The 144,179-nt window shown below is 32.9% G+C and overlaps 4 protein-coding genes across 5 annotated transcripts; 1 reads left to right on the forward strand and 3 right to left on the reverse strand.

The window, feature by feature from the left end:
• The first annotated feature begins 2,265 nt into the window (after positions 1 to 2,265).
• On the forward strand, positions 2,266 to 3,456 carry LOC125074046. Its single transcript, XM_047685267.1, has 2 exons — positions 2,266 to 2,335; positions 2,867 to 3,456. Exons 1-2 carry the CDS (start codon positions 2,276 to 2,278, stop codon positions 3,443 to 3,445), a joined length of 639 nt encoding a protein of 212 aa, XP_047541223.1. The 5' UTR covers positions 2,266 to 2,275; the 3' UTR covers positions 3,446 to 3,456.
• A 243-nt stretch (positions 3,457 to 3,699) lies between these two features.
• Positions 3,700 to 5,033, reverse strand: LOC125073873. The gene is made up of 3 exons (XM_047684956.1): positions 4,992 to 5,033; positions 4,638 to 4,706; positions 3,700 to 4,251 (listed from the first exon to the last, which is right to left on the reverse strand). Exons 1-3 carry the CDS (start codon positions 5,031 to 5,033, stop codon positions 3,700 to 3,702), a joined length of 663 nt encoding a protein of 220 aa, XP_047540912.1.
• A 4,939-nt stretch (positions 5,034 to 9,972) lies between these two features.
• Positions 9,973 to 87,108, reverse strand: LOC125074009 (E3 ubiquitin-protein ligase CBL). Of its 2 annotated transcripts, XM_047685173.1 has the most exons (13): positions 86,375 to 87,108; positions 25,777 to 25,923; positions 23,326 to 23,469; positions 22,730 to 22,855; positions 21,876 to 21,991; positions 20,907 to 21,013; positions 20,024 to 20,136; positions 19,136 to 19,227; positions 18,215 to 18,306; positions 12,675 to 12,912; positions 11,940 to 12,055; positions 10,866 to 11,481; positions 9,973 to 10,752 (listed from the first exon to the last, which is right to left on the reverse strand). In XM_047685173.1, the coding sequence occupies exons 1-13, from the start codon at positions 86,914 to 86,916 to the stop codon at positions 10,535 to 10,537; spliced, it is 2,667 nt and encodes an 888-aa protein (XP_047541129.1). In that variant the 5' UTR covers positions 86,917 to 87,108; the 3' UTR covers positions 9,973 to 10,534. The 2 variants fall into 2 exon arrangements, with proteins under 2 accessions (XP_047541129.1, XP_047541130.1); XM_047685174.1 differs by lacking the exons at positions 9,973 to 10,752; positions 10,866 to 11,481; positions 11,940 to 12,055; positions 12,675 to 12,912 and adding an exon at positions 16,177 to 16,454.
• A 715-nt stretch (positions 87,109 to 87,823) lies between these two features.
• On the reverse strand, positions 87,824 to 91,937 carry LOC125074024. The gene is made up of 3 exons (XM_047685201.1): positions 91,814 to 91,937; positions 90,361 to 91,256; positions 87,824 to 87,979 (listed from the first exon to the last, which is right to left on the reverse strand). The coding sequence occupies exons 2-3, from the start codon at positions 91,254 to 91,256 to the stop codon at positions 87,889 to 87,891; spliced, it is 987 nt and encodes a 328-aa protein (XP_047541157.1). The 5' UTR covers positions 91,814 to 91,937; the 3' UTR covers positions 87,824 to 87,888.
• Between the last annotated feature and the right edge of the window lie 52,242 nt (positions 91,938 to 144,179).

Raw genomic sequence — 144,179 nt, forward strand, 5'->3', positions numbered from 1 at the left:
CTCGGAACTGATAGGCATGGTCTTCAGTGACTTAGCTAGGTGTGTTATAATAAGGCTAAGTAGGGTGTGGGGATGACTGACGTACGTAATTATTACTAAGCGATATCTTCGACGTCTACTGATTACTGTTTCAAAAGCTATCTACCATTACAAGGAAAAAAAGTTATCTGTATTTATATAATACTAGCTGTGTCCGCGACTACGAGCGCGTTGTTTGAATTTAAGTTATTTGGATATTGTAGCGTGATTTTATTTTTATTCTAAGTATATATAATTCTAAAATAAAAGTAGCCTAAGTTACTTCTTATTACATCCGCTATCTGACAGTGAAAGTCCCGTCGAAATCGGCTCAGTCGTTCCAGAGAATATCCGGAACTAAAATGTTATTTTGGTATATGTACCTTGTATACATACATATGCATTTAGTAAAAATGGGTTATTTTAATATTACAAACAGACACTCCAATTTTATTATATGTATAGATATAAACAAAAAGTATGTTAATAAATTGCCCATTTTTGTTACGGGTCCGGTACTTCTATCAGCCTTGCTACGCCATAGCATCTCTTGGCTCAGAAATTTAGACACAGTTTCTCAATAAGGTCTTTAGTTATACAAAAGTTATCGTGATTGTCAAATAAATTAAAAAGACATCAGTCATAAATGTGCAACAACTCACCTGGGTCATAACACTCGTTATTAAAACGAATGCCGTTACGGCAACGAGTAAAATATTCATTGTTACTCTATGATTGTTAAGAGATAATACCCAAACATTTATGTTACTTTCTCGTGTGTGTGGCTGGAACGCAATAATTTTCTAATTAAAATCGCGTTATCGACGCTTACGCAAATAATCTTGTTTAATTATTTTTTTTTTAATCGACGATGAATCTCTGAAATATGAGTATCCGTCAATATTTTTGAAATAATTAGAATCTAATTTAATTTTAAGTAAAGTTATAAGAAGATGCTTTGGTTGGAGGATTGCAGGGTCGCGGGCAAGTAGTCTAAAATGTTTGTGTCCCTAATTTGCATGACCGGATTTAGGGGAGGTTAATCGGCGCAACTGCCCTGGGGGCTGCACAGGAGGCCCTACAATAAAGGTTCCGAAGATTTAATAATTTTATTTTAGTAAAATCTCCATCTCAGTCAACTCCTTTGTTGCCCAGGGCCTCCACTCTTTCGTGGCCCCAGGGCTTCCAGACCTCCAAAATCCGGTCCTGCTAATTTGTATATCTATTTCAATTTGCTGTAGAGGGTGAAGGAAGGCATTGCGGAGAATCATGCAAATAAGTGAAATGAATAATGAGACACCATTCCGCAATTTTTGTTACACGGAATTGGAAAATTGCGACCTAACAAAGGATAATTCTATGTGACCTTGAGTTCGGCTTAATCGTATTAAGGATGGAAAATTGATTTGACTATTAATGTTTTTATGTACAAATAATAGGTCTGACATATCTCTTGGTTTTTCCTAGTTTTTCATGTTGAAATTTCTCACTCATAATAACATTATTTATAAATTATAGAAAGCGAGACAAAAAAATGGGCTACTTTACTGTTTAACACTCTGACACCCCTCAAACCGAACACAAATTGCAGTATTGCTTTTTAACGGTAGAATATGTGATGAGTGGATGGTACCTTCCCAGTAGTGATTGCACAGATTTCGACCTCCAAATAAAAATAAGTCTGTACAAATCACAAACTGGCTGATTACTTTATGAGATTATGTTTAATTATAATTAAACTTTTTTTTTATTTGCATGTATTATCATTAATGTTGTTTACACCTTTAAAGACGTATCACTCTGTATGTTACCCAAGTCAGATATTAATTTTAAGTGCTTAGTGATAAGTTGATGGTGTACTTTTTCCAATAAATAAATAATAATTATTATATAATATAATATTTAAAAACAATACACACAAAAACATTTCTCTATTTTATTTACGTATAAAAACTTTAAATAACAATTTTTTTGTAGGCGATAAACCTAGGCGATATTTCTAATGTTAATTTCAATTTTCGGGGAAAGGACTGATTATCCTTAACACAGGTTATTTATTTAGCCTAGCTAGGACAGCCAGTACTTGATCTGTGTTTCAACTATCTAACTGTTTATAAAGATGCTTTTTTGTGGAATAAATATTATTATTATTGTAATACAAAGGTATATATATATTTATTTGAAATAAAATATTATTGGTTACTGTTGTAAATTACAATTTTACGACCGAGTTACAAAAACATTTCTTGCAACAAATATGTATTTTCTTTTGGTTACAACTTCAATTATGCTTAACATATATTTATTTGAAGCAACAGTAAGATAATTTTGTATTTTTTACACTTTACTAAGTTTATTAAATATTTTTTCGTCATTTTAGCGACCGCTGAAATCAACTGGGTACCTACTACTGTCTAAAATGTTACCTAGTTTCTTATTGCACATTGTTTATTTTATTCATTTAATTTTTATTTAATTGTGCGTGTATAAATTTGTCTATGGCTTTTATTAAAATGTTTAATTTTTTTCTTGGGTGGACTGAAATTAATCTTCTACTGTTTCTCCGTTTATTTTTAAACTCAGATATCTTTTTAATTTTTTAAAAATGTGTTATTTCTTTATTGCGTTTTATTTCTAACAAGTGTGAACTTTCTGCCTGATCGTATTTATTCCGGATTGTATTCAATATGTGTGAGGTTTATTTATAGAAATTTTAATGATTCACAATACTTGCCTCGATTTTTATTTTCCGCTTATTTTTCTACACATAAAACCAGTAGTTTTGACTATATTTTAAATAATATAATAATAAATGTTAAAATTTAACTGTTAATAAAATGCCTTTCAGCCTCAACCAGACGGTTATAATCCGGAAATAAATGATCAATTTGAAAAAACCACAACATCGGACGACAAACCTTATAAATCCCTAAACTCTAATGTCATTGATGAGAACAATGAAATACTAGACAAAGAGTTCGAATCACACAAAGAAAACAAATCAGAACTAGCTAAAGTTGAAAACACCACACCCGTACTAAGCTTTTATAAAAAAATAACATTTGCCATACAATTATTTTTGTGTACACCGAAAATAAAATCCGTTCTTACAAATATAGGAACATGTATTGTAAATGGGGTGATGGAAATAGTTTCTTTCTATTTACCTGCACCGTTAATACCTCTCCTAGCAAGCGCAGCTGGTATGATCATACCATTCGAACCGGTAGTCATGTTGAGAAGACAAATGCCAGTAACTAGTTATAGAAGAGCATTAAAAACAGCTGTGAACGGTTTTCTAAATACATTTAATGTTTATAAATATGATAACGACGACGAAGATCCATATATGACGAGGAGATTTAATCGAAGATTTATGGATGGTCCTAAAGACGAAGTTAATACAAGCAAACCTTTTGATGAATAAGCTACTTTATTTTTAACGATGATTCTAATACTATAGATTGTTTTTCAAATATTTAAATCTCTTATACAGGAAATATTATCGTAATATGATAGTATGGTTGATTTCGAAAAGGTCGTTAATATTAAATTCATTATGAATATTAAAAAAAAAAAAAACCAAACAATTTTACAACATTTATACAATACTTATACATCAAAATTATTTTAAATATATCTTATGTTATTTAAATTATTGTGTATTTAATATTATAATCATTAATGTCTTGCAGTATCTTTGAGATTATTAAAATTATTACCAACATTAGTAGACATTGTAATAACACCAAAAAATGGACAAAAAAAAGTAGTTTTCACAACAGTTGACTTTTCTCTTAAACTATGTTTAGCTGGAGTAAAGATATCTACTTCTATTTTCTTCTTTCTTCTTGGTTTATCTTTAATTTTGACTGTTGTGTCATTTTTATTAAAATTATTGACAGTAGAAATTTCTTTCTTATTGAGTTTAAGTAATATGTTTTCTTTGTCAGTGTTTAAGGTCATTGCTTTGTCAGATAAATCAGCTTTGCGTAAACTTTTAGGCCTAGAGATCTCCATGCCTTCCCAAAAATGTCTAAAACCATTTTTATCTAAATATACTTTATCTGTTGGAAAATTTCCGCTGTTCCTTTTTTGTATAAAGTCTTTGAAATGATCTCTTACAACATGTAATGTTGGTTTAAGAATATTGTATTTTTCATTTCTAAACATTATTTTAGATATCTTCTGTAGGTCTATGTGTTCTTGGAATTGACCAGATGTTTGATGGAACTATAAAAAACAAAAGAATAATATAAAAATAAGCTACACGATTGGTTAAATGACCGCAATGACATTTTTTATTAGCAAATAGTCTGCTTAATTAAATGTCCTACGTAACTGTCGTTGTAATATTATAAATTATATTTCTAGACTTATATTATCGTAAGCTTCTTTCCCTGGTTTTACTTGGATATGATTCATGTTTTCCTTTTTTCTCTGGTAAATTGTTCCTTCCATCGTTAGGTACCTGGGGCTCTTCCGGCGCAATGGCCTAGTCTCTCTTGATAATGGGCATCGTGGGTGAAATCGGTCAAGAGGATATTGTTATTGCCGTCTAGGCAGCTCTCAAGCTCTTATAGGCATCCCTCGGCTTTGAGGGCTTGAGAGAGGAATACTGAGCATGTATTAGCGGCATCACCTTGCCCTTGCTTACTTTCTGCTACCTCCTCCAGTGCGATGACCACCTCTCGGAAGACGGGTGCCGATAAACTCTATTTGTATCGACAATGGTACTACCACTATGGATAGCAAGAGGATTTCATCTATGGCCACTGATAGGCTAAAAAGCTAAGGCCTCCACGAGACCTACATTAACAAAGTGTGACGTAACATGGCCATTACAGCAACACATTCAAAATAAGCTGATTAACACCTGATGCAGGTTGTTATAAATAAAACCATGTCTGACAAGTCATTGTGTGAACCTAAATGAGACCATTGACCAAGAGATTAAAGTGAGGTTGATGTACCTTCACCGTCACCGACCCATTGAGTTCAGATCCTCCATTCATCTACGCATCAGAGTTCGTTGAGTAAGAACTCCAATCTTCTGATAGTACAGAATCGTGACAGTCATAAATTTTTTTGGGGACACTTTGCAAAAAACAATGAAGGTAATTCCCCTTTGTCTATAATGAAAACGAACGTGGCGTGCCGAACTTAGGAAGTGAAGTCGGTTAGTCGGCAGGCTACGTGAAAACTGGGGTTTTATTATCGAAAAAATATTAAACCCAGTTTCAATTTCGTGCTTAGAAATGTAAAACATATTATACTTGAAGTTTGTTTAGTTTGCCAATGAGGGCGAACCTCAAAAAAAAAAATTTTAAATAAAATGATCGTGGTTCACTGTGATCCCCATGAACCAATGGGCCCATGCAACCATTGTTTGCATTGACAAAACTATTCCTAGTTAGTATTTTTTTTAACATAACTAGGCCAGATTTATTTGCTTAAACTTAAATCTTATGTAAACAATAAGTGCATCTTAAAATATATTTCAAATACGAAAATGAACACCTTACAAGAACTGCTGAATTAATACCCTTTTATAATCTTATTTGATGTAACTTACCGTAATACATAAAAACGTTAAGTATATAAAATCCATAGCGAAATGTTCTGGCGATGAATAATTGATTTTCATACGCAGAAATGTAATTATGATTCCGAACATTAACTTTTTACGCTTATAATACTATTTTTTCATTATCTCATTTTCTCGAATTCATTTTAACATGTTTTTATGTTTCTAAGTGAATTGTGAATAGGGTTTTGTTTCTTTTGAGTACTTTGATTATTTACGTTACTAATAGAAGTACCTTATGTTTACTTCGATCTTTTAATGTTGGCAAATAAAACTAGATCATATTACTAGTAGGTACTTAAAAAGTACAGTTAGCAGAAAAAGGCCTTTTTTTATGCATAACCCTTTTTCTAAGTAATATGATATAACTTTTTTACCCTCCTAAGAGATGGATTGAGTATCGTTGTTTTTTAGTGGGGACTAACCACCCAATCTTCATGTGGGATAGGACTTCTCCAGCGATACCAAAAAAATTGAGGTCTCACCTGGTGCATTGTTTTGTCGTCATTAATTAATTTAAAATAGTAAAATAACCTTATTGTTACATATTTCTATACTAATGTTACGCAATGGTCGAAATTCATCTATAAAAATTATTGAAAATTTGGGGAACACTTTTAAATATTTTTTTGTTGATAGCATTACAGCTCATTAATAGCAAGAACCAAAAATAATTGAATTGACAAAAGGAGGAAAAGGGTACTAAACCTTGCCTATTTAAGTATACTCGGTGACAAACTGAGAAAGTCGGATCAAAAAATTAAACTCATTCCAAAATTCACACGCAATCGCTTACACACATAGGTACTTTACATATATCTTCTATAGGCTTGTACGCGCTTGTAGGTTTGTACGCGCTTATCATAAAACCTAGTCATGATAATTTCAGTCGAATTTTCTGATTTATTGGCGTTCAATTTTTTTTTTTTTGATAATAAAATAAATAGTTAGGTACCTATTAAGTTTTTAAGATCTTATTAAAGTTAGTTTATGATAAGGTTTTGCTATTAAAATCATATTAAAATTATGTCCGCTTCAATGGACAAGGAAGTCTATATTAAAATTGACGTTTCTGTTCTCTTATCTGTTTTGTGTGCCACTGAGAAGCCAAAGGAGTTCTTTAAACAATATTTGGGTTTAAATAAAACTTCAAAGATAATTTTGCTTAAATATATTTGGAAACATACCTTGATGAAAGCGTAAACAATACCTAGCCTCACCAAAACATACCTTTCCTTTAAGCCGAAACAAATAAAATTGTTTTTTATATTGCAAGGAAAAAATCTCAATGAAATATTAAAATAAGTATATTACAAAAGATCTTCGTCGTTTTCAATTTATACAAATCCACCATAAATAAAGATTAAAAAAATAAAAATAAAATGTTGCCATCTTCATGTTATTGATAAATTTCCACTAGAGTTGTTGCGATACATAATTTATTAAAACAATTTTGTTGCTGTAAACAAATTTAAGGAGATAAAATATTTAAAACTTTACCGAATGTTTACTTAAACACTGAATTCTCTATTTCTTCCATTATTGCTTTAACATTCGGAAGAAAAAGACAGTATTTATTTACTAATCACCCGCTTAACAATGAAATTAAAAGGCCGCTAATATTGAAATAATTAAAATGACAAATTTAAATTCAGCTACAGTTAAAATAAAATATATTACACATATCTAGTGGAAATCCATCAGAGTTATACTTTTCGATACCGCCATTAGAATTGTAATCAACAACTAACATTAGTAAAAGTGCATGATAAACGTTTAAATATTGTCGAATGATATGATACTAAATTTAATAGTTCATTCATACAATCACGGGCACTTTTCGAATTGGTACCGTAATAATCACAATGTTGCCAATTAAAAAATTTAAACGTGACCTGATAAAAATAACTGTTTAAAATAAACGGCAGGTTTTTATTAATTTGACATAAAGGGATTTCTATTTCGATATATTTAAATAAGCAAATAAATAATGCTATTCATTATAAATGACAATTAAAAAAATATGACTACAGACAATAAAAAATAAACGTCATAAAATATGAAAAATAAAATATGGAATAGGTTTATTTTTTAAATTAATCAGTATATATCAAGTATTAGTGCTATTAAAGTAGTATAAAATTACAATAATTATTATAATAATAAAAACTTCAGAGAGTTAAAATTTACAAACTTTCGACGTCAAATTTAAATTCAAATCGCGCGAAAAAATTATGAAAAAATCGCGTTAAGTTTGCGTTATTCTGGTTATCATAATGCGTTATCACTTTTAAAGTTACGTTTAGAATATTATATTGTACGTACCTAGAGTTACATTCTATATATTTTTTACAGAATATCAACAAAGAAACAATTATTAAAAAATATCGCAATTTGAATTAGTGAAAGTTCTTTGAGTGAGATTTCAATGCAACGATTCTATGTCACGTTTATTCGCAACGGCTCAGAACGAGGTTTTACTTCTGTCACGTATAAAAGTGCATGTTTTAATATTTGTTTATTTGTAAAATAGTAATAGTGTTATTGTTTTGACGTTTTTGTTACAATGTCAATTTATAAACTAATTTAATTGAAACGAATTGTTATAATACTTCAGAATAATTATCGTGCATCGGCAAACATCGGAAACATTCGTATTATAATCTACAAAAACGTTTGTCTAAAGTAATTTGATCCTAAAACACTTTTAATTTAAACTCTATTACTAACTAATAAGTGTCAATGTCGTTTCTAAAAACAACAATAGTTTCAAGCTGTGCGAGTGAGACGGAAAAACCTATAAAACATTAGAACTAAGATTTTGGATCATATAGAGAAGCCACTCATTAAATTTCTCTCACTTTTTCAAATTGAATTATGAAAATCGTTATGACAGTCTGTAATTAGTGTACTAGTCATGCTAAAATATGATGTTAGCCGAAGCAGAACACTTACTCTGAAGTTCTGTACATGATGTAAGAAATTATCTCAAAAGGCATATGAAATATCGCAGTAATAGTTCTTTACAATTAATTATGAGCCCACGGTGTACAATTCAATGAAGAAACAAATTTATCTGGCCCGGCGACTGTCAATGTCATCGATTTCAGTGTTGCCATTATTATTTTTTTGCGCTAAATAGGGTAAAATAATTTCGTACAATTTTTGCAATTATTTATAATGACTCCTCATTTGACCTTTGCTGATATTGAAAAATGGTTTAAAAAAAACAAATCTGATCACTGAATTATATGGCGTCGTTAGTTTACCTGTCCAGATAAATTTGTAGCATTTTAAGTTGGTTATTTATTTAATAGACATAGAGAATGGACTAAGAGTTCCCTGTCAAGTAAATATGGGCGGATAAGTGTGACAGAGACGGAACGATTATGAACAAGGAAAGAAGACAGGTATCGGCCGCTCAATCGCTTCGTCTCTATATAAACAATGGTCAATTTTTTGATGCTATTCTTCAATCCATTCTCTATGTGTATGCTTACTAATAATTAGTTATTTTTCCTTAGATTTAATTTTACTTTTGACGTAAATATTGCTATTTATAATGAGGTTTTGACAAAATAATAATTAAAAACCAACCTATCAAAGACAAATTAATTGTTACAATTTTAGATAAAGGTACTCTGTCCTTCTCTTACACCGTAGTAACATCAAGTGTGACATTGACAGCAAACCTTATAGATTCGACACAACTACAGGTGCGAAAAGGACAAAATACCTGAGAAGTTTGCATCTCGATTAGGCCTACAGGTTATTATGTATGTGGACTTTTGTCCGTTAGTTTGACTAGTTGATTGGTGGATATGTACTCATATGCTAGAGGCTCGTGGACAATAACTACAATTCTATAGATATTACTATTGTAATATTATAAGACTTAAAAAGAATCATAGCAAGATTAAGACTAGTCGTATTTTAACCTAAGTTTCAGTCAATTCATTCATCATTCACAATCGATTAAAACGAACGATTCGATTTCATATTGATTTTTTTTTTATCAATAACAATATTATTATTATTTTATTTAGAAAAATATCAAGAAGATCGAATATAAAAAATGATTGTCGTGTTTATATTTCGTGATTTAAGCTCATCGGTAAATAAATTTACTTTTGTCCGTCTGTGAACCGAATGGTTGAAGTCGTGTAAGTATTATATTTACTTAAACAATATTTAAAATCGATTCTAAATTATTGCGAATATCATAAGTCGAAGTGACGAATTACATATTTTAATTATGAAAATAAATATGTATATATATTTATGCAATTTTTAAGTATTTTTTTTTAAGACAGCGTTTTTATACGAAAATATAGAAATATATGTTTATATACAAAGCTAGTGTTGTTAAAAAATATAGCGAGAATCGAATACTGATTAGAGAAACACTGGAAAAAATTATAATGTATTTAAACTATTTAAACCGCAAATAAATACAACATTTTAAAGTATCTTTTAAGCTAAAAGTATTTTTTAAATCTATAATACTATCGGTTGTATCGATCATGTGTGCATTATATCTAGTGTTGCCATATGCGAATCTGGCATTTTTTACAATTTGCCTAACCAGCCCGTAACATTTGAAAAATTTAAAACGCGTTTATGTACAATATATTCTTTTTTTAAATTCATAGACGAAAACGCTAATAGATTCAACACGCTAAACCGCCATATAACCACGTTGTCGCTTATTTAATAATTCTATAAAATTTATGAAACTTTCTATTTAATTAGATTTAAAATTTAGACCTAATATTTATCACGGAATAATTTTAATAAAAAAACAATTAATTGAGAAAAATCAAAGCGTGCAACACCAAAAGATTACCATATTAAAAATCTGCATAGCCATTTTAAAACCACAGACTAAAAAATGTCAAAAATTAGTGCCGCTAAATTTAAAACAATTTTTTAACACTTATGCTGTATTTTAGACCCGAATTCGTGTAATATATCGCAAGCCATTTCTAGATCATTCCGCGTGATACCCAATGCTCTCACTACAATGTCTTTTGGATAACCCTCCCCGACTAAACGAGCAATGTAGTCTAAATTTATATTTTCATACGACACATTATCACCGTACTTCCTGCCGTGCTTGTCGTGGGTCAGAGGATTGATTTTTTTGGCTGTAACAAAGAAAAAATAAGTTTAAAGAGTTGTTATATATTATAAGTTACAAAAACACATAAGGAGATGAAAGCATATTTCTGTCCTTATCGGTACATAATAATAAACTTACGGGCAACCGCTAATTCATTTTTCTCCACCGCAACATTTTCGTAAGGCGGATCCTTGATCTCTTCAGAAGGAAATTTCGGCATTGTCGTCGATTTCGTCGGCTGATTGTCCAAGCTTCCGCTAGTAGTTGACGGTAAAGATCTTTGTCTTGGCGGCGCTCTATTTTCCACTCTTGTATCTCGGTCGAAACTCGATCGATCGTTTTGTCTATCTGGTTTATCTGGTCGTTCTGGTGGATTTCGGAAGTCTATGTGTCTTTCTTGCATATATCTCTCCGTGTGCCTGTCCATGATTCTGTTCTCTGAATTAGATCTATCCGTTCTATTGTCTGAAACGCTTCTATTTTCTAACCATTCTGATGATCTGTCGTGTCTCTCCTTGTCTGCGAGTCGGTCGTTCTGGTGTCTGGTGTCGGCTAATCTGTCCGGAGCGGAACGTTCTGGCCGATCCGTTATGTGTCGTTCGGGTCGGTTGTCTGTGGATTTTTCTGGTTTAGGGTCCGATGGTGTTCTGTCTAATGGTTGTCGTTCGGGTGGCGGAGCGGGTAAAGGTCTACTGTTTGATTGGGGGGTGCAAGCTCGTCTTGGTTTTTCGAATGCTCTTGGATCTGGAGGTATCTGAAAAATGTTATAAAAATCTTTCATGTTGATGTTTTGTAAGGGAAGGGATAGGTCACGCGAAATGCTTAAGTCACTGATTTTATATGCCTTTATATTCACAAGTGATCCTCGTATTCAGCGAGATCAAGTGAAAGTATAGCCGAATCCTACTAATAGTAGAAGAGGCGTTTGGCCAAAATTTGGACATCTTACATAAAAAAGTGAGTTCGTGTATAAGAAAACTAAGACTAAACTTAATCTAACCGATTGAACAAGACTAAATTTGATCTAACTTTAAAAATAAAGGGGTTCAATACCCCTTTATTTTTAAATTGCTTTAAAGTCATAATTTAATAAATAATCTATTTTGCAGCTGTAAGATTTTAGAGTGATCAAAATAAACACTGTTCCTAAAACTATTCGATAATAAGACCATTTACCTAAAACAATTATATGAGTATTTAAAACTATTTTACCTCGTGATTCCTGGTATCGATGAGGCCCGTGATAGTCTCAGTTGAACCTGTGATGACGGAGGTGAGGCGATGTCTGGAATCTGGTTCAGGTTCCAGGGACGAGCGGCGACGAGGTTCTAATTGAAAAAAGAAATCTTTCTGTAAAATAATGTTATTAAAGGTTGAAGGCAAACGAGGAACGATATGTCTATGTATATGGACTTAGTCGGCTTATTATACCACAACGTGCTATTATCGGCTTTGAGGACAGAGGCTGCCAAGTAGATTGCCATTGCAACTAGTACTAGTACTTGTTGGCAAAACTTGTTGGTTTGTTTTTTATTATCGGCAGACTTTCTATTTCGTGTTCCGATACAGACTGAAGGGACTGTTGAAGGGCCTTCTCGTCAAGTTCGTGTTGTTAAAACTTTTGTCGTCCAATGGCAGAAAAGCCGAGGCATAGAAATTTGCATCTTTAAAACTGAGTTTTTTTTCCTTTTTAATATTGTCACTGAGATTTATTAACTTATAATAGCATGAATGTTACTTTTATAGTCTTTGGATAAATTCTCTTTTTTTAACAAAAAATCCAAGGGTGACTTTAGACACTCCGGCAAACAGCAATACTAGTATTGCAGTGGTCAGATTTGTAGGATGATTCGAGCAGCCAAACAGACCCGGCGAGAAGGCCCTTCGACAACAGCCTGTGTCGGAAAACGAGTCCGAAGGTCCGTCGCACCACGACGTACAACGTACCCACGACGGAGGCCGAGGCGAGGTCCTGCACGCTGGACGCGGCGGCGATGGTGTCGGCGGGCGACAGGCTCTTGCGCGGCGGCAGCGGCGGCGCGCGCAGCTCCCCGTACGCGTTCTCGGCGGGCGCGGGCGCGCGGCGCGCGGCGCGCGGCGAGTGTCGCGGCGACGCGCCGGCCGAGCGCACGCCGGGCCGCAGCGCGTCGATCGTCGACGTGGCCGCGTTGAACTCCGCCCAGTCCTGGGGCGGGGGCTCTTTGTAGTGGAATTCGTGTCTGACCCCACTTATTTACGTTTGGAAATCGTAATACGTAAAAATTCTTTTGTTGTCTCCCGAACTCGTCCTACTGACTTCGACACGGCCATCGTGCACAGTCGTAGGCTTCGAGTGGCCTCGCGTGCTTGATTTACGATGATTTATATACTCTTTTTAATTTCAATATTATTGTCGCTTGCAACTTGTAAAACGTGATAAATGATCTCTCTCACGTAAGCGTGGTGTAGAGCTGACGTGGCTCTCGGTTACAGCCATAGGGCTAGAACACGTAGTCGATGTACTTGAAATCAACTCCGGCAAGCAGTATTGAGCTTTCACGTGCTTCGTGTATTTAACATTAATCAGTGGAAAATTATTAATATATCAAATGAAATTCTGAAACATGTGTATCCAATATTCCCTGACCCGCCTTGAACGAGCTCTTACTTTACAAACACGAATCTAGTTTATCGTATTACATCGAAATCAACGAGTGATCTAATTAAGATTTAAATTATTAAAAATATACTCTAAAAACTTTATAATTGTATTGTCAAAAAATTGTTCGCGTCCCTACCGTCCGACCGGTGTAACATTTTACAAGCGTCTATTATTTTCAGTGTTTCTATTTAAATTTTACTTTGAAGCAATAGTAGGTATATAATAGAAAAAATCTTAAAATTTTCGGATAACGTTTGAATCTTTAGGAACTTTTGTATTATATGTATCTTTTTAAATATTTTTACAATTTTTAAAATCATTAAATTAAGAAAATAATATGTTCGTCATTGCAAAGTCATGTCAATCAGAAAAATCTACATCTGTCAAAAGATCAAGCTATCTTGTATTACTACTACTATTAGCTTCCTACTCTAACACAAATTAAAAAAAGAACTCTATCATTTGTTTTGTGAATGTAAATTTAATTTGAAAATAAATACTTTTCTAGGTTTAGTCGGCCACTATGTATTACAGAAACCCTATAATTGTACGCGATATAAAAGGTTTACTAATTTAATACCCTAAATATAATATTCATGAATACTTTTGTGTTGGAGTTTTTTTTCCTACATTTTTTTGCAATATTGGTGAAAAATGAATTAAATACATCGTACTTTAAAGTCGGCTAGTGTTACACTTTTATCCTTATCGATACCAATAACTCAAAATGCTCATTTGGTTAGTCGTCTATTCAAACCTCGGATCGGGCCAATTAAAAGTTATTTGTTTTTATGTCAAATAATTCTCCGAAGTTTGAAAGTTGGCAAAAAAAATGCCTAAGCTTCGAAAAGTACGTAAAGCCAGTGGTTCATGGTAGACCAGACCATGATAATGAGAGAACAGAGAGTGCATCTATTATACACACTTTTTCAGTATAATATATACTGGCTAATTGACCTTGAGAATGATTGGCGTGGCCAAATGAAATAAATATTGGACATCATCACATACATTACTCTGATCCCAATGTAAGTAGCTAAAGCTAAGTGTTATGGAACATCAGAAGTAACGACGGTACCACAAACACCCAGACCCAAGACAACTTAGAAAACCAATGAACTTTTTTTACACCGACTCGGCCGGGAATCGAAACCGGTTTCGGAGTGGCGTACCCATGATAACCAGTGTACACACTACTCGACCACGGAAGTCGTCAAAATTAGAATTTAAAATATCAGGAGGCCATCATTATTCCACAAATATTATCGTTCACTTGTCTCGTGTTCTTTAAGTGTCTGAAAACCTCTTGATCTTCAGACGTAAGACCCTACTAAGAATAGTGTTTACATGATACCTCGAAATTCGATATTAAGTCCTCCCTTTTTTATTCATCTAAATTCAGCCCACCGAGTACAATATAAAGGCTAAATAAATCTGATGAGTTATAATGTAATTAAATCGGTAGATGAAACAACAATTATGAGTCAGTCGTACACAAAAATATAACAATTCATGCTCCATGCAGTCATGCCATCGTCTTATAAAATTTGAATAATAAAAAAAAAAACAATCAGAAAAACATTGTTGTGTCATAGGATAATGATAGGACAAGCGAGGAAGCAGACGCAAAGAAAAAACAAAAAGCACATTCATTCAAGCGTATATTGTCAACATTTAAATTACACTTATAAATAAATAATTCATGGACATCATAAACATAAAAAACTACAATCTAAAAATAATATGCAAATTAAAAAAAAAAAACCTTAAACTATAATCCATAATTTATGGACATGCATAACCGAATCTTATATGTATAGCTGTGCTTTTTTTCATTGGAAAAAATATATTGTGATGATTTTTTTGTTATCGGTACTAGTGACGTCATACGCCAAGTAAAAATTTTACTATTTTTTGTCGAATTAAATAATGGATTTTGAGCACAGCTATCCATACAGTATACAAACAACTAATTTATCTTGCACCATGCCATGTAAAATCAATAATTTAAACATAAATTATATTTAATACTTCCGTCCTAGCTTACAATGTAAAAATATCATTATAGAAATAAAAAAAATATATATTATATAAAAAAATAATAACTACAAACTGCATTCTTTACGTCACCGGGGAAGATAAAATGGCGCGAAAGCGCGGCCATTTTGTGATATCACTTACTCGAAAATTACATTAATATTTTCAGTCAAATTTGCAATAATAATTGTTTACGATATAAAATATTCTAAATAATATGAATTCATTCGAAGTAAAAAAACATTCAGTACAAAGTGAATAATATTCGATCATTTAACTTCTAAAAATCTTAACGTTGTAATATTACGTACAATCACAAGAAAAAGTCGTCACATTAATACACATACAAATGTAAACGAATTCTCTTTTTCCTATGACAGTACGTTTTACTAAAGATAAAATTAATTCATATCTATATTCGGACTGTAGTTTAATATTATATTAATGTATAATAAAGGCGGATTATTTAATTTCGATAACACTTAATAATAATGCAATCAATTACACAATAAAACTATATTATAAAATAATTTGAAGTTAATCTACGAAATGCCTTAGTCAATCTTCAAGTAGCTATTCTTAAGTAAAAATCAACCGTTGGTTGATTACTTTAAAATACGAAATTAATTATTTTACATGTATACGTATTTTGAATGTTTCAATAAAATAAAATGTTTATTTTAAACGCGACTAATTTATATGAAATCCTTAAAAGAAAAATTATTTAAATTAATATCAATAATAAAAAAAAAAACACGAAAAGTTCTTAAAAAATAAAACTATTGATTTATTTAATTATATTGCATAAGCAAACACGATATAACGCGACAGTACAGATTAAACTAAAGTCCGCATACAAGGTATAAATCACGCGCGTGCAACTCAGCACACGTGTATGTAGTGAAACGTTTACGCATCAGAAACGTTACGCATTGAAACGTTCGACTGAATATCGATCGAAAACGTTTCACCGCAACAATGTATAATAATAATGGAATGTTATCGTCGCTATTTTCCGCGAACTAAACATGCTGTGACTTGGTCCGTCTCTGCGAAACAAACGACATACTTTGACTATGCTTACATGCGACGTATGAAACTTGAGTGCATTGAAAAATGAACTTTATACTTCATGCAGTAAATTTCAATTTTATAAATAGTATAATAGAATGAGCATTTTTCATTTAGATCACTTGGAGCTTAGGACTTTGTATCGCTGTGTTCCGGTTTGAGGGGCGAGTGAGCCATAACTTTGTTCCGAAGGTTAGTGATGCAGTGGCGATGTAAGGAATGCTTAATACTTTTTACGGCGCCAATATCTGACCACTTACCATCAAGTGAGTCATTTGCTTATTTTATAAAGAAATATAAAAAAAAAAAACAAATCTTAATATATTCATTTATATGTTTGGTTAGTCTATCATACTGAGTCAAAATCATTAGACCAATATCCAATAAAACCTGCACAGACTATACAAAATCAAATGATCCGAATGAAATAATTGCTGGAAAAATGCTCTAAATTGATAACACTGTAGATTTAAATCGAATATCAATGCAAAAAAGTTTCAAATATACAAACGAAAAAAAAAAAAATGAACACTATGATTTATGACAAAATAATAAGCATAACATAAACCCACATACATACATGCGAGTGACATAAACAAAAAAATGCATGAACCGTGCACATACTAAACAAAGACATTTATATTCACAAACACAGTTATTCCGATTTTTCTTATGTTTTAATAATTACTACATAATAAAATTAAAACTATTTTAAACGGATTTCAGTTTTTATTAACTAATCACTGTGTTCTCATTATAGTGAAAATTATTGAAGTTATAACTTCCTATGGAAGAGTAATATGTTACGTAACGCGTTACGGCGCCAGTCTGTCTGACTTCCCTTTCTATAACGCATACGACAGGGGTAGGTAGGGAATAATTATATTTATAATGTACATACACAAAATTCTAATGTACGTATTCAAGAATTTATTATATATTTAATTTGATTAATAAATCATCTATCCTTGCATTATGGTCAATTCAGTCAACAGTTAATCAATATTAAATAGTTCATTTTAGATTCGTTTAAGTTATCAGTTATGTCGGTCCCGAGACGCAAATTTAAATCATTTTATATGATACTTGTTTTTAAGAAATGTAGATACAACCAGTAGCCAGATAGATAGGTAGGTAGACATTTTTTTAATATTTGACGTTATTCACGTGATAATGGCTTATTCATAAAATACGTGACACATTTTATTATTATTTGCCCCAGTTTTTTTTCTCCAATGTTAGATATTCTTACATAATTAATTATACCTATTGTATTGTTTGAACTTATTGAGCCAAACCCACCTAGTCATAACGTCATCAAGACTCATCTATAATAAACTTTTATTAATGTAATTAATTAGAAATTTTATCATTATTGATGGTTAAATGTACGGTTATCTTACCTTTAACCCCTTTTAATGTGTAAAGTATTTTATATAAGGACAGACAATATTTACAATAATTATCTTAAGGCTAGAATCGATCAATACTACCACTATTAAGTATGTATTTGAAATTACAAGCTATAATTATTATATCTCCATAATTACACTGGCTCACTAACCCTTAATAATGAGAACACATTTATACTAAACACTCAAACCCGTTTAAAATAGCTCTATATATGTAAATTAATTATTTATAACGTAACACCTAAAATGAATATTACTCATTATGATATTCATATATCGAAATTTTTATTTATGTATGTAGTCAAATAGTATATAATGTTATTTACCTCGGAATCGTCAATATCGTCCGTCAGTCCGTTAAACGTTGCGTTTCTCGACGACCAACCGTTCGAGCTACTCGATATTGTTACTTCAGAACCTGGGAATTATTGTTTATTTAATCACACACGTACACGTACACGTACACGCGTACACACGCACACGCACGCACGATAGCACGCACATTAGAGTCTCTTTTACATACTAACAACTCACTATAATTTAACTTTAATTACATATACAAATATAGTTTTTTTTTTTTTTTGTGGAGAATTATGAGATTACGACCAATCGACGTGGATTGTTATAGGCTATACATTTTTTTGTATTCCTTTGATACTAACTCCTTATTATTATTTAATACCCAACGATGCCGACCTGTAAAGGCTGGTACAATATAAATTACTAATTGTCAAATCCTATTTTGGTCTCGATGACCAGTGATATGAATAAATCAGTAAGTAACTTTATTTGATTTTGACCTTTATTTGCCCTAAGTAGAACTATTCTTTGAGAACAAAAGTTGTACAGAGTAGCATTGCGGGACAGGAAAATGATATCATTTTTTTTATATAAAATCTAAACGACATATTAAATATTATTTGTGTCTATAATTCAGTACAACCTCAGTTGTCTCGTACAAAATCGTGAGAAAACCTTCACGTGTTCATATCCAGGTATAATTTGAGCAACCGCAGTACAGCAGTATGGAGTACGATCTAATTCTAACTCCTTGAAGACAGACTTACGCCCACTCCATTTAAGACTTTCTTATTTTCTATTAGACGTAAGTGTTTAACTTATCTTCGTGACTTGTATTTCTTTTAAACTAGGTACATATTTAGTACAAAAAAACTTGGTCAGATTTCATAAACAAATCTATAAATTCCGTCCACTTTCGCATACTGATTATATAGCATTGTACTAACTTGAACCATTACAGCCGGATGAGCCGGATGAACCAGATGATCCAGACGAATTAGACGATACAGGTTTAACGGCAGTCTTCGTATTCGGCACTCTGGAATTTAATCGTTCGTGATTAAGTACTGTGCATAGTAAATATATTAATACTAGTGCTTCTAGTGGTTTCAATCGAAATATACTTTAAATAAGTAATCGGTACTAGCTATGTTACTGGATGGAAGCAGTTCAGGTTTAAATCGACTTCCTAACTACGCCCACAAATTATTTACCCGTGAACCAATAAACATATGACGGTTTAACATTCCACATAGTCGATTATCAAACTCCCAACTTCAAAAACGACGAACAAACATCATACTTAATTTAATAGCTGAATAACTCTCAATTTAGTTTTCACAAATGTGCATTGTCTACATGAAGTCTATATTTATACCGACACGCGCGCTGATGTGCCGCAGATTCGAGGTTATGAGTTCAAACCGCAGGTCGGGCCGATGGTGTAAAAGCCATTAGATTTTTCTATCTAAAATCTGCCCGAAGTCTTGAAGTTGGAGGTGTACACTCCTGGCCTTGGATACCACGATAAACCGTTGGACCTGCGCCTGAACTCATTTCCATCATATCGGATTTGATATCGGATTATGAGTGATGAAAACGAGAGTGCATGTGTGTTCGCACACACATATATATCCTGCGTAGCCGGCTACACATTTTCCCTTGACATTAGCCGCCGGGACTGAAATCGGTCAGGAGAAAGTCATTTATGCGATATGAAGAGCTACTGTTGCGTGTTTCATCCATCGGTTAAGGAGGTACGATACGATCAGTACGTCAGTCGATATTTTTATATCCTCAATGACCCGATACAATAGATAATAATGCAAACTAACTTGGCCTCACTCGTCGTGTTAGGCGGCCTCGGAGGGACGAACGCGTCGACGACGACCTGCTCCGTTCCCTTGATCTCAGCTCGACAGAACGGACAGCCCTGACCTTCGGAATCCTGGAAAATTTCAATTAAAAAATAAAATTTGTCCCTTGGAATAAGCATCCGATTCAGACACAAGGAGAGCATCAAACTTTAGTATATTCAAATGGATGGAGGAGCTACGATAAACGAAACTTAGTTTTAGATATTCCATGCGATTTGCTAATAGATCGACTTTGACGACCTTCGTGGTCGAGTAGTCTGTACACCGGTTTTGATGGGTACGCCACTCCGAGGTCCCAGGTTCGATTGCCGGCCGAGTCGATGTAGAAAAAGTTCATTAGTTTTCCGTGTTGTCTTGGGTATGGATGTTTGTGGTAACGTCGTCACTTCTGATTCTCCATAACACGAGTGCTTTAGCTACCCACAGTGGGATCAGAGTAATGTATGTGATGTTGTCCAATATTTATTATTTTTATCTACTTTATTATACACTATATACAATTCTTTGCTGGTATGTATAACAGAACATTATTCTACTTAAATACTTATACTCATATTCATTTTATTTTCAAACGTTTAAACTTCTTAAAGTTTACTCCTCCTACCATTGAATTGGACTTCTGAAACTGACTGAAACCTCTGATGTAAAACCATCAGAAAATCCATGCTATAAGTCCAAACAATTATTTCTATTGCAAACTATAGAGTTTAATAAATTAAGGCCCTAAACATTATATTCCATTCGATACAAAACTCACGACAGTTGACTATGAATATAATTTACTTAGAAAAATTTAACACCGAACGCAAAAAAATAATAAAATAATATTATCAACACTCACTATCTGCCACGCTGTAAGGCAAGGGGTACACAACAAATGTCCACAAGGTTCTATTCTAATGTCTTTGTCGTTTTCAGCACAAATCTTGCACAACTGGAATGTGCTACCTGCAATAAAAAAAAAACAAATCAAAATTAATATATACTTCATTTTAGCATTAGCAGCCTGTAAATTTTCCCACTGCTGGGCCAAAGGCCTCCTCTCCCTTTGAGGAGAAGGTTTGGAGCATATTCCACCACGCTGCTCCAATGCGGGTTGGCGGAATACACATGTGGTAGAATTTCGTTGATATTAGACACATGCAGGTTTCCTCACGATGTTTTCCTTCACCGCCGAGCACAAGATGGATTATAAACACAATTAAGCAAATGAAAATTCAGTGGTGCCTGCATGGGTTTGAACCCTAAATCATCGGTTAAGATGCACGCGTTCTAAGCACTGGGCCATCTCGGCTCTTTAATCAGTATCAATTAACTATATTTCATAACCTGACATTTCATATTTGAAAATAAACATATTGCTCTTTTTATTTGAAATTAGGTCTCGTAGGACATACAACACAGGTTTAAAGAAGATTTTTAAGCAAATTTCTAACTAAATACCGAATAATTTATATAACTTACTTTGTTTAAAATTTGACACACTATCTACTTACGTTTCCTGTGCGTATGCAATTGTGCAAAAAATTGTGCAATAGCACAGTCTAGCTTTAATAAGGTATAATAATAATGCATTACTTTATCTGACAGTAATAAGTTACGCGTACTTAATAAATAAAACATAATAATACTTAGACCTAGATAGGTGACCTAGTACTCTTAAGAATTCAAATAACTCTATTATTGGATCGCATAACCAACGAATAATATATTGCTGTCTCATTCACACGATCGGATTAAAAAAGGATAAAGGATATGAGTCTTGTATTTGAAATAGATAACTCTGCAATAAATTATAGCCAACACGTACCCATTTCACAGTACAACTCGTACTGTTCCTGTGTGACTGTTATGTGATCTTCAGCGGGTGATATGATCGCACTGCTCAAATCTGGATTAACATCGCGGCCGTTCGGATATAGATAGCTGAAAGAAAAAAGTTTGTGAGATAAAAAACAAATTACCAGAATAAAAAAAAAATTGAAGCTGAAGCGTCAATAGTTTTCCCCACTAGCACAAGCTATAGGCTAAATTGGAGGCTAAATAATATTATTAATCCTTTAAAAATGGGTCATTGCTACTATTCTATATGTAATTTAAAAAAAAAAAAAACAAAAACTTTCGACAGGATTAGCGATAAATGTCATGTTCAAATTCGGCAATTAGGACCTTTGTATCATACATTTGATAGAAATTTATTTGTACGTATAAAGATTTCACTCGTGTTTACTTGTACTCGTACAGTGCTACGTGTGATTTATGGTTTTTGGGCTTCGATCAATCAATATGACTGTAAAGAATTACCGTGGAACGACAAAGACCTGAATAAACATGTATATTTTTCATAACGTAATTATACTTTTTAATTATCTACACTGATTGAAAACAATCAATAAGAGACTACGTGACACACATTATTATTTTTATATCTGTAAGAAAATTATGATACAAAAATTTTGCACGACATAATAAAAATAATAACGCAAATTCTATCAAAGGTTTTTTATGTAATTACAATTCATATACAAATATGAAATCAAATGCTATTAAAAAAAAAAACAAAAGATATCTTTGCGTCCTTTCATTAAATGTATATTCACACACGCACACACGCACACACGCACGCACGCACGCACGTAAAAATCTAGTAATAATTGAACTCACAATCCTTCTCTATAACCGTCCAATAGCGCCTGCACTAAGCTCTTGTTCTGCGGTATAGTCTGCAATATTTCACCATCAACTGTAACGTAGCCGATAGCCCACTGACCGAGCCGCGTACAAGACAATCTGAAAAAATATAATTACATTTTCAACTTTATATAATATACGTTAAGGTTCATTTTAAACAATGCCCGAGTAGAGGTTTTTATCATAACGTCCTATTGACACAGGATTTTTTTATAAATACTATGATACAGTTCGCTTACTTCATGTATGCTCAGATCTTACACAACTGATTTTGATGCTGATTTTTCAATAGATAGATTGATTCAAGAGGAAGGTTTATATGTATAATACATGTACAATTTAGTAGAGAAACACTGATAATTTTAGAGGTTTCCAAAGTGATGTCGTAAATAAACTCATTTTTGCGCTTACATTGCAAATACTGGCTCAACCCTACGAGATAGATGAAAATAATGTACTACAGTATTGTACACCTTAAAACATGGACTTCGATATGATGGTTAGGTTAGGTGAGGTTAGTAACATTTTTCCGAGGAATTTAATGAAATTTAAATAAATGGCAAACCTACCTGAACACATAGCTTCCGGCCTTATGTATGCACTTCTGAAGCCTCGCCTTAACTTCATCGTACGTTAGAAAGGCGACGTAGCCAGGATGAGTGACGGCCAATAATTGCCAATTACGAAGTAATGTGCTCCAGGGCTGGAATAATCTGTAAAACAGAGAGATATTTAAATATAGAAATAGAAATGGAAAAATTATACCGATGAACTATAATGTACTGCTCAAACTTAAGCCTTATTTTTTTATATATTTCCAATAAGTAAATGTGCAACCTGGTGGTATAAGATCACCAACACCCTGAACCATACATTAGCGCTGTAAGAAAATTCAACATTCCTAACATCGCCAATGCGTCATCAACTATCAAGTTCTGTCCCTTGTGCTCGTTTATTTTTATGGCACAGATGGAAATGAAAATATGCCACCTGATGGTTAGTGGTCACCAATGCGCATAGATATTTCTTAATAACCTTGGCAACTATAAAGTTTTGTTACTTGGCTCACTCACCCTTCAAACACAAGAATAATAAGAAATACTGTTTAGTAGCACATGAGTGGGCAGCACCTACTCAGGCAGGCTTGCACAAAGTCTTAACCCCAATTCTTTTAAACTATTTCAATTTTGGTCGCTTTCTTGTTGTTGTTGTCGAGCTGTTTATATTTATTTTAACCTGGTTATATGTCTTTTTTTTATTGTATACATAATGTTTTAGTAATTGCCTTTATCTGATATTAAAGAACGTTGATTTTGAAACGATCATTACGTTTTTATGAAAGAAAATGTTAACATTACGTAAATCAGTATAAGAGATATACATACACAATTGTATGCAGACTTATTCTTTTGTTACGAACAATTTTAAATGGCTGCGTCGTTTTGATAAAGGATTTGAATGAGGTAAGTACACCGAAAAGACTCCTAGGATTATCCTGCTCCGGGGCTCGTGGAAGACAACAATGCGACCAGACTGTAAAATTATTTACTCTACGCATATTATAAAAGTACAGGAAGTATTTCGTACCGAGACGATGCCGAACGATCAAAATTTTTTCCATTTCACAGTTCGAAATAAAAATAATGTATTGAAACAAAATATCTTGAATTGGCATGACTTCGACAAAACCTAAGAAAAATATATTTTTTTATTTACTGTAGATAGATCGACTGGCTAAAGGGCTATCTGGTGGTAAATTATCATCACCATCCATAGAAAATAATAACACTTCCTTACATTAAATACGTAATTTCCCTTGTTGCTGTTAATTACACTGGCTCACTTAACCTTTACAACGGAAAACAACACTAATAAACGGAACTGTTTAGCTGTAAGTGATTAGTAGTATTAGTTCGCATAGAAGCCTACCATATTATGACATATAAATAAAAACTAGTTGTCGCCCGCGACTTCGCTCGCGTTTTCGAGGGTTGGTTTTCATGTTTCAGGCATAAAATTATCTTATATCCTTCCTTGGAGTTTAAGTTTGCTTCATACCAAATGTCATCAAATACGGTTCATCGGTTTGGTAGTGAAAGAGCGACAGACAGACAGACAGACAGACAGACATACAGAGTTACTATCATAAATATAATATATATATAATATTAAACACAGAGGTATAGATTAATTGTTTTGCTTGTTGCTACATCTATATAAGTACATAGTCGTATTACTCACACTCAAAGGTGTCTGGAAGATATCTCTTACAGAGCCTATAAGCTTTCCTTTGTAACACAGTATTTGTTCCTGTCAAATATTTTAAGTACACGATTTAGACAGCTGTACATATTTATATATATATATATATATATATTTAATCTATACTAAGATTACAAATGCGAAAGTAACTCCGTCTGTTACCTCTTCTCGCTTATACCGCTGAACCTATTTAGATGAAATTTGTTATGGAGATAGTTTGAGAATCAAGCAAGGTTTGTGGTCTGGGTAGGTACCGCCCACTCATCATATATACTACCGCGAAACTGCCATACTTAGTATTGTTGTGTTCCGGTTTGAAGGGGCGAGTGAGCCAGCGTAACTACAGGCACAAGAGACAAAACATCTTAGCTCCCAAGGTTGGTGGCGCATTGGCGATCTAAGGAATGGTTAATATTTCTTACAGTGCCATTGTCTATGGGCGGTAGTGACTACTTACCATGAGATGTCCTATTTGCTCGTCCATCTACCGATATCATAAAAAAAAAAATTGTTACAAGCCTGTGGTGATCACATACCTACCTATTACATAAAAAGGGACATAAGTATTTTTTTTAATTGACTCCCGATGTGACTGTTTGTGTGGGTAATTTTATAAATTTCATGGTACATGAATATTACAATAACAAAGTAAATGTTATTATAAGTATTATAACTTAAAACATAAGAGATAGAACAAGTAATATCACATTAATATCAGTTTTCAAGTTATTGAATTGAATCGTACAAACTCAACTTACCTCGTAAAGACATCAAACTCAAAGTTTGATATGAAGTCGTTGCAAGTGAGATCTATTGTAGTTTTAAGCGCCATCGTTTCCAGTCCTGAAGATATCGGGTGCACGTTGTTCAACTCCTCCCGGAAATGTTTCCACGGCACCAATGTACTGTAACAAATACCATTTAATATTAGCATATGTTTTTAATTTTATTATTATTTTATGATATAGGTTGGCGGACGAGCAAATGAGCCACCCGATGGTAAGTGGTCACCACCGCCCATAGGCAATGGCACTGTAAGATATATTAAGCATTACTTAGGAACTAAGATATTATGTCCCTTATGCCTGTAGTTACACTCGCTCACTCGTCCTTCAAACCGGAACACAACAATACTGAGTACTGCTGTTGAATATCTGATGATTGTGTGGTACCTACCCAGACGTGTTTGCGCAAAACCCTACCATCATTAATCCGAATAAAATAAATTTTAATAACAAGCAATTATTAAAAAAGATTTTTGTGTTTTGAAAATGTTACGAAATTGAAACCTTGAATCGAATGACCTTAAAACTCTATACATCTATAGTAATATTATAAATGCAAAAGTAACTGACTGTTTGTTTTGCTCGTTCGCTTCAAACCACTGAACCGAATTTTACGACATTTTGTATGGACGAAGCTTGAACTTCAAGAAAAGACATAGGCTACTTTTTAAGCCTAACAGATAACGACCAACACCTAAAGCACGACCGACAACTATTACCAGTTTAAAATAATCCCATGAAACCGGTTCAGAATGTAGATTACATCGAGAAGATCCGTCAAGAAAAGTGGTACTCTGGTCAATTTCTTGAGCTCATAGATCACGTCCAATAAAAAACATCGAAAATATAAATACAAATAACAATAATAAAGATTCCGTGATGTGGTTAACGATAATTCTGGAAAATTCGACGTTACGATTAATTTAAGGCGTTGTCATGGAATATGCCCTGTTAGGTACAATTCATTTACAAGTTAAAGGGAAGGGTTCACACCCACGCAAATTTGTAAAGTGCCTCACCAACTCGATTACAGTCGATATTATTATTAAACGATGTCAATGGAAAGCTGTTCGTATAGAATATATCCCACTAATATTATAAATGCATCTGTATGTTCGTTTGTTACTCTTTCACGCAAAAACTACTGAATGAATTTTACAATAATATAGTTTATACATCCGAATAGCCACAAAGGCTATAGTTTATGAGGTAGGTCGGTTTTTTTTTATTTAATTATTAATTGTAAGAGTTACACGAATCTATACTAATATTGTAATGAGGTAAAATTTGTTTGTTTGTATGTTGGGGGTAATCTACGGAATTAGAGATCCATATAAAAAAAATAATAAGTACTACAATGTTAAAAATATATTTATATCATATCATTATATTTATTAATAAATTGCGCCCGCGCGAAGCCGAACTTGAATTACTTATTTATTCAAATAGGCTAATAAAAGCTCTTTTGATTTTGTTTTTTTTTTATACGTTCATGAACGATAAAAAGTTGGGCTAAAGTGTCCTCCTTTTGAGGCCACCGAGCTGCTCCAATGCGGTTTATGGTCATGCTGACATATCACAAATTTATATCCGATGCATGGAAGTTTCCTCACTATGTTTTCCTTGAACGCCGAGCACAAGACAAATTGAACCCATCGAGTTTTAGTAGAGCTTGTCTGACTTCTAAACCACTGAAAAATCTCTGCTCAGGAGTATCATTGTATCACACGCATTACAAATTTGAAATAGGGTAGGTAAAGTTTATATACAAAAAAAATTAAAAGTAAATGAACAGTCTGTAAATTTTCCCACTGCTGGGCTAAGGCCTCCTTTCCCTTTGAGTAAAAGGTTTGAAGCTTATTCCACCACGCTAATCCATTAAATTAGAAACATGTCGATGTATTTTCTTCGCCACAAATTAAGCACATGAAAAATTCATTGGTACCTGCCTGAGTTTGAACCCACAATCATCGGTTAATCTTAACCGCATTTTAACCACTGGGAAATTCTAATATCTCCTCTCTTACCTTATATATCATTTGATAAGTGATTTTTGACTATGAAGTTCCTTATGCCATTTCAGATAAATTATCGGGTTTGATATCAATTCGAATTGATATACATAGTTAATACATAAACGCGATATTTATCTTTTCAGCTCATTACGTATTCCACTCCTCCACTCCACTCGTAACGTAAAACATTTAAAGAGGCAACATTTGCGAATGCGGTTTAAGAATTGCGAATGAGAACAATTCAAAATAGTGGAGCTCGCTCGGATGCTCTTTTATTACGAACCACAGACTGACATTGAGATATTAACTTTTATTCGCTATCGTCATCATTTAAATACGATTCTCTTAATGAATGGCTGAATTATTAAACAATTAAATCACTCCAGGGCAATGAAAAGAAAATTTTGTATATGAAATGTATAATTACTTATTTAAATATCGGAGGGAACATCTTTATAGGACTTCATATAATAATCAATCAAATGATACTTCATTTATACAAGATTCAAATGGAAATATCAAAAAGCGACCGATCTTTTGAGTATTCCTAATCAACTTTAAACCTACTTAAATCAATGCAAGAACTAAACGCATATTTAACAAATCTACCAAGCATATCTATATATTAATAATATCGTACAGGCTTACGATGGACCCGATCGAAGCCTATCCACAATTATAGATCGTTAAAAAATTATGATTTTTATTCGACAACATATGCACATATATCCGAAAAAATCGTATTATCGAGATATTTCGATGTTAAATCCGTAAAATTCAATGACATGACAGTTCAGCGGGCGGCCATGTTTGACGTTTACGGGTGCGTTCAGAAAGTGTGTTCCAAATAATAATTTCGTGCAGGGTTATTATTATCTACATTATTAATACTATAGATCAGAGTTTATAAAAATTTATAAGTTATACGAAAAGTAAAGGATAAGCCGTATTTGTTTAGTTATTTATTTTAGCCGAAGCGAAGTCGGGTTATCTGGCCCTCAATAAATATGTTTAGAATTAAAAAAAAAAAAAAATCTAGTATAAACAATCTTTTCAGAATGAAATGAATGAATAAAACGACTGCGACATTCGAGGTTAGCTTTAAATATGAATGAATCTCAACACATAATCACACATAGATATCTGTAAATAATTATTACGCCCTTGAAATAAACAAAGCGGAAACAGATTTCCGCTGTTAATATTTGTTTATCAATAGATATAGTGCACCTGAATTGTGATAAATTACTATGAGTCATATCCTTTATCGTTCGCGTTATAAAAGCGTAACGCCCACACGATTAGATGTAAAATGTATTTTCTTTACATACGAAGATATCTCTTCATATAATCTATCATACGAACAGGAAAAAATATATTATGTGTATAAAAAAAAATGTTATAAACAGCAAAAAAATATCAATCGAGAGTTATGTTCGGACGATCAGAAAAATGCTTTTTAAAAATTATTTATTTCTCAAAAATATTAATTAAGTGTGCGAACAAGCAGATCTGAGACAAAAGTGATTTATTAGTACTTATATAAAAATAATACAGGATAAAAATCCTGCGTTTGCATTTCTATTGATAAATCTACAACTAATCTATATAACGGCGCTGGGGTCCTGGTAACGCGAGTCTTTGACTTTTAGTAATTTAAATTAATTGAAGATACGGTAGATGGACGGACAAATGCACCACCACTTGACGGTAAGTGGTCACCACTGTCCATAGACATTAACGCCGTATAAAATTTTAACCATTACCTACCATAATGAATGCCTTGAGAACTCAAATGTTAAATCCCATGGAACACAACGATACTTAGTATGGCAGAAGAATATATAAGTTATACCATGAGTTAAAATATTAGCGCATTATTGCATTTTAACAATAGACACTAATCAATTTAAAAAAAAAGTATATTTATTTATCTTCTCGTTGAAGGCCTCAGTTACATTTATTATCGTATGTTCATTTAATTCGATATTAACACTTGTCACAATGAAGCCGTAGCTATACAGCGTGTTTGGCTTCCCGAATACTGATGCAATGTTTGATTTGTATCCACTGTAAACTACTAAACTATCCTATCCTATTTTATTTTAAGTAACATAAAACAATTTTGGTATGAATAGTATTACTTTAAGGAATAGTTGCGATATAATAATACCCCAATTTAAGGAATTACTTTATTTCTTATTTATCCTTCCAAAATTAAGCTTCAAGCTTGAGCTAGTTTTGGGGACGACAATAGCCCAAGGAGTCGGGATCGAAGCTGCAACTTTTTAAATGCACTAGACGGCATGTAAACCATTACGCTGTTATTATTGTATTCCTAATTAATGTAAGATCTCAATGAATATAGCCGACTTTCAGACGATAAATTTCCAGTAAATAATTAACAATGTTAAATAAAAATGTAGTTGAGATGGTACCACTTCGCAGTCATTGACCCCATTGCACAAATGATCACGAATATCGGTTCATAACAAAAAAAAAAAAATTGCTGGGCTTATTCTTACTGTCCATTGAAAAAGTTTCGAAGCCTATTTCAAGACGCTGCTCGTCTACGACCATACCTACGAATTGAGAACCTCATCCTTTCTGAAGTTTCAAATACAAAAATCTTTATACTAAAGTTAAAATTAGATGTCATTTAACTTAAACCGCTATAATATGTAGGTATTCGATACAAACACGATGGTTTTCTAAAACATAATAGAAAATAGGTTTATTGAAAACCGCAGAGGTTAGAGTACGCAGCAACATTGAGTTAAATCCTATTACTGTACGCTTTGAAACCTCCATTATAATATTCCGACCTCTAAGACCTCAACGTTAATAAATATTAAGATATATACACATTTTAAAATAAATACTAACATAATATATATTGATACAAATATGTCACAAACATTTGAAAGGGATATAAAACAACAATTGATTGTGAGTTTATATAATTTTAGTTTCCGTCCGTATCTTTGGGGGGAGGGGGATGTTCCGATATTCCTGTCTTTTTCTATATCCTAGACATCGCGTCTGCAATGATGACCGGCTGAATATTAGTTACAATGTGAAAACGTTACAAATAAACAAACTCATTCTCTTATTTATATTAGTTACAACGAAAAAAAAATCCGTAAACAAAATCAAATCAAATTGTATCGGTACAAAGTAAGGAATGTACGTTTCTGCGATTCTGGAAAACAGGAAGTGCGTGAAGTTTTCTTCCTTTGAGGAATATATCGTAGTAGAATCTTTATTACCGTAAGTATTTTTATTATTGTAATAGTATCTACACATGTTGTCCGTGCCTTTGCTGTATCTTTAACTCGTAATTCATTTTTATTTTTGTATGTCTAATGCCTGTATAATTTTAGTACCACGCATCATCACAATTTAAGTTTGTTGGTTCGTAAGTATTTATTTGAATTATTAAGTATGTATTACAGTACATTTTATCAGTAACGCATACTATAAGCTCTATTTGTAAATGAGACGCCATTGTCTATGGGCGGTGGTGACCACTTACCATCGGCTGGCCCATTTGCTCGTCCGATATCATAAAAAATAAACTTCAGGTTTCTTCATAGGAATATTTAACATCTAGTTTTCATTGTCTAGTTAACATGAAAAAACGTCTTTATATTTATGCGTGTAACAACAGCGGATACTCATCATGAATAGAATTAATCCTTTCCCCATGCCCTTTTTAATTAAAAAGAATTTTTCGTACAACAATTATAGGGATGGGAAATAAATCTGACAATTTCAAAAGAGGAGACAGCTTCGGACGAGCTTGCGTTGATCCTCATTTGGAGAATCTTACACACCTCGAGAGCACTCGACTACATACAGATAGTACTTACGTCTAAGTATTCGATATCGATAGATACGAGGGCTGCGCTGCAATTGACAGAGCAGAGGCTCTTGAACGTGAAACAAAGCGGTCACTTACTGCTGACGACGGCGACACGCACGCGTAATTGTATTGGGTAGTCACGTGAGAACTATTCCTTTTTGTTCTTGTAAAAGAGAATTTCATATAAAAATCCTTTGTTAAACTACACCTTCAACAAATATATAAATAAAATACACGTGTAAGAAAGACAGGAGGTTCGTATTTCGTCCGGAGAATTGGAATTGCGATTCAACGAAGAAATGTATCTAATATACGTCATCATTTATACAATAGTTATTTAAATTTTTTATCTGGATATATTAATATGTCCTTAATGTAATTAATTCTTATTTACTTCATTAAAATACACTGAATTTAAACAGGGAATTTTGAAAATAACTCGTTTTTTATCGATTAGATCATTAACCTACAACTTAACTTGAAATGGATCAAAGTCTAGAATCTATTTTTATAATAACTTTATTAATCAACTTAGTTACAAAATAAAATAAAATAAAAATCTATCACCGATTCGTCACGTAGATTCAACGGAGAACAACCAGCAAAAAAACCTCAAATCAGAATATTCTTTATTCAAGCAGCCTCATAAAAGTTGAATTAAATGTAGAGCTACCGACGGTTAAGAAAGTAGATTCTACCGAGAAGAACCGGCAAGAAAGTAATTAGTTACTTTTTCCACCATTCTATTCGGACAAGAAAATTACATACCAATTTCAAAATGCGAACCATAAAGATCATCAGATCGCGAACGTAGAAGACGTTACAAATCGTAACAACGTTAAGTACAGTACTTAACGGTAAAGACGTGGGTCAAGTAGAACACGAATCAACACTCACTTACCACCTTGACGTATGCTTACAAATTAGCTGCTACTCAAATACACAAACAAACCTCCGTAGGGCAAACAATACGTATCATTAACCTAAATCGCTAATGTAGTTGACGTTTGGTTAAGTACTTGTGACATTTACGGTAATTTGAAAAATATTTATTTTTATTCAGCTATTTGAAGTCATTTTTTAGACTGCTCGGACTCACTTATATACACTTATATACAGTGTAAAAGCTTTCTTAATTAATAGATCTAATGCAAGAGGATTTATTCAAATCGTACTGGTAGATCCTAAGATTAGCACGTTCAAACAAACTCTTGATTCATATATTATTAATTAATATAAATGACAAAAACTTAAGATTTGACTCTCGATATAATAATACACCCTAAAATAAAAAAAAATAATAAAATCTAGATACGTGAGATAAAAAGAAAGAAAGAAAAAACGTATGCATACATCCAAAATCATTATTCATACTTCCTTCTAAAAGGTATCCTTCTCTGGGGACCCGCCCAACTTGCGAGATTTATCAAAATTTGAACATCGAAAGTTCATTTTAGTTACAAATAACAAAGTTTTATGCATGCGAATAGCAAACAGTATCTAAATATATATTAATAGTATGTGAGATATTATGCTCAAAAATATTAAAATATATTAGTAGTGAACTACAAAATATGCTAATGAGGACTAATCGTGTCGAACCGGTATAAATATAAGTAACAATAGGTAAATGTCCCACAAAAGGACAGTCTTCTTCTCTGTGGGATAAGCATTTGTCACATTGATGTTTTCCTTCACAGTCGAACACAAGAACTTGTCCGGTTTTGGTATCGTAATTTCCTTGACGTTTACCCAATTAATTTGGGAAAGGCGCAGCGTATACTTTTTTGCAATTCACAGCTGTTTAAAATATTTGGCAATATTAGTGACATTTCAATCCCCCTTGGAGTGATATTCTTTAAGGAAACCATCAGTGTTGTATGCTTACATTATAAATGCTTCAAATTACTTTTCAGTCGCCATCTTCTTCCCGCAGAGTAAGTGTGGATCAATTCGAATTTCTGGAGCACTTCGCCGACTTTAATAAATGTGAATCAATAAAAGATATATGGAGAAATTGATTCACTCAACATTATCACTCTGTGACACGTCGAATCTCCTAAGTGGATTTAGAATTGTGCTCACGCAAATAAAATAGTAATTATGCATCTTTATTGCTTAAGTAATTAAGAAGAGAAATAAAATTTATATGGCTACTTAAAACGAAGGATATAGAAGTAATAAATCTAATGGGCGTGTCCTCTATTTATTCGTTATTCTTAGCTGAAAATCTTTTGGTGAATAATTGTAGGTTATAGCAATTGGTGTTTATGCAAGTCCGTATGGATAGGTACCCAAAAATCTACCAACAATCTCCAATAGTTTGTAGTAATGTGTTCTAGTTAGAAGGATGAGTGAGCAGGTTTAATAACAAGCACAAGAAACATCATACTAATTTCTCTGGTTAATAATACTTGCCAAATAAATAGGACTTAAAGCTGATGCTAAAAAATAATCCGATCACGATTCGATATATAGAAATCGATATACACTGATTCTCATACAGAATGAATACTTTTAACTGTAGACGATATGTAAAAAGATGTTCTACATTCGAACTGTGAAATTAAGATTCAAAATTGCTAGTCAGATCCTATTTTAATGAAATTCTATATTGATATATAATTTGATTTTTTTATAATTTTCTTACTATCATTATATACGATACCAGACGATAAATACTATGATATATATATTCAACTAATATTTTCTATACAATCTCAGGAACTAATGAACCAATTCAAAAAAAAAAAAAATACGATGGTATATTGGGTCATTATTCCTGAATGCTATCTATACTAATATTAACTACTTTTTTATGCTAACACTTGACTAACAACCCCTAAAACGCAAACGAAGCCGTGAGCGACAACTAGATGGGTATAAATTATTTGTATATCATATAATTTTATTTACTAATAAATTGCATTTGTGCGAAGCCGAAGCGGGTCACTAGTTAAACATAAAACTGTATCCTGTTCCGGACATTTCTGTCGATATTTAGAAGATCTACATTGGTCACATAGAAAGTTTTCGTGTAAACGTTTTAGTTTTAGCAAAGTTTGCGTGGAAAGCGCCCGGACCGACAGTTCACACTCTAACTTCGTTGACATATTAATCTACACTTCAAACATATGCTACATATAGACAACTATTACAAAGCATATTAGTTCGCTTTGAAACTAAAATAATTTAAAGTTCCATAGAAATCGTACTTTTGGAAAATAAGCGTATGAAAATTCAGTGTACCATCTACTAAAATAAATTTGTGTTAGTATTAATAACATTATCTAAATCACTTGAGGTGGTACTCGGTAACTATAAAATTCTCAAAAGTTCGGTGCAACTACGGTGCAGATAAATAACATGAGATCTACAAAAGGCTTGGCTTGAATTCTCAAACGTGACCTACTTACATTTTGTAACGCCACAGCTCGGGCAGCGCAGACACTGTTAATACTGTTTACCGTCAAACTTTTACTGAGATCGGAACAATACTTTCAAATTTCACTATTCAATTGATTTAAAAGTAATGAATGCTCTACTAAGGCCAGACACTGGCTATACTAATTTCTTAAGAAATCTGAGAATTTATTTAACACATTTTTTTATTATTTTTTCCGATTTACAAAAACTTTTGTATAGTCATTTTTTAAATATCTCTCGCCAGAGCTCCACTTGAAGCAAACTCGTACATTCCAAATGTAGTGTTAAGAAATATAAAAAAACAGCGTGTACTTTTCCCAGTGATAGGTGACGCCTCTTCAAATTTTTAGAAAGGTTTGAAGCTTATACCTACCAATATACGATCTTAGTTCTCAAGGTGGATTGTGCTTTGGCGGTGTAGGGAATTTTTAATATTTAGCCAGTCCACCTACCTAAATACAATATAAAAAATTACGCATGTAGACGATTACCAAACGATCCATGCAACTTTTCTCATGATATTTTTCTATTTCACCGATCACAAGATGAATTATAAATACAAATGAAGCACATCAAAATTCAGTGTCATGATGAACGTAGAATATTTGGCTTGATTTAAGAGTTCCAACAACTTAACCATCTTGGCTCTTACGAATTCAATAAGTATGAACGTTATATCGTCTGTACGTAAATTAATATTGCTTAGCACATCAGCCGTACGAGTAACTCGTGTCTACGGTTGTCTCGTATTATTTGATTGTTTAACTTTAATAGTATTCGCACGCCCATTGTTCGCTTTGCGCAACGCTTTGTTTCACGTGCACATATATGGGAGGCTTTGTATGAATTTCTATCACGCTTCTAATACGTTTAAGGTGGCTAGTTTCAAATTGCATTTAGAAGCGAGTGTGTCATTTGAATGCGGTTGTGAACTAGGTATCCAATATGCTATAAATACGTCTAGTAATCTAAGACATGCTTTGGTAATTGTAATGGAACACGCATATTATTGCAATAATGTTATCTATGATGTACTTTATATATGTATAATAGCAGCATGATTTAATTAGATATTAAGGGGGCCGTTCTCACAAAGACGAACCGTCGGTTTGCTCCGTCCGTCTAAAGATACGGATATCCCAGTGGCAGTACAATTAATATGACACTATTCCTACAAAGTGAACGGATCACGGTTTTTAGACGGATGTTTTGCCTCTGCGAAGAGCCGTCTAAACGCCTGGCGTGAAGTGTGATCGAATCTGCCAACGAAACGACTGACGGACAGACAGACCACAATGTGCCTCACTCTTACGCTAAACCAGGCAAATATATTTTCGTCATCCCCGCTCGTGCAAAATGGACGTCTATTCTTGAAATTTTAAATCGCTTGTCGAAAATAAAATTTGTGCGACAAAACGTTGGAAGAAAAGAGAATAAGAATTTCGGTTGACTTGATCAAAAGTTTAAGCAACTTAAATCTACGTTTATATTAATTTTACGTTTATTATAATTTCAGGATTTTCCAAATTCCTCCAAGGGGCACAGCTAGTATATATTATACCGAAATGAAACCATAAATATAAAGAAAAAAAAATTCAAACTATATAAAATCGATCTAAGCGTACCTATAAATTTATAAATCACAATAATGACACACCAACCGTCGCAGATGAAGTGTATCTTTTAATGTCTGTTGAATGAAGGAAATTGGATGAATCCATTCGATTTACGACGCTATAAAATGAATGAATGATATCAGAACGAGATACGAAATTTGTTTACTTGGGCCTTTACGATTTTATCTCGATGTCGTGATTGGAATACATGTAATTGCTTTTCACTTGACCTATCGACGAATTTACGAACTTGTCACGTTATTATCGCTGGATTTATTTTGTTAAATCATTTACTGTTTCCTATTGAAACGTTGATTTTCAATCAACAACTCTTTGTTCTTTGAAATTACAATCAATCTCTATCCCTAGTACATTATATAATAATACTAGTAATATTTTAGTATCGAACGTAGAATATTTAAATTCATAATGAAAAAAATAAATGCATTTAACTATGAAAGCAGAAATGCAATCATTGTAATTGCGTTAGTCAGTTAATCTCACGTCTAAATTGAGAGCTGGCTTGACCTTAATTTTTAAAGATTATCACTAGTGTAAAACACGGAGTGTGGTTGAGATTATTACATTTATTGTGGACAAGCAAGGTGGTGTCAATATTCTGGCGTCACGGTAGCAGGCGCAACAGACGGAGTGGGTACCGCTGGTTTTTTAGTGGATATTCTGAGGAGGTGGGGCGTACTAGGTGTTCTCGGCACCAGCGTTTCTTATAACGACCCCCCCACATCACTCGGGGGAAACGCGTAAGAGCGTTTTTGAAACCAGAAAAAAGGTGGTATCAATTCTTAAAATACACCAGGAAAAACAACCTCTACTTATCCCAGAGCTGGATGAGACCTCATTTTCTATGTAATCAATCAACATAATCTATTTACCGCAATCGAGTTCCAGATAGAATATAATAATCATTTCTTTCACTTATCCAATTATATACAAAAGAAAATGTTTCTATTTATTGAAATATACCTCGTATAGAGAGTTCTAGTTAGCATGAAAATACTTAAAGACATATGAATGCTTTTGAACGAAAGTTTAATAGAGCGTGTATTGCAATATCTCTGATAAGTATCAAGAGTTCCTAATGATGCGTAGATGTTATATTTCTAAACTTTCCCACAGGCATTTTATATAGTGAAACGAATAAGAAAAAAAAAACTGTGATTAAATTTAGATGCATAGGAAAAAGCTAGTTTTTTAATAAATTATTGTATCTACGTGACGTGACGTGTTGACCTGAAGCGATCAAACAACATATAATCCATGAACCGAGATGCCCCAGTGGTTGAGATGCGAGAATAGTAACCAAAAATTACGGGTTCCAGGTTCACTTAAATTTCGCGTGCTTATTTTGCTCGTGAGAAACGTAATACCAGATGTAATTCTTCAAAATTTACATTCCCCAACCTCTCGCATCGGACTGTAATTAAAATTATTCTGGTATAGCATTCAATATACTACGATTATATTATATTAAAAACAAAATTTTCGTTCACACAACTTATTGCAAAACGCATAATGTCACACACAAAAACAAAAACGCTTTTGACTTTTCTTTGTTTTTTTTTTGTAATAAGAACAAGGTATAATCCAGATGAGCCTAATTTATACCATCTTTCGACTGGCGATAGAATCCTGAAACCAATGGGCACAAAATAAATCGACCATAATTTTATTAATAATAAATTAATTTATTTATATATTCCTAACATTACTAACATATTATTTATATATATTGGAAACGTAATTATCATTAATATAACGTTAATCTCGGGCACAGATAATTAAATCCGCTTCGAATATCGAGAAGCTTTACAATACGGATATGACTTCCATTAGTAGTAATGTATGCGTCTCTGAAAGCATGCATCTTGCACAAAACTAAAATCACATTCGTATCAACCTTATGAGTCTGCTATTTTAAAGAGATTACTTATGTATGCCACTATTCAATCTATGCATATATGTCACATCATTGCTGTACTTCTATACGCAGGTATATAATATTCGACTTCTAACTGTTAACTGATTCTTTGGTCTATTGGCTAACATATGAGGCTGCTGAATCCGAGTCTTCCCGTGTCGGATTAAGAAAGCCCGATGGAATTTCTGACAGACCTGTATATCATGATATCTACTGCACAGCTAGCTCGTCTTTAATGTTTGAAATCAGACCGGAAGATCATCCTTTAATGTAAAGTACGAGATTTTTTTTTACAATGAAATAAAAAACCTAGATACGAAATGACACAGTAATTCACTCACAATTATCGTTATTAAATCATGTCTTCTTTAATATACGATCAATCGGTAAAAACGAGAGAGTACTTTGCCGGTTACTTCGAACATAAGGTACGGCCCATTCAAATCGAAGCAGGAATAAAGGTAAACGAACCTTAGATTTAAGCATTTCATGCGATTTGCTAATAACTTAATATTTATATATTAACTTTATATTATATTTATTTATAAAATAATACCAAAATTCCGATTACAGTATCGTTGACGTTCAAAACACAATCTTTTCACGAATCCTTAGTAATGCCATATTTTAATCAAGCTCTCGACTAATGATATCACGTCAATTTGCCGTCAAATGCTATTTATTGGCTTTTCTCCTATTATATTATGGTGGGGATAGACTATAAATAAAGATATTCTTTTATAGGATGACCTAATTTCTAATCCACGTCTTCATTATCCTAAAACATCACAAGTAAGATAGAACTGTAGTTTCTAAGATGCAACTTTGTAACTTGATTAAGTTAAGAACCATGGAAACTGCAGAGATATACTTCAACATGAAATAAGGCTTGTGTTCCATTACTTAATCATATTATAAGAGATATATAATTTTATATCCTTTATGTATTTCTCATTAGCCTAAATTTTATCCGGTAGGGAATGGCTTCAGGTAGTTGTTGCGTTTACTATTTTAATCAATGGTGTCCCCGCGTTGGTCTAGATGCTAGTTTTTAAGAATGACGATTACGATATCATGTGTTCACCCCGGTGCCAGTCGTAGTCCTGCGTATTTGCCTATTCGCCTTGACAATTATTTTTACAATTGAGAAGGAATATACGTAGATCGAATCACAAGATTATTTAATTTGATTGTCATATTTCGAGTAATACTACGGTCGTGGAAAACTATGTTAAGTATCTTAGATGGTAGGTCATCTGGATAGGTACCACCCACTCATAAGATATTACCGCCAACCTGCAGTACCCAGTATTGTTTTGTGGAACAAAGCGCGAGATAGCCAGAGTAACTACAGGTACAAAGGGCATACCTAATGTCTTGTTTCCCAAGGCTGTATGCGCATTGGCGATATTAAATATCAATGTTAATATTTCATCTCTATTGTCTATGAGCGGTGGTGACGACTTACAATCAGGTGGCCCATTTGTTCGTCCGACTACTTATATAACAGAAAATAAATAGAAATATCTATCTAAGGAACAAATATTATGAAATAAACCGATTTCATTTATTTTGAAATCTATATTCTTAGCCAGGATGAGTAAAAGGCACTACGAAACAAAGGATTTTATAATAATATTATGGAGAAGCGAAGTTAATAGTCATTATCATAAGGTATATAAACAATACCTATATAGTAGAACAGGATGGAAGGAACTTTAGGTATATTGAATTCCTAGTAACCACATTCTACCTATACCAAATAGGTATGTATCTTGCTTGCGAAAACTTATACTTTAAATTATAAATAAATCGTCAGATTATTGGAAGTCTAAGTTTTGACCAATCAACGACCGATTTATTTTATATAATATATATATATATATATATATATATATATATATATATATATATATATATATATATATATATATATATTATAGTAAGATACAGATAATCGTAATCAAATGTAAAAGTAATGATACCCATGCGATGCATTTACAAGAAGGGAAACTGACGATTATTTAAAAAAAAAAATACTCGCACCTTAGTTGTTACACGTGACAGAGGTAAAACATTTTCACGTCAGAATCTTAAATACATTTTTTACAAAAACCATTTATCGATAAGCACACGTGAAAATAAGAAAACCATATAAAAACTCCTTGTTATCATTATGTATGTATCTATGTACACACACATCACACGTGTATGTATTTAACAGTTGTGATTTGTACTCGCTGCGTATATTAATTGTTCGACAATAATTGCGAACAGGACAATCTTATTCTCACCATCAAGACAATCCCATGACTAATAGCTATATTATAATACGTGTCATTGTTGTAATTATTTTCGGTGTTGAATTATTAAACGTCATCGGCGGGGGGTGAATGAACTGCATCATTACGAAGTTGCAATACGATATGACGGTTAGAACATGACAGATTTAAAATACGTTGATATTGAACCTTTTTGATTTAATATTAAGCTCAATTCTAAATAGTACATTTCAATGGCATGAGGAGTAAGGATAGATTAGATTTACATATTGTATTACAATTTCCAACTCAATACATTTGTGTTACTAACAGCAGTGCGATGCGACTGGAAGAAGTCACTTCGTAACTCACTCGTGAAATGTTGACAACCGAGTTACGGTGATACAGAATTATGATACGTGAGACCTATAAAATTTTATAATAATTATTATAGTTAACTTCGTATTTTTCATTCTGAAATTTCACGCTCGTTTTCTACGGTGAGTTTCGAGTTTCTTCTTACAGAATACCTCTTCAACTCTTTATTTATTCCTATATAATTAATTGATACAACAATATTCCATCCTACTTTTGTTTACTTCATTACAACTTCGCTAACATTTAAAACGCCATTTTTCAAGTTGCTGTAATGAAAACCACAGACTACATAGATGTCGACTAATGTCATGTCAACTCAAGGACAAAGTTTTTTGTCCTCTTGTGCTTGAAATAGATTTTAATATATATTTTTAACTTTGTCGATTCATAAATCATTTCTTAAAGATACATAAATAAATAAAGCATTTTATTAAACACGAGATTATCATTATTTAGATGATAAAAAAGCGTGCAGCTAATACTTGATAACTTTTGACAGGATGTATTTATTATATAAGTATGTAATTTTATTTAATTGACGTACGTTCGTATTTAAAATTTTAGAAAAGCGTAACTACTGAGATCCATTGTAGTTCTTCTCGGTAGAATCGTACATTCAGGACCGGCGGCGGCGGTTAAGCCGTTATATTAATAAAGTTCTGTAAAGACAAATCAAAAGTGCTCGGAAAGAAATATAATAAAGTATATTTTGAATTTTATTTGAAATTATCTAAAGACATCTTACTTAAAGCATGAATAATTAACATATCACTCACAAAGCAATAAAAACATTTTCATTGCTTTTTATATCGCCTTTGAAAAACAGGTGTATTTAATTATAATATCATAGGGATATATTTACATAGTTTTACAGATCAACGATCATATTAACTTTAAATGGCGGAGATATCAATCAGTTTTTAATTTTGTTTTAACAAAATAAGAATACTCACTGTTGCGTCACAATATATTTACAACAATATTATGTATATTCACAGTAGCATTGATCGCTTTGATAAAATCAGTGATAATCATTGTATGTGCACAAGAAGTAAGGATAAGCTTGTAACGCCAAGTTTCCGAATCCGCAAAGTAAATAAATCATTCTTGGGGCAAAGTATCCGTTTCTATAATAAAATTCCGCAGATATTTTTAACTTTGCCGTTTCATAGATTCAAATCATTTGTAAAAAATACATTGATACAGAAGGCATATTATTCGATACAACATTATATTGATGATAAAAAAGCGCGGAGTAATGCTTATTGACTTCCAGACAGAGTAATATAACATACATATATAATTGTATTTAACTAACATAACTGTACTTTTAGATGTTGAAAAAGAGTAACTACTGAGTTTCTTGCGGTTCTTCTCGGTAGAATCTGCATTCCGAACCGGTAGAAGCTTCACTTAATATAGTTTGTTAAATGAATATTCAAAAGTGCTTGTAAAAGTAAGATCATGTACCTATATCATGTGAAAATCTATAAGTAATGTGGAAACGTTTTTATATTCTTATGCCTCACTGTAGAAACTACTATAACAATACACATAAAACTTATAAATGACGATAAAGGACGTTTCAGACAAACTTTTTATTATATATAAATAAATGAATATTGGACAACATCACATACATTACTCTGATCCTAATGTAAGCAGCTAAAGCACTTGTGTTATGGAAAAACAGAAGTACCTCAAAGACCCAGACCCAAGACAACATAGAATATTATTATATAAGGAGCACTTTCCAATTTCATCTATACTAAGGTTATTAATGCGGATGTTACTCGGTCTGTCTGTCTGTCTATTGCTCTGATTTCAATGATGATGAAGCAAGAACTCCAAGATAGGACATAGGCTACTTTTTATGCCTTAAATCACCTGGCCAATCCCTAAAACACGACCGAATCCGAGGGAGACAACTAGTCCGCTATAAATGTAGACTTGACGTGACGAGGTTGAATCTCATGTTTTTTTTTTATATTTTTTTGCTCATCTAAGCTATATTCAAGTGCTTAGAATGGCCAAGTATCAAGAAGGGTCAAGTGTATAAGGGTCTAAATTATTGAGAATTAATCAACATTAAAAATAAAACTAGTTTATACCGGTTTCATTAAAATGGTAATCCCAGGACAGCTTACATTTAGTATCAACATGATGCATGTTTCCGAAATTCCTTTCTATATTAATTCGTAGGTTCCGTTCTTTGACCACAAAGCTGAACATCGTAATTACCAAAACCAAGCTTAGGAATTATTTCATTACATCGTGGTAATGATATTTAGCACATGTTTTGACGAAATGTGTCCTTCTATTTTATGAATTATATAAATATTAAAATATATTTTTTATATACATTTTAATTAATTAAAAAAAAGTTAAAATATATGGTTGTCTTTCGAGCGGAATTAGCTAGAAAATGTGAATCTTAGACGAAGATTGCGGGTTCAAACCCAGTTAAGCAGCACTGCGTTATAATGTTTAATTTGTGTTTATAATAATACATGTTCTGCTCGTGAAGGTGTGTGTATGTATGTAAGCTCCAAACCTTATTTTAGGTTAAGTATTTTTTTTTTATTTACTTGAGTACGGCTGGACGGTTCGTTTTTCGGTTTCGGTTCGATTATTATGTGAAAGTGGACATGAGGTTTGTTTAACGACTATATTTTAATTCATTCCTAACAAATCGAAAAAGGTGACAACAAACTGTCGATAAAAAAAATTAAAAATACTATAAAATTTTCTATATAATAACACTTTTATACCGACGACCTTAAGCGTACTCACATCCACTGTTTTATTTTGCCCCAAAGGGTCAATATTAATCTCATTATTGTAAAATTACCACGGAGTACATAGTCAAATAAGGTGCTGAATTTATACATAATAAATTAATACTAAAAAAAACTGATCTTATAATACTCTTTAAAAACGTAACATTTTAATACCAGGGTATCTTCATTTAACGAATCGTTATTTTAAGATCATTAACCAACCATTTTTGAGTTGCGTGGTGGTAACTTATTTATACTTGGTGGTAGGGCTTTGTGCAAGCCCGTCTGTGTAGGTACCACCCACTGATCAGATATTCTACCGCCAATCAGCAATACTCAGAATTGTTGTTTTCCGGTTTGAAGGGTGAGTGAGCCAATGTAACTACAGGCACAAGGGACTTATATCTTAGTTCCCGAGGTTGATGACGTATTGGCGATCTAAGGAATGGTTCATATTTCTTACAGTGCCATTGTCTATGGGCGGTAGTGACCACTAATCAGGTGGCCTATTTGCTCGTCCGTCTACCGATATCATAAAAAAAAAGTGTTACAAGCCTTTAAATCCCGTTCTATATCTATCTCTTTTTATTTATGCCTCGTAGAAAATTCTACCATCGATAAGCAAAACTAATCTATCCTTATTAATATTATAAAGGCGAAAGTTTGTATTGCATTGTTTGTATGGATGTTTGGTACTCTTTCACGCAAAAACTACTGAATGGTTTTTAATGAAACTTAGCAATAATATACCTATAATTTAAACATTGTGTGAATAGTACCTAATAGCCAACCCCTTAAACGCAACGAGGCCGCGAGCGAAAACTAGTTCTTAAATATACCGTTAACCCTTAACGTACCTATATCGTTAGCCAACATTTTTATCTCTAACAAGTGACTATAAGGAAAATAATATTGCTAAAAACATTCCATACCAAGAAAATCATGAAAAAAGCAAGAAAAAAAAAGAAAAGAAATACGGCTCCGAATTCTTCAGCTTCTCCCAAATCGTCAATCATTCGAGTAATTGATATGTTACCAAGTATATTCTGACGTGGGCTTACCACGAATTCGATGCTGTCACGGTTGCATGTTAAACGTATACGTCCTACGCATTTCCTACGCGTGAGTAATTTAAGCAAAAGTCATCGTTACCTATTTACATATAAATTCCTAATTAATTTGGGGCATTGCATTATTGTCTAAAAAAATAATAATAATAAATATTGGAGAACATCACATACATTACTCTGATCCCAATATAAGTAGCTTAAGCATTTTTGTTATGGAAAATCAGAAGTAACGACGGTACCACAAACACCCAGACCCAAGACATCATAGAAAACTAATGAAGTTTTTCTACATCGACCACGGAGGTCGTATTGTAAAATGTATATTTAGATGATTACTGGCCAGGGGATGATTAGATGTCTTCTTCTATCGAATCTCAAATCAATAATGACTGAAATCTGATTGATTTAAATGCATACCATGCAAACACGTTCCATAATTGAGTAACTTTAGTAGATACTATTTATGCTTAAAAAATACAATAATAAAAAATAAAAAAAAATAACCAAGATCAAAATTCTAATATATTTTGACAACCGTCAATATATCCTGCCCCTTTCATTTTGCTAACAAACTCTATCACTACTCACACTGTCCGCGGTTGCCCTTCAGTTCCACGGCTGGGCATTGCCTTCTGTTCCAGAGAACTACTAGGCCCTTATTCGATTGCACTATTCCCAAAAAATCAATATTTACAGCAGATACGTCTGTAAAATACAAACTTACGCGTTTCCCGTTTGTATTGCACTATCGACACCCACGCTCAAAGTTTTTATCCAATAGGCCATATCAGCGGAACAAACAGAACGCAAATATAAAACAAAGCCAAAGAAAACATAATACAATGTCGAAACTTTCGTTTTCATCGAAGACTTTGTGGTAAACAAGGCGATCGATCATAATGCCAAACTACGTTCAGGTGATTCCGACAAATCGTTTAATTTTTGACATAATTCTAAAAAATTCAATAGATTTAATATTGGGTCAGAACAGACAAAATGCTCCAATATGAATATAAAACACAGCCTAATATTATCGTTTATCAAAATTCTCACGGCGTTGATTGAAAGGCTTAAAATTTTAATCAGTGAATATTAAAAATAGTTTTAAATAGGATGATGAAGAGAAATACGCTCAATACTACACGATCGAGCGTAAATAAATAATTTTCTAACCCAGTAAAAAAAAAAATTCATATAACTTTGGTTTAGTATAAAGTATAGGTGGACTTAGATTATAAGAAAAGAAAATCTGCTTTAGGGTTCCCACTTTGATAAATGTAGACACTTTCTTTTTAATACATATATTTATTGAAGGAAATAAAATTAAAATTATTTTAAAAACCCTGACTCCTGGACAAGATATAAACCTATCTCACGTAAAGTAAGTAAAGTAAGTAAAATAAAGTTGCATTAAAGGAATACAATGAAAAAAGTATCGATAGTTATCTAAGTGCTTCCAACCATCTGATTGGATGACACAAAAATCGAAACCATTAAAAATAAAACACTATTTCGAGATTATTTCACTGAATTCATCGATGTTCAGGTAAAAGATCGATATTCCATCTACAAATCCACCCACGAGAGACTTTGGCACTTTGAAGTTTAAAAATCCTATCTAGTATCAACGTGACCTACTTTTTCATTAGCACTTGCTCAAAGAAACTTTATCAAGCTCAATAGAATCTTGTGAAGACCGAGAAAATTAAATAAAAGATCTCATGTTCTTTTCATTCTTTAGTAATGTGGTATTCGTATAGAATTGATTTCTTGGGTAATTATTAGGCATCAATTTAAAATTTTATCAATATTTATAAGGCAATATTCAGTACCCAAGCAGAAATACTTGAAACTTTAAACATAGCCGTAATTGTCATATGCGGCTTGAAATTAAAGTCTTACCAGAGACCAATAATTAAATATAGGATTCAGATGAATACTTAACCGGTCACAATGACATAAAACTAAGATATGAAAATAAGACTCAGAATATTTTAGTTAACGAACTTCATTACGATAATAATCTATTTAATATACATGGTTGACAGTAAATCTGAATATTAAACAACATAGACGAAGTAACTCTCTAATTAATGCGCGTTTAATTACAATCACTGTCAAATTGAGGTCGACCTCACGTCAAAGGCGACACGTCAAAATCTAACTCTGTTTCAGGACGTCTTAACACAATGATGAATTTACCATTTTAATTAACTGATTTTTTTTTTAATTGAACTAATTTGCGACGTTTTTTCTACTCCATCTGATCAAAAATATCAGCAGACCTTAATCTATGAAAATTTCAAAGCACATACCATTTCGAATTCATTTGATTTAAATTGTTTAGCTTAAGACGAAGACATACATCACACATACGAAAAATTTCAAGACTAGAGTTAGAGAGAGACAATTAAAATTACATCAGTAATCCTAAAATATACATTGTGATGCTGCCTGGAAATAGAAAACTGCAGCCACATGAAATATGACGTAAATCAAAACAACTAGACAAGATACACCAAAGGCACGGACAAAACGTCTAAAAAGATTTGATTCTCTGATAGAAAAAAAAACTAATTCCAAGAATCTAGGTTCTTTTTTATCAAATTTTATTTATGTAATTTTCTACGTCGATCATTATTGGTTCATACTTATTCCTATTTTTATTTTTTCTTGTAATTCATGTGTAGCGTGTACATCTTCAATCAATGTTTCATTTCTTTTTAAACACGTTTGTGCGAAACCCACTTCTTGTTTCTGAAGAGATAATATGAGATCAAAATTACTTTTATTAATATACTAATTACTCTTTTCGATCAATATATATTTATATATCCTAGAATGCTTTAAATAAATAATAAAGGTACATTTGCCAAAAATATTGCAAATGTCTGAATTTAGAATACTGATCAACTTAGATCTATATATTCAATGAAGGCATTTAACTTTTCTTTTGATCCACCCACTAATGATCTTAAACAGGTTGAGCTTGAGTAATTAAGCTACTGAATGATATACGAAGACAGCCCAGAAAATAATGTTTAAAATAATTGGAACAATATTTTAACTTCCGTCCATACATCAATTACAGAATCGCAATCGCCTTGAGTCTGAATCATTCATTCAATTCAAGTTCGGTATTGCCCAAAAAAAAAACTAAGTATTTTCTATTTTTGGCCATTCATTTTTTACAAACAAATGCTAAACCATTAATCGGATTTCGAGATATATTTTCCGTCGTCGTATTCGAATAGTTCTTTTTTTAAAATACTGAAAAGAGCCCTTACGTCTTGAAGCTCATATGACACGAATACGCAGTTCGAAATGCAAGGTTTTTGACCTACTTTATCCAATACCCATGAGTGAATGGCATTATTCAAAACTTTTCAATATGTTGGAGAGCAAGAGTGAACTCTTCCAGAATACTTCACTCGACGACTCAATAAACGAACGCTTTCAATAAAAAATGCAGAAGTTTCTAGTTAAACATTTTTTAATTTGTATTTCAATACTAATATCTACGAATTATTGTCAGTTTTATATTTGAGAATTGATTGATGGAAATTTGTTAGATTAGTAAATGAAGATTTAATTATAATAAAAACTTTTACAAAACGATAAATGGTATCATATGATTGTTTAATCTCATTGATCAACAATTTGGCGATTATCTATACCAATATTATAAATGCGAAAGTAACTTTGTCTGGCTGTCTTTTGCTCTTTCACGGTGAAACCACTCAATCAAATTTGAAATTAAGGAAGCTTGAACTCAAACGAAGGTCATGGGCTATTTATTTTTTGCGTAACATTTGACGACAAATCCCTAAAACACAAACGAAACCTCGGGCGAAAACTAGTACATGCAACACATCACAGTTCGTTTCTAATTGGTCTCGATATATACCTTTATTTATATCTTTTAAAGACGTAATACTTATAAGAGGAATTGATATACACGTTCTATAGAACATTCTATTTAGGAGGTCTTTACATATCGTCAAATATTTTCATACCTAGTCCCTTATATACAACATATTATTTTTTAAAGGAATATATAATTTGAATGAACTATCGTTTTAAACGTATAATAGATTGTTTTTAAAATAAAAGCATGTAGAAAATTTTAATTTCGTAAATTTGAATAAGACATATACGTCCGTTTTAAAACGACAAGAACTTCTTACAGGTGCGTTCTGTTTTCGCATAAATTTGAAACATTTAAATAAGCACACTGTTCGTATTTTATTTTAAAGTAATTTTCGACAAATATTTTTTTATTATGTATGAACCTATCTCATCTCAATAGAAGTCTTAGCTTAGCTCAGTAGTGGAACAAGTACGAGCTTTTATCTGTCTCAAGACTGCAATATCTATTTGGAAAAGTAAGCCTAAACCTTCCTTCAAAATAAGCAATTTACTAACATCGGCATATTTTGTATACCTACCAATGATTCGACATTATGCTTTTGGATGTGAATTCAATTTGTTATTATCCAAAAACACACGAAGTCTTTCTCTTAAAAATATTTCTTATCGTATTTAGTCTTCAAATTGTTGATAATTTGATTTTTCAACAAGTAATTGAGCATCGTTTTCAAGACTTGTTATCTTTATAATTACGCTGCCCCAGTTTCAAACAAAGAGGCACAAATTATGTATCTTTGCGTTGCTTTTTAAAAGGGCTCTTCAAACATGAAAAGCGCCATTTGGCTCACTAATGTAGGATAACGAAGATTATTCGATTCAAGAAAAAAATAAAAAGTAAATCTTTTAGAATGAGAAAATTTTATGAAAAAAAATATTATCGATGGGTATAGTGGTGGTTCTCGATTGATGCAAAACAAGTAGGCTTTTCTCGGTCAACTATTTGCACTGGCACAGAACAGGGACAGTACGTGACAGGACCAGATTCTACCACATATACCAGCTTATATATGTGAAATCCCCTCCAAGCTTTCCCAATAGCAGGAATCAATCTTTGCTTAACAATGGAACACTTATGAACTTGAGCAATTAAATGGCTTATTTTAATATTAAATCTAAAAGTAACAATCTTATAAAAAAATAACACAAAACGTTCAATTAAAAGAAACACTTGACAGATTCAACAAAATAGCTTTTAAAAAGCAACGACTACATGAAAACATAACAAATATCATAATTAAAAGATAAACATGAGACGAGAATATTCCTCAGTCCTAGTAACGAATGCCGTTACTCGAGCCAGATCAATTAATGGCATGAACCGTTAAGTCGCAGGCGCATCTTAGATCTTCGACTGTCGGCTGCACAAAACTAAGTGCCGATTTATCTACATTTGAATAAATTATGTGTTAACGAACAGGTGTATCGAATATTTGTATAAAATCACCGGTTACCGATAAAGATTTATAAATGTATCTATTTAACATGTATAAATGATTCATTAATATTACTTTTTCGATCCTAATATAGTTTAATTGAAAATCAATTGAGAGTTATCGAGAAACAAATTTAATACAAACATCGATATGAATAATAATTTAAAACGATTACGAACAATTAATATATTTTATGTTCCTGATTTAAAAAGTCTTGTATTTATGACAGATTATAACTTAATCCTAATTCCTATACATACTTCGAATCGTGTCAAGAACAACGTATATTTAATAGCTCAACTACCCCCTGCAGATTGAACACGAGAAAACATTTAAGCTCATCAGCATCAATGTTGAGTTTATCTTAGAACAGATATATGAATGATTTTCCTATTAAATATATATTTAAAAACATTTTCTTGGTTGGATAGATTTACAGTTTTAATCAAGCTTCAATTCTGGTTCTTATATATTTAGTTGAATCTTTAATAGAAATGTATTCGATTTTAAGAGAATTCTCGAATCAACAGTTTCTAAGAATTTATTTTTTTTCCTTTTGGAATTTGATATAACATACATATATTTATTTGGATCATAAATAGGAAGTAGGTACGTGTACTGCTACATTATACCACACTTCGTATCTCAGTCGTGAAATGTAGAAAGCCGATGATGATACGCTAATTTAAACAGTACATAACTTATATACTATAATGATTCTAGTATATTTCACATATAAGTGATATTTCATGATCGTTATCTGCGGTGAATTTTGTGAACAGAATCCTTTGAGAACTCGTCAGAGAGAGTGTAGACATCAGATATTTCCTTTAAACATTCTAGGGCATAAGACTGTCTAATCGCGCAGCGTTGGTATAGTTATACAGAAAAAGCTATCCAAATCGTTAAAAGTTCTTCCTCGATTCACAAATAAATTGTTAACGGTAGTATCAATAATAAAAGTATAAGGTGTAATAAATCATTACGATAAAATTTCGCTTTAAAATATAACGGTATAAACGAACACAGTTAGGTTTTACATTCAAGAACTGGTATCGCGGGTGAAATCGCATTAACCATACGAATGATTCCATTTAATATTATACTTTGTCGAATTATTGCAAAACGATAACATTAACATTGTGATACTGGCATTAAATAACAGTACACTGTATTGTTGTGTTCCGGTTAGAAGGGTGAGTGAGCCAGTGTAATCACAGGCACAAGGTACATAACATCTTAGTTCCCAATGGTTAATATTTCTTACAGCACCTTTGTCTATGGGCGGTGGTGACCACTTACCATCAGGTGGCCCATATGCTCGTCCGCCAACAAATGCCATTAAAAAAAAAAAAAACTGGCAAATATATATAAATAATTGTTACTGGATAGTATTTCTGTTTAAGATTAATGGTCTTCGATATCGTTTGACTGATAACCATTAAAGTCGGTAATGGCTGTAATGTGTGTGTCAACGCTGTATGGCGCTGCATCAGCGCTTGAACTTCTTCATCGTTCAACAAATCACTATAACAATTGGAATATAAGGTGAAACGTCTGGCAATTTTTACTAGTATTATGTATAAACATGATATTTAATTGGATCGCAAGATCTTAAAGGCAAGATTATTACTCTTAAGTAAAATTAACGTGTTTAATTTTGGATTTGGCTAGTATTTAACAAATTTAACAATTTTAAGATAAATTTATGTGTCAATTTATAAATTAGGTTCGGACATGTATAAATATTTAGCCTGTTTTTAATTAACCAATGTAGCCATTAAAGCCTTAATTTTGTTTCGTTTAATTATTTTAAACTTTATTCATAATTGTTTAAGCTTTCCCTTGGTATACGTTTATTGATCTCATTAATTGTATAATGTTACTTATTTCATTTAATATATGTTAGTCTTTTTTTAATTTTAATTTATGTGTAATTAGTATCAGTGGAAACTTAGCTTATGTATGTAAAATTGTATATTTTTATACCATAAGTGTCACCTCAATGTTTGTTTCCCTAAAATAAAAATAAAACAATTTTTGAATAAAGAGTAAAATAATTGTAGTAGATTTCGTTTACTATGAATATTTATTTAACTCTTGAAGAAAGAAAGAAATTACGAGACATTTGACGTCTCTGTTTCGGTAATTTCCCTTATAAATATAATAGAGCATACCAGAGCCAATCAAAGAGCGGCATGCCTTGTAATTTAGACGTAACTGGAGCGAATTTCATTTCCAATTCAGAAGCAATTCAGAAATTAGAAAAAATCAACGAGTTACTTCAACAACCAACTCCAAATCGTATTCGACGAAGAAAAATTCTTTCAGAAAATAGTTAAACTAAAATATAAAGAGCATTATTGGAAAAAAAAAATAGCAAATATTTACTTGAGATATAAAACCCCAAAATATGCTTTGAAGAAAATAACTTTTAACATAACATCTTAGATGCCTAGGTTGGTGTGATATAAGGAGTGATTAATATTTATGGTCACCACCATTCACCATCAGGTGGCCTACAGGCTCGACCGCTTAGAATTTATTTCATAAAAAAAAACTTCAATTAGAAAAGAATAATATTTTAATAAAATTCATTTTAACTCAGATTTTTTAATTTGTGAAATGAAAACTTATCAACCGTATCTTTATCAGATACAGGACAAACCCAAAAAGTACGACTTGAAGACGTAAAACAATTCGTATGCAATCGACTAGAAACCGCTTGATTAGTACTAATCTCTTTTAATTTCCATTTAATGGGAAACAATGGCCTCAATGTGTCCTTTGCGACAAACAGCTGTAATTAAACCAGTAGGTACTTGGTAGCGGTAGTGCCTTTGCGGGGACACAAAGCAATTTATTTTATAGAAACTAATATTATCTTCAAGTGAGACTGGGTCTTCGGGGGCAATTTTCGCGGCAATCTCTTTGTCATTTCTCATTCGCGGTATACATAAAATTACTTCATTATGGGTTGGTATTAAATTAACTCTATATACAAAATCGAAATATTCTTTATTCAAACTTACTTGAATTGTTCGGAAAGTAGATTCTATCGAGAAGAACCGGCAATAAATTCAGTAGTTACTCTTTTCCGTGATTTTTAATACAGAGTATAAGTAAGGTACAATAAAACTTATATGCTGCCTATCAACTAATACGAAGTCCACGCCTTTTTCATATAATCTTTTATTAAGTAACTAGCAACCCGCCCCGGCTTCGCGCGGGTGCAATACTGATACTAAATATACTACAGAATCTCTAACAACTTTAACAGTTTTTTAGTTATTAGACAATACAAACCGCATTTGCAATGTAAGCGCAAAAAAAGGGTTTATTTACGACATCACTTCAGAAACCTCTAAAATTATTATTAGTGTTTCTCTACTATATTGTGCATGTATTATACATATAAACTTAATACATAAAAAAACGCTACAAAATCCGTTGTGTAGCTTTAAAGATCTAAGCATACACAGGGACAGACAGCGGTAAGCGACTTTGTTTTATACTATGTAATGATATTCCTTATTTATCAATGTGTTTTGACATGAGCTTCCTTTGAGGTTTTCTTTGATATCAATGTGTATTATTATTATGAAAAAAAAATATACATTTAAATTAATCGCTAGTTGTAAATTGACGAAGATAATATTTGAACAAATAGTAAAACCAAAACGTTTTCCTGTCTGAATATATAACGTACCGACTAACCAGGCATTCGGTTGAACCGTAGGTATAGAATTTAGTAGAGCAGCGCTATTAATATAGGATAGGAGTTTATCCACGAAAAAATAAAAGTGAAATATCGCACTACAATAAAACCAAAACAAACGAACCAATTTTATTATCTCAGTGTGCGTTACGGCTACTCTTGATACTCACCAAACGACATAGTTCTTTATTAGTTTGCGTGTACTTAGTAGCCAAATATCGCCACTATTTTTTCCAACGCATTCTCAGTTCTAATGGTAATCCGTCAAACGGTGTCGAATCGTATCAATCACAAAACGGAAATACCTGTATTCATTTTTATACATACACAGTTGCCTGAGAATCAATCCAAAAACATATACGATGCAATTGTGAATGTGAGTTATTAAAGCGAAACCATAAAACAATTAATCAAACATAACAAAAGAAATAAATACTTATCGTCAAAGAGTAGAAAATTATATTTTGGCGGTTACGTTACGAAACGTTAAGCTTCTAGAAAAGTAATTTATTTATTCCGTTATATATAACACAACATGCAAACAATTTTCTCAGGGAACAGTAACAAAGTCGACTCCGAAACAATCTGAATTACCTTACAAAATACATTACGATTATGAAGTTTGTTTTCAATATAATTGAATTCGCGGGAATACACTCTTGAAGAATGATTCGTTTTAATGTTTTAATACAGGTTATATTGTATGGTGCGGGTAAGTCTGTTTTGGACAGGTCGTATATTATTATAAACATTAATTTAATATAATGTCTTGTTAGATAATAGAATGGTAAGTCTGTAAACGTTACACAGATGGGCTTAGATTCATCTTCGTTTAATGGGATTGGGGCATTTTCTACGTTACTGCTCCAATACGCATATGGAATCTTCGCGTTCGAACTATTAAGGTTCATTCCGGATCTTTGTATATACCAATATACTTTTAGGATATAAAACAATTAAGTTTCGTTAAAAGTTTATAAATATCTACAATGATTCTTTTATTTTTTTTCTCAAGAAATTGAATGGCAAGATCAAAAGATTTCCACACGGATATGGCGGCGAAATGAAAACAATTTCTGTTCAATGATTTTAATTATATTGGTTGTATATAATTTATATTGGTTGGCTTCAAATTCTCCAAATTCTTGTTTTTTTTCATCACATACCTATTTTGGCGGACGGGCAAATCGGCCACCTAATATTCCTTACCAACTCCATCAAGCTCGCTAAGATGTTATGTCGAATGTTTGAACACTGGCTCACTCACCCTCCAAGCCGACAAGTATACTATATATTCTTTCTAAACTCATCTTACAAAGCGATTATATTATTAAACAAGAAATTTAAAATATTAATAAAACATGGTTTAACTTTTTCATTACTACGTCACAATATTTCGGTCCTGTATTTAAAACCCGTGTCGGAACAATAATGAATTATTGGAATTTTCTGTAGTGATATTCGAGTAAAATGCGAATAGACCTCTTTCTATTATACTACATATACATACAAACATATATATACGCTTAACATATATACGCTTGTTTTCTTTATATTGTTTTTCGCTGTTGCATACACAATTTGGTATTATGTAATTTGGTAACTTTGTATGCTGATATTACAGAGACCTGCCCTGGCATCGCGCGGGTGCAATTTTTTAGTAAAGAAAATGTCATGATATAAATATAATTTACACATATAGGACCAAGAAATAATGTAGCTTTTTAATTGTGATTTTTTTTATTATTGGATTAATTCAGAAAATATAATATATATATACAAGTAAAGACTCTTAAAATATCTAAATATATACATAAAAAAGTCATATAATCTTTGTTCTAAAACTCTTACAAATGTTTAGTGTTAACAACAACAATTTCAACAAGAATTACAAAACAAGAAAAGTTAATTTCTCCAACAAACAGCAGCCATATAAGTGACAGATCGGCTACTGAAAAGAATCGTGCAAACAAATTCCGAAATTTCTCAACTTTAATTAGTTTTCCAGAAACAATAACAAGTGCAAACAATCAAAATGTACTCGATCCAAGAGCCCGCTCGAATAAAGTATATTGTGATTGAACTTGAATTATATAGTACTCTAGCTGAACCTGCGCCCTTATATACTTACCTATACATACCTATATCACACAAATCCCTCGAGGTGTTATATACAAAATAGCCTATATTCTGTCCCGGTACTTCACATAATACAACAACAAAAACTATATCCATACAAAGTTTTATTAAAATTGATTCAGCGGTTTAAACGTGAAGAGGTAACATATAGAGTATATATATATATATATATATATATATATATATATATATATATATATATAGTATTTACGGGACGATAGCTACATGTAAAAAATCGCCCATGGTCTCATTTTAAACAGCTCCAGCCGTAGATGTGCAGAAAATTAAGTAGGATTCTTGATTGATATTTAGTAAATGTAACGATTTAAGATATAATTAATTTTAGAGAGCGGAAAAACGTTACTGGCCGGTTAGAGAGCGGACCTACGGCTGTTTACGAAATGAAAAACGTAAACAACATTAAAATAAATTGCTATCGACAAACTCAAATTTTAACTGAACTAATACTATTTGATATCAAAAATTTCATGTGAAAGAGTTTTCATCATTATGGCGCCAGCGGTTCGCAATTTAAATTCCACCGAGAAGAATTGGCAAGGAACTCAGTAGTAGTTCTCCCTTGCATCAATGAATAGAAAAAAAATAATCTAATACAATTTTATTATATTTATTAATTTATTTATGTATCCTGAATTAAAATCAAAGTATAGTCAAATCTTCGATGTCAATTCAGTCTGTTATACTTTCACCTCTTAACTTCTTAACCGATCATCACGATGATATCGTAGGATGATCAATCCATATTTCGCGACAATAGATGTGAATTAAATAATTAGACAACGTTGAAAACATTTCTCTAACTTCCAAATTAGAGATAAAACAGACTCTTTTAACTCTGACTCATAAAGAGTCAGATCAGTATTGCCTATAGATTGTCTTTTTAAACCGAAGCCGCGAAGATGGTGGCTTTGTTACGAAAAGAGAAAGTGCTGAAGGCCACCGCATCTCGAAGAATAAGAATTGTTTTCCTACGGCGTAAACCCAACCCCCTCTCCCCTAATACGACAATAATTCATCTATTAAATACTTATATTCAATGATATCAAACTCAAGTAATTCGACGTCACGAACCGAATCAATCAAATATAGTGAATCAATTCGCATCGAGCACATGTTTTGCAACAGTTACGTTAGGTAAGATTGTTTACAAACACGTACAAATTGTTTACGCGCAATGGTCGCCATTGCTTAAGAGTATTGTACACTTGTATTATATTATCTTAGCATCGATCCATATCGATAGTGAATTTTAATTTTCAACCGTGTTACATTTTTTTAGTAACAGGAAAGCGGAAATTGCCCAACTGTAAGTGATGGTGATTACCATCAGTATTCGAATAAAAGATTTAGACATATGTCACGATAGTCGCCCTAAGCTTAATGGAAACATAAAGAATTTTATATATTCTAATTTTATGGTTTAATCTTATTGGTTTTATTAATTATTATTTATTATAAAATAAATATTGGACAACATCACATACATTACTCTGATCCCAATGTAAATAGCAAAAGCATATGTGTTATGGAAAATCTGAAGTAACGACGGTACCAAAAACACCCAGACCCAAGACAATATAGAAAACTTTCTTTTACATCGACTCGGCCGGGAATCGAAGCCGGGACATCGGAGTGCCGTACCCATGAAAACCGGTGTACAAATTACGCGACCACTGAGGTCGTCGACATTATACTTCTTATTTTTAATTGTTGTTTATGTTAATTTATATTTTCAACACATACATTGTGTAATATGATATTGCACGGTGAGACTACCTGGAAGTAGCAGAACTTTCGCCTGGATAATTTAGAAATGTAATTAATTTTTTTTAAGAGGTCAACACCACCCATAGACATGTGCCCTGTGAAGAATATCATTCATTACTTACATTACACCAACGAGCAACCAACTAATTTTACTGCCTATAACCTTATTGCCCATTTCCAGACTCCTAGCTGCTAAGAATTACACGCTAGATAATCTCAAAATCGTTTTTACGACATGATCTGGTTTTTGACACGGGGACCTCGGGATCTGCCGCATTATAAGCTACCCACCACGACGAGGCAGATAACAATTCACACATATTAAATTAATTCAATAAATAGATACCTATGTACAAAGACGTGCAATGTTTTACGCCTATTAGCGTAACCCACGTGGAATAACGAAATTGTATTATTTAAATGTTATTGTGTAAATGTCAATGAATTATAATTGATTACCACACACTGTTGTAAATTTCTCATTGCATTCCCGGCGCTGTTTTATTACCTGAAACAAATAACATAAATTAATTAAACACATTAACAAAATTAAAAGGGCAGAGATGACCTCGTAGTTACAACACCCGAATCTTAACCGATGGTTGCGGGGTTCAAAACCAAACAAAAAATGGTACACGCTTCAATATGAACGATCTTTCGTACTACTTATTATATAGTACATATGTATGTATTTTTTTTTTTGGATACACAAAACTACTATGTTGATACTTTTGTTTATTAAAACACATATAATGCGGTACGGTGCTTTCTATTTTATTTAGAAATTCTTACAGATAATTCTATTGAAATTAGCTCAATATGTATTCGTAATCGTTACTTAGGTATTAAATTTTGGTATCAAACACATAAAATCCTCAAATTACCTACGCATAGCCGGGCCGGGACGGCAAACCGGCGACCGCCTTCTTTTTAACGAACGGACAAATTGGCCACCTGATGGTAAGTGGTCACCAATGCCCAGAGACGTTGACGCCGTATTTTTTTAAGTTCCACCAACCTTGGGAATTGAGTTATGCATTTGCCTTTGGTTAAACTGGCACACCCTTCAAACCGGAACACTACTAAGTACTTATTACATACAGTGAGTTGTATCTACCTAGACGGGCTTGCATACAGCCATCAAGAAAAAAGGTTTTCGTTACAACAAAATTCTAAATATGGAATAACTATTCACAATTAAAAAAGTTAAAAAAAAAAAACTATAAAACAGTAAATTATATAATTAGTATACAAGTTGAGCAGATAATTATTTTAATACAAATACGAACGAACAGTGCAAATTAGTATTGCAAAAAAAACTTGTGTCCGTTTCAAATCCCGTGGGAGCGAATAGTAACGGCTATCGACCGTATCGTCCAGAAACGTAAACAGTAAAGAAAATAAAAACGAAATTAATAAACAACTCGAATGAATCATTAAACAGATACGGTAGGGAGAACTTGATTGATTAAAGACCGGTAACTTCGTTATGTTTAACGAGAAACTTACGTTTACTGGGAACAGAGTACGCCCATAGCCCTTACTTTGTATCCACACACATGATCGTCAAATTAATTCACATAAATTATACTAACATTGCGTTTGCATTTCTTATAAGTTACCTAAATAGGTAACTAAAAAAAAACAATGCTATAATTTCGCAAAGATGATATAGACCAATTAAAAAAAAAACCGACGATCATAGGTTCACCTGAGATTGGCGCCATAAGAAATTTTAAATATTCCTTACGCCATCAATGGATGACCAACCTTGGGAACCAACATGTCTGTATTTACACTAGCTCACTTACCCTTCAAATCGAAATACAAGTATTGTTTTTTGGCAGTAAAATATATGATGAGTGGGTGGTACCTACCCAGGCGGGCTTGCTTGAAGCCCTACCACCAAGTACTCATTCAACAAGTGTCTAATTTGAGTTTACAATTCATTTTATACTACCCGCTGTAGAAAAACATCGTGAGGAAAGTCGAGTGCATCCCTGCGCACTGATGCAGCGTAGTGGATTTTTCTCTAACCTTCTAAAGATAAAATCGTCTATGATTTCTTTGCTCAGCAGTGGAACATAAGCTGGCGGTTTCTTTATATAATTCCACCGATCGCTTTGATGAATTATATTATAGCAGAGGGCAAGCACCTCCGAAATTTCAATTGTTCGAGTGATATTATATTATATTACTATTCAGATCGTGTTCTTTTATAAAGGAAACCTTCCCGAATGAAACTAAATGGAGCCTTCATTAAAATAATGTATTAAATATACCAAAGTTTTTTATTATTTCTATTTATAAACTATATTGCATACTAGTTTCGGCCCGTGTCTGCGTGATGTGTAAGGGAAAAGATTGCGCTTTTAATTATGTCTAATGTTCTTTTCTATGCTCTACACGTGTGTACACTTTGCTATACTTCCAGGTTCACGCTCAGAACTAACTTTAGCTTTACTGGCGTGTAAAATAGCAATATTCATGAATTTCTCGAAAAAAAAAACAAATTAATATCGAAGGCCTGATGCAGGAGTTTGATCACAAGACCTGAACATCAACGGCCTAACAAAACATTGAGACAGTCAAAAAAGAAATAGAAAATAAATCATCTGCTTGGGCACACGTACTACGAGACTCAATTATCATACTATTATACAACATGAGATGAGTTGTTAGAACCCGTGCATCTTAACCGACGATTACGGATTCAAATACGAGCAAAGCACCACTGAATTTTTATATGCTTGTGTTTATAATTCATCTCTTGCTCGGTGGTGATGAAAACATCGTGAGGAAACATTCATGTCTCTAATTTAAAGAAATGATGTCACACATGTCAAACAAACATTGGAAAAAACTTCTCCTCAAATGGAGCGGAGGCCTTAGCTCAGCAGCGGGAAATTTAGACTACTTTAAAAAAAAAAAAACAACAATTAGAATGTTTTTTTAAGTAAGTACGCCGAAATCACAACACAATAGTATATCATTAAGAATCACTTTATCATTTCAGGTCTAAAAGTACATTCATGAGAATTAAATTACCGAGGGACCGTATATTTTTTTCGGTTTTTCCGTAAATTAGAATAGAACACGTGAAAGGCGAGGAAGGGTTGCGAAATCAAAAAGGTCTCACGTTGGACGCTATCGTAATTACCATAAATATTAATGCGAACGAATAGGAAAATTAAGAATGATCAAATTACAAACAGATAACAATAAAATATAACACTTGATACAGATAACAGATAACAGTTAATTTATTAGAGCGTAAAATGAACGTAGTACCGTAATTAATACAGGATTATGTACGAATAAAATTTTCAATGGCATCACCTGACGTTGCTATAACGTTATGAATTAATGAAGTTGGCAGCGATGTTATCATAGGTAAGTATATAATATATAGGCCGAGATGGCCCAGCTTGTAGAACAGGTGAATCCTAAGCGATGATTACGAGTTCAAAATCAGGCAAGCACTACGGAACTTTCGTGCAATTATGTTTCCATTGACTCGCATTGGTATTGTTATATATATATAACATTGTGTTTATTCTTTAATCATTATTTTTTTAGACAAGGGAACTATATAGGCTAGGTTATTATACATATATAATACATGCATATAAAATAGTCAAGAATTTCAGGTCACCTAACCTAAAACCTAAACCTTAATCTTGAATCATTATAATTATCGATGAGACCCTCGTTAAAATCCGTAGCGTAATTTGAAAGATCTAAACGTACATACGAGACACGACTTTGTTTTATATCACGTAGAGATAATATGTTTTTAGAAAGCTGTAAACTATTGTTCAAATTTCGTTAAAAACAAAACATTCAAAACCACATCTTTAATTGTTAGGTTTTTTATTTAAAGTTTCGATAACTAAGCAATTAAGTTAAACAAAGACACCGACGGTTAGTCTGTGAAGTTTCAATAAAAATAATAAAAACTGTTTTATCGAATTTCACCTGCGTGGAATTCGTTTTGTTCATTGACTTGAAACAGTTTTGTCGTGAATATAAAATATTTTAATAAAACTTTCTTCACTGTAAAATGAATCATCCATTTCGCCATCGGATTCTTTAAAAATATCTGTATATTCATATACAAATAAATAATAATAATAAATAAATATTGGACAACATCACATACATTACTCTGATCCCAATGTAAGTAGCTAAAGCACTTGTGTTATAGAAAATCAGAAGAAACGACGGTACCACAAACACCCAGACCCATGAAAACTAATTAACTTTTTCTACATCGACTCGGCCGGGAATCGAACCCCCGGGTTCGGAGTGGCGTACCTATTAAAACCGCTGTAAACACTACTCGACCACGAGTTTATATATATATACAACATAAAACGTCTTTGCTATTAAACATTAATCATCTGGAACTAATCCTGTATCTAGAATCAGGTCAGGCTTATCATGTATCATAAAATTTCAAGTCCGTTGAATAAAAGAAAGCGGTTCGAAGCTTGCAATATTTAACATGAACCAACTAACAAACATTGCAAATTAAATAAGCTTGTAAACATTGATTATAATCTTAAATAAATATATACACATCGAAGTTAAAATTAGCTACCGTTGAAAACATGACAACTTGTAATTGAGGCTAGGACGTATTCATAAAACCACCATGGCATCTATCCGCCCATATCAATAGGCTATTTAACAATTAAAGAGCTTAAAAATGATTATTTATTAACGAAAGTTAAAAATAATAATAAATTTATTCAGAAATCCATAAATAATAACGCATTTTTTTAAACGTTTGTCAAGTGACACAAAACGCTCCCGATTGGTTGGGTTTGTGATGACGTCACTTGCTTGTTAATCTCGTTTGCCTTCTGTATGTGGATTATATGTGCCACAGATTACAATACAGGCAAGTGACGTCACCGACCCCATTGCAGTGCCATATTGTCGAAGTAGCGTTTTCGCGCGCTGTTTAAATATGGATTTTTTAAATTAATATTTTTCAAAAATATGTACTACAATTTAATAAAACAACTTTTACCAGGTTCCTTAACCTCAACTCAATAATATAAAATGGATTTTAAAAACTAGTCAAATAGCCTATTGTGCAATTTACGTTTAACTTCGGATTGACGTATTTTCTAATGACATTTTCATTAATAAAGGTAAGTGCTCATCAACGTATATACACACTGGCGCCGTTAGAAATATTAAACATCACTTACATGACCAGTGAGCCACCAACCTTGGGAACTAAGATATTATGGCTGTGACACTCTTCAAACCGGAACACAATAATACAAATGATTGCTGTTTGGCGGTAGATCATGTAATGTGGTACATACACAAATGGGCTTGCCCGAAGCCCTACCACTGAATGACTTTTTAAATACCTTGTAATATTATCACAACTATACTTCAATGTATCTATTTAAATATAAGTTCTATTTCGGGGGTGATTAGTAATGCTGTCTTCTTCAACCGAATGTCAAATCAATGATGACGGACGGAGACGAAACAGTTTAACTAAACACCAGTTATACAAGGATTATAAGTTAGGCTGTATCAGTATATAGCCTATTCTAATCGAAGGAGTAACAATAAACTAATTTACCTTTACTAACTTTAATTTTAATTTAAACGCTATTTTTCCGATAAGCCACAATGATAAAATTAGAGCATTCAAGATTTCGGACCAATGACATCGGACCAGTGTCAGTTCAACGTCAAAAAAATATTTGGCTTTATTGCTCTTGTGATTGGAATAGTTAATAAGATCCGAGATGACCCAGTGGTTAGAACGCGTATATCATATGATGATTGCGAGTTCAAACTCAGGCGAGCACCACTGAAATTTCATGTGCTTAATTTGTATTTAAAATTAATCTCGTGTTTGGCGGTGAACTTCGCGAGGTAACCTGCATGTGTCTAATCCCAACGAAATTCTGCCACAAGCGTGGTGGAATATGCTCCTAACCTTCTCCTCAAAGGGATAGGGGGCCTTAGCCCAGCAGTAAGAAATTTACAGGCTGCACATACACAGGCGTATAATTAAAAATAGAATAAGTATTAAAGCAATCGACATCAACAACAAGCGATTCGAATTCACCGTTCACTTCACTTTTTTTTTTTTTTAATATATGTATAAGTTATAGTATCAGTAGTAATTGTAAATCCTAAACTACAATTTCTCACGTAATAACCTTGTAATTGTATATCTCATTAAATTTGATAAGTATAAATTAAATTTTGTTAAATATATAAAATTATCGGAAAATTTACCGACGTCCCTTTGTTAGCGTTATTATTATCTAAGTTATTTCCACGAAAATGGTTAATTCGACCAAATCCACGCCCATTTAATATACAGAAATAAATTCCACGAATAGGATACATAGACGATATTATGATAAATATTTAATATTAATAAACAGGGCATGTCGATCTATCTAAAAATCAGATGCATATCAATGAAAAATATATGGGAACACCTGGGAACCTACCTCAATAGAGTTCAAATCGGTCTGGCAGTTTTCCAAAAAAAATATAAAAAAAAACAATTCCATATTTTTCTGAAATCTATTATAAATAGCGGCGAAACTACCGAACTGGTAAATACAATCTATTAAATAGATATACGAGGGAGATAAAAATAAAATAAAGATATTTTCCATGAGATCTGACATGTGGTTGAACTTTACAAATCATTGCACAATAATAATAAAAAAAAAAAACGAGAGGTGACGTGGAACCCACCCAGTTGGAACGACATTGCTTTCGCTATATATTCCGTACTATATAATAGACTATGAAATAAATTAACAAAGTTAAAGAAATAAAATTGTTATTAAAAATCGCATACGAATTAAAACAATAACAAAAATATTTTAAATAATATACGGTAGAGACATAGAAAGAGAAATAAACGTCTGGCTTAAACGCTTTTTTCTCAAGTGACGATTTCTTTCAATTCGCTCTACTGTAAGCCGCGTAAAAAAAAAAAAAGAAAAATTGACGTCAGATAGTTACCGAGTTGTAAATCTATAGTTCGAAACGGAAACTGTCAGTGCCCACTACCCACATGGCCGGCTAGCAGATGACGCCCGAGCGGCCATTACCGGTCTATGTCTTTTTGCTTTTGTGGCGGGAAACGCATCCCGTTGACTCCTCATTCGCAGACTACATTTACGTTCAAGTTGTAATATGATTGTTTGAAGCAACAAAGTTTGTTTATCATATTGATATGTCACAGTAAAATTGGAAATACCATTAGATTATAACTTACCTCAAGGAATTGTGAACTGTCGTAATATTGTGAACCGAACCGTAACATACTGGTTAAAATTTAACGTATTACTTTTCGGTAGATTATAATATCTACCAAAGCTAATTAAATTTTAATTATATATCATAAACTATCGAAAATTTTGACGTTTTATTTTGAGTTAAATCACGAACTTTTTTACTTGGTGGTATGGCTTTGTGCAAGCCCGTCTGGGTAGGTACCACCCACTGATCAGATATTCTACCGCCGAACAGAAGTACTGAGTATTGTGTGAACCAGTGTAACTACAGGGACAAGGGACGTAACATCTTAGTTCCCAAGGGTGATCGGGGTGGTACGCATTGGTTATGTAAGGAATGGTTAATATTTCTTACAACGCCATTGTCTATGAGCGGTGGTGACCACTTACCATCAGGTTGCCCATTTGCTCACGTTTTTTCCGAATCTTTCCGAAGATCTCAAACGACACCACGAATGTACGCTACGTGAACATCAAAATGGCGAAGTATCGAATGGACCGTAACGAATACTGTTTCACATCCGCGACTGGTAGTTGGTAAGTCAGACAATAGTCGATCGACGGGGTTCGCATAGCCGCGTGAGACATGCCATTTCACTCAAACTATAAATAAAAACATTCTTAGCTTACGTGTTAAATTTTAAACCCATGCTAACAATATAATTATTTTAAAAAGGTAATACGCTAAAAAGGTAATTCGGTTGATTCACATGCCCCTGGGCATGTGAATCAACCGAATTGCTATAATTAGTTAATAATATGAATCTTTTGCTATTATTTACAACAATAATAGCAGTAATCTTTGTAAGAAAAAGCTCTTAGGATCATATATAATTTAGGATCAATTTATAAAAAAATATATTTACTAAAATAAAATCACTCACAGATGTCTTAGTACGTTTTACTTTTAAGGATAATTCAAGTCTAGCAACATTACATTTTTCTAGATCTAGACGATAATCAAGGTTCTAAATATGGTAACACAGTATTCGTATAAGGATTAAATAAGACCGATAAATTATTAATTAGCTCATGATACATCGACGCAAACAAAGTATAGGTACGTTATATCACACATCTATACTAATTTTACAAAGAGGTGAAATTTGTTTGTATGTATGTAGCGGGTAATTTCCGGAGATCCAATTTGCACTTGTTCACTGGTAGCTAGAAAGCTATCTACATAATTCCCGAGTGCTATTAGGTACAAATTATATTTATAACATATCATTTTCTCTATGAATAAATTGCATCCCGCAATTGCAACTGTACAAAGGCCGTGTCAGTATTTCATCATGAAATTGAAAAATAAATTTAACACTTAACCCAAAGGTAAGCTTTTGATTATTTCAGTAAAAGCGTTTTATCTTGTCCATTACTGCCGTAATGGAGGCCGTCCAAGGGGACGATATCCATTACGGCAGTCATTGACAAGAGATAAGGCAAGAGCACAGGAGCACATAATGTGCGTGCAATGCACCTGTTTGTGCGCAACAACACCACCTGTCCTCTGTACTCTCTAATCCAAATAATTAAATGGAACAGCAAATCTTATACGACCGTAATTTAAGGGTAGGCTTTACTTGCTGACGTTCATTTTCCAAACATCAACCATGATTTGAGTTTTTGATTGATGGTTTCAATCCAAATAACACAGGATCTACAATGAATAAATCAAACCAACGAGGCAGTCAACTTTACATGCCGTGAGAATGCAATGGATCCTTTTACTGTCGTCCATGACATTTAGACATCCGTTTAACTCGTTCTGAAAGGTTATAACGAACTCTGGTTAGCTAGTTTAATAACCCAATGAACTTTAATTAGCATCCTATTGGCACATAATACAAGGATGTCTGATCAAAACATACCGATTGGCTTGTTAAATTGGCTTCGAGCCATCCATGGTTTTCATTCATACTTCCACGACGTTGATCTATTCGGTAGTCATTTACTTCATAGCATTTGTGAATTTAATTGGGTAATCAATTTTATGATCGTTTGAGGGCTGACGTTGCTTTGCTTTAATATTGATGATATTATAATAACAGTTTATAGAGATTAATAGTTAGAATAGTAAAATTTTCAAGGCATTATACTACTATTAAAGTTTCTTAATAGAAGAATATACGTAAGTATATCAGCATCAGGAGAAGTTAATAAAAACATGGGAATGATAAAAACAAAATATCCACAATAGAATCCATTGATAAGGAATGGTTTATTACGTACATTCATTCAGAGAGAAATTCTGGTGGCTAAATAAAAGGACGCAGTCGTTTACGCCTACGCAACTAATAATTGTACAAAATGAACGACATATTCAAAAGATTCAATTCATACAATATTATTTACAGATGTTATTATATAGCAAAATATATCTTTATTTCTATTTGAAAAATTAGTGGGCTAAAGTTGTAGTGGGCTGGTGATGTACGTTGAATTATGGTTGTTAGAGCAGACTAATCCTAAGAGAATGTGGATTGGTAAACGCAACGTTGGGCGTACTCAGCTCGACAACTTCTGGACACGACTGGGTGCAGAGACACGGCATCTTTGTCACCTTGGGTGATACTTTCGACGGATAATGATGATTTTCTATCATCATATCCGTTTCACTTTCGATCTATAACTCCAGGCAAATCCTAAGTAATCCCTTATGGCACATGTCACACAGATAATAGATAAAATAATAAAGATTAATCTTTTATTGATTGCTTGCCTTATAAGCATTCAATCGAATATTTTACATTCTTAATAAAAATTTACCAATGAATAAGTACGTTCAATACTGGGCCGAGATTGCCCAGTTTAGATTTCGTGCATCTTAACCAAAGATTGGAAGATTCAAACCCAAGAAAACACCACATCACCATTTGCATGTTCTTAATTTGTCTTCATAATTCATCTCGCGTTCGGCGGTAAAGGAAAACATCGTGAGGATATCTGCCAAGTGTGTAATTTCAATGATATTCCGCCACATGTGTTGGAGCAGCGTAGTGGAATAAGCTCCAATACCTTCTCAAAAGGAAAGAAGGCCTTAGCCCAGCAGTGGAACATTTACTGTTACTTTACGTTAAAGCTGATATCATGTAATGATCGAGTGTTATTATTCTAGGATTAAACTAGGATTGTATAGATTATAAATAATCATGGAGTTAGTATGTACTCGTTGGGATTAAAAATGTAATTGTATGATTAGGTATTACGTATAATAAAAGAAAAGTGTAAAATCAGAAACCACTTAAGTTCATGGCGATTCTTCTCCGTGATTCTACATTCTGAAGACACAGCTTCAAATTTATGGTTAAAGATACTTTATTTCTCAAAAAGAAATTTACCTTCTAAAACGACGACTCATTGATGATCGATAATCGGGTCTTTTTTTTTTATTGATAGTACAGTTTTGTTATCTTAAAACTGTTTTAGCGTAAACATTAATCATAAAATAATATCTCAATGTCATGGTTGATAGAGATCTATCGAATATTTCAATAATTAAAATGTCAAATAAGGTAAAGTATGTTAGAGGTGATAATACCATTGATATACTTAATCAAGATGTAAGTTGAATGACGTACACTTATGCTAAACTTAAGCTCTAATTTAAACCCATCAGAAATAAATCCTACAAAGTATGAAGTTAAGTAAGTTAAGTTTCTACTTAAGCCTCGTATCTTAGACGTGTAATAACCGCATGTCATATAAACTTATGAAGTCTTATGTACCACTTATACGTATATTATTAATTTCAAGATATTGCTATAACGTTAAAATTCAAAGTCTAGATTTTGAATTTTAAATATATATTATTATGTATAATAATGAGATATCAGGTACTTTTGATTCTTTAGTGACAGTAGCATGAAAAAGCGATCCGATGGTGCTCGCCGAAGAGACGAAAAGTACCGCTGTTTTTTTAGTGAGTATTCCGGTGTGTAGTCGTCCTGCACACCAGAGGGTCCCAAGTACCCCCTCTCTTGACTTCACGTAGGGGAAACGCGTTACGCGTTTATTCAGCGAGATAAAAAATATTAATTCGTTGGTGACCACTTTAAACTTGTACCGTATACAAACAGATAATCGACTGGGTTTGAGTCGTCTGGGTATTTAGCGTAAGTATTTCTTTTTACAAATTAAGAGGTATTGTGCGTGATTAATGACGGTAAGTACATTGATGGTACTTTATCAGAAACTTTTGCAGAAGTGCACCAACCAAAGTTCATTGCAATCTGATAATATCTAACAGTATATGGCAGATAGACCACATCATGGTAAATGGTCACCGCTCTTTCACTGTAAGAAATATAGACCATCATTTTCACCGTCAATACGTCAAACTACGAAATATAAGCTTTTGCTTGCGAATGGTGAGTGAGCCAGTGTCACTGCAAAGTGACAAGTGACATTGGCTCACTCACCATTCGAATCAATTTTATATAGTATAGAAATAAAAAAAAATATTTGTTATTAAAAATATATTATCATAAATGTTTTAAGAAGATGCATTATTATTATTACCTTAGTGAATGGACTTTTCTTCAATTCAATTCTTATAGTTAAAAATATCATTTATGTAAGCAAATGGCACTAGCATTATCCAATTCCGAGCAATTGGATCGAACGCGTTTCGATTATATTAAAGACAATTAAAGGGCAATTAAAATTTGCGTCACGAGTGACGTGGTAATCGTAAAAATTCAAATAAAAAATGGAAAATCTTTTAGGTATTAGCAAATTTTATTTTGGGTATAGTCCATTAAAATTCGAGCGTGAACCTTTTTTTTAACGCTTTCGAAAATTTAAAAGGAAAATGCCTTCATGAATGAATTATTATATAAAACAAGGAATTTCCGCAATATATCAAAGCGGAAATGGATTATCTGATAGGGCGATAAATTCGTAAAATAATGTTGCCGATATTGGTATCGTGTTAATAACTGATAACATTGTAGGCCTGGTTGTTTTAACAACAACTATAAAATATTTAATAAGAAACTTACGTACTTATACGATTAACTCGATATAAATATTTCACTCGATAAAAAAAACTGATTTAACTTGACTAACCGGAATAACGCCGGTTATTCCGGTAAGCAATGTATAAATATTCTATAGATATTTTCAGGTAGATCACCAGTCACTATTGCATGCGAAAGCGATTCCGTGGCGCCCGCCGAAGAGAGTACCCCTGGTTTTTTAGTGGGTATTCCGGTGTATTAGTCGTCCTGGGCAGCGGCAGATCCCACAACACCTCCCCCTTTCACATAGAGGAATGCATTTTATAATCCGATTAGAATCTAATAAATAACTCTCATACTATTCTCATACTATTTATCAAATATTGTTCTTACGTTTATGAAGACAACATTTTGGCGAAGACGAGAGTAGGTAGGTCTTAATCTAAAACCGGTAGAGTTGATTGACTGATTTAGATAACTATAACATAATTCTGTTTTACATAAATAAAATATAATACCTGATATTATACAATTAGTCCCTAATATCTTGGATATCTTTATTAGAAACGGAAGTCATCCATTAATAACGTAAGACTACATAATCGGATGACGAAATATGAATGAGGCAGAAATAAAACATTGAATTAAATTTATCATTAAGTAATAACGTAATCAATGCAAAATAAATTGTTATCTTGACCAAAAGAAACCAATGAATCGTACGAGATACGATAAAGAAGAAAGAAGCAAGCTTCCCGAAGACAACTGACACACAGCAAATTTGCAATATAAGGAGGCCATATTAATATTATATCCTTCCTATTAATTAACTTTATTCTAAAGCTGAACAATAATGTCGGTTTTTCTTGGAAATATATAAATACCATCTAAACATACCTCTTTACCCACGCGAAACTAATAAATCTACGTATAATACACAAACCATCAATCCCATTTTAACACCCAATACCAAGATAGGGTTATTTTATAAAAAGTAGTCTATGTCCTTTCTCAGGACTCTGTAAGTAGCAAGTTTCATCTAAATTGGTGCAGCAGTTTAATAATGAAAAGTTAACAGAGTTACTTTCGTATTTAAATAATATTAGTAGATATAGATTATGAAACAATTGAAAATCACAATTTCGATGTACGACTTACATTTATTAATAATAAAACAGAGCTAAGTTGACCTGACATTTACATCACAACACAAATAACAATCATGCTTTAACGACATTTTAAGTCCATCATGTTGTGGTTAATATAAACTACATTCGTCTAAGCATCATGAAAAATGTTAACATGAGCCCACAATTTGTTCTTGCGGTTGAAACTAAAAACGATATTTCATGTCGTATTTTGTGTGGGATAGACGATCGACGAGCCCAAAATCTTTTTATCTATATGTGTCATAAACAATCCACACATTAGTGGATTACTCTGATATAGACAATTGCCGAATGCATTTCTCTCAATCAGATTTCTATGTACCTTACGTATCATCGAACTAGATCAAATCCTTATATGTACATCATTTTCTTTTAAATGACTTCAAAAAACGTGGATTCAAAAATATAAATTAATTTCATGAACCTATTTTTCTGATTCTTGTTGTGATAAATCCAAAATTGATTATAGACTTTTACTTGGTGGTAGGTGGCTTTGTGCTAGCTCGTCTGAGTAAGTAGCACCCACACATCAGATATTCTACCGCTAAACAGCAGTACCTAGTAATATTGTGTTCCGGTTTGAAGGATGAGTGAGCCAGTGTAACTACAATCACAAGGGACTTAGTATCTTAGTTCCCAAGGTTGGTGGCACATTGGCGGTGTGAGGAATGGATAATATTTCTTATAGCACCATTGTCTATGGGCTGTTCTCACCACTTAACATCAGGCTACTTATTTGCTCATCCGCCTACCTATATCACAAAAATAAAAACTAAGGTGGTTTCATTTTTTTTGTTCCTAAATAAACCTTGTTCAGTTTTTATCAGAAGCATACTTAAACATATATATATTTTTAATACTTTCCGACTATCAAAGTCGTCAATCAACATATGACATGTCTAACTGTAACAGTAACACTTTCTTACTTTGTCACCAAGCAATCATTGCTTTCATTGTTGCATTTTAATAGAAGATTAATGGGTCAGGATAAATGGGGTCAGTACAATTGGAGCTCATGGTTGAACCGCATTGGATTTGAAGGTTAAAAGTCAATGTATCCAGTGATATTGACCATGAGGATATCGACACATATGCAAGCTGTTCGGTTTTAGTGCAAACGTGTATTTTCTCATATACATGAAAATAAACAATATTGTACTCTGCATATGTTCTGTTGTTACAGGAGTTCGGTATTTTCGATATTTTAGACAAAAACAATCAAAGACTTAAGACAATGTTCAAGGATTCGCTTTCGGTATTCATATTATATTTAAATGCCAATGATATTAAAAAGCAATTTAATAACATGTATATTTCCCACCTCTCCCCTAAGGTAAGATAAGAGAGTTTACTTGGTGGTAGGGCTTTGTGCGAGCCCGTCTGGGTATGTACCACCCACTCATCAGATATTCTACCGCCAAATAACAGTACTCTGTATTGTTGTGTTCCGGCTAGAAGGGTGAGTGAGCCAGTGAAATCACAGGCACAAGGGACATAACATCTTAGTTCTCGAGGTTGGTGGCGCATAGGTGATGTAAGGAATGAAATTAATATTTCTTACAGCGCCTTTGTCTATGGGCGGTGGTGACCACTTACCATCAGGTGGCCCATGTGCTCGTCCGCCAACCAAAGCCATAAAAAAAGAGAGTTTAGAACATTTTCCACCTCGCTGCTTCAGTGCTGATGGGATACATGTCTTAGCATTTCATCCGAACCATAACTATATTAATAAAACACAATTTGACGTAAATGAATGAGGTTACAAGTATCAATGTTCATATGAAATAAGAGCAGATGGGTCACCTCAGCTCATATGAGCTTTATAAAAGATACATATTAAACACGAGTCGCTTGGCAAATTTGTTATATCCTCGGAGGCTAAATTTATATGTACTCCTATACCAGATATTTTTTTTACTGGACTACCCTACTTTACATCACAGATGTACATAGATACTTGTTTGCACTGTACTGATATTAAGTTATTGTAATATTCATCGTATTATAATTTTTTTTTTAAATTTTCTTTGTTAATGGTTCAAATGTAAATCTTTTGAGAAAATAACTGTCTCTTACCGTACATATACAAAGAATTTCCGCACGGTTAAGCTACCTGTAAATATCCCACCGATGGGTAAAATCTTCATCTCATTTTGAAGAAAGGGTAAGAAATGTATGCTGCTCTAATGAGCATTAGCGACAGGAAAATAAAACGCATGTGGAATTTTTCTATTCGAAACGTGCAAATTTTGCTCGTATTTGAACCTCCATTTTCGGTTATTATTAACGTTTCCTAACCAAAGAATCATCTCGTATTGTAAATCTTGCGTAATACAAGCTACTTTTAATATAAAGTCCCGAGACATCCTATAACAAGTAAGAACTAACTACGCAAGGCAAAGGTCGTTCGAGAATATTTATAGGAGTCTAATTCTATATTGACTACAAACATTTTTCACGCGGTGGACGACGTCCAATACGAGCTATAAATACGTAAGGCACGCCCCATTCGCATCGTATCTATGAAACTGCGTACCATTCATAAATTAAAGCGTGCGTACAACACAAATGTCGCTTCAAGGGCATTTGATAGACTCATCATTTCCTGTGGCTGATTATTTATAAGTATTTATTTATATGTTATTTTTTAAAATAAGAACGATATGTAGGAATATTATACGTTAAAAAAATCGACGATTTTTATAAAATTCTAATAGAATGATAAACTCTTTTTAAATTATTTGGAAAACTACACCTACACATTTTTATTTATCTACACATTAGTTATTATTTTATATCTTAATAAGCCGAGATGATGCCGATGGCCAAAACACGTTTTTCTAAACCGAAGATATTGTGATTTCAAATTTAAACAAACCCAGAGTTACCGTGTGCTAATTTAAAGCAGCGCGATCGAATGCACTCCAAATGTTTTCCTTTAGAGGGGAAGCCCAACAGTGGGAAATTTACAGGCTTTCAACTTTTGCCTTGAAACCTTGATGTAAAACAATATAATTCGACCAAGTACAATTGAACTATTCTTGGCACATAATACACGAAGACATCAGAGACAAAAAGATACGATAAAATTGTATCATTGTTGAATAACCAAAATCCCTTGGCACATATCCAGCATTGAACATGTGAAAGTACCCACAAAGGGAACAAAAATAAATCCATTCAAGAAAACGAAACGTTAAATAAGGTTGTATGTGTATTGAAGCGTTTCTATGAAAATAAACCTTAATGCTATAAATACAAAGACGCTTTTGAAACATCTCGATATTGGCTGGAATTTCCATTCAGTAATATTGTACGCGAAAAAGAAATATAAGTTACATTCAACAAAGTTGATATTTGATCAATAGGCGTGAAGCGAGAATGGAGTCAATGAAGATACGTACGAGAGGTCAAGTTCGGGGCTAAGGCAATTGCTTTATATTGGGTAATAAATAAACGATATATTTACTGATAATATTCATTAAGTGGCCACAGTTTTATTGACAATAACTTCGCTATTGCTACGTGCCTAATGTGTAATGTGTTTATAGGGAAGAAATACATCAAAAATATTAAGATTTCTTAGAAGTCTCATCATATAAGCATAACAAAAAGTTTATATAGGACACGAATACTTTACAATTGAAAAAAAACATACATATACACATCTGACAAAAAAATTGACAAAGTATAATATACTTAATTTGAACAAATACTAAACAATAAAAAGAGAAACAATCGAGGTTTGAGGAGCAATTACTGCAATGGTGTACCAAATAGTTGAACCATTCAGATTCCAAGTTGGGTTCTAAAGCCCAACGCAGATTTTCAATGGGCATATAGAACTTTAACAAATACATCATTAGAAAAAATTATAACCAACGCTACTAACTAACTAACTATTTGCACACAGTTATTTATAAGCTTATCGCGAACTCTTCCTATAAATCAATGAATCGATAACAATTCCACTTGATTCAAATTATAAACGGAAACGGCCGCAACCATTCTTTGGTCTAAACATACTTTTAAGATTGCTCTTAAAGAATTTCACCAAGAACCCAAAAATTTATTGCTCTCATTACCATACTAAATAAAAAAAATCACAACTTTTGATAACAAAATTAAGTCAGATAATTTATCATCCAAAAAAATCTCAACGTCCATTTAGTTCATTAATAAAAGGCTATAACGAAGTTACGACAGGAAACGAGAATCATTCCGTCAAAAAATTATATTGATAGCATGAAAAATCCTTTTCGTACATCAACTCGTGCAGCGTATTCACCTTGAGAGTTTATTGATCTTAGAGATTATGTGAAGTACCTGCCGTGTCCTTTTATTGACAGCGTGGAACGCGTCTGAACATATCTACAGCGCTAATATTACATTCTCTATAAATGCAACGAAAATCTTCTGCTAATAAATCGATTGATATATTGATAAAAATCTAACAAATATTGGTGTTTAAAATATATTATTGATTATGTTTACAATGTATCAAATTGTGTACTAAATAACTAATAGACTATATGTTAACACCTATCCCATATCCCAGCTGGGTTGGGTTTGTGTATATCATTGACAGATGTTCATCCGAAACATGCAGGTTTCCTCCGGATACTTTCATGACCATGATTGGTACTTAGGTTTGCAGCGTCCTCTAGCTTGATACACTTCTGACAGATTTTCATACGACACGTGTAGGTTGCCTCACAATAACCTGACAATGATATGAGCACAAGCACAAAATTCATGAAATGAATTCAGTGATGCTTGTCCACTTCGAACCATAAATCTTCATTTACACTTTTCGAGTTCTAACCACTGGGCCATCTCGGTCGTATGTTTACGTATTACTAAATAATAGAAAAAGCTTTATAAAATTGTAAGGTCGTTATATTTAAACAGGAAATAACAACTTGACAAAAACACCAGCCGTACGGCAGCAAGCACGAATTTAAATTCTCCAATCCAAACCAATTTTTATTAGCGTTAACGAGATTTAGATAGAGCAAAAAACTACTTAAATTTCTACTTTGTTTTTGTTTGAATCTAACAAGGTACATATTTATGTACAATATCTTGACAGGATATATCACAAGTCATATTCACGACTGACTGCGCGTCGTGGTTTCGCCTCAATATATCGTGGCGTGATATTTTATTATATCTTATAGTCTTTCTCAATAAATGGTCTATCGTATACAAATATATTTAACACAAACAATTAAACAGCAACAACAAAACAACAACTAGATAATATTAGTGTATAGATTCAAAGGCTCTAACAGCAATTTTGTCATACGCAGTTTAGACGGAGTAGAACTGGCCAGAATCTCAAGTTTTTTTTGATGGCATCGGTATGCTGGCAAATGAGCTACCTGATGGTATATAGTCACCACCACCCAAAGACATTGATGCCGTAACTAATTTTAACCATTCCCTACATCTTCAATGCATCATCAACCTTGGGAACAAAGTATCTTGATTGAAGTTACTGGTTCACTCACTCTTCAACCCGGAACAATAACTAAGTATTGCTGCTTGGTGGTAGAATATATGATGATAGGGTGGTACCTACCCAGATGTGTTAAAGCCAAGTTAGGTCTTACTCTAAAGTTACTTAATTCGCACAGATAGAACCCTTAAAATAAGGCGTTAATGCAAAATTTCAAGCTGTATAAATTAGTGTATTGGTGACAAAATAACTCCAATGATTATAAATTCAATTATTCTTTCTTCTATCCGCTACCTTATTCATATTCCGTTTGACTGGACCCTCGATTCAAATGTCAGCTGCACGTGACATTTAACCGATCACGAAGCGTTATGCTAAAGCAAATACTTTATGGCAAACTGGTTTTTATTCTGAAGATTGAAGATCATAGCGCCTTCGATGCAACATACTTTCCGTTTTGAAATTTATTTATGTAACTATCGAGCCTACCTACCATTCACAAAACACACTTACACAAACACATTAAAACAAAGGTTAAGTAAGTCTATATATATGTCCCAGTGTTCACCGCGCTTCCTTACATCTTGACTAGAAAATTTTTCGCTTATTCCTTAAAGCAGGTACTGGCTACACTTGACGTATTCACATTCAGGTTTACTCACGACGTTCATACACCGCCAAGCACAAGATGAGTTATCAAGACAATTTACCACGTGAAAACTCAGTGTTGCTTGCCCATGTATAAAACTGCAATTTTACGATAAGATTACTTTATTCTAATCACTATGCCATCTTCGTTCACACAATCAAATTCGTTCTTATTTCTTATATAATATTTAATCTAAGAAAAACGAATAAAAATTCCGCTTAAGCTAGTCAAACGTTCAGATTACTCTGAACATCAGTGTCTTCGAACAATGAAGGTAAGTTCACCGTAATAAATATCTTCAATCAATCCTCAACGTGGTGTAATACAAATTAATACTCCATTGCATTTATATAAGAATATAATCTTATCTTCAAACACCACAATAACATTGAAAATATTGGTATAATTTATAATTCCAAAATATTTTCTATTAAAATCATTTCGAAAATAAAAAAAGACATCACAAGCACATTGTTTTTTTTAAAATATATTAATGCAATACAGATTTAGTGATCCATGTACATTTTGCATGATAATGGAACATGTATGGAAACTTGCTGATCAAGTAAACAAGTGGAAAACTTGGGTAGGTATATTTATATGACTGAATTTTACTCCGTTCTGCTGCCGTAGTTGGTAACAACACACTTGTAAATACATTTGTTTGTATGTAGGGGTAATGTCAGGTACTAATGATCCAATTCTATTATTTTTTCACTAGTGAATAGCTTTTTTACTGTTAAGTGATATAGCGTATCAATAATATAATATCATCTTCTTTATAAATAAATTTCATCCGTCGCTAGTAGTATGTGATCTCATAATCAAAATATATACTTAATTGAAGTAGCTTTATATCCACCTTGGACTTGTCATTTTAAATATAAATCTTCCACTGATCCGGAATGTATATTCTACTGAGAAAATAAAACAAGAGATAGAACGTTCAAACAAACAAGCACTTGATACTTATAATATTGATATTAGAATTGATACACGTGTTTTTGCATATTAAAATAATTGGAAATATTAATTCAGAAACGGTTTATTGTTTAGCAACTGATAGGAATGTACATTTATGATTTCATAAAATGTACTTCCGTTGCGAGAAATGCGCTTACAGCCCTATCAGGTTATAGAGAAATACTATTTCAGTCTCGTTGAGTTAACGGATACGGTTATGAAAACTAAATTCATTTTACGATCAACGTAATAACGGCTAACAATATTAATAGACTTTTTTTGCAATTCCGTCACGAGGACAATTATTAAAAGTGAATTTTATATTTTTTCTTCGTTCTTTATCTTTTTCTTTTCCTAATTATAAATCTTCTTTCATTCGTCAATAGCGCAATGGTTTTCGGGCCGCCTAGCGATGTAAAAAGTCGCAGGATCGTTCCTGACCCCTTGGGTTATTGACGTCCCCACTCCTAACACAGGTGCTAAACTTAAAAGGAGGGATAAATAGGAATATTAGTAATTCCTTAATTAAGATTTGGGCCATTGCTAGTATTCTTTATAAAATATATATAGTAATATTATAAATGCGAAAGTAACTCTGTTACCTCTTCACGCTTAAGCCGCTGGAGATACTTTGAGATCCTGAGAAGGACATTGGGTTAATGCACCACTGGAGAGGATAAAATAGGGGCTGACGGTTTGTGTCCTGTAGTTATACATATATTATAAACTATAACAGTTTTATAAATATCACGCGGGTAAAGCCGCAGATTCAACTAGAATTAGTATAAAACTTGATTAAGACCATGTAAAGGATACGTGAATTAATAATGGAGCAAAAATACGAACCATTGATAACATTATTTGAATAAGAATAAATAATCCACATACGTAAATTAAAAATTAAATATATATATGAATACTTAGTGATTATACTATTTTATGAATCTTAACAGAAGTTTAATATAGAGAAGATAATATATCCGTCGTTAACAATCAGACATAATAAACAACAAAATCATCTAAAAACGACTGTCCTGACTATCGGGAACTCCATCCGCCGCTCAAAACATCCGGCAGACATAACGACCCCATATGCACTGACGTCATTGCGACGTATTGTAACGTTAATAAAACATTACACATATGTACTAAATTGGCGGAAAGAGATCAGTGGTTCAATGTTTTGTTTTAGGATGTTGAACAAATTCTTACGTTTCTCAGTCAAACTGACTTAGAATATTGAGAAAACATTTTGGATATTACCCAAAAAACTAAAGCTTCATTGAAGAGTTCTGTCAGTTTTTAAGAAATTTAAGCGGTGTTTTGGTGTACCTATTGTATGTTATAATACCCGAAATCTTTGCTTAACGTTAAGATGCCTGTCTGCCAAAAGTTCGTCGACATGCTTTTAAGAGAATCCTTTGACGTTAACAATTTCTGCGAGATTGCTATCATCAAAGGCTAATGATGTCGCTGATGAACCTTGTGTAAGCTGCTTAGTGCGCAGCTTCATCGTTCATGGTGTGTATTATTTTATTGAAATTCAATTCGGATTTTTACATAAATATTTTAAATATCAATGTTAAATTGTTTTATAAATTATTTGTTTTTGAATAAAATATTCAACGCATTTTTGTAACCAAAGCAAAATTCGCTTTGAAAGACAAATACAGTGTATATATGTATGTGTATAGTATATAATAGCGTTTGAACTAAAATCAGTTTTTCATCTTTAACTTGCTTTAATTGCATAAGGTTTTTCGAATGTGGAATTTTGTTTCGCTTTCATTTATTTACTCCGCCAGATTTTTGCAAACGATACGCTAACGAACGCTATATATATATATCTATATATCTCTCTTTTAGTTCGCTATATTTCTATAAATAAACTAAGATTATCATAGAGCAATATAGCAAACTCAAAAATAAAATTTCTTCATTGGCCAGACATAAAAAAACAATGTCTGTATATTATTCAACTATGTTGTCTCAAGGCGTTTCGCGTGGGAAAATTTTAGGTCACATTATTTATACTTTAACATAAAATTCCGATTGTGCGCGAATGTTGTAAAAACAAACGAATGCGTTGAAATTGCTTTTGCAAACGTGATAAAAAAATTATTATTCATTGAATTTCTACAATACGTAACTAATATCAAAACTTAAATGTTACTTGTACAAGATGATCTATGAGAATATTCCTTTTACAGACATTAATAACTCAACTTAATCCAGATTTATCTACTGGTTGTCATTTTACTAAACGATCAACTCGCTCCCTTTATAAAGTCCATCTGTCATACTATTCAATAACAGGAAGGAAACTAACATGTGTACGAGCTCGTTTTAATTTGCATCCGTCGTGAGTCAGACGTGAACACGCACAAATATAAATGGTACCGATGTAATCTAAAGAAATTTATTTGCAAATATTTAATGCTAAAACATATTTACATTACTCTACCCGTCCTGACTTCGCGCGGGTAGAATGAGAGTCTAACCTTTTAATTGTAGGACCAACATACAATGAATAAGTCTTGCCTTTTTTCGGTCAAGAAGGTTTACGACAGTTGCAGAACTATTTAGCCAATTTTCAACTCAATCTGTTCAAAGATTTAAGAACGCATAAACGACAAACATCAATAGGAAGAAGATAATCTAATGTCCAAGAAAGTCGTATTAAATTGAGAAGAGTTGATTCAAAAATTTAATTTGGTTAATGTTTTTGATTATCTCCATTCGATTACTGGTATAAAATTTAGGTATTCTATATTTGAACATGAGTAAAGGTTATATTTATATTATTAATATACATTCCGTTTAATGTAATATAGGTATATTATACATATAGAGACGGGCATAAATTAACACGTTCACTAATATATAGTTAATACGTGTTTTGCCCAACTCTTTTTATCTTAAGCTTATTTTCTAAACATCTTTCAAAGCCTTGTAACTTAAACTGTAATTTCCTTGGCGATAAATTTACATGATTTCATTTCTATATACGTTACTTCAATAAGTATTTTTTACAATTGCTCCCTAAATGACATCATTATTACAAAATTTCATTTCACGAATATTTAATAATAATTCTTGTAAAACTATGAATCCAATTTCAAAAGTATCTTCTCAGATCTTTCATATTTGAAAACGTCACGCACTATAATTCTATATTAAGACGGATATGAAAAATGACATTAAATTGAAATAGATTTAACGGTATACCGTTTTAGAGCAATCATTGAAGTGAATTATGGAACTGTACACCAATCAACCTATTGAATTGGAAATACGACCGCAACGCTCCGTTGAACAAACTAATTGTAGCTTTGCTTTTCCGCTACCATCCTTTATAACATCCAGGACCAATCTTCGTCGACAGCTGACTTTATCTTTAACGATTGTTTGGTCCATTCTAATCGTTTTACAAAAAAGTAAATACAGGTTATTATTTATTCAAACAGCTCTTAGGAGCATTTCCTATCGTCAGGTTAACGAAATTCAATTAAAACTAGTGGATCTCCCGCACAAACTTCGCGTTTATTCAAAGGATTTTTAGGAGTTTCTAAACCTATGACAGGTTCTGTTTTGATTTCATTTCATTGTAAACTGTCACTCATCTACATTTGGTGCCAAAATGATCAATAGTAGACATTAGTTCAGTTAGAATTGGAGTTTGTCGAAAACAATTTACTTTAATTATGTGTTCGTTTATCATTTTTTTCTTATACATCCATAGCGCCGCTCTCTAACCAGCCAGTGGCTTATTTCAAAATAAATTCTTTGTTAATTCGTAAAAATTTAGTAAAATGCCATCAAGAATACTCTTTATTTTTCTGCACATCTATGTCTGGCGTTGTTCAAAACGAGACAGTAACTGTTTTTTTTTTATGTGCAGCTATCGCCAGTTTTAAGGGAACTTTAAATAGTCGTAAAAGCCATATGGACTGAAAATTATATAGAGGAAACAACACACTTTTCTTCTTAAAGCTAGATTGTCAACTGCGTATACCAATCTTGCGTTCTTGTCCCAAACTATTTGGGGTCGGCACTTTCCTTTTTATTTTTTCTTTTCTTTCTCATCTATTATTCGTCGTCTGATCGTTCACATCCATCTCTCATATATATGTTCCCACACACTCCAACCATTTCTTCTTAGGTCGTTCTCCTGTTCTCCATCCCTCTACGCTCATGCTTATCACTCGTTTAGTTACAGTATCCCAAGTACAATTATGTAAACTAATCTATTATAATTTCACGACTAAGCTAATGAACCGAATTTGATTTGGTACGAACCCCGGTTGAAACCTAAGGACGTTTTTATATCTAGAACCATCGATCGCTCAAAAAAGGCGGCAAGAGCCGCGAGCGAAAAGTACACAAATAAAACTTATATATATTTTTTCTATGGAAATCAACGGATTCGAATTCCACACTTTCTTAACATCTATAATCCTTATGTAAATTAAACCTCATAATTATACAATACGTTTATAATGAATATTAAATGGAATCTACAATGTATTATATATATATAACCAATATGTACATACCTAGTAAAAGTGTACCGGACTTTGATAAACCATTAACGATTATGCTTGTCAACGGAAACAGTAGGTCCTAATCTCTCCATTCAGTATGATAAAACGATAAGATTGCGTGTCATAGTTATGAATGAGTATGATATCGGTAGTATTTTTAATAGTGACGCAAATATCGAACGAGGTTGATTTACCAGCAGGCTGAATAGCCTTAAGCCTACGACAGATTTGAGAAATTATTCAGCAAAAAAAAAACAAAAACAAAACAAAGAATTCCTCTACATATCTCATCAATGATTTCATCTTCACCATTTTTATTGTGCTTGCGAATATTGCTTAGAATATTTATTTATCAATTTATCTTAGCAATCTTCCCACCCAATGCCTCAATTCCTTGTGGAGTAATATAAAAAAAAAAAAATACCCTACTGTTATTAGTTGAGTGGAATAGTGTAGTGGAACTGTTTGTAGTGTATAATATAGGAGAGCTATTAGTAAACCATTTGGAATATGCAACAAATCCATTAATTGCAATCAAACTACCCGAGTATAAATCAAAATGACATCTTAGGGAGTGGAAGAACAGTGTTACACTTCCGTGCCCCGTAAAGCACTAGTCATTGTAGTAGTCACTGATCTTGCGTTCGGCATCTATCTAGTCGTATAGGATTACCGTCCTCCTCTATCTGTGATACTGGAGGGAATAGGGAGTGCAATTATGATTGCCATATTTGGGAACCATGACCTATATAGTTGACTAGATTCACTAATAACTACTTTTTTTATTACTTTGTATTTTAATCATTGGCATAATACAGTGTAGTCATTGCGCTTGTGATTTACATAAAAAAAAAAGTTTTATGTCATTCAGATAACCAAATTAACACTGCAATTATATGACTTATTTTTTTAAATACAAAATTAATGCTCTCAGGTACAATGATACATGAGTGCATTACAGTTACTTATATATATTCATATTATAATTTATTTAAAGTCCAACAAATCTTATCTATTACACCAAAAATTAACTTGAAGAGGTACAAATTCAGGTCAAGACCTTTCCAATGATACCAAATTAAACAAAACAAATAAACTGTCATATAAATATGTAATAATGTTGTCCTGACCGATTTCACCCAAAGGGGCCAATAACAAGGGAGACCATTCACATAGGCAGGACATATTATAGTGCAGAAGTGTGTGCACAAACACAGGTGCACTCTCTATTTACTCACTCTCATAATACGATGGAATGGCAAATCTGAAAACATGATTTCCGAGGCACGGGAGTCTACACTTCCAACTTCCAGGTTCCCGCCTAAGAATTCTGTACAACCCAATATATTTTTATCCACTCGACCACTGGGCCAACAAGGCAGAGACTCATATATAATATATGTAAATAAACGATTAAATTTATGTACATATTGAAAAGAATGTAAAAAAAAAGAAACAGGCAATTAATTTTTAATTTTTGTCCCCACTCCAAGCAGTGCAAATTTAACTAATCTGTGTTTTACACTGCTGATTAAAACTGACGCATTTCATGCATGCTCGAATAAAGATATAAATAAGCTATTTTAAGTTAAGAATAACTATTTAAATCTGATTTTTTAAGTTAATATTGCAAGTTCTGTTATCTATTGATTAAAAGAGTAAGAAAACCAGTGTAATTTAAGGCTGAAACATCTAAATTCTTAATATTAGTGGTGCATTGGCAATGTAAGTACTTTATAATATAATATGTATTCTCACATCTATGAAAAACATACTTACAAAATTTCAGTTACATTTATAAAAATATCATAGACTCATACTTACAAAAGACTGTTGATACAGTAATCAACTTATATTACCTAAAGCATTAAATAATTACAAAATTTTTGTTTGTTGATTGTATTAGTTAAATATGAATGGCTATAATTTAGCATAAGATTACTTTTCTTTGATTTTAACATGTATTTTAATATTTTAGAATTGTAAAAGTGTAGCTTTACGAAATATTACTAAAATAACTAACAAATAATTTGAAGGATGAGCCAGTGCTACTATAGGCACAAGAGACAATATCTTAGTTTCCAAGGTTGGGGCATTGGCAATGTAAGGAATCAATTTTGTCGTAAAAAATTAAACTAAAATTTTTTTGTACATTACTATGATCTAACAACATGCCAAAATTGCCTTTAAATGGTATTATAAATGTATGTATTGCACCTAAACCTATAGTCATTGAACATAAAGGCAACAACAACAACAAATACAACATAAAGGCAGAGCAATTTGCTGTTCGAAAGGAAAAAATGTAGATACAAAACTATTATTGTTTTCTAAGCTATGTATGCACATAGGAAGTACTTTATTACCTGTGACTTGGTAACAAATGCACACTCATTCACTTCCTGGCATTCAAACATATTCCCACATCTCTGTTTGTGTAAATACAAAAAAAAGTTATCACTCGGAAAAGTTCAGTGGGAAATAAATAAACAATTGTTGTGTAGTTTAGTTGTATAGAAGAAAATACCATAGTTGTAGATATATTTTCTTCAATGAGAAAATGAATATTAATTGAATATAATGAAAGAGAGACTTAGCTAGTTAACATAAATTAATTAGTATTGATGTAAAGAAAATAAGCCTGGAAAGTTTACCTACACAGGTAGCAACTACCAAAGACAAATTCTACTAGCAAACAGCCAAACTTAGTTTTGACATGTTAGGGTGTAAAGGATAATTTGAGCGATTGTAATGATAGCAAAAGAGACTTACACCGAGACAAGTCTCAAGGTTTGTGGCATTGATTTTATGATTAATGTTTAATATTTCTAATACAGCCTATGTATATGGTTGGGTATTGGCCAGTCTACACACCTATTTCAAATAAAAAAAATGAACGTACAGACATGTCTTATTGACTGAATTATACGCTAATGACTTTAATGACAAATAAATTCTTTCAGTTTGTGTTTTAGTAGGATGTATGGATAACTTTGTGTTTCTTCTAATACTATTATAATAAGTAAGTTTATATGAAATAAATGTATCTAATGTGGTTAAAAGAAGTTCATAAGGATAAATAATCCATGTTTTACTTATAATTTAATGTGCTACTGTATTTGATGATAACAAATTGAACGTGAACATACGTCGATATAACCTTACCTGTTTCCGAAGTTAGTTCTCCAGAATTCGGCAGCATCGCTTTTCGTAATACGAAATTGGTCGCCCGCGAACGTTCCGTTGGGAAACATTGCTTTTAATTCGCTCAACATATGACTGAACACTAAGCTAAGCTTCGTTAAGTTACGTCTGTAATGCGAATTCTCATCAAACATCTTTTCTTTACCGTCTTTAAACAGCTTTATAGCTTGTTTACACTTTCTTATCAAATTTATAATAAATATGTTAAAATGTTCATTATTATTCAACTCCTGCATGTTATCCTCATATTTCGAGTATATTATACGCAACCTCTGATATGTATCGGGCAAAATATCAAGAATAAACGGCGGACTATTTTTTAAGTTCATCTTATGATGTTGACACAATTTTACAACTTTGTCCATTAATTTCCAAGTCTTATCGAGAGTCCGTTTGTCTGTCGCCAGCTTAGTGGGACAGACGGCATCAGAAAAAGCACCATGTAGCTTCGAAAATATCGAAGAAATATTTTTCTGTTGTGATTTGTGACGGGGAGCCGCCATATTGAGAGTCCGATGACATACAAAAGAAAATAACTTTTTTAACAAGACACTAAACTCAAAACACTCTTATCACTTTATAATTAAGTAATCTATTACGTGTTTTTTCATGATCACACAAACGCACCACATTTACGATACAAATATTATACACCAAGCGGCAAACGATCGCTCACTGACACATTCCCAACGCGTATGACAACTTTGTTTGACAAATTTACTGAATGACAAGTTGTAGGAATCTCCAGACTTGGAGCTTGGGATTCGTTCGACGTACTCTTGTGTTGCCCTTTTAATTTATTGTACGGCATCATAGTGTTGCTAGTATGATAAACAGCACAAACATAATTATAGATTATAATTTTCAAGCATGAAATTTAGCTCTCTTAAAATTATTAATTAATTAATAAAAGTAGTGCTTCAAAATTTGTTAGTAACATTTTGAAATTACTTCATCTAATATGATTTATATTTTGAAAAAATTTGACCAATGACAATTGTGATACGACTTATATAAATTTACTTTCTTTTCTTTTTTTAACTAAAATCTTTCTTTGAAATACTATTTTAATCATTTTTTACTGCTGCATATGCCATAAATTATACCTAGCTTAAGCAAATTTACACGAGTTTTATAATATTAACAATAAAATAAAATTTAATGATTTAAATAATAAAATAAAAATATTAAATAAAACTTATATTCTTGAACAAAAAAACAATTTGCATTTTTCTTTACTTTAATTCTTAAATTTAATAAAATGTAAACTGCCATATTTTCAATATGTTTTTCCTAAAATACTATCGAGTTCATCATTTTTGTACAAGATGGCGTTGAAGATGCTGATAACATTTAATAAAGTTTGTATACCTACAATTAGATGGCGTTGTTTTCAAATTAAAAACAAAATGGTGTAAACCTGTTTATTTTTCGATTTTTTGTAAAGTACCTAGTGCATAATAAATTGATAGTATTTAATCTTCGTATTCTTCATTTTCTTCAGTAGTAGTTGTTGTACGTCTATGTTTACGTCTTCTACTGTGTCGTTTTCCAATTTTGTTTAGCCTTTAAAAATATTTAGTTATTAAAGATTAATTATTATATGTACTTATTTAATTGTTGTTAAATGTTAAAAAAAAGCTTAAATAAAAAAAAATAATTATATTAAATGCAGAACATTAGTTTATTTACAATACTTTTATACACTGTGGTTTCCTAGTGTTTCGAGCAGAAACGAGAGAGCGAGAGACCTATAAAAATAATGACATGCTCTTTGAAAATATAATACTTGATTATTTCTTATAGAATAAAATTCTTTATTTATTTTTTAGTTAGTTTATTCTTTTTTTTTGTTATTGGTTTTTTTATTTATATATACGACGTCAAATTTAATCCATTTAAACTTACAATATTTATAATATTTTCAATTAATTAATATTTAGAATTTAGCTTATTTCTTAGTTAACTGTTTTAAAGCTTGTTATGTATTTGTTTGCCTTTACGTCCTGTATTAGTTAATTAAGGTTGTATAGATTAAGCCATATTAAAGCCGCAGGGTATTAACTCTATTTCTAGCCCAATAAGGACTTATGCTGCTATTATGTGTTAATGATGATAGCAAGATGCCATCACCAGCTTAATAACCTTATCGGATTATTATCCTGCATATATAGTCAAATGTGGACGTTTTACAGTACGTAATTATATGCTTCTCTACATTTTATAAAACTTTAACAGTTCCTAATTGGTGTTTGGAAGCGATGAGTAAGACATGGTCCAATATGAGAGTTTTTTTTAAATGTCATAGATAATCACTTCTTTCAATATAAAAACGTCATTACATCACAATTGTTTATTGACTGTCAAAAATATGGAAGGGATGCCACCGATGTGTGACGAAATGGCGATAGAATTTCAGTTCGATATTAATTAATTCTATATGTAATTCAAATTAAAAATTTAAACGTTGCTGATGGTTAATTTCTATCACGAATTTATTATATTATATTAATGCATTTACAAAAGGGAAAATTAATTTGTAGTAGACATGTATTTTTATGTAAAATTGTAAAAGCAGCTTATGAATAATTATGTTATTAGAGTATTACGGCTTCGCTCGTGGTTTTCTTTGCTCTAGAAACTTAAAAATAAAGTGCACGGAAATCTAGAAAATTTCAAATAATTCCATGAAAAATGTTTTTTCATAAAAATCTACTTGAGTTACACTTTTAGGTGTATTTTATGTTATTTTTGAGATGTTTTATGATATAAGACAGCTGATTTACCCGTTATTTTGCAAGTCAGTGAAGAGTTAATAACATTATTGTAATTTGTACTTTCGAACTTACTACATTACTTAGAAAACAATTATAACAAAATACCGACATATCTTTTCTGTTCTAATGGATATATTATTGAAGGCATCTAAGCTTCATCCATGTGTTTTCTCCTTATATGTCAAATCAAACAAAATTCTGACCTAGGTATATATAAATACTAGCTGAATCTGCGATTTTACCAGCGCGAAATTTATAAAACTTTACTTTTAGCACAAAAACTATTTCCATCGACTTTACCCCTTTAAGGAGCGAATAAAAAAGTCTATGTCCTTCCCAGGGACTCAAACTATTTCCATACCTAATTTCACCTAAATCGATTCAGCGATATAAGCGTGAAGAGGTTACAGACAGAGTTACTTTCGCATTTAAAATATTAGTTAGATATTATTCTAAACGGATAGGCATCTATTAAACAAGCGATATCGGATCTTAATGTGCGCTTCAAGTCAAGTATGTTAAGCGTTTTTGGGAATATTGTGTTGCATACTAAAATACGTAACATATCGTTAAGTATAAAGATTAGTTTTATAAGTATATAAAGTTTAAAGTTAAAATGTTATTTATGTTAATATTGATTTGTACTGTCTCTAACAAAGAAATTGGCATGAAGTTATTATATAAGAGAAAATACTGAACGAATTTCGTTATGATTTATACGTGATTTTGTCAGAATGTCTATGAATTTAACGCAATCAAATCATCGTTATAGTTTCGCACCTTTGGAAATACAAATATTTTTTCGTTTTTGTTTTAAGCTTTGAGTAAGTTGTCAAAGAAATATATGTGGGTTCATTAAGGCTGTACCACAATAGAGTACAATTTGAATCATAAAAAAGTCACTTAAAAATCATCTCTTTAGAATCAAGAGTATACATTTAAAATTAGACAAAGTTCAATAAGAAAATTAATCGTTAATATCAAACCTTAGTATGATATGTTAGTTAATTAAATATATTAGATTTAATATTATATTATTTTTAGCATGTAGATATTTATAGAAGTAAATAAAAGTTAGAACAATATAAATACAACTAAAAATTTAATTAAAAACAATTATACGTAAAATTTTCATTAACAACATAAATAATATTAAAATAAATAATTTACTTTTGGTAGTCACTGCAGGGATTTTTCTCATAAGCTAAAAACTTCAAAATTCCATTCTTAACACCGATCAGCACGTTATCAGCTGAATCGAGAGCGAATGTGTTAACACCAGATACGTTGAATGTACCCAAGTGCTTTGCGCTCGCATTTTCCGCATCAATACTGTAGAGGTTACTACTTTCGTCCATTGCAAATATTTCGTCCGATCGACTAACGAATACACCGGTCATTCTTTCGCTGGGCAATCCTTTGATTTTAATCGGTACGCTTTGACCTGCTTTCAATACATAAGACGTTTTAGTCGCTGCGAAAAATATGTTATTTCTAGTATCCACCGTCAAACCGTGACCGTTAGGTATAGGTGAGAACGTTTCCTGTTTTTGACCATCATTTGTTATTTTATGTACTCGATTCTGCGGCCATGTAGCTATGTACATAGTACTTCCATCACTCGAAACTGTTATATACATAACGTCCTCCCCCAGAGCCGTGTAAAGTTCGATTGAGCCGTCATCTTTATATTTATAAATACCATTATCAGTAGCAAGATATACAATATCGTTGAGGTTATCAACGGTCGTCGATTGACCTAAACCGGCCACTTTTATCGTCTCGGTTTCACCGCTGGGATGTAAGACTTGCAGGTTCATTTTCATTTCGTCGCTTATTAGCGTGTAGAATACTTTGCCAGTCTTCCAATGGACAGTCATATCGGCTGGTATGCCAGTTATGTTTTTAGGTTCGTCCATTGAGTAATAGAAGTCGTTGAAATTTATTAAATTCGCACAGAATACATCTCTATGTGCTTGTTTGAATAAATCTTGTCGTGTCATAACTGGACTCGAAAGAGCATGTTTTGCAGTTAAGCAGATAAGTAATAGAATTAGTTTCTGCATCTGAAATAATGAATTTTGCGGTAGTTATCATTGCTTTTTGTACAATTTATACAATATCACATAGTTCATTTATTATGAACTACATAGATCGTTACAGGTAAATCAAAATTGTATATAAAATTGAGTATTGAGTGTTCTATTCCGTGATACATATGATCGATTTGATTGGTTGCCGGACAGACATATTTTGTACGCTGAATATATTAATGAGATCCAAGAGGCAATGATATACGTATAACGTTGTTAAGTATTAATATCAGATTTATTTATGACATACTGAAGACGGAATTTGTTAATTCGTGAAATTGTAACAAAACGAAATGTAACTGTTTCTAGTTTCTTAAAAATTATTGTACGATATTTTGACATGTCTGCATTTGTATTGATTTATTATGAATGAGTAATTTGAAATTATTTACAAATAATAAGTACAAATGACGATTTAACGAACGTATTTTAATTTTAATTTTCTAATATCAATAATGTTCTATAATTTCGTGTAAGAACAATGATCTAGAAATCGAAAATATTAAACACAAACACACAGAGCTACCAACCTTTAGTGTCACCTGATTTATTTATTTATAAATAATTTAATTAACGTTATATTTCAACACATTAAATTAAAATAAACTTTCTTATAATTTCACACTGTGCACACTTATCACTCGAAGATTTCCTAATGACTGACTTTATAGTAAGATATCATTTAAATACCCAGTGTGTTGTACAATGAGTAACGATTTGGATGTTTTAAAAACACCCCTATTGTCAAAGGAAGAGGGTTCAATTCAGATATCATATGTCGCCAGCTGTACTTGTTCTATTTGTTGTAATTGTCCACGCGTTATTTACAAGAACCGTCGATAGTAAATATAAGCATTAAAGAATTAACAATAAATATATTCATTAATGATTCACTGGAATTCCGTTTAATGATTAATGAAGTTGTTTATTATACGATGTTTATTTGACTTTTTTTTTTATATACAAATACAATATTGTCAGATAGTCATAATAAAGTCATAAAGTGTTATAATTTTAACACAATGCTAATTTAGCTGTTTAGATTACTATGTAAAGCTGGTAATGTTGCACGTTTTGATCTCGTCTGGATATACTCGTATACCATAACATTTATACCACTAAACACTGCCACTAACACTACCACATTTTAATAGGTAACCATTTTGTCTTTGATTGACTTATTTCTATTATCATAAATGGCTCGACTGTGTCAATGAGTGAGACTGAGTTGATGACAGTCTGGTTGTAGTTAAGGACGATACAAGACACTTAAAGAAATGAAAATCTACAATTTTATTATGATTTTACTATTAATCAGTACTCTCAAACTTTGTATTATTTATATCCGCTATCACAAATGGAACTATTGGATTGCGTCAGTTCCAATGCATATCAAGGGTAATAAAAATATTCAATTGATGAAATATCCAAAAACTCGACTGTCATTTTATCCTAACAGTCTTGAAAAGTTAAGCTATGTAATTCTATTTATACGTGCATAACACATTGAATAATACGTTTATTAAATATAATAACATAACGTAAACAGCCTGTAAATTTCCCACTGCTGGACTAAGGCCTCCTCTCCGTTTGAGGAGACGGTATGGAGCATATTCCACCACGCTGCTCCAATGCGTTTTGGTGGAATACACATGTGGCAGAATTTCGTTGAAATTAGATACATGCAGGTTTCCTCATGATGTTTTCCTTCACCGCAAGCACGAGATGAATTACAAACACAAATTAAGCACATGAAAATTCAGTGGTGCCTGCCTGGGTTTGAAACCGAAATCATCGGATAAGACGTTCGCGTTCTAACCACTGGGCCATCTCGGCTCTCAATATAATAGAATGTAACCAATTTTGTCTGAGCTGCAGGCGATCCGAGAGCGCCGGGAAGATTTAGCAAATTTTCATAAAAATATAGATCATTTTAAAGTGATTTCGAATGCCGATTCAATTTACACTTTAATGGAAAAGTTTATATGGCTTCGACAAGTATAAAAATGTTATATGCTCATAGAAAGTATATTACCTATGTCGTAAATTTTCTCGCCTTCATAAGAATCTATTACCCAACGCGGAAGAATTCATAAATTTCTGATTTAGTACATGTCACCGCTTCAATTAAATGTTTTTTTAATGGGATGAATTCAATGTAATCATAATATCTATTTGACAATTTTATTGATATGATTTTAAAAATAATTAAGTTTGTTTTTGTACAAAAACGGGACGGTTAAATGTCCATCTGATGGAAAGTGGTCACCATCGCGCATAAACATTTATTACTTGGTAGAGCAATGTACAAGCCTGCCAAGCCTGAATAGGTACCACCCACACGTCAGATATTCTACCACCAAATAGCAGTTAGTATTGTTATGTTCTGGTTTGAAGGGTGAGTGACCCAGTGTAACGACAGGCATATAGGATATAACATCATAGTTCCCAAATAGGTAGGTATAGGTAGATGTAGGAAATGGTAAACTTCTCTTATAGTACCATTGTCTAGGGTGGTGACCACTTATCATAAGGTGGCCCATTAGCTCGTCTACCGTCGTATGTATACTGTTAGAAGAAAATTAAAGTCATAAATAGCAACACTGCGACCGGATATATAAGGACGACGGTTGACGGTACTCGTGCGTCCGCATAGCTGTCCGAATTTCTAGCGATTGCCTGTCTTAGAAGGAAAATGTCTGTTGGCCGCCATTACAATATTTTTTAAAAATATCATTTCATTTTCTATTTGTAATAACAGAAAAAACAGGTAATTTATATCAACAGCCGCCTAGTGGTGTAAAAAGTCCTGTCCCCTTGGGCTATTGTCGTCCCCACTTTTCACACAAGTGGTAAACTTAAAAGGAAGGGTAAATTCGAATATTAGTTATTCCTAAAAAAAATGTCTATGGTCAAAAATGAATAAGGCCCGGTCGATATTGATACTTATTTTAGGCATTAAAAATAGTAGACCTTTTTTTACTCACTTAATTTTGATCATTTTGATATAAAGTATTCAATATACATATGTGTTCGTAGTAAAGATACGTGCAACAAATTCATTCGATTCGGCTAGCGATTTCAGTCGCCGATCTTTAACTACGTGACATACCGAATACTTCAGTGATTTCTATACACATCGGTGTTTTATAAAAACGTATTCGTCCACACATGTGTAACCCGTCGCAGATTGGAAATATATTGAACAAATTGAATGGCGAACGAAAGTGCGATCGTACATAACTTTTTGTGAGTGTTTTTTTTATAGGTACGCGGACCTACAAATAGACAATGGCGCTGTTAGAAATATTAATCATCTCTTACTTCGAAAATGCGCTACCAACCTTGGGAACTCTGATGTTATGTCCCCTCTGGCTGTGGTTACACTGGCTCACGCACTCATCAAACCGGAAGACAACAATACCAAGTAGTGATCCTTGGCGGCAGAATATCTGATGAGTGGGTGGTACCTACTGAGACGGGTTTGCATAAAGCCCTACCACCAAGTATTACTTATAGCTTTTGCACAAAGTTATAAATAATTTTATATATAAAGATTTTGTTATTTTGTTAGTTAAGTGCTGGGTACGAATTTCTTTCCTAATGAGGTAGGAGCAACACGCTTATCCAATGTGGTTAGGTAGATACATAGGGAAGTAATTTAGTTGAAACGCGCAACTTCCCTTATAGCTTTTAGCGCGAGATTATAAATAGCAAAACTAAGCACAGGGAATTTGTTGCTTCCTCTTGTTTGAACTCGCAATCTTCTGTAAGAGTTCACGTGTTCTAACCACTGGGCCGTCTCAGCTCCTAGTGGTTGAGTCAAATAATGTTTTTATATGTTATTAAAAACATATATATGATAAGTTAATTACATAATTATGACTACCAGTCTCCGCTTCAACGAGCTAAATAAGGGTTCTGCACAATACGCTCTTATTGAAAAATATACCAAGGAACCATTTTGCTTGGACTATTAATCTTCACAAGCAAAAAAAGTGTCCAGAAAGACTTACTGAAATTTTAATACAATCGGATGAATAATTTTGGACCGTATACAGAGCAAACATACACAGAAAAAAAAACATTTTTGGGGTTCCGCACCTTTTATAAGATCACTTTGTTGTCCGTCTGTCAAAGGAAAGGTTTAAAGTTGAAATTAATACCAAATTCTGAGCTCTGCGGTCACTTGAAGCTGTGAAAAAATTAAACCACTAAATCTCACCAAGACGCTATAAAAATATATGACCATTTAGGTTGCATTTCCCATACTTTGGTAAAGGGAATCAACACCTACAGGGTACTTCGTTTAATCAAGAATTTCAGCAACAAGCTATATATTGTAGCACAAGTGCAGGAAAAAAACTGTAAACCGTAAATTTGTTGTAGCATCGGTGTTTGTTTGTCTATATGTCTGGCGGTGCGGAACCCTCGGAGACCGAGACCGACGCACATTGCCCGGTTTTATTAATGAATATATTTTATATATCGTTAAGGAAAATCGAATGAATTGAAGCCAATCACTGGATATCAAGTAGGTTAACGCATTTAGATCATTGTCTAATATTGATTGACTGACGTCCTGACCGGTTCACGGGGGTCATTATCAAGGGAGACTAGATAACTACGCATCTGATATTTGATAGTGAACAAGTGTACTCTCCATTGCCTCGAGCCTCTTAGTCCATTGGGATACTTCCAGAAAGACATGACGCAGGACCAAATACTTAATACTTTTCCCCGTTAGGGACGATAAATGAGGACTGCACTGAAGTTTTGAATCCAATGCTATTCCTAAAAACACCATATTATCGACTACATCAAGACGGCCGTTAAAAGCTATATTATAATTTTGATTTCTTATAGGTAGGGTAAAAACTACACATTTTGTTTTTTGAGCATTCTAAGCAAAATTATTTATTGTGAACCAATCGTGTATTTGTGATAATGCATCGTTCACATCGTCATTGTTAGTTTTTTCCCTGTCGATCTTGAAAATAAGTGAATACCTTTATCATAAAAATAAAGATCATTTATATATACTAGAAATGGAAAAGGACCCAAAATTGATCCTTGTGGAACACTCTTTTTTGACGTAGATCCATAAGACGTTTTTACATTAATGAAAACTGTTTGTTGGACTCTTTGACTTAAGTATGAAGCAATGAGATCAAGAGCTTTACCATTAATAACGTAGTATTTATGCTTATAAAGTAGCGTCTCGTGTTCTACACAATCAAATGCTTTAGACAGAATACTCCTATAGCATTCTGTGATTTTTCACATGCATTGTAAATATGTTTGAAAAGTGCTATTCATAAATTTTACCGAAATGCCCCATATGTCGTTAGTTTTTTTAATATTGACGGTTTTAAATACATTTATGATATCTATTAAGATTGCCGGAAAAGCATCTCGATACGATAGTGTGAGTGTAAGGAGAAAACATCGAGGGTTTTCTCCTTATCTATACCCGGCTCATCTAAAGCCAGTCAGCAATACCTAGTATTATTTTGTCCCGGATTAAAATTTGAGTGAGCCAATGTATCTAAAGACACAATAGGCGTATTCTTAGTTGACAAGATGGTCGGTGATGTCTTGACGATGTAAAACATACCCAATATTTCTTGCAGTACCAATGTCTATGGGCGGTGGTAATTACTTAAGATTTGACAGTTGGTCTGCTTATTTTAAATAAACTAAAATAAATATAATGAGTACTAAATATATTATATTATAGAACCGTGCATTAAATAATTATGTTACACAAATAAGATATTTATAACAAGAGTTGGTATCTTTTAAAAATCTTAGTGTAAATTAGGAAGAGAATATTTTTTTGGACTAAATCTGTTTTTGATTTCAGCTAATTTCTTAGTTAGGTTTATGTTATTAGTAGTTAACATTGGTATTATATTGTGTAATTTCAAAACAAATAAATTCCTAAAAAAACAATTGAAAATGTGTAACATACTAAAGCACCGTATTATAATCATAATAAAGTCCTCAGTGACATATATATTTATTCACTTATCTATGTACAGTTTGAGTGAGGTTGAAAGACATCATTTTTCACAGACCTGCGTCATGCCTTGTAATGAATGAAACCGCCGTATCCCTTGAACTTAAATGCCACCGTTGAAAATTCAATGAACGACCTTAATCCATTGTAATAAGTACCATTTTAAAATTAACCATATGTAAAATTAATGTTGTTAAATCTATAAGATGTCTAAATTAACTAGAGCCATCTTATAGGTATAAAGGTGGTATGGTTATGGGTGCACGAGAGTTCCAGCTATGGTGGTCTGGTTAATTTCACTATTATGGAAATTTCTTCCTGATACGACAAAGCGGTTGAAGGATAGTTTAGCGGTTTTAACGCTTTAAAGCGATTTTAATCCTATTCTTTTAAAATGGCTTAATAATTTGTAGACTTGAGTTGCGGATTTTATATATTGTATGAAATTTTTCAAATTGTATAATGTATTTTTATAATGAGACAAGTTCTGATCCGCAAAGTTTACGATTTGGTAACTCTTAGTAAGTATTTCACTATCTGAAGAAGTTATAATTGGTGGTAGGGCTTTGAGCAAGCCCATTTGGGTAGGTACCATCCACTTATTAGATATTCTACCGCCAAACAGCTCCTCAGTACTGTTGTGTTCCAGTTTGAACGATGAGTGAGTCTGTGTAACTTTACTAGGGACATACCATCTTAGTTCCAAAGGTTGGCGGCGCATGTATAGAATTACTAATATTTCCTACAGGGCCATTGTCTAAGGGCAGTGGTGACCACTTACCATTAGGTGGCCCATTTGTCCGTCCGTGTACTATTGTTATAAAAAAGGCTATTCAGTTCACTTTCTCTCTTGGGTTTCAAGCGATCTTTATGTCACATTTTATCAAAATCAATTCATAGGTTTAGTCTTGAAAATATGATGTAGTATGTGTAGTATTTAATAGGAAATAGAAAACAAATTAAGTATGTTTTAAGATATTATTAATAATATAATTTTAATTTATGCCTCGTAATAATTAAGCTTACTATTCTTATTAATATATTCAAATGTTATGATAAAATAAATAAATGAGGCATACCTCTCACTCATAGTATTTGTTAATTTTCAGGCAAGATATTATTAACTTTGTATTTTATGAACGTAACGTATATTTGGTTACGAGCCGAGATGGCCCAGTGGTTAGAACGCGTGCATCTTAACCGATGATTTTGGGTTCCAGCCCAGACAGGCACCACTGAATTTTCATGTGCATAATATGTGTATATAATTCATCTCGTTCTCGGCGGTGAAGGAAAACATCGAGAGGAAACCTGCAAATTTAACGAAATTCTGCCACATGTGTATTGCACCAACCCGAACAGCGTGGTGGAATATGCTTCAAACCTTCTCCTCAAAGGGAGAGGAGGCCTTAGCCCAGCAGTGGGACATTTACGGGCTGCTAATGCTAATGAAAAAAAAAATGTAATGTAAAATTACTTCTATCATCTTCCCCCTACTGCGAGATACCTTGGTCCAGGAGTGGGACAATTAAACAATACTGTACATTATTTTGATCTATCTCATAAAGTTCAGCCATCGTTTGCAATGTAAGCGCAAACAATGTGTTTATTTATGACATCAAATTAGAAACCTTTAAAATTATCAGTGTTTCTCTACTATATGCATTTTATACATATAAACCTTCCTCTTGAATCAGTTCATCTATTAAAAAAAATCGCATCAAAATCCGTTGCGTAGTTTTGAGATTAAAAAATAAAACATATACAGCGACAAACAGACAGCGTGAAGCGACATTGTTTTATACTAAGTATGTAGTGATCTTCTTGCTAACTTGCTTGTATATGATATTTTAAATGCAACCTATCTGTTTTTGGAATGAAAACTCTTACAGAACTACTTGAATTTATAACTAATAACGAAAAATCGCAGAGAAAAAAAAGTTTTTTAATAAAAGGTTTCGAGAGTCTGAACGGTTAAACTAGAATAATTTGCAATTGTAAATGCCTTCCGATCATTGGCCCGTTTTTTTTTTTTTTTTTAACTTGTTGAAGTAAGAACTCCTTTCACGAACTATTCGACAGCGTCTAAAGTCCAGCGAAATGAAGAAAGTTTGTTTTTAACTTGGGATAAACTATAAAATGGCGGAAATTAAGATTTTTGGTCACAAATACTTTGTAATTAGGCCAATCGTACGGAGACAGTGATTTTTTATTTAATTTCGGTCGTAAGTTGCATCCATATTGTTAAATCTTTATCATTTTTGCTGTGGGAGCCGCTTTTATATCGCGCGGTAGCGTCGCCTTCATTATCAACCCATGTCAATATTTCCATTTGTTAGCATTTATATTCGGACTTTTAATCTTAAAAAATGATCATGGAATCATGGCATGATTTTCTATAGTGACATTATTTTCAGTTTAATTCAATTAATTTCTTTATTCGGTGATACTTTTTTTTTTAATCACTGGCATATGTTCTACCAAATGGTACACTTACCACCACCACCAGTACTCGTCGACATTGGTCACCAACACGCTACCTACCATGGGAACTATCATGCTGTCGTATACCTGTCGTTACACTAGCTTACTCACTTTTCAAAACCAGAACACAATAGGAGTATTGTTTTTGTTTTGCGGTAGAATTAAACCACCAACTAGTACCAAGCTTCTATAAGCTTTTTTTTATATTATAGGTAGGCGGACGAACAAATAAGCTACCTAATGGTAAGTGGTCACCACCGCCCATAGACAATGGCATTGTCGACGAATTGTTAACCATTCCCTACATCACCAATGCCTGTGCTAGTGCCTGTAGTTACACAAGCTCACTCACCCTTCAAACCGGAACTCAAGAATACTGAATAATGCTGTTTGGCGGTAGAATATCTGATGAGTGAGTAGTAGACGGGCACAAAGCCCTACAAGTATATTATAATTGATAAAACATCTAAGTGGACGCGGTACATAAGTATGCATGTTTTGTAATTTATAAGTACATATTACTACCATTTTGTCAAATCTGAACGAGTATACTTAACACACAATAATGTATTTAAAACTTAACGGTTTATTCGCAAACTGGTCAGGCGACTCATTGGCGCCTGCGCTACCCGAATTGACATCTTTAATATGGACATGACGATACCATCCATAATATTATCATAAACACGCAAGTGAAAATAATCAAAACCCTTTAAAGTAAATTATGACTATTGTGACTGAAATTAAATCATTTTTTTAAAGATTTGTCGGTTACATATAGCAACGTTGTTGAAAATTCAGACTTAGATGAGTAACAAGCAATACTCGCCTTATTGCCTTGCCTGGTGACAGGAGGGCCGGTTCGTTTTTAGCTCAGAGGATCGGGATTGCGATTCAACGGGAATTACTCCTAGCATTCTCGCCACGATTTCACGTGGGCAAAATTTATACAGTAACTAATTTTAATTCATCTTTATATATATTTAAGGAATTAATACTAGGAAGAAACATAAAGTTGTTAATTCAATTAGCCGATTACACAGGGTTAATAAATCTTTTGTGGTTTTAACCACAGGACCCCAGGAAACGTTAAAAATATTCAATTATTGAATTTAAAAAGATCGTTAACGAACATTTGTGTGCTAAAGGATATTACAAAACTAATCATACATCATTCTTTGTTAATAACCTTGGAAATGATAACGATTTTTTTTTATTGGGTAATGAAAACAATTAATGTAAAGGGTAATGAAAAAAACCTACCGAGTTTCTTTCACCTGTTCTTCTCAGACCCGAAGTGTTTAGTTCCGAACCGGTGGTAGAATTTTGGCATTCAATAAGCAAGTGTAACGCATCTATATTTAATAAGGATTTTTTATTTTGACTTTGCCTGCGTTATATTGTAATGCGTATCACATTAATTCTATTTCCAAACTGTCATTGATAGGATCGCAATCCAATCCGAAACCTGAGGCATAGATGTATATAACACGACTAACTTCCTAACGTCGGCTTACAATTAATAATGTCACTCATAAAAAACCTAATATTATTCACTCACTCGACGTTGGATTTCAATTCAGAATCACGTTTAATTCAAAACGGGAGCAACTGACCTGATTGGAAGCCTAAAGAAAAAAACGTCAACCAAATAATTTACTTAATAATAAAAGAATATTATATTTCTCATTCGTCTTATCCACATTATGTCTAAGCTGCATTTAAATTGAAGAATCTGCGTAGGTATCACCAAATACGGTCATGGCTTCATGCAAGTTATTCAAATAAATAATAATATCCGTGTAAGTTAAAAATGCCTTGGTTATCAAAATGTTTTAAAATCGATGAGACATTAGAATCAAGATACTTGATTTGAATAGACTCATTAATTTAATTAGGCTTTTATTTTCATATTCGTAGAGAAATATCATTAAAATATTACATTAATAGGTACTCGTATAGATTTGTATCTACTTAAATAGTCTGAACAATTTAAAAAGTAGTTTGACTTGTAATTGTACTGATGATTTATGAAATATTATCGACATGTCTGTCATTAAAAAAAAAATGAATGTATTCTTACAAAATCAAAACATTAAAATATACTTTATTCAAGTTGGATTTTACAAGCACATTGGTCACATAATAAACTATATAAAGTAAAGTTACCACCGTTTCGGAATGTAGATTCTGGCGAGAAGAACCGGCACGAAACTCAGTAGTTGAACTTTTTCAACATCTAAAAATACAGTCATGTTAGTTAAATACAATTATATATGTATGTTATGTTTGTACATACATGTATGTATATATAGGAATAGTTAATAGTTTATATCATAATTACTTGTATTGAATTTTATACCTTTTCCATAACAACATCTTATATATTAAAAGAGTAAGCTGATTTTTGTTCCAGTGATTATGGGACGATGGCTGCACATAAAAATCGTTTATGGTCTCATTTTGAAGAGCTCCAGCCGTAGATGTGCAGAAAAAAAAAGTATTTTGTGTTTAAAGGGTGAGTTGTGGTGCTTAACCAGTCTAACTACAGGAACGAGAGATAAAATTGTTAGTTCCCAAGGTTGATGGCGTATTGCCGATGTAAGTAATACTTAATATTTCTTATAGGGCCATTGTCTATGGCGACCACTTACCATCAGGTGGCCCATTTGCTAGTCCGCGTATCTATATCATAAAAACAAAACAAACTTGCCTGTTTCTCTCAGTCGAATGAATATACATTCCAAAATAACGGTAGATTAACATTTAATTTTATCTTGTAAAATGAAGATGCAAAGGTTCGTAAGGGCCTACTTGAATAAAGAGTATTTTAACTTTTGTGCCCTTAATTAAGACTAGTGTACATTTAATTTGAGACTATAAAGGGATTTCTAGTGAATAGTCAAAGGACGGTTCAATCAAAGGGGTCGGATCGCATAACGGCTTTAATCCTAATTTATATTATAAATGCGAATGTTTGTTTATCCGTTACGCTTTAACATCTTAATACCGAAAAGTATAGTTGAGGCTCAATGTACATTATGAGGAACTGAAAAAAAAAAGTTGTTTTTTTTTTTTTCGTAAATTATAGTTTTATTTTCATTAGTTTTAGATATTTTCTGATCATTTATTACAATATATTTACAAATTTTCATTGTGCACTAAAAAATGAGCTTCGTAGGCTTTACCTGCAATTATTTTGTATATAATTTACCGGGTGCAGGATAGGTGATTGATACATAGGATACCTAACATACATACCAACCTTGCCTTTTTTTATGATATCGGTAGGCGGATGAAAAAGGGGGCCACCGCCTATGGACAATGACGTTGTAAGAAATATTAACCATTCCTAACATCACCATGTAATGCGCCACCAACCTTGGAAACTAACATGTTACGTCCCTTGTGCCTGTAGTTACACTGGCTCACTTACTCTTCAAACCGGAACACAACGATACGAGTACTGCTGTTTGACGGTAGAATATCTGATGAGTGGGTGGTACCTACCCAGACGGGCATGCACAAAGCCCTACTAGTAAGTAAACCTAACCTTAAATATGAACTGTTGATTCACAATATGATATTTTATGAAAGTAATTTTGGGAGAAATTGTGATACTCATAGCATTGGTACAATCACAAACTTGTCACTCCTGTTACTCGTTTGCATAGAGTCCATAACTCTTTTGTGGGGTTATATTATGTAAACTTAGCTTTACAACAGGATCCCAGGAAACGTACAAAATGACTCTGTTGCCAAATTAAAAAAAAAAAACACAAACTTAAGGCAAGCGTTGTGCGAAAGGTTATACAATCAGTGAGTTCATGGTTTATAACTTTGGGCTTGAAACGATTGCCTCCTGGCTGTTTGTCTCTGTGATATGGAATATATGTAAATTATCATAAATTGACAAAAAAGCCGCTGAGCTTCTTTTGCCGGCACTTCTCAGGTCATGGTATTTTCTCTTCCGAAGCAATGATAGTGTTTAATTTGATAATAAGTAAGTGAAATGCTTCTATATTCATACGCGGACGAAGGGACGGACGGTAAATAATTTAAAATGGTAACATTAACATTATCTCTGTTTTCCACTTGAACATAAAATAAGGTAACACTTAGTAAATTAAAATAGTATATTATTATAATAATGTTATAGTTATGAGGACGGACTTACTGGCGGTCATAACGGTACGGTGCTTTAGTTTTGCGGGCAATGATATTAGTTTAAGTGTACCATAGGGTTGGCAGATTAAGGTTCGATTTATTAATATATTTTAAAGTACTTGTGGGTTGAAGTGATAACTTCTAAAGATCTGCTTCTAAAGATTTGTCTCGTACATACTTACATTACGAGTTAATTATAAGCTTGTTAAAAACTAGCCAAGTATTAATGTAACGACAGATTAATTATCCGTCTAAATCCACGTATTGACGATAACTGTAGTCACCATGTATATATCTAAAGGGATCCATTCAATTCCATTCCATATATCAAGTAATGTAATGTAATGGAATGAAAATTTTTAGAAAAAAGAAGTCGCCTAAGAAGAAATTTAATATAAAATAAATAAAAAAAATGCACTATAGAGTCAATAAGTATTACTTTTTTATTGATATGTGATTGATTGACCAGTGAGTAAAACATGTGAATCTTAGCCGACGATAAACATTGTCAGGAAACTTGCATAGGCCGTTGCTGAGTATTTTTTTGAATAAGGAGCTTAAATAGCGTACAAACGTAAAAATTTGTGATACATGTAGTTATTCCACGGTAGATCTCCTTTTTTTTGAAGTGATCACTTCGTATAGGAGGATAAACCGTTACGTTACGTAATGCGTTACGTCGCCAGTCTGTCTGGCTTCCCGTTCTCTCACGCCTACGGCAGCGGTAGGCTGGCTACTCCTCTCTCGCTCTAACCCACAGCGCTAGAACACGAACACGTGTTTGCACGTTAAATTATTTTACATTTTACTTTTTCACTGGTCTAGTTTTATCGTAATTTTTTCTATTTTTTCGGGATTTTGTCCAAACAAAAAAGGATTGGGACTACCTTATATATTAGATAAGATTTTCCGAACAATTTTGTCTGTATTGAGTGTGACTGCTTTCTGTAATAAAATAATAAATAGTTTGTGAATATTAAGAGCCTGTAAGCTGGAGAGTTGTTGAGGAATGACACGAATTAATGAGATGATTATGGGTATAGTTTTTGAAGCTTTTAATTTACACTGAGATTTAATTTCAATAGACATACTCGTATATACATTGTTATTTAATCTTGTAAAGGAAAATATAGTATCTGACGACCTCCGTGGTCGAGTAGTGTGTACACCGGTTTTCATGGGTACGCCACTCCGAGGTCCCGGGTTCGATTCCCGGCCGAGTCGATGTAGAAAAAGTTCATTAGTTTTCTATATTGTCTTGGGTCTGGGTGTATGTGGTACCGTCGTTACTTCTGATTTTCGATATCACAAGTGCTTTAGCTACTTACATTGGGATCAGAGTAATGTGTGTGATTTTGTCCAATATTTATATTTATAGTAAGAAAACCTACCACATGTGTATCTAACATTTCACATTGTACTAGTACGATGGAACAAGCTCGAAACCTTACCCGAAATAAGAGGGAAGATCTTAGTCCAACAGTGGGACACTTATAAATACTGTTACTTATATGGCTAAAAAAGAGGTGTCCCGGTGATTAAAACACGTGCTTCTTAACCGATGATTGCGGGTTCCAATACCATTGAATTTTCATATGCTTAATTTGTGTTTGTAATTCATCTCGAGCTTGGCAGTGAAGGAAAACATAGTGAGGTAACCTAATGTGTCTAATTTAAGTGAAATTTGTGATGGAATAAGCTCCAAACTCCTATGGGTGTGTTATACTGCATTTTTGCATTGAGTCCAAACACCAAGACCGCTAGTACAGTCAGGAAGAATTAACTGTGCACTTGGGTTTTGTACAACAGGAGCAGTTGTTGTGGCGACAAAACGCAGCACCTTGTATCACCATCCTAGTGCCTTAGAGGGATAGAAGAGGAGAAAAATCTGACTTTTTAGTTGTGAAAGCGCATACCTGCGTTTTCTTGGCATTAAATTCGACAAGATTATCAGAACCCCATTTGACAATGAGTTCTAAAGTCCTATCGAGTTCAACAACAAGATCCCTTGCCTCTCCTCAGTTTCCCCGCAGTGGGACCCCCCATATACCGTTCTATCATTCGTATAGCAATATATGTTCACAAGGGTGAGCATATCATTGACTTGCAAAAGAAAAAGTGTGAGGAAAAGCACAGAACCCTGGGGGACGCCAGAATTCACTGCATGGAATGCTGTTCGGAGGTAAAATATATGATGGGTGGATCATACTAAAATAGACACATGATCTGATGATGATGAGATATATCTTGAAATGCGTCGAGGAAGTATATTTTGTTCATTCAATAAGTCCGGAGAGCCTTATGAGGCCTTACAAAGAGAAGGCCTGTGTTTATATAGACCATAGCTTTGTTGCGTGATGATCTATGTTTTGTATGTTGAATTTAATTCACAATCATATTAAGTATTCTTATTTCAGGTAAATTGATCGAAGGTAAATACTTACTAAGCATCACGCGGTGCATTTGATATCTAATGGATGGTATATCATTGGTCGAGAGCTTTGATAATCCATGAAATCCGTTTTAAAAGTCGACAGAAACTGTTATCGGAACTTTGGCAGTAAAATTGAATTTGATATAAGCGTTGTAATATAATTAAAGATATATAAGTCAAGAACGGTTGTTAGTGCACAATGTAGCTGAGCTGAACTATTAGCAAATCACGTGGCATACGTAAATCTAAGGATTATTAACCTCTCTCTTCTTCGATTGGACTAGACTAAAGTGTTCGTACAAATCGACTAATTAATAAGATTTTTTTCATGTAGCGCTCAACTGACAAATCTACTAAACTTATATGATATTTTAGAAGATGTCTTTCGTAGACGGTTCCAGTAATTGCTTTAAGGTTTCAACAAATCCATAGAATTGGAACGAGAACCGCGAATTTGTGAATATTCGTTTATCACAAAAGTATATTTAATAGTTAAAATCAGAATTATACCTGCGGGAATTCAAATCGCGCCGTTACTGTTTAGATATTTGTAATGAATTGAATCGGCAACCCTCATTAGAAGCCAATTCGGTTAATTGATGAATGTTTCGCCAATAACAGAGGATTTAATATTTTGAGCTCATTTTAGTTATGGCTGTTAGTTCGGTTGGTTTATTCGAATGTATTTATTTGTTAAATTGATTGCCAACACCGCGGTTGGTGAGTTTTGATTATTAGGTTAATTTCGTTGTTTGCGGAGATTATTTTGCTGGTTATTGGTTGTTTCGTTCAAATGTTGATTGAATACGTCTTTATTTCGGTTTGTCTCTTTGGTTTCGTGGTTTATTTTGTTTAGTTTTAGACGCTGAAGCCAATCAAATGTAACAGTAAAGAATTTTGTAAGAGCTGCGTTATGTTTGGAAATTTAGGGTAACTGTTCCACGCCTCGACGACCTGTTACTCCTGCAGCTGAATTCATATGATATTTTCGAAAGACATTTTATCGGATTATAAAATGGAGTTAAAAGAAAGTGTAATTATGTTTGCGTACACTCCTGTTTAATACAATGTATACCGGATACAGCCTCTCTTTAGTCTCTTCTCATGGGAGACTTGCCAATGGTGAACTCTAAACGCTATCAATTTCCGGACTCATGCTGACATTGATAAATTCTCAATAATCTTTTACTGGTATCGTATTTAGAACCTCAAAATCTGCAACTTACAAGCAAGCCACTAGACCAACGAGGAATTCCCCAGATCGTACCCAGGGGAATATTATTAAAAGTATCACACGGTAATTAATAAAAGGAATAATTGAACGGAATACTTCATTATTCGCGCGAGAGATTCAATTTTAATAAATTAATTGCATTAATTATACAGACAACGTATTCAACATGAGTTTATTACGGCTTCGTAAACATTTTATTCACCGTTATTCTATTCTGCTTTCCTTGAAACTTAATCATGTTTATTACTTATATCCTTACTAATATTAAACATGCGAAAATGACCTGTTTTTTTTTAAATATTGGTAGGCGGATGGGTACTTTAAGGAATATTAACTATTCCTAGTTTTATGAAAATTAAGTCCTTAAATATATACAAATATGAATTAAAAATAGTTACTGTATAAATCTTGACCGCTAGGAATAGTGGCGAGAATGCTAGCAGCATTTCCCCGTTGAATCGCAATTTCGATCGTCTGGGCAAAAAACGATCCAGCTCTCCTGTCACTAGTGGAGGAGACAATAAGACGAGGTGTTATACTTTCTATGATAATCGCAATCAATTCCATATATAGACAATGCTTCATGAATCTTCGGTGTTATCTCCCTTGTGGCTGCAGATACATTGGCTCACTCACCCTTCCAGACAGAGCACAACAATAGTAATTATTGCTATTTGGCGGTATAATATGTGATGATTAGGTGGTACCTACCCAGATGGGCTTGCACAAAGCCCTACAACCAAGTGAATTAAAATCAATATTAAATTTATAACATATGCGTAAGTTATCTGGGATATACAAAAAGACTTTGGGAACTTAACATTACGCCCCCCCCCCCTACGCCTAAAATTCCGAAAACTAGTTTCTTATATAGCCACAGGAAAGGACTTTTGGATTGAACCGCAGTCTTCTATTGTTCTAACTACTTGGCCACCTAGGGTCTCATATATGAAAAATAAAACAACACCCTATAAATAAATCCTATTGAGGAGAATGCTTGGAGCCTATTGTCATCTTACTTTTCCAATTGTGCTGGCTTTGTATCCATATATACGTTCTCTTCGACACGTGCAGGTTTCCTCACGACGTTTTCCTTTAGCACGAGATAAAATACAATCACAAATTAAACACTTGAAAATCAAAGGTATATTTATCTGGGTTTGATCTGCTATCATCGGCAAAGGTCACTGGGCCATCCCTCTTATACCATTAAAAGAGTAAGACTTGTTATATCTAATAATCCAGTTTTCGTTTCAATTAACCTCTCTATTTTTTATGAGCACTGGATCAAGCTGTATAAATAGCTTTACGTAGTTATCAACTAACAGCTTCTTAATACCTAAGGCTCAGGGAATCTTGACAGAATAAACTCAATAGGCTAATTGTATATTTAAATTTAGAACGCGGGGACATATATTAAGTCACGTTATTTTAATCTGAATTCTTGTAAGACTTTAGACCAAAGAGTCTTTATTCGATAACACTAAAGATGTTATAGTAAATTACAGTAGTATACTTACCGTCTTAACATCGTCTATCATTTGGAACTTAAAATTTCGTTGAATAATTCAAACATAACAACCGGACGAGACTCTACGGAACCTTTCATTTTTGACTCGGTTTTTTATCGCTCTACTGTTTTTAAACCGAGCCCTGTAATTAGGGATACACATGGATTTCCTTAGTTGTATGGATTTGGACTATTGATTTAAACATTTTTTTTTTAATATCGTTTATTTTATAATTAGAATAAGGGTGTAGACAGAACGTTGATACTGAAGGACAAACATACAAAAAAAAAAACAAGTGTGCGTCTCCGGACGCCCGACAGAAGTGTAAACTTAAACAAATGCAAATTGAGCTATTTAATGTTGTAATTTTTTAACTTGATAAAAGGTTATCACTTTAATGGTATGTATATTAAGATGATCATTTAAGGTCGTTATTTATTAATAAAATCTTTTATTGATTATAAAATATATTTTATTATCAGTTACAATTCTTGAATATGTACATATTCATAAGAGAAAGGGAAGCCAAACAGACTGGCGCCGTAACGCGTTACGTAACGAATAGATTTACACTTCCATACGAAGTTATCACTTCAAAAAAACGAGAGTTGCCATGCCTCCTACATGTGTCACTCATTTTACATTTGTGCAGGGTTCCTCACGATGTTTTTCGTCGGCTAAGATACATGTTTTACTCACAGGGCTATCACATATCAACAAAAAAGTAGTACTTATTGACTTTAATATTATTTTTTTTAATATAATTTATATCAAACTTTTTTAAGACGAATATTTTTTTTCCCAAACGATTTTTCATAAGGTTTCACCAAAAACCGGAGTGGTTCATGAGAAAGGTTTATATGTATAATTAATTAGGTTTGTGTAAATTGTCAGAAGTATGATGATAATTGTTGAAGTTGAACAATTTATCGACCAATATAGACGTTTATTATGATACTTGATGAAAAAAAAAACTAAACAAATATCAATATAAATATACTAACCACCGTTCTCCTGCACGAATTTATTGTTTGGAACACACTTTCTGAACGCACCCGTAAACGTCAAACATGGCGGCCAGTTAAACTGTCATGTCATTTAATTTCATAAATTTAATATCGAAATATGCGGAGGATTATGTTGTTGACTAAAAATCATTATTTTTTAATGATCTATAATTGTGGATAGGTTTCGATCGGGTTTATCATAGACCTGAACGAAATTATTCATATAGATGAACGTTTTATGTTGTCTTAATTCTAATCGTGCGGAGCCGGGTCTTCTAACTAGTATTATTATAATAATATTAAATTATATATATATTGAATGTTCAGTTAAATTACCAATTAGATTATTTACGTCTGGTAAACGTCCCGTGACGGCAGGTTGTACATTTGATTATTTAAATTCCGTATTTTCCTTATGACAGTACGAGTTACTTTCATGAGGAATACGAATTTTCAGATGAAAAAAATCCTTACTTATTTTCTTATTGACATTTCTATTTATTATAAACGATATTATTAAGTTAGGAGACGGCAATGTTTTTTGAAGATCTTCGCTCACAGACGCTCGCATTTTACAACGTAAATGTGGTAAAAAGTATACATAGAGATACTTCTAGTACTTGTTTACACACTTATAATGCAATAACACTGGCTCACTCATCCTTATATCATATGAAAAGAAGATATAATGATTTATAAATAGCTTATGCCCCCTTAGAACCTTTAAGACTTAAAATACAATTTAAATAACAAAAACATATAATTTTCTACTACCAGCAATTCTGTGAACTAATTTTACTTGAAACAATTTCGGCGACATCGGTCTACAGATACAATATCTATTCTCTCACTCAAAATCCAACGGGACGACAATCTGACACAAACAGAGCCGATCAGGTGTAAAACCCAAGGCTTTACCTGATTTCCAAGGTATAAGAGCGTAATACCGTGAACGCCCTTGTTCATTATACTATCGAGTTATTTAATAGTAGCAAAACCTTAGACTAAATAATCTATATAAATATATAACTAGATAGAGTGCTATACAAGAAAACTATGTACTATAAAAGAACTAAAACAAACAAACGAACTTTATCTTGGTGTGCGTGTCAGCTACGCTTAACACTCACCAATCGTCATACAAATTTACTAGTGTGCGTCTAATCAGTGGGTAACTATTGGCCAGTATTTATTTCGACGCGTTCTACTTTACTAGTGTGCGTATCCAACTATCAAATAGCAACACTAAACACCTTACTTAAATATACTAAAACTAAACACCTGGAATTTTTTTCAAAACGTTTTTGGGCAAATCGTACGACATAGTTATATACATATTCATACTTCTCGTGTATTTATTTATTTATATTTAGAAGTTCTATATACAATTTTCAACAGGCTTTCTTGTAAAAATGCATAAATATTTTTTAATGCATTCCATCGATCGTTTGAATGTATTTTGTGTTATATGTGATAATATATTACTTCTTATTCAAAGTTGAATTTAATTGTAAGTAATTTTATAAATACGAAAGGTATTTTGTTCATTAAAATGACTTAAGATGAAAAAAAATTGTGCATAATTATTTTGTAACATTCAAAAAGGAAAACGGGTCTGTTAATCCATAATACAGATTAATTTAAATTATTTTTGTAATATTTGTTATTTTTAATTCTTCTGTTTTGAATAAAATTATCTATTGGTTGAATTATTTCTTTTATCTCTTAATTACTCAACCCATCATCATTAAATTTAGCATTTACGTGTAACCCTGATGGTTACAAAATAAGATATAAGTCATAAGGACAATCAAACGAAGACATAAAAGTATTTTGGTCGTAATAAAAAAAAAAAAATGATTACATTTGTAACTTTTCTATTGATGAATAACTAAAATACTAAAAAATAAAAAAGCCGCTTTCACAGTGATTTATCATGTACGAGTAACTAACGACTCAAGATTCGGCACAGCATCCGGCGATTAGATACATCTGCCGCTAACAAATACGAACCTCTGTGAAGCAATCTCTATTATGTAGCGAGGTATGAGTATTGACATTTAAATATAATAACAGAATAGTTTTAAGCGCAATTGTTAAAAGTACATTCAAATTAAGTAAATTGATGTTTAAATATTAACTTCCTAATTTGACGTCATTGCAATTTTTTAGATTCCAAATTTTAAACGTGCTTATATTTTGTAAAAGAGTTTTAATTGTGTATGTGTGTGTATTATACACACCAGTCTATAGAATTGTTTATAAGGCTTCATATATCGAGCATCTGTAATCAAACCCGAGGTCGGGATAATAAAAAATTACCGAGCCGAGTTTAGGTTGGATTTATAATATAATATATTTTTATCCATTATTTATTGAACAATGTATGAAATCAACAAATAAATATTACTGGCAAATGTTCCAAAGCGTACATAAAGAGTACTCCTCGCCAAAAATCCTAATCAACGAAGTCGCGAACAAGATCGTACTTTAAAAATTTAATTCGTACGAAAAACTCGATGGCCATAAGTATTGATACAACAACGCTCTTCATTTCAGCGTACATCAAAATTTACGAGAGCGAGTGCCTGACTCTCTTCCTATTACTACACGTTCATACTAAGACGACTATTTCCTTACCAATTGACTCAAGTTTAGTGACGTCCTGTGTTGCGGGTTCGATTCCACGATACATTGCATTGATCTTTGAAATCTAAATAGCTCAAAGGAAGATACTTACTCATTTTTTTTATTGAATTAGATAGGCGGATAAGCAGATGGTGGGAAGGGGATGGTGGCACCTGATAGTAAGTGGTCACCACCGCTCATAGACAATCGAGCTGTGATATATTAACCCTTCCTTTCATCTCCGATGCAACACCAACCTGAAGAACTAAGTTAAGTCTCTTGTGTCTGTAGTTACACTGGCTCACTCACACTTCAAATCGTATAATAATAAATAAATAAAATATTAGATATATGCCATTTTAAATCTGAATGAGAATTATGCCGCTAAAATTCATTCCCGTCCTGATTTGTACAGTTGCTATTTTTAATAATGATTTCATTGAATAATTCGTATGTAAATATTTTATGATAATTTGTAAACAGATTAAAAAAGTAAATAAACGTTTAAATCGTTTAAATCTATTGTTTCAAATGACCCTTAATTATAATTAAACTGATTTAAAATTCAAGTGGAGATTACGGTAATAATCGCGGTTTAAAGTTTAGTAAAGCGTCGAGTTTAGCAGGATTATCTTAGTTTTGGCTGGATTAAAGTATCTTTGTGAATTTTCTTTGTTAATAATATGTAAGATTTAGTGACTTCCGTTGGTTTAGTGATTAGCTCACAGGGGTGTAGAACTCGAAGTCCTAGAATCAATATCCGGATCAATAAAATTTTTTTTTTTTTTTTATAAAGAAACTTCTTGTTCGTTAACCGGATTTTTGAGATTGTATACATTCGTAAAGCCTTAATTTGATGTCCTATTGGATTGTTAGAGTGAGAGAATAAATTGCACTTCATGCACTTGTATTGGCGGCTTCATTCGGTTTTGAAATTTGGGGCCTTACGTTTCCTATTTTAGGCTGCCCTGAGGCGAACGGCAGCCGATATGGCCTCGTGGTGCCGTACTCTTCGCTAGTATGTGCTTACGCTAGTGCGTTATCGAAATCGCCTGCTTCCCCTGAGGAGAGCGGCGCTGAGCCATGAGCGAAGCACAGCACAGGAGCGCTCGTGAATACGTTTTATCGACACTCTCACACCCGCGCCGAGGATGGGCAACGCTGTGATTTTAGTGGGTAATAATTCCATATAACCCAGCTCCTATCATCCAAGAGCTCGTGTACCTTTTTGAAGGGTCTCACTGTGTGAAAACATTACACAATTACCTTCCTTTCATTCTTTCTCCATACCAGATTTCGGCTCAGTGGTTTGGCCGTGAAAACGTATCAGACACACAGACAGACAGACATTTATAACATAAGTATAGATTTGCTTGACGACTTGGATGAATAAAAATCTTTTATGAAAATGTCTTATAATAATATGTACGGAATATCGTAATGTGTACGATCATCAGTGGAGGGGTACAGAAATATGGTCCGCAGTTAAAAGTGGAAACAAACAGTGTTCCACAAGCTCACCGAGTTAGGTATACCTGTACGTACTCGCTACACAGTCGATGTGGTGTTTGTAACCACTGCTTTGTAGTGAATTGTTTTAATATATGATATTTTATAAAATATTCATTCTAGTTTACAGTTATTGATTTTCTTTGATTATATTTATTGGAATGGAAGGGAAGGAATATTCGGAGCATATTGCACCATGCGGTTCTAATGGGAGATAAAGCTGGTTATTTACATTGCGTTATTTATTAATTTAAACCAGCGCCTTTATACCAAATTATATACTTTGACTTAGATTTTCGCGATTATTACACTAGTCTACTAGTCTACTAGTCTGCCCGTGACCACGAACACTGCAAAGTGCTCGAAACGTCGGGATGTTAAAATATAATAATTAATATACGCGATTAAATCCGTTAAAAAAACTAGTTTTATTTCAATATATACTTTGAATTGCAAATGTGACAAACTCCTCTACAGAATTTCAATCCCATTGACTTCATGAAAACTTATAAACCCCGTTTAAGTCCATTAGGATGTGAATTTCGAAACACCCATTCTTAATATTCCTTTGAAAAATGACGTCCTGTTCGACCAACTCGATTAGGACTTTGTATTTGGTTTAATTTAAGAAGTTAAAAAGATGGTAGAACCAAAATATCAATTAAATGGAATCGAACAAAATCACAAATGCGTCAGAGTTTTGAATTGAAACATGGTTAATATTATATTTACACGAATATAAATAATATGCAAATATTTTCTAGAAACGCGACCAGTTTTCAACAATAGGGTGCTTTAGTCAATCGGCTCTCAATAGGTTTAAAGAGATAAATTTGAACAATCAATCTGTTTGAATGGAAATACTACATCGATGGATACAATTTGGTGATCCGACCGGATATAATTGGATTCCTGTGTTTGGGTTTACGATGCCTTTCGGTGGTTTTTTTATTTCGACGGTTAATAAAAGGATACATTACAAATGATCTTAAATTATCGGCTTTTTGCTTGGATGCTACTATATTTAATTTTGTTTTTGAAATTCAATTGTAAGTTTGTTAGTATAATGTTTTAACTTTTGTTTTTTTTTTCTGTCTTATGTTCGTAGTCAAATGTAATTCTATTTATTTAATATTATTTACTTATTGATTGTCATTTGAAAACTACCACTGGTTCGAAATAAAAATATCTTGACCTGAGAAGAACTGAGCAGGTTTTTTTTTTTAATTTGTGATTGTTTATAATAATATCACAAAGATATAGGCATGAGGCGATCATTTCAAAGCCAAGATGTGCTATCAACCATGAATTCACTAATTGTCGTAAATCTTACGCACACAAGCGCTCTTTTATTTTTTTTAATTTAGCGACAATGGTATTTTGAATGCTATTTGGGACCATGTTGTAAAAACCTATATTAATAGTAACGACATTAAACTTATTTTTTTTTTATTGGTATTTAAACTTATACTTTTCTTTGGAACTTTGGAAGATAAGTTAAAGCGCCAAAATGGTATTGTCGAAAAATGAGGTTTACTAACTTAACACAAAAGCTCATTTCCCAAAAGTATCATTTTGGTGCTTACCCCATTCTTCCTTTATACTGGCGATATAATTAATAACATTAGTAATTATAAAATACATAAGGTGTGCCATTTATTTTTATTTTTTATGATATGGGCAGGCAGGTAAATGGGCCACTAACCATCACACCAAATACCATCGTGTGGTCACCACCGCCCGTAGACATTAGCGAGGTAAAAAATGCACCCTTCCTTACATCGCCTATACTGGTGTTCCCAATCTTGGGAACAAATATGTTATATTCCTTGTGCCTGTCTTCTATCTGGAACAGAACAATTCTAAGTATTGCTGTTTGGCGGTAGAATATCTGTACCAAATATGGACACTTTATTTATTATGGAATATAACACATCATAGAAATAACAATAATAATTGAAAAATACATAAATTCGTTAAGATTGATTAAAAAACAAAACTAATCTTTACAAAAGAATTCAAGTAAATTCAAATAAAGATTTCTTGATCTCCACAAAGGTCCACAAAGATAACTTTATTCACGACACCCTTAATATTCTATTTGTATTTACGAATATTGTATTTTTTTTTTAATCTAAATAAAAGCTTCTTTATAGCGGTTTCATCACGTAAAGAGATTATACGACCTTTATTATGGGAAAAAAGTAATAGTTATTTGTAAAAGATTGAGTCGAAGTAACCCAAATATCAAAACAATAAGATTTTAATTCATATTAGCGGGATCAAATCTAAAGTATCACAATCATTATCTATACTAATATTATAAACGTGAAAGTAACTCTGTCTGTCTGTCTGCCTGTCGCTCTTTCACTGTCAAACCAATGAACCGAATTTGACGAAATTTGATATGAAGCAAACTTGAACTCCAACGAAGGACATAGGTTACTTTTTTTGCCTAAAACATAACAATCAAACCCTAAAACGCGAGCGAAGCCGCGGGCGACAACTAGTAAGGAATATTAAAGAAAAATAAGTCTTAGAATATAATTTGACACGTTTATGACTTTAATTAGATGAAAAAAATTTTAGAACAATACTTGGTTTGGTACTAACTTGGTTAAAGGGCTTTGTGCAATACCGTCTGGATAGGTAACTTATCAGATATTCTACCGCTAAACATAAATTCACAATATTGTGTTTCGGTTTGAAGGAAAAGTCAGTGTAACTACAATCACAAAGGACATCACTTCTCAGCTCCAAAGGTTCGGCGTATTGGTATAAAGAATAGTTCTTATTTCTCATAGTGTCAATATTAGTGGTGGTGACCGTTTACCATCAGGTATCCCATTTTTCCGTCCACCTACCCATGTTATAAATAAATATTGATGAATAAATCGAGACGACCCGCAAGAAAAAATATTCTTTCCGAAATTTTCGGGTTAATCTGGGGCAAGTACTTATAATTACTTTATAGCGAGGAAACCTGCCCATGTCAGATCAGAAGTGTGTCGATAAAGTCGCCTTGGCAATGTAAAATGATTCTGATCAAGTCTAGAACCTTTGCAAAGCAGAAGAACATTTACAGGTTATCAAATCTATATAATTTAGGAACAAACTGTATAAAATCTTGAAGAAGACTATTTGAGTATTATTCTTCCCCAAAATACACGTATGCCCATCTCTCTAATTCTATTCTATCTGATCTGATTTTATCTCCATCCAATCCAATTCGAACGGATGACAACTTCATCCGTTCGAATTGGATTAATCTGAACACAGAAAGATAAATCAGTATGTTTATTATGTAACGCTCATGGGATATGACCACGTGTCATCAAATTGCACTTCACTTTTATTGTAGAAACCGATTTTATGTAATTAGTATGGTAGATATTGATATTTATCGTTATCATAAATCTGCTGTATTAATCATACTAAGAAATGGAAAAGGGAGTTATATTATTACTTATAGTCCTATGGAATAAATTGGCACAGCATGACACATCAAGACCAACATTTTCATGCTCTCTGGAGCAGAGCATTGTAACACTACAAATTTCAAAAATAAGGGCTGTTACCGATCATTTCTATTCAGAGAAAGTTAATAACATATTGGGCGATAAAAACTCGGGACTTCATGATTCTATAGACTTATAAGAAATCCAATTTATTGTTCTATTGCTTTTCTGGTCGACACAATCTAATTAATAATACGATAACGAAAACTTTTGATATGCTATCAAACGTTACCAATTTTTTTAAATCTGTTAAAGCGATTATAACTTTTGCTAAACAAAAATATATATACGAACACATAATATTAAACACAAAATTATCTTTGTTCGTTTAAAAATGGCAATCGTTTAAGATAAAACCGTGTCACTGAAATACACATAAAAGCTGACAGTGCCGATTATTATAACGAAAACTTAAAAAGTAATTGATGTATTAATTATTGAGTCGGGTTTAGGGTTGCCAGTTTCAAGAAATTTTTATTTTTTTAGATCATATCCAGATAAATATTTACGTGTCAAGTCTAGAATTTGCTTTTCAAGGTACCACCCATTCTTAATTTATTATAGGTGACGGCTTAAAGGCTGAGTAAGCCAGGGTAATCCACATGGACCATAACTACTTAGTCCTAAGGCTGGTGGTATATTAGCGGTTGGTTAATATTTCTTAAAGCCATAGACTACAGGTGGTTATGACAATCTGTACAGTTGCCAGTTTAAATATTTATTAGAAAAATAACATGGAAATTCTGAATAATATTACAAAGTATATGTCAATATTTAAACCCTTCAAAGGACCGCCGTTATAAAAGGTTTTTTCGATCTAATTTGACGCCGAGTTCGGCTATTATATTTTAGGGTATGGCAACACAAGCTGGGTTACCTGTATATCTAACAAACAGTTTCGTTAAGAAAATTCGATAAATACATATACTGACATGCAGGTATTTTCAAAACTGGTTTAGTTCATATATATTTGTTTATAGATTTACTCACTCACGAAGGCTCGCCCGTTCTTTAAATGATTGTTTAAACTGTCACTTAGAGTCAAATTGACCCCACGAGTCTAATTAAAATTTAATAATACAGATAGTTTCTTTTGTTGTCAATAGATGGCGTTAATAGTATATGAAATGGCATTGTAAATTAACATGGTGATTTTTATTACTAACAGTATTTAAAACGGGATATTTGCCATGTTTTTTATTTTTATTTGTCGGAGCTCGATATTTCGACATTATCTACGAATGTCTTGTTCACGAGAACTTTTATTTTCATAAGTTTTTAAGTATATCGAAGAAATTTCTTGGATCCATAGTAGGTTAAATTAATGAATATATTTAGTAAATGAGGAGATGTATGTTTCTTTTAGGTAACTAATAAAACTACTAAACCAATATTGATAAAACTTATACCAGAAAATACAGCGCGATACCAAAATGCAATCTAAGGTTTTAACATACAATGTATGTTCTAGAAAGGCAACGTCTGCCGACAGTTATGATTGTTTCAAATAAAAGATTCATAGTTGAATTTTATAAGTATTTTTCGTTCAGTGAGTAATTTTCTTTGACTTATTAAAGAGCACAATTCAGACTTTTATACATTCTCGTTTGTCTTTAGCAAAGGTTATAAAGGCACATATCTATGGTCGTTTGCCGCATCCAAACAAAACATTGTTTGTTAGATTCGTGTAAATATATTCCAATCACGTACTTTACTAGTCCCGAGCCAAACATAAGCCGACTGTCTTTTCTTATTTCAATCGATGGCTACTTTATTTGTCTTGTGTTTATCGATAAAAGTCCTTCCCTACCCCTTATCACTAAATTGAATTGGTACGGGACAAAAGGCCTCGAACCACCGAAAATTTAGGGTTGTCTCGTGAATATATTAGTTTATAATCTGGATTTTGTTTAAAGATATATAAAGAAAGTTGAATGAAATAATTGTCTTTGAAACATTGTAAGATATTTTCAAGTCAAATGATCTGAGATTATGTGCATAGATTATTTGGTATTATACTAAGTATTAGAAGAAGAATTAGATAAAAAGTGCGTAACGATCTTAATACATGGTTCACTTATGTAGCCGATATGGCCCAGTGAGTAACAAATGAATCTTGATCATCATAATTCGTTTTTCTGCCTACAACAATATAGTGAATAGAACTGAATGTAGAAAAGCTATCCCCCCCATTTTTCATTAGAACAGCGTGGCGAAAAAAATCCGTCAAAAGACAAGTCGCATTAACTCTACAATGGGATATTTGCAGACTATTTTAGTGCAACGCAGTGATATGAATTATTTTCAAGTTTCACTCAATTGTTTTTATATTTGTATATAATCTTTACATACTAGGCTTCCATTGCACTTTGCTTGTTTTATATATATATATTGGGTGTATATCACCATCCATAGATATTGGTGCTCTAAGAAATTTTAGCTTATACTAACATAGCCAATGTGCTACTATTCTTGGGTACATACTGACGACCTCCGTGGTCGAGTAGTGTGTACACCGGTTTTCATGGGTACGCTACTCCGAGGTCCCAGGTTCGATTCCCGGCCGAGTCGATGTAGAAAAAGTTCATTAGTTTTCTATGTTGTCTTGGGTCTGGGTGTATGTGGTACCGTCGTTACTTCTGATTTTCCATAACACAAGTGCCTTAGCTACTTACATTGGGATCAGAGTAATGTATGTGATGTTGTCCAATATTTATTTATTTGCACATGTAATTACGATGGCTCATTCTCCTTTCAAACTGGAACTTCACTCTATAAAATATTGCTGTTTGGCGGTGACAGAAAACTCTGTCACCAAATAGAAATTTTATTTACCATAATTGAGCGCCCTGAATTCAACTAACGTATAAGTACATTTTATAATAGAAAAAAACTCTGCAATTATGTTCATGACATTAAAGTAATTTTAGTTTTTATTATATTTTTGTAATAGACAAAGGAAAAGAGCAAACATTGACAGCCCTAGCCGCTTATCTAGCGCATGATTAAACTCTCGTGCAACTTCTTGCAGAAAATACAGGAAAGCTCCCACTTTTCTTTCTGCACTACTTTTTTATTCCATATTACTACGGGGTAGCGTCAGCATAATATTATTAATGTTAATAACAAATATAATTTAAAAAACTAATAAACACTGAACAATGAAGCGTTTTGTCCAAAAATAATAGTTTAAAAAACACGGTATTAGCTTTAAGTAATACCCATATCATGGGGGTGCATTTCTAATAGTCCAAACTGTCCACCATCTTGGACGTCCGTCATATTGGGTAGAAGTCACGTGACTATTTTTTTCGTATTCCTGACAGCAAACCCTTTCTTTTGATATCCATATCATGGGGGTGGATTTCAAACAGCCAGACCGCCATATTGGATTTATAATGACGTTTCTTAGCTAGTCATGTATTGTCATCAGAACTCAGAGCGTGTGCAAAATTTCATCCTAATCGAAGACCGGAAAGTGGGTCAAATTAAGATTCCAAGATTTTCTTACATACATATTTACAAGTGAAGCTAATAAAAGCGTGTTAAAAATACATAACATATAACAATAATACATAAGTGGCCAGCTTAAAAGAGTGTGGATCTCAAGGTCTGCCGATCAAACCCCAAGTGTAATATAACCAGTGATTGATTTTTTTCAGTCGAGAAATACTCATCAGTGACAGAAAGCACGTACCTCGTGTTTGTTCTGCGCCTGAACGTTTTCTGCTTATGTCAGATTTGCCATTTCATTGGATTATGAGAGAGAAGGAATATGCTTTTATATGTTCTGTGCTGCCTGGTCTCTTTTGTCAAAAATCGTTCCGGAGAACATCATTATCATTTATATTTTATGAGATTTGGATTAAGTAAAACAAGTTGGTTACATACCTACTTAACATTTATTTGGTGACTAAATATTAATTAATTATTACACATACCAATTAATGGTACACTGTATTGATAATTGAGCGTTGACTATCTTTATGAGTACTTACCACTGGTTGTTGTGTTTGTTTACCCAATTTACACAACTTACTTGGTGGTTTATGTTTACCACCTAGCAATACTTAGTACTATTCTGTTCTGTTTTGAAGGTTAAGTGATCTTGTAAAGAACTGCTTGGTAAGGACAGCTTCAATCTTGAAGATATAGCTTGGAGCTCATTCATGCTGTTCCAAGGCGGGTTGGTGGATACAGATGTGGCAAAATTTATGTCACACGATGTAATGATTTACGATAAGCTAAGTATTATTATATTTATAACGACACGATTCCGCAGCCTCTCCAATCCATTCCGAGGACAGTCATCGCAGAGGTTTGAATCCCACGTAACTCGGTTTACCCCACCCCCACTTTTTGCGGGAAAGAAAAAAGAATTTCTAATATTGTTTATTTCTATTTTTAACTTATGACTTATTTATCATATGGATAAACTTTTCACTGTCACATCTCTGAACTTGAGACAAGCGTATGACAGATTCGAAAGGTTACATTTACCTTATTTCAAAGTCTAAGTGACATATTCTAGACATTTTCTGATAAGAGTCTAAAAATAATGTTAGCTGTCGATTTTGTTGACAAAAAACATCCTAGAGCAATGAGAATTAGGCGTAGGTGAAAGGTCAGTGAACCTATTTAGCCTTAACACGCTTAAGCACTGCTAAACCTTAGAGGATCCTATCACCAGTTAATTTATGTATCAACAGGTCAACTAATATTACGTATAAGTACACCAATATATATTTATATGCACAATAACTTTGTCTGTCTGTCTGTTTGTAAGGCCTTGATGAAATTTGCCGTGAAGCAAGCTTTAACTCCAAGGAAGGTCATACTATTTTATACATAACACCTGACGACTAACACCCTATATTTCAACAGTCGCCATGTTTTTATGGAATAACTAATATTCCTATTTTCATAATGACAAAATTATACAAACACCTACGACAATATTTCATTTAAATTAGTTAGTACATGAAATTCACGCTTGTCCTATCAACAACATATAAAACGGGAGCAGCTTCGATGCGCAGCAGGGGTTTAATAGTTTTATTAGTTCAAAAAATACACTTCATATATTAGACAGAAAATTTGTAATTTTTTTTTTTTGCTATCTGTACTTACCACAATTTGAGGGCAGGGGAATAGCGCGCGCCTAGATAGGCGTTCCATTACAATAGCTCGATTCTTCAACCACCTGCATACACGAAATTTTATTCAATATGCTGTCAAGATTCAAACAAAGCCCGGCGAAGCTGGGACTTCCATTAGGGTTTTAACGAGTTACATTTTAAATTTTTTAATATTCATTAACGTACATAAAATATGTACATCTAGCCTCTAAAGTGTCTCTGTGGTTAGAATGAGTAATTAGAATTGCCTAAGGTTGTGAGTTCAATTACATAAAAGTTAGAACCAATGAGTGGTTCACTTGGCTCTGGCAGTCTATTTTGGTCACAAGCTCATCAAATATTCTAACGCCAAACAGCATATTTAGTTTATTTTAGCAATAGATTTTGTGTTCCGATTTGAAGGATGAGTGAGTCAGTGTAACTACAGGAACAAGGGATATGAGATCTTACCTATCAAGGTTAGTAGCTCATTTTTGAAATAAGGAATCTATACATATACATAAGCAGCCCGTAAATGTCCCACTGCTGGGATAAAGGCCTCCTCTCCCTTTGAGGAGAAGGTTTGGAGCATATTCCACCACGCTGCTCCAATGCGGGTTGGCGGAATACACATGTGGCTGAATTTCGTTGAAATTAGACACATGCAGGTTTCCTCACGATGTTTTCCTTCACCGCCGAGCACAAGATGAATTATAAACATAATATATACATATAATAAAATCATAACTGATCGAAATCTGTACATATTTGAGAAAAAATATTACTGGAGATATTTATTAACGCAATAGATCACATAAATATGTTTTTTAGAAATTTTGTTTGTTTTCTGTTCGTTTGTTACCACTAATCTTGGAACCGGCTTAACCGTTTTGGATGCGGTGTTCACTGATGTACTGTAGTAACCTTGAAGTAACATGTAGCTTTTGTTTTATTTAAATCCGTTCACAAATATAAAAAATATGACTGAGACCTTATCAATAGTCCACGTAATCATTATGACATTTTCACTTGTACCAATTCTTAACAACGCATATAACTTTTGCTCTTCATTACAATGGAAAAACCATCATCAACCTTTCAATCAAGAAGGAATTCATTGCGTAACAACATTAATATAATATAATCTATACACAATAACATATAATGTAGTAGTTCCAATGATTGCGATATATCGGATACAATATTAGACAAAGTAATTGGCTGGTCAGTACAAGATAGGATTATTACCCATTGATATCCGTTCAATATGATCCAAGCTTGTCAGAATTAGGGAACGTTCAAGAGACAAGAACAAGAGATTATTCTTAAGAATATTGTGATAATGGTAATACTTCAGAGCTGTTTTTTTAGAAGCATCGTAATTTCGGAAACTATTTGGGTATGATAGTAATATATGGTTTGATTCCTTGGCGGATTCGTTTATTCTGCCGCCAAGCGGTAGTAATCAGTATAGTTGTTCCGGTTTGAAGGGTGAGTGAATGAAACTACAGGCAAAAGGGAGATAACATGTTAGTTCCCAAGGTTGGTGGCGTATTGGTGATGTGAGGAGTGGTTAATATTTCTTACAGCGTCATTGTCTAAGGGCGGCGGCGACCACTTACCACCAGGTGGCCTATTAGCTCGTCCGCCTATATATATCACAAAAAAAATAACAGTTAGTCTAACAGTAGACATGATGAAATGAGCAACACAAAGAAATAAATTCCAAAACTTAAAATGCATAAGATTTTTTTGACGATGTTCTCCTTCCTTATTTCTACAGGGGCCATTCTCAACGAATAATAATCAATTGTGTACATAATACTATTTCGCTAGATTTCGTAGAATATACAGTGTTTCGTTCGACAGTAATCGGCCTTGAGAAGTCAAGGTCTTTGTCACCGGTTTTATATCGTTACGGTATGACCTGAATACAGTTATTTATTTCTTTTCCAAAACATTTAAGGCGTCAACAATTGTTTGATCTGGCATAATATGCCCAAGTGAAAAATAACATTAATTTTTAGCTATAACGTTTTTTTTTAAATTAATTTGAAAGTATTATAAACGCTTATAACTTGTACCACACGAGTTAACTTTAATAATCCCTTTGAATAGTTATAGTCTTTTCATTCGAAACGGATGGTTATTTTTTTCAATGCTTATTCAAAAGCCAAATTGAAATGGCAATTTATTAGTTGTGTAATACTTTAACGAGATTTGTATGATCGGTAGTGGCATTTGTATTATGGGAGGCTTTGTGCGCAAATTAGTACTTAAATTACAAGTAAAATACAAAATAAATTCATCACATTTTAACAGACATTTATTATTTTTTTATTTCCAATGTGTACTGACGGTGTTATTTACTAACAGGTAGACTGTTTGCCTGTATGACTTCCTATACATTTCTATTTAGCTTTTTCTAGAATTAAGTTTTCTGGGTCAGGTTTTCGTACTGATAAAGACTCCTTCAGACTCCATGGGCAAAATTGAGGGAAGAAGTGTTGGCTCAGGAACAGGGTCGGATCTACCATATGGCTTTTTGGACTTCAGCCCAGGGACCCTGGATTCAAAGGGCCCCCAGCTATGTCAAGTCAAAGTCAAAAAAAGACGATAATGCGAAAGAATCCATAACTTAATTAAATTAAACAGATCGTATGGTTTGCAGCCCTGCGGGTCCTGCAATTAATCAAAATCATTAAATTACTTTAATTCATCTACGTTCAGATATGTCTTAGGTGGACCCCTAAGTAGTGTTAGCCCCCCAAACTTAAGGTTAACGGCCCTGCTCAGAAACACCCCGGAATAGACCAGGATTGGACATGGCACATCTTTTTCGTTTGGCGAAAGGCGTTTAGGATTTTCGCACAAGGAAATATCGTTACGCCACCTCTATATTTTTTAATTATGATATTATTTATGTTATTGTTTTAACGGTATTTTAATAAGGATTTTATTTCTTTTATTTAATTATTCTCGAACGTTATTAATTTATTTAATTGTGTGTTTTATTTAATACATAATATTATATAGTGCAAGCAACTTTGTTCCAACCGGATATTCCAAGATACCTCTCGTTCTTTTGGTTGAGTTTCTTCAGCCGGCTGTTTTCGGGTCAGGATATTATCGTTTCCGCACTAGTGGTTGTTTTTTTATTTTCATTCAATAAGTAAGTGTAATGCTTCTATATTGAATAAAGATTATTGTATTTCAATTTGAGCTTATGTTTTTGTTTTATAATTGTGTATATAAATCTCAGGTTAATTTTATATTATATTTTAACTGTGACGTTACAATTACAGAAATAGATTGTATATGAATTCAGAATACAAATAAAATAAAAACCGGCCAAGTGTGAGTCGGACTCGCACATAAAGGATTCCGTACCCTTATCTATACAATCAGCAAAAAAAAATCATTTCTGTTGAAAGGGAGCCTCTTCCATATTAATTTTATTCTAATTTTAGTATTTGATGTTATAAAGGCAACAGAAATACAACATCTGTAAAAAATTCAAGTCTAACTATCACGGTTCAAGAGATAAAGCCGTATGTCACCATACGTATAGACGGACGGACAGATAATAGAGTCTAAGTATTAGAGTCCGTTTTAGCCTTTGGGTACGGAACCCTGAAAACAAAAATATACACATAATTTTGAATTATTAATATTATTCATGACATAACCTTTCATAAGCCTTTTTAACTTAAATGTTTATATAATATGTTTAACATAGTGTAACATAAACCGCATTTTTATCTCTTTAGACTTTAATACAAGCAAAAACTGTTCAACATATAGCGTTACTTATCTTATATACCATATACATAAGCCCAGGATTAACCTGGACGTTCGCCAACCCTCCATTACTATACCTAGGCCATTCTAGACCATTTAGGCGTTACGACTTAGGTCATGGGATCAAGTTAGTTTGAATTTGGGCAGTATGAATATGTTTTATATAATTATATGTATATGTTGTTATGCTATCGTGAGTATATGTTAAGGTTTATAGATAGATTATTCAATAGAATATTATATTGATAATAATAAAACGTGGAATTCTTTTGACATTTAATATAATTTAAATAGACCATTGAATTCATTGGTGGTGGTGGTATAAATAAAAAAGAAGGCTGGCAGCATTTACCTGTTGAATCACAATTGCGATCCTCTAAATCTGGCAAAAATGAACCAGCCCACCTGACACGATGAGGAAACCTACACGTGTCTAATTTCAACAAAATTCTGCCACACGTGTATTCCACCAACCCGAATTGGAGCAGCGTTGTAGAATATGCTCCTAACCTTCTCCTCAAAGGGAGAGCCTTAGCCCAGCAGTGGGAAATTTACAGGCTGTTAATGGTAATGTAATGTAAAAACTATTATTTCGTATTCGACAAAATCAACCTCCCTACTTCTGATTACTTTTCGCTTACTTTGTCTTAGATATAAATGATACTATGTAAGTGCAAATACTATTGTGGTTTCCAATAGTCGAAAACTAGTAAGATCCTGCTAGGACCTCGGTCAATACAATCCAACGTTATAGTTAAACTTGTTCTGCTAAGTTTGAGTTACGAAGTGTGGATTTAACTACCTAACCTTAAAACTGGCGTCTGACTGATCGATGAGATAAATATGACGTCATTTATATTGGTTACATTTTTAATCCGTGTAATTTTATAGCATCATTATTAGCCAAACGTAGTCCACTGGAAATTGGCTTATCCTGAGGAGTGCGGTTTCTTGTCAGCTTCGAATTGACCTGCCTAGAAGGATGATCCACTGTCTTAACTTTTGGGCTCATCTATATTAGTTAGTTATTTAAAGAACATCAGCTAGGTTCTTTTATGGTATAGGTAGGACGAGGAAATGAGCAACCTGATGAGTGTCACCTTTGCCCATAGAGAACGGCTTTTAGAAATATTTATCATTCCTTACATCGCCAATGCGCTGCCAAGCTTGGAAACTAAGATGTTATGTCCTTACCGGTCAAGTTACATTGACTCACTCATCCTTTGAAACGGAACACAACAACACGACTAGTGTTTGGCGGTAGAATATCTGATGAGTGGGTGGTATCTATCGAGACAGGCTTGCAAAAACCCAGGGGAGGACATACTATTTTTTCACACCCAACACCTGACGAACACTTCCCCAATCTCTTAACACAAGGGCGATCAGTTCAGTGTTAATTTCATAAAAAACTAAAATGCAGTGCAATTTCATGGAAACAATATAAAAAGCGAATACAAAATAAAAAGTGAACGGGAATTCCCGTTAGTGAGTTTAGTAATTAATACTTTCTTCAATACGTTAATAATTTAAGGGACACTTGACGTATTATCAATGAAACAAACTTCGTTTCGCAGAACCTGGAATTTGTGTTCGCTTTTGATTTTGTATTCGCTTTTGTTGATTCACTTTATGTTCCGTGCGCTCCACCTGGCATTTATTTTATAATATGCGATTTAGTTATTCACCATGATACCGCTTGCGTCACATTCCTAGTAAAATCTTTAATTAATGTCATATGTCATTATTTGGAGGTCACGGAGGCATGTCTGGCTTTGGACCTTGACCTCAGGCTACCTCCATGCAGCTTACGAACAGAAAGACAGATATACTTTCGCATATAGTTTATTACTAATATTTTGAAATTTCAACTTTTTAATTTGTGTATCTTGCGCGTTACGACCTTTTAAAATTGAATATACTTTTGGAGATATTACAAGAGATTTAAATTTGTGTTTGTATTCCTTGATTTTCATATACGATCCATAATTGTAGACGTTTGTTACACGTACGTTATGATTGATTAAAAATACCAACTATAGCGATAATACTACCTTCTGCAATCGGAACCAGAATTTTTTACATTAAATGAATTCTTGTAATATTTAAATACAAAATATATACACAATTTCTTTCGTTTTTATTTACAATATATATTGCATTTAATAAGAATTCAAAAGTGTTTTGTTATTTATAAAACTAGCTGTGCCCGCGACTTCGTGCGCGTTTGAATTTAATAAAAAAGCGTGGTACTTTATTATAATTGTTTATCCTTATTACAACAGCTATCAGCTAGTGAAAGACCCGTCAAAATCGGTCCAGCCGTTCTAGAGATTAGCCGGATTACAAACAGACAGACAGACAGACAATAATTGTAAAAAAAATATATTTAGGTATATGTACCGTGTATACATTATTAAAACGTAGTTATTTTAATATTACAAACAGACACTCCAATTTTATTATATGTATAGATAAATGCAAACCTTCTGATGTAAAGAAGTCTCCATAGAGAATGGCGCTGTAGGATATATTTACCATTCCTTACATCGCCAATGCTTCACCAACCTTGGGAACCAAGGTTTCCCTTGTGAAAATTAATGAGCTGATTGTACGCAAGGCGCGCCAATATGAATTTCATATCAGAATTAACATAAAATCGATTCACATCCGGCGTAAAAATTAATAACCTCCTTCTTTATTTTTAAATCAATTACTATAAATATAAAGAGTCTTATTACGAATGGTCATTTTGGAAGTACATGTACATCATTCTAACTTTGTAATAAAGCGTCATTAAGTAATATATTTTATATTTTAATTAACATAGCTGCCGTATATCTATATTAACGCACGGTGACAGCAGACAGCTTTATTTTTCTGGGCAACTCAGTTGGGAAATTCACGCAAAAGCAAATTACACCAAAATACTTTTAAAACTAAAAGGGACGCTTTAATTTATGTTTACAGGACGGCCATTTTGAAAATTAGTAGGTCTTTTAGTTCCGTTATAGATATTTACAGCGTAGTTTTAATGTTAAAAGTAAAATAGAGATTATTTCATATTATGCTAACCGCGCGGAACATAAATGGTTTAATGGATAAAAGTACTTTGATCTTAATAAAGATTCTAGTTCGAAACCGGTTGAACTTAAATCACACTGCTTAATATAGACATTTTTTGTTAAATCATGGATTTATGCGCGTTTAAGTGATTTCTTCGACTTACCCTTTAGTGAGCCAAGTGAGTTCAATAGTGAATACGTGTAATTTTTAACCGTTGATTACGGATGTAACTCCGGGCAACAGTTTATCACGTGATAGGAAAGCAAGCAGATTTCTTATGCGCATTTAATGAAATTCATCCCGTAAAACCTGGACAAGAGTAATTACTGAGTTCCTTGCCGATTCTTCTCGGTGGTATCAACATTCCGAACGATAGCTTTATGTAAGAGAAAATTCTGTAACATGACGATTCAAAAGTATTTCTTGGTTTCGATAATGCATTTGCCAAAAGTCTGTCAAATGTGCAATTCACAGTGAAGGCGAATAGATATCTGCGGTTGACGAATTTTAAATATATCATTATTTAAAAATAACATTATATAGCAAAATTTTATGCCACTAGCCAATTTCTATGTAAGATTTAAACAGCGTTAACTGGCCACTAATGTCCGCTCGCAGCTCCGGCCGCGTATGAGTGAGAAGGCCGGTGGTAGAGATAAAACCTCTGTCCTATTCCAGACTATAATCTATCTCTGTGCCAAATATCATTCAGATTCATTCAGCCTTTCTGAGTTTGAGTAACTAATCAAATAATTAAATAATATTGTTAATACAAATTATCATCAAAGAGGCCCTAAATTAGGAGTCCCCGTATCTTAGGCCATTGATTTCCCAATTAGTGTTTACATTTATTAGACTTATTACTAAGTTTAAATTGAATGTTTAAATATATTAAGAGAGTACATAGAAAGAGAAAAAAAATATACAAAAATATGTCGAACTAATGGGGTGAGGATTTTTCTTTATTATAGGTATGTACATAAGCAGCCCGTAAATGTCCCACTGCTGGGATAAAGGCCTTCTCTCCCTTTGAGGAGAAGGTTTGGAGCATATTCCACCACGCTGCTCCAATGCGGGTTGGCGGAATACACATGTGGCTGAATTTCGTTGAAATTAGACACATGCAGGTTTCCTCACGATGTTTTCCTTCACCGCCGAGCACGAGATGAATTATAAACACAAATTAAGCACATGAAATTTCAGTGGTGCCTGCCTGGGCTTGAACCCGAAATCATCGGTTAAGATGCACGCGTTCTAACCACTGGGCCATCTCGGCTCAGGCTTATAGGTATGTACTATAATATAATATTTGTATCAACATACAAACATCCCTTCATCCACACTATCGCATTTTTAATATTAGTAAGTTTTATTAATTTAATTTTTTTTTAATATTTGTAACTTAAAGATTAAGAAATTGTCTAGTTCATTATATGAAATATTTCGAAAGTGATGGGATAATCGGCGCTCAGTGAAGCAAAGCCGTGAAACCCACCCAAGCTTGATAGACAAATTGATTATTAAGTTGTAAATTGGCCCCAAAAATTTAACGGAATTTAAATTTAGTGTTAATTGTTTGTTAAGTGATCTTAAAATAAATTCTATGGTTAAAATATATTTTCATTTATTTATGGTTTTTAGTAATATAATACACGTTTAGCATTTTTTTTAGCATTAGCAGCCTGTAAATTTTCCCTCTGCTGGGCTAAAGGCCTCCTCTCCCTTTGAGGAGAAGGTTTGGAGCATATTCCACCACGCTGCTCCAATGCGGGTTGGCGGAATACACATGTGGCAGAATTTCGTTGAAATTAGACACATGCAGGTTTCCTCACGATGTTTTCCTTCACCGCAGAGCACGAGATGAATTATAAACACAAATTAAGCACATGAAAATTCAGTGGTGCCTGCCTGGGTTTGAACCCGAAATCATCGGTTAAGATGCACGCATCCTAACCACTGGGCCACTTATACACGTATAAGGCAGATAACCTGCGTGTGTCGGTTGAAATTCTGTCTCGTGTGCAGCTATCAGAATTGGAGCAGAGTGGTGAGTTAAGCCTACCACTACCTCAACAGTAAGTACACTAGCGACCTGCCCGGGCTTCGCAAGGGTGCAATGCTGATACTAAATATACTACAGTATGCGCCATTACATACTACTTTATACTCTATTACATACTACTTACATACAACGTTCACAGTTTTTTGTGATTAGACAATACAAACCTCTATTTCCCTGCATTTTAGTCTGTAATATCTTCGAAAATATTCATCATTAGAATCACGTTATCTATTACAAAAAACCGCATCAGAATTTGTTGCGTAGTTTTAAAGATCTACGCATACATAGGAACTGATAGCGGGAAGCGACTTTGTTTTATACTATGTAGTGATATGTATGTCTAATGGATTAGCATGAACTTTAAGAGCTTGATTCTGCACTTTTCATTTAAGATTCACGTGTTCAAAACACTGGACCATTATGCCGTAACGACGTAGCTCTACTATCTCCTTACAGTATATACTGTATGAAATCCTTAATTAGATATTCACGAAATATATTTATTTGTGTACATTACGTATCTCTGAATTTAATCTATAAACTTTTCTAATCATAAACACACATTATGACACAGATAACATTAATTTACTATGTTTAATCAAATTGACTGTGCTTAATTTAAAATTGGTGGTAGAGCCTAGTAAATGGTCGTCTGAATAAATGCCAAGTAGCAATACTTCGTATAGTTGTGTCAAGTTTGAAAGCTGAGTGAGCCAGTGTAACTCAGGCTCTTTAAACATGACATCTAATTTCCCAAAGTCGGTTACACATTGTAGCTAGTAAGTTCTCTTATTAAATTTGTGTTTGTAATTTCTTCTTGTGCTCGGCGATGAAGGGAAACATCGTTAAGAAAAATTGCCCTATCTGTGACCACCATCCCACATTCGAACAGCTTGGTTGTATATTTACGGGCTGTTAAAGTGACAGCAACAAGTACTTTCTCACTTTGACGGCTGCTCTACCTACTCAGATTGTATTTTTTAAACACAATCTGGGTAGGTGGTGATCTCTGTCAGATCGGATTGCCTGGAGCCTCCCAGGCAATCAAATCTGAGCTTATATAAAGCTAATTAGCCATTAGTCCGCCCCTTCAACACATCAAATATTATATTACATATATATTTTCTGGATTTTTTGTGGTGTAATAATTATTTTAATTACAACTTTAAAATTACAGTCACTTAAGGTACAGTGTTACCAATTACTAACTTAATTGGTATATATAGTACAGTTTGTGATATAATAATAAAATAAAATTTAATAATCGGTATCAGCTCTTCCATTCGTTCTTTGTCCATTCAATTTGTAACTGTCATAGAGGTAATCCCCGATTAGGTCCTGTGGGTTCGCGCCTAAACACACACTCATAAACTTATACTGGCTCACAAACACATGCTCATATCGTAATTTTTAATGAACATTATATACATTAACATGTCAAAATGAAAGCGAAAATTCGTCTCATAATATTTCCATCAATACGCACTAAGTTCATCAACGAATAAGTTTCAGATTAATATTCACGAATTGAACATTTTTATAAGACAAATAAGAGTTTTTTCAAATATTACGTATTCAAGTCAAAATGATTACTTTTTTTGCTATGTACCAATTGCCTGCGCCAGTTTTTCATTTCGCTCGCGTTATATGGGTATGGATAGCAAAAAAATGTTTTTTATTTTTTTTAATTATAAGTTATTAATCCATCCAAATAATAGTTTTATGACACATTATTAAAGAATGATCAAAGTTTACACTTTATGTACATACTCGTCTGGTTTCACACTTCTCAATAGTCCTGATATTCCTAATAGTCATTCTACCGCTGTTCAGCAATTCATGAGCTAAGATGGCCCAGAGATTCAACTGTTCAACCGATGCTTGCTAGTTCAAATCCAGACAAGCGTCACTGAATTTTCATGTGCTTAATTTGTATTTATAATTTATCTCATGCTCAGCGGTGAAGGAAAACATCGTGATAAAATCTGCATGTGCCTAATCTTAACGAAATTCTGCCACTTGTGTATCTACAATCTGTATTGGGGCAGCGTGGTGGAATTAGCTCCAAACCTTCTCCTCAAAGATAGATGAGGCTTTGGCCAGACAGTTGAAAATTTACAGGCTGTTACTTCAGGAATTCATAGTATTGTTGTGTTCCGACTTGAAGACCAAAAGTTTAACAGCTCCTACAAACAACTTAATCTTATTACATCAATACTTTTTTATGTTTCTCTGTACATCAGTAATCTGTGTCCACTTGATATGTTTATGGACTCTGAAGGTTTAGCATCAGAATTAAGTTTTAAACAGTGTCTCCTACAACTACTTTGTTCACCACAAATGTTTGCATAGGTCATTTCGGTCTCGTTCTGATTAAGATGTTTGTGTTCTTTTTGAACTTTACAATGAAAATCTAGAAGGTGCACGAAATATTCTTATACATTCAATGTTTATGTGTACGGTATTTCGGTTTAATTGATAAGCCGATAGCCCAAAAACGTTTTTAAAAATTAGCTAAAGTTAATGTTATATGTATATACCGACGTGCACTTAGTATTTATTGATTTCTAGACAGAATATATATAATAACACTATTTAAAACGCGATATTTACCATGTTTTTTATTTTTATTTGGTGGAGCTCGATATTTCGACATTATCTACGAATGTCTTCTTGTGTCAATGTCGTGAACAATAAAAACATGGTAAATATCCCGTTTTAAATACTGATAGTAATAAAAATAACCATGTCAATTTAAAATCTTATATAGAATATATATAAATTTATCATCATGAGACAATCAGTCTCATGATGTTTTGACGAGAACGAAATTAATTATGAACAACTTTGCCATTGGAATTGAAATCACAGTCTTCAAATGCACGCGTTTAAATAACAGGAAAATCTTAGTTCAACTGATAACTTCTTATATTCTTCGTTTATATAAAAACACTTACAAAATAAACTTCGGAATAAAGCCTAAGACAGACAGTTAGCGTGAATTAACTCGCATGCAAAATGAAGTCAAGTTATAAACTATCATTTGGAAAGTTTTTTGCTGTCTGTACCCCATTTCGCGTGCCTAGCTGCGGCTAGAGTACCTAGGCATTCAGCATAACAAGTGACGTGCCACAAATTGCGTTCTTAAGTTTATTCACTTACCATCTGCTACTGGAATACAGATAGATGGATTATATTCATGCTTGTTAGTTTATTTTGTAAATGAATAATAAATTCATTTATTTTATATAATACGTTATTATGTGTGTGTATGTGTATGAAATAAAAAAAAGTATATAAAATCATAATGAAAGAGTTTTTATTATTAAAATTATCTACACATCCTGTGTTTGATTGGTGATGAATGTTGCATTTATTGAAATTTACAGTCGGTAGACACACCGGCAACTAGGTCGTATGGTGCGTAGTCACTACCACCGTAAGAAATATCAACTATACCTTACATCGTCAATGTTAAATTTGAGTTAAGTACATAAATTGCGCTTGTTACTCACTCATCCTCAGGCCGGAACACAAAGCAGTGCCATTTGGCGTCAGAAAGGGTAATACCCTGACGAGCTCGTCCAAATACTTACCACCAATTAAATAAATCAATAGTTTATGATAATTTGCTTAATAAAAAACGTCTCGATTGCTAAGGGTTACTTTTATCTCTATTTAAAAAGAAACGTACAATGTTGACACTATGAAAGTCAAATGTGATCTCTGGAACAATAGCACGCTAACAGATCGTTACCAGGACGGCCTAATATACTTAAGTAAATGGCCCATAAGCAGGAATAAACAGCTAGCATGAGCATTACACTCGAGGCCGAGGAAATAGCACGCATTTATGTTTCAGGAAAAATGAATAGAAATAAGTTTATCAATATTAAATTCGCCTGTAAGCCGGATTTTGAGTGACCAGTTCAAAGTAAGTTGGCTGAATTCGTGTTGGCTTCATTTAGTTTGTTAATTGCTGTTTGAAAGCACGTGTGCAAAATCATGCTGAAGTCGTTTAGCAAACTGTATTCCAAGTTTCATCCACACCACCTACATGTCTTGAATCTACAACTGTGCGATTTTTAAGTCATTTTCTGCTTCGTACAACCACTCTGTGGAACCAACTTTTGCTGGCGGTTTTTCCGAACCGATACGACTTGGGAACCATTAAAAAAGAGACTATACATAACTTAAAGGTCGGCAATTTCAAACCCCTGGGTGTTGCAGATATTTATGGGACGTGGCAATCATTTTCAATCAGGTAAGTTTTCTGCTCGTTTTCCACCGATACCAATGGAAAAAACTGAATATGTTCTAAATAAATTTGTAATAAATTTATTTTTTAAAGCTGAGATAGTCTAGTCAGACGATGTGAACCTTAATCGAAGTTTGGGGTTTTTACTTATGCAAGCACCACTAAAATTATATGTGTTTAATTTGTTTTTTAAATAGTTTAGATAGACATAATGAGAAATAAAAAAAAAATCTTGTACGGGTAAACTTGCATTTTAATAGCTTCTCGAATAACCTCAAAATTTTCTACTAAGAGCGAGAGAGAGAGGGGATGACTATAGGACTATCAATCATCAATGTGTAAGCAATGCTTTTATGGGAAGCATTCCATTTTCATTAGATCGGTTACCCTAGATCACCCATATGACCATTAGCATGAGTTCCATAAAATACCATAATATATAAAATATTTTTAGAATTCCCCAGAGAACCCCAAATCTATTTTTAAAGATTTGTGGCAAACTAGCTAACTCTTGTAGTCCCAGATTGAATTTTGAATTTAACGAAATAATAACGTGTACATTTAAAATGTCTTCGAGTGTAGTCTAAGCTAGTGTTATAGTTATCGGTAGCCATGTACAGGTCACATAAAAGACTATGGGCCCCCAGTGCACAATAGCCTGGCCGGTACAATCACGGTTATATTCCTTAAGAATTCTCTCCTACTAAGTTATGAACTCCTAGTACTATTTGTGAGACGAGTTAATTTTATATGAATTTTTGCCCAGTTTTCTTCTCGAATTTTTTTCATTTTTTTTGCAATGCCTTTTGTATTCCCAATATTGATTTTCTCTTACTAAGCTATGAACGTCTGGTACCATTTGTGATGTGAATTTTGATGATACTAGCAACCCGCCTCGGGTTTACACGGATACAATTTATTCATACAGAACATTATAGTTACCTTTTCTTTTCTTATTTTATATTACTATGTTATAAATGATAAATATGAATAATGATTACATTGTGAAACATAGATCGTAGTAATCTAGGTCTTATAGATTGAAATGTTGGTAATAGGAACAACCAAGGTCAAAAAAATATTGTTAATCCCAGTCATTCGACCAACCGTTTCACAGCGAATGATTTCCTACGTTACATAACATTTGGATATTGTGATATTTATGAATATAATATTGGAACATTATAGTGTAGGAGATTATTTGATTCCTTATATATATTGATGGCAGACGGTAACTTATAGAATATTCCATTCGAAGTAAGAACAAAGTTAAACAGACTTTAGCTTTACGTATTTGTGGTAATAACTCGCCTATATTGTGCACTACTAAGAGTTTATGATTAATATATCTATATTTATAACACAACACTATTACACTTAACTACTTATGTCCACTTTAATTTTACTTTCGAAATTCCAATAACAGTTCGTGGACCGATTAATCAAGCTCTCGACCAATGATATCGCGTCATTTTGCTGTCAAATGTTGTTTATTTGGCTTTTTCCTGTTTTGGTTGGAATAGAGTACACATATATGTTTGAATAAAGATTGATAATAAATTCAAAAAATTGCTTCGCATATACAATATATTTCTGTTGCAAATTAGCAAAAGATACGAATTCGTTATCATGTATATACTTTGAAAGATACACACATTATTGGTTTTAAGATCTACAAATTTCTAGTACATTGTTCTGCAGTATCGCCTAAAGTTTACCTAGATAAGTCAAGTATATTAAACATTGTCAAAGTTCAGTTATTCTATACAAAATATTTGTTATATAAACAAATATTTCTCATTTATTGATTTTAGAATAAATTAACTGCAAAGCGAGGGACATACGCAAAAGAGAAACTTTAATGAGGCCGCCAAGTTATGCAAGAAAGCTACGCACGTTACGCTTCGATCACATTAGTCGAATAGGGTATAAACTGGTTTCGTTCAAATCTAGAATTAATGGGTATCTTCTAGGCCTCGTAGACCTTAAAATCAGGCAAGACGACAGTCAAACGTCAGCCTATTAAGGGTAAAAAAAAAACAGAAAGAGACTTTGATTTTATACTACTCGTAGGTAGTTTTCTCTGGCCTACTTTGTCAAGTGTAGTAGTTTTTTGATAAAACACACATAAAGATGAGTCATAATATCAATAGACATCCAGACAAAACTATTCGTTTATTATAATTAACTTATTCTCCAACATATGTATTTTCCGGAAGTAAACTAAGATGTTATGTTATGTACAAACTCAAGTAAACTATTAAGCTTAGCGCTATTAATTATTATAGCTAAACTTAACTAAGCTGAATGTTACTTCTGGATACGAAGTTCACTAATTATTTTCGATCGAGGAAGATAATCACAAAGTCAATACTAAAATCTCAATCTGGGAATCTATTTACAAGCGTATTATCTACATTAGTTACTGATTAGAGGTAACTCATTATATATGTTACGGTTTATGAATCTCATTCGGACAATTTTGATTCTACCCGGTTATTTAAATTTGTTCAGATTTTTATTTTATTTTATGTAATCTGATTATTTAATTTAAAGTGAAGTCTATACTCTTTTTTATATGATAGAATTATTAATATAAATTGTATTAAAATAATTCGTTTATTTATTGTTCATAAATTAGAACTATAAGTTAGTTTAAAACACGTGCTTAAATTATTATTTTTCCAATCATGTTCATAGTTTTTAACTTGTGTCATAAAGAAAAGTTTAATATTTTAATATAAGTAAGCTTTAACGCTTTTATATAACTTCAATGTTCAAAAGTTTAAAACCAGTTCCACCCAAACGGTTGAGCTGAAAGTTTGTTCACACTTCTGGTGTGTGTGCAAATACAAACTGATGTACTAAAATTAGTAATTATGTAATTAAAACCACACATGATATAATTTCATAGTTCCCGAGCTGTAAGGAATGGTTAAAAATTGTTACAGCATAAATGAAAGGTGGTGACCACTCAAAATCAAAGTATTCCTTATTCAAGTAGACTCATAAAAGCACTTTTGAATCGTCATGTTACAGTGTTGATTTAAATTTAAAGCTACCACCGGTTTGGAAAGAAATTCTACCGCGAAAAACTCAATAGTTACTCTTTTCTACCATTTTAAATACAGAGTATATCGGTAAAGATTTTTTTTTTAATATCATTCCTAGAAGTCAATAAACACTAATTCCACGCTTTTTATCTTTAATATAATCTTGGATTGAGTAATATGCCTTATTTATAAATGTTTTTATATGAGTTTTTTTTTAATAGGCCAAGTTAAAAATAGCTGTGGAATCATCATAGTATACAAACGGATACCTTACCATCAGGTGGCTCATTTGCCAGTTGACAGAGTGCAAAACATGAAATTAACTTGTCACGTCTAGATTTAAAGCGGATGACGTAGAAGTAAATACACAATAGTATTACATAGGTACTAAAATCTGAACCAAATCGCGCTGCATTTTCTGGTACAAGTTTTATGGGTATTGTTTTAGAAGTTTATATAGTTAGGCATGACAAAAAAAGACTCTTCGTTACATGACTGCCAAAAAAGGAATGTAATGTTTTTAGATTCCATGTATGTATGTGAGTTTTCTAATTCCATCATAACTTTTAAATTACTGAACGGATATAGGTAGAGGGGGGTTTTGTTAGAATCCTTACATTGTCACTAATGACACAGGATTCTATAAATAATAAATCGAATGATATTAATGAATGGTAAGGTATACTAAGCTATATCTCGGTATGTTTTGGTTTGTCTAGATTTTAACTTGCACTGCAACACATAAGCTGTGGTTGAAGCATTTGATGTATTCACAGAGCGAATCGATCCAACCTAATGACGATAATGATTGATACAGTTCACTACTGGTTCTATTCACACTGCGTGTATTTAATTGTGGTCGAGGTCAATGCAGACCTATTCGAGTACCATCGATTTGACTGAAAAAGTAAATCGTATAACTACTTACTATAACTACGAACATTATATTTTGGTTAAAAAGTAACAGCCTGGATATGCAACTGCTGGCTTGAGACGTCGTCTTCTTTCAAGGAAAAAGTAGCTTAATGATTTATTAATAATTTTATTATTTTTTGTACATAATATTGAAACCATTCCTTGGTGAGATTGTTTTCGATTCCGTTATTTTCGTTATTGTACTTGGATTTTCTAGTAGCCACGTAAAAGCCTAGTCCTTACCCTCCTCCTGTTAACGTGGTCATGGATGATCTTCAGATCATTTTCCAGGGATCATTCATAAGAATGTGTGGCCAAATACTTTCATAATCTGATAAAAGGACAATCCAGACCAAATCCTGGAACAAATACAGGCGCAAAATCAATGACTTTACGTGCTATCAATTTACAGGACTATTAACAGTCACCTTCCGAACTACATGATTCAGATACAGATTGCTATTGATGTTGGTAAGTAATTTTTGGCGACGGTAAAGCTCAATGTCATTTTATTAATCCAGCCTTGGGACTGATGCCTTTAGGACTCAGTCACAATTACACTATCCAGAAAAAAATGCTCATTGCAAAAAAAAAAAAATCGCTTTTGTTATTATGTCGTGAAACTTAACCAAATTAACAGTTAATTCGAATTGGAAAGATTTTTGCAATTTGAGTTGAATTCTTAGTAAGATCTTGATAAAGGTTTAACTTCGTTCTATTTTGGTTTATTTTAAGATCAAGTTTTTGAATTAAACACTGTTCCGTATAATAATTATTGTAGTTAATATCACATATCATTTTCTAACATTTCACGGATAAGTTCGAGTTTGTTCTTGCACAATAGTTTCACAGTTGTCTTATTTGAGTTTAGGCGACTGTTTAGTCTTACTGCTACCGGCTGCTGTGCGAGCGGTCGAATAAATTATCCAAATTCAGTGCTAACAAGAAATATAATTTTATGATGTATGTACTGTCTCATCGCATACGAAACGCTTGAACAAATGTTTGGCCAACTACTTATTGTTCGTATCTTGCTTTACAATATCAATAGAGATATAAAATGTTGGATGTAAAATTTGAACCAGTTTTGACGATATAAGAAATTTTCTGACTTCACACATAGTACAGAAGAATAATAATAAGGAAATATTTGAGTTTTATGGGCGAGCATATGGGCCACCTGATGCTAAGTGGTCACCACCGAAAATAAAGATTACAAGATTTGTAGTTGTAGTCATTGAGATATAAATTTGTAATAATATCGTAGCTTAGTTCCTCTGGCTGGCAGTGCAAAGGGGTTGTATGAAGTAATAAATATTCTTCGGGTAGACAATCGTTACCTCAGGTGCCCAATTATGCCTGCTCATATGAAATGTTCAAAACAAAAGTTTGATAATAACACAAATACGACCGTCTCAAGGTAGACGAGAAAAAATTGAAGGTTACTGTTATTATTTATAATTAAAGACAATCAATAAATAAATGGAGCAAAATTAATAACAATACATTTTTTGGAAAGAAGTTCTTTTACGTGGTTTTCACAGAGTGAACTGGCAGAAAACTTCACGTTCGGAAATTTATGCCCCCTCCCTTCCTTTCCCTCTCTTTCTCTCTGTCTCTCTCTATTGTATACGGCTTCTAATAATATATATTTATAAATTCATACGAAATTTTTAAATATAAATTTTATTTTTTGTCATTTAATGATTCTCACGCGTAGTGAATTTATTTTATTGTGTCCGTTACGTAATCTATCTATATATACATACATATAATAAAATTGGAGTGTCTGTTTGTAATATTAAAATAATCAATTTTTACTAAATGCATATGTATGTAAACACGGCACATATACCAAAATAACATTTTGTACGATTTTGGCGGTCTGTCTGTTGGGTCTGGCGGTAGTTCACGGCGCCGCCGCGATCAAAATGGCCTGACGCCTGACTGCTTTGTCCGTGCATAAATCTTAGCAAAATTTTTTCTTTGAACACATTTTTGGTGTCATCCCACAAACATTCTTTGCTTTTTACTTTTATTAATGAACAAATTTCATATTTGATTATCATGACCAGTTTATTGAAATATACTTTTGATTTAAATAAACCAAACAAACCGAAACCAAAGTGGTCCGATGTCGAGACACCGGCGTGGATGGACAAGATCAAATGTGTTTGGTATTGCCGGTACATCAGCCCGTCAAAATCTCGGGCTGTTCTAGCGGTCGCGGCGATCTACTCTAAACTTGGCGGCTGGGATGACAACCCTCAGATGTTGGCTTGCGGTAGACAGGCGGCTTATACCCAATGTATGTGTCACTAGGTTGATGACGTCACTGTGACGGCGCCAGTGGACAATTGACCTATTATATATTTATATTATAAAGTTTATATTAAAAAAAATGACTTCAAACAAAATTCCAATATCGTAATGTCCGAATATTCGAAAACATTTCTACCATTTGGGAATAGTATTGGAAGTTCGTAATTGATAACAAATGTATTCAAACGATAATGGCCTTTAAGTTAATGCACTTTCATTACATTATCCCGTGAATTTAGTTGTAGTAATAAATTTGTATCACTGTAGAATCCTGCGCTATTCCATTGCACATTTTGGTCTGGATGTATTTCGTTCCAATCTATTAGATGGTCGTCGATTAAAATTTAGTTTATCTTTTTCTCGAGTAGTAGAGTTATTGACGCCTCTGAACAATATTGGCTTGGAAAATAAGTTCACTTGAAATATTAACGTCTTAGTAATACGGCTTTATAAAGGGTAATGCGTTTGTTTTGATTCTGTGTTATCACTTAGAGCCTAAACATTTCATTTTTAACTAAAGAAATGAGGCTTATGATATATTACAACACTAATAGTGGAAATAAAATTGCAATACAATATTTTGTTTAAATATCAATTCATCATAACAATAAAACACATTAACCAATCAAGAATATTTATATTAATTATTTAACAAAAAGTATTTAATATAATCCAATAAAAATCACTTTGGAGATGCTATTGCTGACGTAATAGTCTAAAATCTTACAAGCACTTTTGAATCGTCAATTTAGAAGCATAATTACAATATCAAGCTACCAAGTGTTCAGAATGTTGATTCCATTGTGAAGAACCGACAAGAAACTTAGTAGTCAAGTTTTTTGAAGTAATAATCATATATCAGGTATATATTGGTACTTTGTTTACATAATAATTAGTAACGTAAACGCCTTAACTATGTACTAATATGAATTAAAAATAGTTACCGTATAAATCATGAACGCGTTGGATGTTGGCAAGAATGCTAGCAGCATTTTATATATTAAATCATCTCAAAAGAAGATGCCTTGGTCCAGCATCATCCTCCTGCCGTTATAACAATTTTATTTGTCATGTCTTCTTCTTCCATACTTCTCTGCCTGACGACATCTCTCACACAATCGATCCATCGTATCTTTGAGCGTACTCTTTCCTGAAAGGCCGGCAACGCACCTGCAAGCCCCCCGGTGTTGCAGATGTCCATGGGCGGTGGTAGTCACTTTCCATCAGGTGAGCCTCCTGCTCGTTTGCCACCTTATGACATAAAAAAAAAAAAAACCCTTCCTCTATATCCATCCACATTCATTCTCAAAACCTGGTCACAACGTGGTCCTTATTCCTCCGCATAATATGCCCATACCATGACAGCCAGCTTCCACATAACCAGTTCAGCATGCCTTATGCCTTAGCTCAGCAGTGGGATATTTTCAGGCTGTAACTTTAAAAAAAAATAACCATTAATTTTGTATAAGATTAGAAACAATACAACATTGATTTGAAATGAAAGACTAACAAATAATTCAAAATACAATTGTGTAAATATTTCAAGCTTTTATTCTCACGCGGCCGTATGTATTATTACGTCCGTCGGTGTTGTAGCATTTTAAGTTCTAAATGTTTCAGTTGTGTACGGGAGGTGCATAATATATTATAGCAGCTTTAATTCAGTATACTTACAATGTACATACTGGTTTATCTTGTTATCTTGGATGTTCTATGTTTCTATGAAACGCATATACTTACATACAACATCTGTTTTGTTCTGTATTATATATATACGTAGGCGGACGG

Source organism: Vanessa atalanta, chromosome 26 (assembly GCF_905147765.1).
Source record: "Vanessa atalanta chromosome 26, ilVanAtal1.2, whole genome shotgun sequence".
NCBI classification, from domain to species: Eukaryota; Metazoa; Arthropoda; class Insecta; order Lepidoptera; family Nymphalidae; genus Vanessa; species Vanessa atalanta.

Bases quoted from the DNA above. Each gene is read 5' to 3' on its own strand.
- LOC125074024 (XM_047685201.1), bottom strand. From the start codon at position 91,256: ATGCAGAAACTAATTCTATTACTTATCTGCTTAACTGCAAAACATGCT. The intron at 87,980-90,360 runs GTAAATTATTTA...ATATTTTTAAAG, and splicing joins CCCTGCAGTGACTACCAAAA to GCTAAACAAAATTGGAAAAC.
- LOC125073873 (XM_047684956.1), bottom strand. From the start codon at position 5,033: ATGAATGGAGGATCTGAACTCAATGGGTCGGTGACGGTGAAG. The intron at 4,707-4,991 runs GTACATCAACCT...GTCTTCCGAGAG, and splicing joins ATGGGTCGGTGACGGTGAAG to GTGGTCATCGCACTGGAGGA. The intron at 4,252-4,637 runs GTATTCCTCTCT...TGTTTTTTATAG, and splicing joins ATGCCGCTAATACATGCTCA to TTCCATCAAACATCTGGTCA.
- LOC125074046 (XM_047685267.1), top strand. From the start codon at position 2,276: ATGTATTTTCTTTTGGTTACAACTTCAATTATGCTTAACATATATTTA. The intron at 2,336-2,866 runs GTAAGATAATTT...AATGCCTTTCAG, and splicing joins TATATTTATTTGAAGCAACA to CCTCAACCAGACGGTTATAA.
- LOC125074009 (XM_047685173.1), bottom strand. From the start codon at position 86,916: ATGGCGGCTCCCCGTCACAAATCACAACAGAAAAATATTTCTTCGATA. The intron at 22,856-23,325 runs GTAGGTTTGCCA...ATATTTTTTCAG, and splicing joins GCCGGAAGCTATGTGTTCAG to ATTGTCTTGTACGCGGCTCG. The intron at 20,137-20,906 runs GTGAGTGTTGAT...GAAATTTTCCAG, and splicing joins GCCTTACAGCGTGGCAGATA to GATTCCGAAGGTCAGGGCTG.